The sequence below is a fragment of the Dendropsophus ebraccatus genome, chromosome 13 (genome assembly GCF_027789765.1).
Source record: "Dendropsophus ebraccatus isolate aDenEbr1 chromosome 13, aDenEbr1.pat, whole genome shotgun sequence".
Lineage (NCBI taxonomy): Eukaryota > Metazoa > Chordata > Amphibia > Anura > Hylidae > Dendropsophus > Dendropsophus ebraccatus.
In genome coordinates this window covers 57,517,172-57,661,350 of record NC_091466.1, presented here as the reverse complement: position 1 = coordinate 57,661,350, position 144,179 = coordinate 57,517,172, and the positions used below count along the sequence as shown (strand labels likewise).

The 144,179-nt window shown below is 44.0% G+C and overlaps 1 protein-coding gene across 1 annotated transcript; it reads right to left on the bottom strand.

Moving 5' to 3' along the window:
• Nucleotides 1–33,351: 33,351 nt before the first annotated feature.
• On the bottom strand, nucleotides 33,352–130,026 carry LOC138770850 (deubiquitinase DESI2-like). Its single transcript, XM_069950108.1, has 5 exons — nucleotides 129,346–130,026; nucleotides 66,583–66,655; nucleotides 39,336–39,429; nucleotides 37,750–37,891; nucleotides 33,352–34,040 (listed from the first exon to the last, which is right to left on the bottom strand). The coding sequence occupies exons 1-5, from the start codon at nucleotides 129,382–129,384 to the stop codon at nucleotides 33,780–33,782; spliced, it is 609 nt and encodes a 202-aa protein (XP_069806209.1). The 5' UTR covers nucleotides 129,385–130,026; the 3' UTR covers nucleotides 33,352–33,779.
• Nucleotides 130,027–144,179: the final 14,153 nt, after the last annotated feature.

Below are 144,179 nucleotides of genomic sequence, written 5' to 3'. Positions count from 1 at the left end.
TTCTCCAGGTTTAGCAAGTAGACATAAAAATACACAGATGCTAAAATCACTGGAAAAGTTTCCTACAACAATACACAAAGTTCTGGTGCGGTACTAAGGGCAAGCAAATAGCATCCATATCATACATCAGTTCAGCAATAATGTGTAAGTACAAGTGTTATATGTATATAGCCTTACATATAGCATCTATGCCAACAAATATCCTTTGGGGACCAGAGCTGATACCACCCCCAGCAACCAAATCATAGGTCAATGCCAAATGCTAAACATCAACACAGATGCCCTCCATGACCTCCACCTTACCCTCCTTGATATGTGGGCTATTTGCCTGCACAATTCTGCACCGGGGCTTCATGTGTGTATTGTTATAGGAAACTTTTGCCGTTGATTCGGATTTTGCCCCTGTATGTCTTTTTGGTATCATGTTCTTATGTTCCTCCACCACTTATTTTTAATTGTCTGCAATGTATATTTTTTTAAAAAAAATTAGGGATTTTTAAAAAATATTTAATAAAGTTATGACACTTTACACTGGAAGGTGTGTTTCTGATATATTTATATTTATTTATTTTTCTAGGTTTATGTTTGTCTTTATTCCCTTGGGTGATTATTTTCAGATGAACTACATGCGAGGGGTATGAAGATTTTGTGGGACAAAAAGCAAAAGGGTCTGCTGCCATACACTGCTATTCTTTTTTTACTGTCTGTGGATATAAACCTTTTTGTCCATATTCCCAGCATGAGAACATACTGTAAATCTAAACTTTTACCTGCTGGGATAATCCTCTCTGAGCTAAATTTATCATCAGCAATGTAATTTATATTCCATTATAATAAGTTGCCTAGAATTTAACTGTGAAAAATATTAGGTCTGTCTGGCTTTCCGTCTCTGGATGTAAATAATTCTTTTGTACAGGCCTTTGTGTCTTCATAGTTCATACCTTAACCCCTTCATGGTGGAAAAGTTTGTGTTTCTCCTCCTTGGTTTCTACAAGCTATAATTCTTTTATTTTTTCAGTAACTGAGCCATTTTTTGCGGGAAACATTTTTTTAGGGACACATTTATAGGGATTTTTATAGGGACACATTTATTGAGGTCTGCACATAGCGCACACTTGAAAAAAACACGCACGGACCCTCTATGCGCAAAAACTGCATTTCTTTTTTTTTTTAGCAACTCTACCCACAATCTGACCCCCCCCCCCCCCAAACCACTTATACCTTCGGTTAGCTTCTTTTAATCCAAGATCTGTCCTGCAGTTATTGTCCTAAAAAACAACTTTTAAACTTGCAGCCCCGTGCCCAACGGCAAGGACTTAGAGTATATTTGCCCTAACTTTTCACCACCCCTCCGTCCCTCCTCCCCACCCTCTTCTTCATTAGGAATGCCACTGGAACATTTCCTCCTTTCTGAACATTGCACAGGTGTCTTAACGATCCAGCCCATGTTCAGTATTTACACAGCTCACAGCTGAGGAATAGGAGACAATCTGCCTGGAGTATTCCTAATGATGAGGAGGGCGGGGAGGAGGGACAGAGAGGTTGTGCCAGCCTAATGCATACACATTCTAAGCCCCGGCCGTTGGGCAGGGGGCTGCAAGTTTAAAAGTAGTTTTTTAGGACAATAACTGCATCATCTGCCGAACGGACCCCAGGACAGATCTTGGACTAAAAGCAGCTATCCGAAGGTATAAGCGGTTTGGGGGGGTCAGATTGTGGGTACAGAGTTGCTTTAAGTTTGTGCCTTGTGCGCCATATAAACGGGGAGGGAGCAAGGCATTGCGTGCAGGGAGGTGTCCTTCCCGTGCACGAAATTTATTAACATTTTCACACAGAATAGACCAAAAAAACAAGCTAAGGGTGCCTTCATACACACCGGATCAGCAGCGAAATCCTCTGCAGATCCAGTGCCTGTTCATCCCAATGAGAATACATACTGGCAGCGAGATTGACATCCCCCTGCGAGTATGTAAGTTAACCCCCCGCCGGCCGTAGCACACATTACCTGATCCCGCTCAGCCAATCAGTGCGCTGCCTGTCTCTATACTTCTATACCAAACTTTCTCTATTCCTCTTTAAAGCAAATGTACCACCAGGTACATTGCTTTGTTTTTTTTTTTCATTAACAGACTGGAGCAGGTACGGGGATGCCAGTGGTGCAGTACTTTTTCCCGCTCACTGTGCTGGTCTATTCCTGAGCACCAGGGACAGACCTGCCGGCCCCCAGCGTGACAAAACCCCCTCCCCTCTGTGACGCAGCTCCAGTAATAGATCAGCGCCGTGTGTGGGAACCAGGGGGCAATTTAAAAAAAGCCCCACGCCACCGACATCCCCTTGACGGCCCCTGTCTTTTAATGTGAAAAAACCAAAGCATTGTACCTGGTAGTATATTCACTTTAACAATCCCGTGACAGAACTGTATATTATTGGGCGTTGAAAGGTTGATAATATATGCAAAATTTACACTTGCCATGAATCTCTTCCAGTACTCAATTAGTATATGTCCTGGAAAAAAGCTGTGAGGTAACCAGTGGATTCTGCATAGTCCTGCTGAATATAACAAGCCTATAAGCAAGCTCGGTTAATCAGAAGCTGTTGGCTGTTTGTGAAGAAGAACATTGTCTAAACTAATGAAGCATGCGTCTATTGCTTGTACCTAATTAAGCAAATGATGCATGCAACAGGGCCATGTGGCTCAACAAGACCTACAGCAGCTGCTTAGTAAAGATAGACCAGAGATAGAGAAAGGTTTGCATCCTTTTTATTTTTAAGCCTAAGGCTAAAGTACAGCTTTTTGTAGCACTGCTGAATAATGTTTAACTATTGAATGTCTGATTTGAAGTCAACCTGCAATTCACAATTCAAAACTGCTGACACTGCTAGATAGCTATTAGGTCAAGGAGACACATAGTACCTTTCATACATCCAGCTGTGCTTCCATAACTTGCTTTTTCTTTCCTGTGCAAAGTTTCACAGAAGTTTTCCCAAGCTCCTGAAATGCAGAGGGCTCTAATGACTCCTCGCTCCCCCTCCCATCCCTATCGGTGCTTGATTGACACTCAGCTTTCAGCACTGAGCCCTGGTTCAAAATCACCCATCAAGCAGGGATAGGGATGTGAAGGGGAGCAATGAGGCATTACAGCTCTTTACGAGTTAGGGAACACCTCTTTGACACTTTGCACCAGGGGCGGATTAACTTTACCATAGGCCCCAGGCTGTTGACAAAGCTTGGGCCCCTTCACCCCACTGTAACTATGGCAGCACTAGCGTGGTGTTCATAGTACAGGATAGATAATGTCATGATGCCCTGATTTGTGCGAAATTGCTGTAAAAAAGCAGCGATTATTTTGCAAATCATGGCAGAACTGTAGCAAGGAGATAATACACCCCTGAAAGTATAAGTCTTTTTGGGTGGCCATGGGCCCCCCAGGAGCTCAGGGCCCCGGGCTACCGCCCGAAAAGGACCTATTATAATCCACTACTGCTTTGCACCATAGAATAAAATAATTTTCCTCTGGTATAGAAGCACAGATGGATGTATGAACGGTATCATGTGCCTCCTTGACCTAACAGCTATCTAACAGTGTCAGCAGTTTGGAACGTGAATTGCAGATTACGTTTAGACCAACAATTAGTTGGCTTACTTGAAACCAAAATCATGTCTGGCTGATTCTGTAGAGACAAACTGTGGTTGAAAGAAGTATTTATGAGCATCTAGAGAAGAAATGGAAAGAAAACTAGTCAAGGAAGACATTACTTGTGAGTCAGGGGATGTAACTGCACTGTTACCACTTACAGGCTATGTTCCCAATATGGGAACATGCTGTTATTTAAAGGTGGCCGTCTGTTAGGTCTGCGGTGGCGTCCGTGCTCCGGGCCGCCACCACACTTGCTCTGCCTGAGGACGCCGGTGCCCACATGCCCGTGCCCGGTGCCGCCTTCTCTTCGGGTTCCTGGAGAGCCTCACCGTTCCACGGTCCTGCTTGCTGTCCTCCCGCCTGGCTCTCGTGTCTGTGCCTCCTAGGGTGCAAGCGCTGGCTGTCACAGATTTAAAGGGACAGTACATCCCTGATTAGTAAAAGTGCACTAACACCTCCCTATAAATTCCTGCCCTTCCCTAACTCTAGTGTTGGAGCCTCTGCATGCATCCCATAGTGTTTGGTCCCAGCTACCCGTGATTCCTGCCTGTGGTTCCTGCCTCGTGTCTGCTGCCTGTGGTTCCTGCTGTCTGGGGTTCCAGCTCATGACTGCTGTCCTGGTTCCAGCTGTGAGTCCTGCTGTGTTCCTATTCATATAAAACGATGTGTATAACGTATGAGAAATACCTTGTACTGTGGCACGTGAACTCCGGCTCCTTTGGCAACAAGAATAAATACTCACGAGGATGAAGACCGTGGCTGCAAAATTTGCTGTTTATTCGGCTTCTCGTACAAGACATAAGGACATGCTCACATGCTGTGTTCCTGCCAGCCTGCCTGTCTACTTGCACCTCACCTGCCACTGTTTGCAAGCCAAGCCAGGGGTAGCGACCTGGGGGTCGCTTGCCGCATTAAATTCAACCTTGCGGTGGGCGCGGGTGCAGCACTGGTTCAGCAGATGCACTACTCCTGCTACACAGTCTATTGGTAATGACGGCCACAAATAATAATTATGATCGGTATTTGTGGTTGGCATTATCAATAACTGAAACCTTTCCTCGCTAAATGACGACACGTTCCCAGGGCCGTATTAACAGCTGCTGCTGCACCCGGCACTAAACCTGAGGACGCCCCATCTTCGCTCACCAATTAGCATCAGGATTTTCTAGTTTCTGAACATTCTATTGATATCTGATCAGTCTTAGGCTGCGTTCACACTACGTATATTTCAGTCAGTATATTTCAGTCAGTATTGTGGTCCTCATATTGCAACCAAAACCAGGAGTGGATTAAAAACACAGAAAGGATCTGTTCACACAATGTTGAAATTGAGTGGATGGCCGTCATTTAATGGCAAATATTTGCTGTTATTTTAAAACAATGGCTGTTATATTGAAATAATTTACTGTTATATGGCGGCCATCCACTCAATTTCAACATTGTGTGGACAGATCCTTTCTGTGTTTTTATAATCCACTCCTGGTTTTGGTTGCAATACTGACTGAAATATACTGACTGAAATATACATAAACTGACTGAAATATACGTAATGTGAACGCAGCCTTAGGCCGCGTTCTCACATTTACTGTACATCAACACAAGCAGTTGAAGCCAGACCCTCATGCGGTAACCAATAAGCGTATGGCCAATAATCCTGGTAACAGCACATGACTACTGGGGACCACCATACCCCCACCCCCTCCTCCCCCTTGAAAATACACCAAATTTACTGGCAAGTCTGAAAGGGAGGGGGGAGACTAAAAAATAAAAACAAAAAAGAGCAGTTTTCTTCCCCTGTTCCCTGGTGCTGCTCCCCTGCAAGGTGCTGCCTTAGGCACCGGACCACAGATGCCTAGTGGTAAATATGGCCCTGAATGTTCCTGTAGTGGGAACAAAGCCAAACAGTGTACATATCCTGTGTAGTGCTGGTATCACAACTGTATGGTCAGGGCCGTATTTACCACTAGGCACCTGTGGAGCACCAGGGAGCAGGGGGAAAGAAAAAACATTTTTTTTTGTTTTTATTTTTTTAGTCTCTCACCTCCTGTTCAGACTTGCCAGTATATCTGGTGTCTTTTCCAGGGGGGTTCGGGGAATGGTGGTATTAGTCAGGCCTGATATGGCCAATTGGTGCGTGAAGATGGGGCGTCTTCAGGTTTAGTGCCTAGGGCAGCAGCAAGTGTTAATACGGCTCTGTGTATGGTTACTGCATGTAATCACTTATATGGTGTATACACCCTGTGTATTTCTAAATGATCAATGTATGGAATCACTTATACAGCCTAAATACCATGAACAGATTACTAAGAACTAAATAGAACTGTCTGTGGATTACTTTAGAAAACATTATAATCCTGTTGAATGTCAGTTGTGTGAAATTTTTAAAGAGGGGTCTCTGAAGAATTATTCCTATCCAAAATGGTCTCTGTCATTTCTACCAAACTTTCCTCCATGTGGTTTCTAACTTTTTTGTAAACCCCTTCATTTACCAAAGTTAGCTCCTTACTCCAGTGAAAAGCCTAGAATAATGCTGCTTACTGCCTGTTGTTGGGGGAATTCCATCTCCATAAGTAGCAAGACCAAGACTGAACACAGGAAGTGAGGGGGTGGGGCTTAGATATTGTGTATGCACTGGAGAGAGCCTGGACTATGAGCATGCATTTTGTGTCTGTCTGCCTCCTGCAGAGATTTCATATTGTGCTTGAAAGGTAAATCAAAGGGGTGGTAGTGGGGGTGTTGGTTTTTAGGCAGGGACCTACTGAATGAGATTGAACAAACAATTATACTGAAATAAGTCAAATAGTAAGTGGATCGTAAAGTAGTTGAGTGCCGGTGATCGGGCTCTGACGAGCCAGCTCTCGCAGGGCTCTGAACCCGATTAATGGCAATGAAATAATAATCACTGTATCAACAGCTTCAGTCATTGAGTAGCAGTATCCATAGTAAGTGAATCGTGGATACTAATCATTCAAAAAGCAACAGAGAAATCTAACATCTAAAAAGGGAACACTACAATACTGACACCTAGTGACAAGGTCGTGTTATTACACTGAGTGCCCATCGATACAGTATAGCTGATACATTCTAGATGTAAAATTCACTGAAATAGAGTATCTAATAATAAGGCCTAAAATGTAACTTTTACTTATCTCCAGTTAAAATATGTATACAAAATATATCAAAATAGTAATAAACCAAGCAACAACCAAATAGATGAACTGGGAAAAAGTGTTCTTAACACTCAACTGGTAATGATGAGTTGGTGTATACTGGAGTGATCGTGGACCATTCGAATCTAGAGATGGTTAAGTCTTGAGCTGGATGAACTTCCACATTAGGGGGCTGAAATCTTCTGATAAACAATGTGAACAGAAGATAGCACTTTCTATGGGAGCCGTTCTATGGGACAGTCAGTCCCTGAAACAATCCTAGGACACCCTACTCATTCTGTTCCTCCAGACAGAGCTCCTGCCATAATAAGGGCGACTCGTGCCAGTGAAACCCTAATAAACAAACATGGCTGTTTCCCTCCCAGGATGCCGGAAAAGCTGGAACCAATCCTGTGAAACTTTTCCCAGTTTTCCAGGATTGGATCCAGCTTTTCCCTGACAGCCGGGGTGGAGCTGCAGGGAGCGTAGCAGCACTGAAAGGCCAGTGGCTTGATGAACGGAGCGGAGTTCAATCGAAGCGCTTGGCTTTGTTTAGATGAGCAATTCGCTCATCTCTAAACAGCATGGTATCTTCATTTTTCAGGTCAATATGATTACAGTGATCTCCAATTTATATAATTTTTGTTTACCACACAAAATGCCAAATTAATAAAGTTAAAAAGCTAGGTTGTAGTTGTCTATCTACCTGTGGTGGCCAAAGAAGAGCATTAGTTCCCTGAGCTGAACATCCATGGCTGTAGTCTATGACTGGTTGTCAGCTTCTGGTTGGCTGCTCACCTGGGATGTGTCATATTAGGCCTGGCTGAAGGCCAATTCTAATTGGTTGCTTGCAGCCGGGTTATGACATCACAAAGGTCTGTGACATCATAGTTTTTCTTGACAAAAGGGCTCTTGCTCTCATCAGTGGCTGCTTTTTCATTTGTATTGAGGAGCGATCTACTGGGGAAAAATATTTCTCTTCAGCCAAAAACACACAGCCAGTGTATGTATGTATGTGTATGTATATGTATATATATACAGTGGTGCCTTGGATTACGAGCATAATTCGTTCCAGGACGGTGCTTGTAATCCAAATCCACTCTCAAACCAAAGCAAATTTTCCCATAAGAAATCATGTAAATGCAGGCAATTGGTTCCACACCCCAAAAATAATGATTTTATATTCTGAATAACAGGTAAAACAGATGAAACAAACAGTTATAAATAGCTGAATATGTGATATTACGAGTTACTATACAGTATAGTAATCAGCATGAGGAGTATAATGTATAGTAAGGGCATAAACCTGAAAAACAGCAGCAGTTTGTAGATAAAGGATGGAACTGCAGATCCCCATAATGCAGTAGTGTAGTACAACAGGGTAGAATAGAGAAGCAGGGCTGCTGTCAGAGGTCTGTGTGGTCACATGACAGCAATGGGGAAAGGGGTGGGTTCAGCATGGACCCATTAGGACTGACAGAGACTGCAGGGAGACTGAAGGAATGAGCAGGGCAAATGTGAGCACAATGTAGCAGCACTTTCTGTCCGAGAAGACGGGTTACAGCTATGGCGAGATTACCTCCACAGTCCTGTCCCCTGATGCAAGCCCCAGCCTGAAGTATATCTGCTATGATTTAGAAGGTGAGGGAGACTTCAGGGGTCAGAGTACAGTGCTGTATACCCTGCAATACAGAATATGCCCCTCACCAACTCTCCCTCCCACCCAGTACAGGGAGCTCTTAAACCAAAACAATGCTCTTAAACCAAGTCACAATTTTGAAAAACTGTGATCTCTTAAACCAAAACACTCTTAAACCCAGTTACTCTTAAACCAAGGTACCACTGTATATGAAAAATCTTGTCATATATAATATATACAAGTGTGTGTTGCAGTGGTGGCTGGTGGCTGGTGCTGAAAAGTTATTTTATAGTTGACTGTCTCCCTCTGGTGGTTGGCAGGGTGCACTGAACTAAAAATCCAAGATTGTAGTTGGCGACTGTACTTGAAGACTCAAAGTAAGCGTTTTATAGCGGGGCTCAAATGCAGACAAATGTTGGTTTCTTGCCTTAGCAGGTTACAGGGAACTGGAAGCTGTGCTGGGCCTAAGGCTTGGTATAAGGCCTAGTTTTAGTCTACTCAGCTGCAAAGCTGGTAGACACTGTTTTACTCCACTCTGGCTAGGGTCAAACTAATTTCTAGTACTCTGGGGAGGGGAGAGAGGATTTAGCTGGATTTAGCTTTGAAGTGATTGGCCCTCATCCAGAAACAGGGTAAACCTGGGTCGGAGACTCTTTTCTCAAAGTAAGCTTGACATTGAAATTGCCTGATTGTCATGTGACCAACATCTTTACTTCTTTGACATGTGACCACTAATTGGGGCAAATACACAACAGTATCAACCGTTGCACTTTCATACGGCGTATGCTGGCATAGCAGTGTGACAAGTAAAATGACAATACACACAAGTAACTGAAAACTAAAATGACAATACACACAAGTAAGTTGAAAAATGTAAAAATACTGAGCAAAAATACAGTGTGTAAACAGCAAGCGGTATCAACCTGGCTACCACATTAGGGGAGGGGGGGAGGCACTTGTTTGAGTCTAGTGTGTGCAGCCTTGTGGCCTGTCTAGCTGAGTTGTTGGCTAATAATATACTTCCATCATAGGGAAGAGCTAATGGTGCGTTTACACAGAAAGATTATCTGACAGATTATCTGCCAAAGATTTGAAGCCAAAGCCAGGAGTGGATTTGAAAAGAGGAGAAATTTATGACCTGATCTCTGTTTATAGTCTGTTCCTGGTTTTGGCTTCAAATCTTTGGCAGATAATCTGTCAGATAATCTTTCTGTGTGAACGCACCATTATGCTACGTTTACGCGACGCTATAATTCGGCCAATCGATCGTTTAACGATTTTGTAGCAACAATTTGGTTTTCATAACGATCAGCGTTTAGACGAATAAATCGTTAGAAAATTCGTAAGAAAATTTGTAAGAAAAATCGTTATTGCGATAATTTTTAAGATCGTTTAAGCCCATCTTTTACATAGGGTGAATCTTTGAAAGACTGTTTACACAAAGCGATCTGCGAATTTTTAGCGAACGACGAACGATGATTTAAGAACATGTTAAAAGATCAAAATGAACAAATTTTCACTCATCGCTTCATCGTTTGCTGTGTTTACACGGAACGATTATCGCTCAATGCGATCGTTTTTGCAAAAATTCAAACGATAATCGTTCCGTGTAAACGCAGCATTAGAGATATCATTTTCTTGTGCCCTATCTATATGTGCTAACACAACACAGTCTGTTGTTTTTTTATAAACATCTAAACATCCAATCCAATTCACCCGAAATTTGACTGATATGTCCTTCAGGTGTCCAGGAAGGTTTTCATAAACATCCTGACCTTGCTGGATGTATTCAGCGCTTTCTCACTGTAGTTCCTTATCAGCCATTATCAGAAATTCCTGCCCAATTTTAAAGGGGTTTTCCAGTTCTACAAAAACATGGTCCCTTTAAGCTCCATTTACTTCAATGGAACTGAGTTTGAAACCCCACCCAATCTGGAGACAAGAGAGGGGGAAAAGTGGCCATGTTTTTGTAGCGCTGGATAACCCCTTTAACCCCTTGCCTCTAAAGCCTGTTTTGGCCTTAATGACCAGGCTCATTTTTCAAAATCTGACCTTTCTCACTTTATGCGCTTATAGCTCAGTGATGCTTTAACGTATGCTAGCGATTCTGATACTGTTTTTTCGTCACATATGACACTTTATATTAGTAGCAAAATTTGGTCACTACTTTGTGTATTTTTTGTGAAAAACATCAAAATATGAAAAATTTGAAAATGTTATGAACTTCTGAAATTCTCTGCTTCTAAAAAAGGAAGTCATAGCACATAAATTAGTTACTAAATCACATTACCAGTATGTCCTCTTTATTCTGGCATAATTTGGGAAACATATTTTACTTTTTTAGGGTGTTACGGGGCTTAGAAATTTATTAGCAAATTATCACATTTTGTGAAAATTTCCAAAACTGATTTTTTTTTAGGGACCAGTTCTATTTTTAAATGGATTTAGAAGGCTTGTATACTGGAAACCCCCATAAGTGACCCCATTTTGGAAACTAGACACCTTAAAGAATAAATCTAGGGGTATAATGAGCATTTTAACCCTACAGGGGCTGGAGGAAAGTATTCACAATTAGGCCGTAAAAAAAAAATCGAAAATTTAAATTTTCAAATAATATATACGTTTAGATTAAAGTTTCTCATTTTCAAAAGGAACATGAGAAAAAAAGCATGCCAAAATTTGTAACGCAGGTTCTCCTAAATACAACGGTACCCCATATGTGGGCGTAAACCACTGTATGGGCTCAGAAGGGAAGGAGCGCCAATTAGCTTTTTTAATGCAGATTTTGCTGAAGAAGTTTCTGAGCGCCAGGTGCGTTTGCAGAGCCCCTGTAGTGTCAGCAGAATAGATTCCCCCCATAAGTCACCCCATTTTGGAAAGTACACCCCTCAAAGAATTCATCTTGGGGATGTGGTGACCATTTTGACCCCACAGGTATTAGAGGAAAGTATTCAAAATAAGACAGTAAAATTGAAAAACTAGAATTTTTCCAATAATATGTTCGTTTAGTTTGAAATTTCTCAATTTCACTAGAAACAGGGGAGAAGCTGCATGCCCAAATCTGTAACGCAGGTTCTCCTGAGTAGAACGGTACCCCATATGTGGGCATAAACCACTGTATGGGCACATAGAAGGGCTCAGAAGGGAAGGAGCGCCAATTAGCATTTTCAGTGCAGATTTTTCCGAAGAAGTTTCTGAGCGCCAGGTGCGTTTGCAGAGCCCCTGTAGTGCCAGCAGAATAGAACCCCAGCAAAAGTCACCCCATTTAGGAAAGTACACCCCTCAAAGAACTCATCTTGGGGTGCAGTGAGCGGTTTAACCCCACAGGTATTAGAGGAAAGTATTCAAAATAAGACAGTAAAAATGAAAAACTCGAATTTTTCCAATAATATGTTTGTTTAGTTTAAAATTTCTTAATTTCACGAGGAATGGGAGAAAAAACGTACCCCAAAATCTGTAACGCAGCTTCTTCTGAGTAAAACGGTACCCCATATGTGGGCATAAACCACTGTATGGGCACACAGCGGGGCTCAGAAGGAAGAGAGTGCCAATTTGCTGGAGCAAAACCGCAGCTAGTAATAGTTATTAGAATAGCGCAGTTACTGAAATACAATAAAAAATAATATTACAGGTAATGTGGGGTGGTCACGGGCAACCTGGGGTGGTCACGGGCAACCTGGGGTTGTCACGGGCAACCTGGGGTGGTCACGGGCAACCTGGGGTGGTTATGGGCAACCTGCGGTGGTTACAGACAATCTGGGGTGGTTACGGGCAACGTGGGGTGGCTACTGGCAACGTGGGGTGGTTACGGGCAACGTGTGGTGGTTACAGGCAACGTGGGGTGGTTACGGATAAACTGAAGTGCTTATAAATATTCTGGGGTGGGTACCTGTAATTTGGGGTCGTTACAGGCAATCTGGCGTGGTTACGGGCAATCTGGAGAGGGTCACTGGCAATTTGGGGTGGTTATAGGCAACGTGCGGTGGTCATAGGCAACTTGCGGTGGTCAGAGGCAACGTGCGGTGGTCAGAGGCAACGTGCGGTGGTAAGAGGCAACGTGCGGTGGTCAGAGGCAACGTGCGGTGGTCAGAGGCAACGTGCGGTGGTCAGAGGCAACGTGCGGTGGTCAGGGGCAACGTGCGGTGGTCAGAGGCAACGTGCGGTGGTCAGAGGCAATGTGCGGTGGTTACGTGCAATCTGGGGGGTTACGGGCAATCGGGGCTGATTACGCACCATCTGGAAGGGGTCACTGGCAATTCGGGGTGGTTACGGTCAACATGTGGTGGTTACAGGCAACGTGCGGTGGTTATGGGTAATGTGCGGTGGTTATGGGCAACGTGCGGTGGTTAGGGGCAACGTGCGGTGGTTAGGGGCGACATGCGGTGGTTAGGGGCGACGTGCGGTGGTTAGGGGCGACGTGCGGTGGTTATGGGCAACATGCAGTGGTTATGGGCAACGTGCAGTGATTACGTGCAATCTGGCTTGATTACGGGCAACCTGGGGCGGATATGGGCAACCTGCGGTGGTTACGGGTAATCTGGGGGGGTTAGGGGTAATTTGGGAGTAAACTGCAATTATTACTATAATAAAAAGTGTGTGTTTTATTTTCTTTGTATGTTTTTCACTTTTTGTACTTTACACATTCATTTTCACTGTATTACTATGATTACTGTGATATTTTCTATCACAGTAATCATAGTTCAGTGACAGAGACCAAATTGGTCTCTGTCACTTTAAATTTTCAGAGCTGGCTGCTTGTGGAGCGCATTGTTTGTTCGCAGGGATGGGGGCGGCCATCTTGGATCTGATGGCCGCCCAGGGAGGGGAGAGGGTTAGTGATCGGCCACTAGGGGGGCTGATCTGGGGTCTAATTTTTACATTTTCATCTTCGGCTCCCCTCCGGGCAGAGGCAGCGGGAGGATGCTATGTGACATAGCCTCCTCCCGCTGCCCGATCTCACATAGGGACAGCGGGGGGAGGCAGGGAAAGCATGACGTTTGGGGAACGTCATGTTGCGGGAACTACTTGTTTTACATGACGTTCCCCAAACGTCATTTTGCGGCAAGGGGTTAAAGCGACTCTGTACCCACAACCTGACCCCCCAAACCACTTGTACCTTCTGATAGCTGCTTTCAATCCAAGATCTGTCCTGGGGTCCGTTCGGCAGGTGATGCAGTTATTGTCCTAAAAAAATACTTTTAAACTGGCAGCCTTGTGTCAAACGGCCGTGGCCTAGAATATCTGTGCCCTAACTTTGCACCACCCCTCTTTATCATTAGGAATACTCTAGGCAGGTTTTCTACTATTCATCACCTGTGTCAGCCCGGCACATGGGCTGCATTGTTAAGGCACCTGTGCAATGTTCAGACAGGAGAAAATGTTCTAGGGGCATTCCTAATGATGAGGAGTGTGGGAAGGAGGGACAGAGGGGTGGTGCAAAGTTAGGGCACAGATATTCTAGGCCACGGCCGTTGGGCACAGGGCTGCCAGTTTAAAAGTATTTTTTTAGGACAATAACTGCATCACCTGCCGAACGGACCCCAGGACAGATCTTGGATTAAAAGCAGCTATCTGAAGGTACAAGTGGTTTGGGGGGGGGGGGGGACAGATTGTGGGTACAGAGTCGCTTTCATCTTGACTGTTATACTATATATTGGAAGAAGTAGAATATATTTTCTGTTGCACCAGTGAAGATTCTAGGTTTTTTGCTGCCTGAGACAAAACCTGAATTTGTCCAATGTCCCTACTCCTTGCTAGTAGTGACTCGCGTCATGGAAACGACAATAGAAGCAGTAAACTAGGGATACTTTATACTTCCAGATTTTATTATCAGTAGATTACCAGGGCCAAGCTTATTGCACCCACCCAAACTACAGAACAGCAAGCCAATGCTGCGGTATAAAGCGTCACCTTGCTGTCAACAGGGTTTCATAAGCAAAAGAAAAAAGTTTGGGCGCACAAATCCTTCTGTTTCTGCCTAGGAAACCCAGTAGCAGTAAGACAACACTGGAGAGGTATGCTATTTCTGTCTCTTTATTAGGAAGATGTTCAGGGGTGGATTATAATGTGGGCGGCTCGGGCAGCCATCCGGGTCCCACAGCCATCCAAACCACTCATATCTGTTCCTAGTCACTGGCTTCCTGCATCTTCGGGTGAGCTCCCAAGTGAGGTGAGCCATCCCAGGAATCCAGGATGCCTTTCCCATATTTACTACACAGAGGGCCATCTACTAATGGAGGACTACATGGGAAGCCATCTACTATAGGGGAGCTGCACTAAAGGGGGACTGCATGAGGGTCAACTAAAAAGGGGGTCTACACAGGAAACATCTACTATAGAGGCATGTACACCTGGGGGCCATCTACTATAAGGGGACTACACCATGGGCCATTTACTATAGGGGGACCTGTATGGGGCCCATCTACTATACAGGAAATACACAGGGGGCCATCTACTAAAAGGCGGGACTAAATAGAGGGCCATCTACTTTAGGGGAGTGGCACAGGTGCCCATCTACTTTAGGGGAGCTGCACAGGGGCCCTGAACTAAAGAGGGACTACATGGGAGCTAACTACTAAAAGGGGACTACACAGGGACATCTACTATAGGGGACTACACGGTGGGCCATCTACTATAGTAGGACTACATCTACTATAGTGGGACCTATACGGGGCCACTCTACTATACAGGGATTACACAGGCGGCCATCTGTTATAAGGGGAACCTACAGAGAGGACCGTCTACTAAAGGGGGATGCACAGAGTGTGCCATCTACTATAGGAGGACTACACAGAGGGGGGCCATCAATTATATAGTTATTTGAAGGAAAAAGGAGTCAAAGAGGTGGGGCCTAGGCCTCCAATGCCTCTTTGTGCTTCCTTCCCTGCCTCTCTGCATTTCAGTAACACTCCTGGGTTGGATTATGACGCAAAAACACGCATTGGTCAGAATAAGGCTCATTGGTGACTGCCATAAAAAGGCGTATGGGTGGTCACTAAGGGGTTAAACTTGTGTATGTGTGTCCTCACGTACTTATGTATGTACGCCAACCCCTGTCTTATTACCCCACTAACCACCATCACAAGGGTGCTGGGGAGGGACAATATAATGGCTCTTTCCTCCCTGGCATTGTCAGGCTGCCAATACATAGTTTGTATCTGGCTGGTTATAGAAAATGTATAGGGGGAGATTTATCAAACATGGTGTAAAGTGAAACTGGCTCAGTTGCCCCTAGCAACCAATCAGATTCCACCTTTCATTTTCCAAAGAGTCTGTAAGGGATGAAAGGTGGAATCTGATTGGTTGCTAGGGGCAACTGAGCCAGTTTCACTTTACCCCATGTTTGATAAATCTTCCCCTATGTTTTTACTTTTACTTAGGGGTGTACTTCCTTATGCCAGGCGTTTAGGGTCCGTTCACACTACAGAATCGGTGTTCCGTATTCCGAGAATTGTCAATTCTCTGAGCAGAGAGATGCGGAAGCGTGCGAGCCCTCCTATTCAGGAGCAGGCAGGATTCCGTAGTGTGAACGGGTTCTTAGAGTTATTATGAGGACACACCAAATTTACACTGTCATCATCACAAGGGAATAACAAAATGTTACCTACTAAAAAGGTGAATATACCGAGAGGACGTGTGTCAGGCAACACTGAAGATTAGCTAAGGATAATGTGAATGAAAACAGAATAGGTGTGACACTAGGTGGCAGCACAGGATTACACATAGGGTGCATTCACATTGTCTGCACGTCAGGAGGATTTCCTTATCTATATACTATTATATATACCTGATGCAAATTGCCCCCTTGTTATAAACCGCACATTACATGATTTTCATTTAATCAATGCTTCTGACTAGAATTGCACGGCCTTAGAGAAACCAGGAAAATGCTCATAGCCTCCACTAGGAGAATCAGGGCCTATGATTTTGTTTGACAAGTAGACAAGAAATATTTAAAGGGGTTATCCAGAGATAATAAAAAAAAACCATATAGCTACTTTCTGCCAAAAACTGCGCCTCTCTTGTCCTCAGGTAATTTGTGGTATTACAACTCCACTTTACTCACTTCATTGGAACTTGGCTGCAGTACCATCATTATGTATTTTTCTGATAAGAACAGCTGTTGTTGCCACATCATTGAAATCAATTGAGGCAACGGCCATTGTTCACACAGTATATTGAACAACGGACGTTGTTCAATACGGCTGCACAATTGACCTATCAATTATTTCCGGACATTGTTTCCAAACAGTGGCCGGAAATAATTGACAGTTCAAACACAGTGTATCTGTTTTGTGGCCGTAGTGTAACTGATGGTGCGTTTACACAGAATTTTTTTTTGACAGATTTGTGAAGCCAAAGCCAGGAACAGACTTTAAAGGGGTGCTCCAGCCTGGGGGCACTTTTTTGGGGGGACCGGGGAGGAGGTGGCTGAAATTAAAGACGTCCACTTACCTCCCCGGTTCCAGCGGCGGGTCCCGCATCACTGCGCTCCGGTGCCCGGTTCCCGGCCGCTTCCGGGTGTCTGACGCGGGCACGAGACGTGACGTCTCAGGTCCGCTCAGCCACTCAGTGAAGGAGGCGGGATCCGTTTGAAGTCCGCTCAGATCCCGCCTCCTTCACTGAGTGGCTGAGCGGCCCTGAGACGTAGCGTCTCGGGCGGCGTCAGGCACCCGGAAGCGGCCGTGATGCGGGGACCGGAGCGCCATGATGCGGGACCCGCCGCTGGAACCGGGGAGGTAAGTGGACGTCTTTTATTTTAGCCACCTCCTCCCCGGTCCGCCCAAAAAAGTGCCCCCAGGCTGGAGCACCCCTTTAAACAGGGAACAGGTCATCTTTTAACATGTTCATAAATCGTTGTTCGACGTTCGCAAAAAATTTGCCGATCGTTCCGTGTAAACAGTCGTTGCGCGATAGTCCGGCCGCTCGCAGCTCGGCTCCCCGCTCATCCGCAGCCCCCTGCGCCGGCTCGATCACCACCCCCGCCGCCGCTCTGATCGCCACCCCTGCCACCCCGATCGCTACCCCCGCCGCCGCTCCGATCGCCACCCCCGCCGCTCTGATCGCCCGTCCGCCGCTCCCATCGCCCCCCCCCCCCCCGTCTAAATGCTGATCGCTATAAAAAAAAATCGTTACTTTGAAATCGTTAATCGTACGATCGGGCCAATATTCGCTTCGTGTAAACTTAGCATTAGAAGCAATCATTAATTAATTCTCAGGCACACCCATATACCGTGGCCGGATCGTAATGATTTTAAAGTAATGTTCATCTGGCCGATAATGTAGTATTGGCTGGATGAACATGTAAAATAACAGTCATTGTTTGACACTGCCAACAACAACCATGTCAAACAATGGCCGTTGTTAATTCATAGTGTGAACATGGCCATAGGCATAGCCATAGACTGCATGTATGTTCTCAGGCCACATCCACCTCCAGGCAGCAGGATTCAAATGCTCATCGTTTCAGTTCATATGAAACCAAATTTTCAGCAAGTTTCCTTAATTACAGATTAGTTGCAGAAAATCTGCAGGCAGGCAGCATCCCTATAAGAGTGCGTTCACACCAACAGGATCCGCAGCAGATTTGATGGTGCAGATTTGATGCTGTGTTCAGTTATTTGAATGAAATCTGCTGCGGATTACGCTGTGGATCCGGTAAGTGTGAACGTACCCTTAGAAACAATTCATAGTAGATGTTAGCAGGGCACTGGAAGAGTGCTGTGGGAGGAGAGTAGGCAGGGTGGGAGGGCTGTGATGTAGTGCTGAGGATAAGCAATGCATTCTGGGGATTGTAGTATTATGCAATCGTTCCACCAGGAATTAGTGACTTCAGACATCAGCTGAAAGGAGACACACACCCAGAATACTGATGAGATTCTAGGTTTCAGAGCTCGGGCAGATAGGTAAGTAATGCTTTATGCTTCTGCTGAATGTTTATTTCTTTTTATTTGGTGTTGGAGTACCACTTATTACAATGCTAGGTCCTTACTGAGAATAGGATATACCCAAGTCATACTGTAGCACCTAAATACTATGGGAGATCAGGATCAGACCAATAGGACCAAAAACAGATGACGGCAATGGACGCCTGCTGTGGTATCAGCCATTGCCGTAACTAGTAAAAATATGGGAGGCAGTGCAGTGGTTGCCCATAGCAACCAATTAGTTTACCCCCATTTTGTTTAAAAAAAAAAAAAAAAACTTTTGGAAAATAAAAGCTGTAAAAACGATCAGCGTTTAGATGGAACCATATATCGTGCAGAAAACTCGTTTTGCGATCGCTTAAGCCTATCTCGCACATTGGTAAAATCGGTGAACAACTGTTTACACGGAACGATCTGCGAATTTTTTTGCGAACGACGATTTAAGAACACGTTCGATCGCTCGTTCGCTGCGTTTACACGTACGATTATCGTTCGAATTCGATCGTTATCATGCAAATTGGCACGATAATCGTTCCGTGTAAACGCAGCATTACTCTTCCCATGGTATGATAAATCTCCCTCTAGATCCTTATAGACTTAAAATGTACCTGTCATGAAGTCCCTGATCAAGTTTGGATATCTGTGGATACGACCATGTCGTGACTGTAATGCGCGTGATCCCCATAATGATCCAATTTGGATCACAGCGTGGTTGTATTTACATTGTATAATATCACAGTCATGTGGTCCGTCACTCACAAGGTAAATGTGCTGGGTTTCCGGGAAACAACACCTAACAAAAAAAAAAGAGCAGGTGCCACAGCCTGAGTGCAAACCTATGCATGTGAACAATGCACTAAACCAGACCAGAAAAAAAGGAACATGTATAGAACCAGGTGGCACATCATAAGAGATATCTTATGGGATACTGTAGGATAATGCTATATCTGTGAGACGTAGTCAAATACACAAAATAACCAGATCCCACTGCAAGAAAATACGGGGTGTATGGGGATAGAGCCCCCCACACATGTTTCGCCTGTTGTCCGGCTGTCAGGGGTCCCTGTTGCTTTATTTATAGCAGGGCAAGGAAGCTTTTTGCTTTTTCAGGGTAGCTTCACATGTACCGTATCGCTGCTTTTTTAACGCTGCATTTTTATTGCTGTGTTTTTGGTGCGATTTTTTTCATGCGAGTTTTGATTTTCACATGAAAATTATGTGAAAATCAAAACGCGCATGTAAAAAACGCAGCGATTGAAACGCTGCGATACGGTACGTGTGAAGCTACCCTAAGGCTATGTTCACACATGTTTTGTTGTCTGTTTTGCAGTAATTTTTTTGGTAAAGGCGTCATTTTGGTGCCAAGCTGTGGCTGTTTTTATGCAAATTACGAATCTAATTTGCATAAACGGATGCATTTGGTGCCAAACACCACAAAAAAGTGGCAGAGAATTTACAAAAAAAAAAAAACGTCCTAATTTAGGCTGGGTTCACACTACGTATATTTCAGTCAGTATTGTGGTCCTCATATTGCAACCAAAACCAGGAGTGGATTAAAAACACAGAAAGGCTCTGTCCACACAATGGTGAAATTGAGTGGATGGCCGCCATTTAATGGCAAATATTTGCTGTTATTTTAAAACAACGGCTGTTGTATTGAAATATTGGCCATTATTTACTGTTATATGGCGGGTAATCCACTCAATTTCAACATTGTGTGAACAGAGCCTTTCTGTGTTTTTAATCCACTCCTGGTTTTGGTTGCAATATGAGGACCACAATACTGACTGAAATAAACGTAGTGTGAAACCAGCCTTAAAATGTAGGCATGTATATGTTCAACTTGTTTTTTTGTCATGTTTGCCATTGTATTGATTGTTATGGAATAATGATATTTTTTTATGTGCAACCTGGTTATATGCACGTTAGTTTTCCTGGCCTAGTTTAGTCCCTGGGAAACAAGGCTAGTCACAATGGTTTCTTTGTCGTGAACACTTCCCAAGCAATAGACTGTAGAACGGAGGACATAGAGTTGTTATGTATTTGCTGTGTGAAAGGAATTATACCCCGAACTAAAATAAATAAAAAAAAACTAGGGTTTTCTCTTCTGTGAAATTATAAAAAATTTGAGTTATAGTTTTTTTTGGAGGGAGAGGGCAATTAATATGGCTGCTGTTAATCTCCTTGAATTTTACTAGACTTTGGGGGGAGATTTATCAATGTAAAGTGAAACTGGCTCAGTTGCCCCTAGCAACCAATCAGATTCCACCTTTCATTTTCCAAAGAGTCTGTGAGGAATTAAAGGTGGAATCTGATTGGTTGCTAGGGGCAACTGAGCCAGTCTCACTTTACACCATGTTTGATAAATCTCCCCCTCAGTCTTCTGATTTGTGCAGTGACCATACCGTAAGGCTCAGTGCACAATGTGATAATGTGATGTACAACCATAACCTGTTCAATAATTTTTATTGAAATTTTTAAAAGTAATATAAAGATATTACAAACTTAGAAACATGAGGTGAAATATTCACGTTATGAGGTATACGTTATTCTGCAAAGTGGCACATTTATGCAATGTGGTTATTGGCTGTGAGGGTTTTTTTTTTTACAAGTGAAACACTCAAATACTTCAACAATTTGACTCTTAAAGGGGTTGTCCAGGCTAAGACAAATATGGCCACTTTCTTCTAGAAACAGCACCTGTCCTCAGTTTTAGTGTGGTTTTTGCAGTTCACTTCCATTGAAGTGAATGGAGAAGAACTGTAATACCACACACAACCTGAAGACAAAGGTGGTGCTGTTTCTGCAAGAAGGAAGCTGTTATTTAGTTTTGTTTTAAAATCCAGGTGAACCCTGTTAAGGTACAATGCAGTCACAAAATTACTGCAAACAGCTGCTGTTTTGCTGTAAAAATGTATAGAGTACATCCATATGGGGCACAGTTAGGTTTCCCTCAGACTCAACATTTTTAGAGCATTGTTTTGGGCTGAAAAAACGCCAAAATATGCCCAATAAAAGTTATGTGATTCTTTATCATGTGATTCCAGTTTTTCTACGGACCAAATGGGGAAAGAACATGCGAAAAATAGCAGTATGCATATAGACATGAATTCTTTTTTTTTTTTTTTTTTTTTACCCCCTTTTAATAGTCTATGGGGGGAAAACGTGGAGAAGAACGAAATGCCGGGCTATGATTTCAAAAACACCAAACTGCCCTGAAAAAACACCACAGCATAAACCATCCTGTGGACATTTCCCCCCATTGACTCTCAGCTACCATTTGGATGCAGCATTTTTTACCAAAAGCCAATTTTTTTTTTTTTTATAAAAAAAAAACACATGCCACATTATAATAGCGTTAGTGGAGAAAAAATATCAGATTCTGAATCACCATCTTTTAAGCTGTTTACTGATCGAACATCGGGAAATGTTATGCTGCGTTTACATGGAACGATTATCGTTCGAATTTGCAGGATAACGATCGAATTCGAACGATAATCGTACGTGTAAACGCAGTGAACGATCAAACGACGAGCGAGAAATCGTTCATTTTGATCTTACGACATGTTCTTAAATCGTCCGTCGTTCGCCTAAAATTCGCAGATCGTTCCGTGTAAACAGTCGTTCACCAATTTAACCTATGTGCGCAAAAGGATTTTTCCGTACGATATATCGTTCCGTCTAAACGCTGATCGTTATAAAAAAAAAATCATTACTTCGAAATCGTTAATCGTACGATCGGGCGAATTATCGCTCCGTGTAAACGCAGCATTAGGTTCGATCAGACTCGAATCTTCCGCATTTGATTCCTGATTTCTTCCCGTTCCGTGGGGAAGGAGGAGGCAGCCCGAGTACCGCCTGGAATACAGGGATACAGCCTAGGTAATAGACTGACTGAGTTCGATCGAACCTAACATTTCCCGATGCTCGATCATCTCTATTTACTGCTTACTGTAGATTGAAGATTCAGAGGTTAAAGTGTCTCTTTTAATGTTACCTTTCTGAATTGTCTGAGCTTTTATTGAACACTTCACTGGTTTTGTCAGTAGAGGGAGCCAGTGTCTCATGACTATAGCCTTATTAGAAGCATTTGTTGCAGAAGTATACATTACAGAATTGTGAATTCCATTCTGCCACTGACCATATCTGTGCCACAATTCTGGCATATTTTGGATAAATTTCCCATATTGCACACTATATTCATGAGCCTTTATGATGTCAGGTTCTTGTAAAACATATGATTGTTTTTTTTATATATAACTTACCCGCATCCAAATAATTTAATTTCCATTGTTCGGCTTCATCACTGATCCATCATTGTTATACAACAGAATCAAATGATAAAAGACTCTAATGACTATAATGGGGGGGGGGTCATCATTTTACAAGACAAAATGGCGCTGCATGCGACACTCTGCAGTGGTGACTCCCAATGGACTCTCCTGTGCAAATGTTGTTGTGGCCCGGATTGCTGGAACTGGTGTTGGGCCTGCTGGTGGGTTCTGGTGTTTTGCGGGCTACTTTCCACGGTGGCCAGGAGTGGTATCACCCACCCCCGGACACACAGCAATCGGACCTTGGTTAGGACAGAGTCTGGAGAGGTGAAGTGTTGGTGCAGGTGCTGAGAGATGATTTCTTCTCTTCACTGCATAAGGCTGTATAACACAGCCCGAGCCTTGCTCAATCAGCGCTTGTTTGCTAAGCCTATTATACATGCTCTATGACTGCATGTGCATGTCTGTAATTGCTAGATTGTTATTGACCTCAGCAGCACATGATACATCTGATGTATAGGTTCTAATCACCCAAGGAAGGTGACACCGACTCCAGACATCTAGCTTTAAACAGGCTTTATTGCAATGTACATGCCTGATGGCAAGTATGCGATTTTTATTTATTTTTTTTTTTTTTAAAAAGCGTAGGTTCTCCAGATGTACTTTGCTATGCTATCTCAGAAAACATATCTTTCCACATTGAAATGTAATGTCCCACTACGGGTGGTTCTATTGTCTAGCACATCTTACACACACCCAGATAAAACTAGTTCACTCAGGTGCCACAGCTAGGTTATGTAGTTGCTGTACCCTGCTACAGCCAGTAGGTGTCTCACCCCCCCCCCCTGTGCACAGCTGCCGTTCAGGAGGTAATGTTAGCCTGTTTGTGCACATCTCTCTTACACACAGTTCCTGTCATATGGCCCTGTATAAGCTAGAATGCTTCCTGGTCAGTTCAGAGTGGGGAGTTGGGGAGCAAAGTACAAAGTAGCTCCAGCCAGGAGTTCTAGTACAGGGGTAGTCCCTGTCTAGTCTAGTTCCAGTGTAAGAGACCACAGTCATGCACTGCTGAATCCAGCTTTGGGGTAACTGGAGTTAGAGGAACGACCCTTGCCTACGCCATGGATTCTTCACTTTAGGACAGTCACCCCTAGAGAGAGAAGGCAGTGGGACTGATCTGCAGTAGGGCACAGGTGCAAGTTAGCCACTCTCTACTGACTACACTAGACTACGTGAAAAAATTTTCAATAGTTAACTTCAGACAGAGGCCTCTGACTTGTACTACCTACCAGTGCGGTCACCAATACTGTGTAGACAGAAGGCGGTCAGATAACAAAGATTTATCTAAGCACGAGTACAAGTAGATTCTTTTGAGATATACACTTCACACACATCCCGGCAGAGTACTGTACTAATTAGGCTGGGGCTCCTATCTGGCCCCTATCTACTGCTTCTTTATTTCTACTTTACCTTTACCTTAAGCTACTGTTGAGATATATCAGACCACATGTATTGGCATGTAGAGGGGCACCGCCATATTACCTTTGGTTGTACCGTTTATTGTTTAGCATATAGACTGGATTTTATACATTTCCACTCACTAATAGCAAGTGAGACCTTGCAAACTGTTAAGAATTTTTGCAAACAGTTTGTTTTAACATTACACAATGTCTTTATTACAGACAGAAACTTTTTTAGTAAAAAAACAAACAAACTAGATTACCTCTTTAATGATAGAATATCATGCTACTTTTTCACTTTTTCTAATTGATATCTTGGATTTTAGATTATACATGCCAGTAACAAGATGATATTAATAATTTCTGTTCCTGGATGAAAGGATTTTCCCTGTATTACAATATTCATTCCTTCTTCCACGGCAATGGGCAGTCATGTGTGACGACAAAGTAAATGAGGATTATCTGATTTCTTTGGTACGGAGGTAAAAAAAAAGACTTGCCTCCCATTGATGCCACTGCTTTCTTGTGTTTCTAAAATAATTTCTGTATTTTACTATATCAGCACAGATAGATGTGATGTTGAAATAAGGTGTCTCTAGCCATCTGCTTAGCCCATTAATGTGTTGGAAAATATTGTAGCTCACTTACTGTACATTAATGTGAATATACTGGATGTTATAAACAGTGGGTCAGGGGTGTTCTATACAGTGTGTCAGAGGTGCTGAAGCGTATACGGAGCATGTGCAGCGAGAAAACCCTTTGCCTGTTCCACACATGCTCAGGCCCCCTTCACACATCTGTAGCTGTTTTTATGGTCAGGAAACACTGTTCAGGAAGCCATTCAGGAGGGTTTAGGAAACCATCAGTGTTTCCTGATCGTTAAAACGGAGAAGAGGGGAAAAAATCCCATACTCGCCTGCTGCAGGCTGCAGCGGTTACCTCCTTCGGATTCTCTCTTTGTCTTCAGGTTTTAATTGACACCACTTGGATTCCGCAATGCTGCGGGAGGGCATACAATGGCTCCAGCCCTGTCAAACCCAGTGGCGCACTTAACTGTTTGCTCCTGATTAGACCAGCGTCTGCACCCGGCGGTAAAAGCCCGAGTGCTGTCACTGACCTGCGCTGCCAGGCAGAGCATCTGAAATTCCAGACAGTTTCTGGATGCTGTCCAGAATTATTGATGCCCCCATAGGGTTATGGGGTGTCTATGATGGAATGGAACCCTATGAGTCAGGAAAATGTCTCTATTTCCATATAAGAAATCCAGATAGATTTTCCTGAACTATAAAGGGGCCTCAGTCAGAAGTAACAGTCTCCTACAGAAGAGAGAGCAACAGCTACAGAGAGGGAGGGAGAACCACAGAGAAGAGGTGTGTATAGCATGTAGGGAAATGTAGATTTCAGTGTTATGTTGAAGCTACAGTCAGGTCCCACAATCAAAAGAATTAATGGCCACAAAAATGAGATGGAAACATATGGTATAATATAAAGGGCCTTTTAATGATCCCCAACCCACAAATGGATGAAAATTGTCCCCTATATGAATAGAGTGCAGTACACATTTATGACCGACGGGCTGACGACCCCGACTTACTGACCTATCATTGCTCTCGATTGGAGATAACTTTTCAAATTGGGCATACTACTTTCCCATACCAAGTCCCTAATTCTAGAGTACCACTCAGATTTAGTCACTGCATTCATAGTAGGATTAAAGCGAATGTACCATCAGGTACATTCGCTTTAACACCACCCACAGATAGATCAGCGCTGGTGCCGGGAAGCCGGTGCCGCGATCCATTTTTTGAACCACGACCCGGTTCCCGTGTATGGCGCCGTTCTATCCATGGGTACCGGGCTGGGGCTGATGCACTGGAGGCGGGCCGGCCCGCCCCCAGTGGGTGTAATCTCCCGCCCCTCTATGATGTGGCTCCATTAAAATCAATGGAGGCGCGTCATAAGAGGGGCGGGGGATTCCTCCCACTAGAGGCGGGCCGGCCTGCCTCCAGTGCTTCAGCCCCAGCCCGGTACCCATGGATAGAACGGCGCCGCGGTTCAAAAAATGGACCACAGTAACGCCTTGCCGTCACCGATATATCCGCGGGTCCGATGGTACATTCGCTTTAAGCAAAGAACACACAAATTATGTTGGTTATTGGTTGTTCTACCCTTTTACTCAGGGTACAATGAACTATTGAACTAGTTTATTACTATCAATAACCCTATAATTTGTGTACTTTACCCTGCGGGCATTTCCTGCAGGGTTGGCACCTCATCAGAACAAGCTCCTCAGCACCAGGGACAATGGCAGCATTGGTGAATTGGGGCAGATGAGTATGCTTTATTTTTTGTTGCACCTGGGGTCTTTAAAAAAAATATAAAAATCACAATACTTATGCAGTTGTGGGTAGTAGGAACTATGAAGAGTCTAATCGTGTGCTGGACAGTCTAGGGGGCATGGGGTGCTGTTTGATTTTTCTTTTCTCTTTTATATGACTAGAATATTTCTAGGAATATGAGGGGATTATCAGATCATGTTAAAAGAACTTCTATTTTTAAACTATGTGACTCATACGCAGCAGAAATGAGATGTCTTCAAGACATTCATCTGTTTGAGGAGACAACAAATTAAGTATTGAAAGTGTGGATAAGTAAGAGCTATCTTGCTTATTTCTCCAGATACGCTTGTGGAGTAATACTGATTTATAAGAAAACTGTATTTATAGAATTGCAATATCTTTTAGATTGTCAAGGAAGTTATGTATCACTGTATTGTCAAATCCAAGGGACTGAATTGGTAATTGATGTTGTGATGTACTTGCTGATTTCTAAATCTATTGGTTAAAGAGGTTTGCTTTAAAGGGGTACTCCAGCAAAAATCTTTTTCTTTCAAAACAATTGGTTTCAGAAAGTTTTATATAGATTTATAATTTACTACTATTTAAAAATATCATGTATTCCCATACGTATCAGCTGCTGGGTGTCCTGTAGGAAATGTTGTTTTCTTTTCAGTCTGACACAGTGCTCTCTGCTGCCACCTCTGTCCATGTCAGGAACTGTCCAGAGCAGCCACAAATCCCCCATTCCTGCTCTGGACAGTTCCTGACATGGACAGAGGTGGCAGCAGAGAGCACTGTGTCAGACTGGAAAGAAAACACCACCTTCTGGAGGATATACAGCAGCTGATAAGTATGGGAAGACTTGAAATTTTTAAATAGAAGTAAATTACAAATCGATATGACTTTTTGAAACCAGTTGATTAAGAGAAAAAGATTTTCTACGGAGTACCCCTTTAAAAAAAAATCTGAAGAACATAAAGTAAATTAACTTAAGGTTTTCTAGGGTTTAACATTATGAAAAGTCGAAATCTGTATATTTTATAAGAGCCCAACAATCAATACAACTTAATATATATGGATCCATTGTCACCAGGGATGTGTCTCCAGGACTCTCTTACCAGTTTCATAGCATCACAATGCAAACTTAACTCGATAAGTGCAATTAGGGGTCGGGATAAAAGGATTATAACGGAGCCGAATAACTTAATGGAAGAACTGATAATGTACTATACGACTCTACACTAGAATATCATTATTACTACTATAATTTTAAAGTACCATTAATCCTCAGGTGATTTACATATGAAAAAGCAAGTTATACAAGACAGACAAGTGACAGACTGTTACAGAGAGAGACATACTGGAATACTGTATGTGGAGAAAAAAAGTCCATAGAACAATAATTTAAATATCTTGGCATTATGATTACTTGAGGCCTTGGGGACTATGATAGAATATCTTACCTACTTTATTATCAGTATGGGTGACATTAGAAATATGTAAAATTTTTGCAGTGTCTTTACTAGTCCCTTATTAAGACGAATTGTTAATGTCTCAAGGACAATCCTGTGCAATAGAGCTCCCCTTAGGCCATAGAGGAGATAATTAGGTACTTCATATAGAAAGAAAGAACTTGTAGGCCAAGCTGCAAACTCTGTGGTACCACCTAATTTTAGGAGATTATTGTATCACAGTTACAAATGTATTATCGGATGAAATAGTGAACCCATAAAACTTTTGAAAGGTCAAACCTCTAAGTTATGATAGGTTAATATATATTATATATTCTTGATATATAACTGTTTCACTTAAAGGGAACCTGTCGCCAAGACAATGCTATCTAATCTATCACCATCATGTTATAGAGCAGGAAGAACTGAGCAGATTGATATATATCTTTGTGAGAAAAGATTCTGTATAACTTGTAATTTATGTGTAAGGGGTCCAGTGGGCGGTGTTACTCAATGGACTGGACTCTTTAGCATGGAGATTTCAATCAATAAATTACAAGTTAAAAAGAATCTTTTTTTCCATTAAGATATATATCAATCTGCTCAGTTCTTCTAGCTCTATAACATGATGCCGATAGCTTAGGTAGCATTTACATGATGACGGGTTCCCTTTAAGTCGGGGGCATTATAGTTACCCATACACCTTATACTACATTCTGCTGAGCCCTCCACATGGGCCTCCCGAATCTCTTCACCTATAGATAGGATAGGATCTAACAGTGTCAGCAGCTTGAAATGTTAACTACAGTTGACAGATTGCCTTTATGTAGCTAATCAGCAATTTATTTGTTATATTCCACAACTGTTGCCAGACAAATCAATTATAATTCTGATTCCGCATCTGTACAAGACGTAGGATGTTAGTCACATAAGACTTCTAGTAAAGACTCAGTCACTGTTCACATTCTACTCTTTTATTGTTACAGTTCTGTGAATTTTATACAAATAAATTTATTAAAGGCAACGAAACAAACAGAAATAATGTTTTTTTAAGTTTTTTTTTTGCTTTAAGTGCATAAGAATTGGTGTAAGATGTTCCCAGTACGTCTGTCCGTAAACCTCTCGCCATAGGTGATGCATATCAACCTCAGTCTCCCATATGATTATTTGATGAGACATTTCCATAATATAATGGTCTAGAAAATAAAGTTATCCAGTCAATAAGAGATTTTTACCCTAATGTGGACGTCCTGTTTCTGCCAGACAGAACTTACAACAGTAAATCTGAGGCCATTCGTTTAGATAATCTCTCCTGATCCCTGTTCCATGTTGTATTAGTCTGGGTTCACATTACCAATGGAGGTTCCTTGCATTTTCCAGAAAAAATAGTGCATCATGCTATTTGCTATTGTCTGGTCAGATACCATACTTGAAACCGAATAGACCCTTTAACGTCAACAAGGTCCATTGGATGCTATACCACATTTTTCTATTGTTCTTTTACAGTGTCAGAAGAGCAACAGAAGATGGTGTTGGTAGTGTGAACCCAACCTAAATCTTATTCTCCACTTACTTACTACTAGTAGTCATATTTACTACATCGATTTATCGCTTGCTCGTCTTTGGGTCTGTTCACACCTTCTGGTTTATATTTGCAATTGTTGAATACAAAGTCAACAATGGATTTGAAAAGAGAATTTCCTTCCTTTATAATTTTCCTCAGTTTATGATCTGTTCCTGGGTGTGCACGCACCCTTAATCTACATATATTCATACCACGCACGATCATGGCACTAAAGAAAAACGGCTGTTGTATTGAGTGTCAAACAATGGCCATTGTTGCATTGAAAATTGCATTGAAATCAATGCACAACGGCCGGAAATAATTGACATCTCAAATATTTCAAGGGCCGCTGATAAATACATTGTGTGAAGACAAAGTTCTTTGCATTGACTTCAATGCAGCACATTTCACTATATTAACCCCTCCTGTCTGTTGTCGTTCTGGAGAGCCCCATACACCTTATACTGACGGCCAACAACAAAAGTATAGGCATATGAGGATATTGACATTCTTGTTGCCTACACACTTCCAAGAGGATCTGTTGTACACAGAACACATACTTCCTGGTATCAGTGTGTACCTGCTGCAGCTTGTCCTCTCCCTACTCTGTATAAGGGCCAGTTCACACAAAGTAAATTTGGCAGAATTCCGAATTTGCTCTGTGTGAACTGGCCCTTAGAAAAAAAAAAAAAGTCAGTCTTATAATGGAGCTCTAGGGTGTCTGATTTTTTTTTTACTTACACAGAGCGGGGAGAGGACATGCTTAGCGTGGTCCTCTCCTCGCTCATTCTCCCGATCAGTACAGGTCTGAATACTCAGACCCGGACCAATCAAAACTTTTGACATGTCCCTATGACATGTCAAAAGTCTTTTGAAACGTCAGCGACACTTTAAAGAGGTACTCCGGGCTGGGGTCATTTTTATTGTACGGCCGGGGAGGGGGCAGATATAGTAGCCGCTGGTCACCCACCTCCCTGGATCCAGCGCCGGGTCCCAGATTGCGCCACCCCATTCTCCCGTCCGGCTGCCGCTTCCTGGTCTGAGCTGCGGCTTGAGGCATGATGTCTCAAGGCAGCTCAGCCATTCAGCGGTCGTAGCGGAGTCCCGCCTTGACCGCTAAATGGCTGAGCTGCTTTGAGACGTCACTTCTCAAGCTGCAGCTCAGACCAGGAAGCGGCAGCCGGACGGGAGAACGGGACAGCGCGATCCGGGACCTGACACTGGAACCGGGAAGGTAAGTGACCGGTGGCCTCTATATCCACTCCCTCCCTGGCCATACAATAAAAATGACCCCAGCCCAGTGTACCCCTTTAAGGGGGCCCTCTGCTTTAGATAATCTAGCTGTTGAAAGATACTGTACCATCACAAAGCATCCTTGTGCTGACACCAAACACAGTCAGGCCTTGTGCACAGAGTTTTTCTTGCATGGATTCTGATGCAGATTTCCTGCCAGAATAATCTCTAATAATTGAGGATACCCACATAAAAAACTATGGCTGATCTGCAGCAAATGCAGCTTGAAATTCTCAGCAGGAATCAAAGGATATTCCTTGGATTTTTGCTGCAATACTGTAGATTTTTTAGTTGCAAATATCTTGTGATCTTCCCGAGTGTTCAGTTTCCCTGCAACGCCACCACAGGGGAAATTAGGCATTGTACAGTGCCTGTTTGGAGCATACCTATCAATACAAAAAAAAGTTTGAAACGTCACAGGAACATGTCAAAAGTTTTGAGCATTCGGGGTGTGAGTGTTCGGATCGTGACCAATCAGGAAAACGAGCCAGAAGAAGTCTGAATGCAGGGCATTCCCTCCCGGCTCCGTGTTATGGGACCTGGACAGCCACATAATGTAAGGGCCATATTACAGGGCCCGATCACCACTGTAAACAATCACCCGATCCCCGCAGCTACTGCAGAGTCATTCTCTGAAATGACAGACCGCTCAGCCAATTACTGGCCTTGGCACTGTCCCTGTCGGCCATTGATTGTCCCTGTCGGCCATTGTCACTTCAGAGACCGGCTCTGCACTTCTCACGATAGCTGCAACACATTTATTAGCTATCACATGATCACATGTGGCGATGCATAATCAGCGGCCGATAATTTTAGGTCAGGACCAAAAGACACGATCATCTCAAGATCGTTGTCATCGGCTGATCGTTATCTTTATTACACAGAGTGATAATCTGCCAAATTGGCTTGATTCGGCAGATTATCGCTCCGTGTGATAGGGCCCTAAGTCTATGCCACTGTCCGGGATGGACACAGAGCAGGGAGAGAGAACGCACTGCATACAGACTTCTTCCGACTCACTCTCCTCATCAGTCACAGTCTGAACGCTTAGATTCCGATCAAAACTTTTGACATGTCTCTGTGACACGTGATACGTTTCTTATAATGACAGTCCTCCAGCTCGGGAAACACTCTTGTTAGCCACTGTTCACTTTGGCCCAAATATAATGCAAACAAGAGACCCCCTCTAATAAAGAATAGTGATGAGCGAATAGTGAGATATTCGAATATTCAATATTCGTACGAATATCCCGCGAATGTTCGAATATTCGATCGAATATTCGATCCCATTAAACTCTATAGGAACAAGTATTCGATTAGTGAAAAACATCTATTTGACCATTTGAAGGGTAAAACCGGAAACTGGGGGATTTGAACGCTTATCGAATATTTATCGAATATTCGCGGGATATTCGTACGCATATCGAATATTCGAATATCTCACTATTCGATCGAATATCTATTCGATCGAACAGTATTCGCTCATCCCTAATAAAGAAGTCCTATAGTCTCTTTAAAACCTGTACCCTCATCATTCATGGGAAGCCTCTTCTTCATGTATTTATGAACCTTTTTTTTAGGCCACTGTTTACCAGCAGTTTAATTGTTTTGTTAATTTCCACACCCAATATGGTGAAAGGGACCTGGACTGAGTAATCACCACCACTCAATTGATACCATAATTATCACTGTTCTTAACAGGGGATGAGGCTCTCCCTGTTCAGGACAGTTATGATCACGCTACTGGATTTTGGAACATTCCACAGGCGCTCATACTGCTGTGGCCACTGATTAGATGAGCAAGCCTGTGACTTTATGTCCCCGAACCCCCCTCCCTGAACATGGATCTAAAAAGTGCTCACCCCATTAGCAGTCTATTGTCACATCTCACATTTGCAGCCCAGAACAAAGTGCTCCAATTCTTGGAGCACTGGCTCCACAATGATGATGGTGGCACAGGTTTTGTTTGTTTTTTTGCAGACAACACAGATCCTATTTAATGTTAAATTTCATATATATATATATATATATATATATATATATATATCCTAAACTGTGCACTCCTTTAAAGCGACTCTGCCTCCCCAAAACCGCTTGTACCATCAGATAGCTGCTTTTAATCCGAGATCTGTCCTGGGGTCAGTTTGGCAGGTGATGCAATTATTGTCCTAAAAAACAACTTTTAAACTTGCAGCGCTGTGTCAAATTGGCGTGGCCTACAGTGTCTGTGCCCTAGGCCTGCACCGCCTCTCTGTCCCGCCTCCCCACCCTTTTCACCATTAGTAATGTTCTTGGGCAGAATTTTTCCTATTTATCACTTGTCTGAACAGTGCACACGTGTCTTTACGATTCAGCACATGTGCAGTGTTCAGACAAGTGATGATTAAAAGAAATCCTGCCAGAGCATTCCTAATGATGAAGAGGGCAGGGAGGAGGGACGGAGAGGTGGTGCAGGCCTAGGGCATAGAAACGTCATGCCAATTTGACACAGGGCTGCAAGTTTAAAAGTTGTTTTTAGGACAATAACTGCATCACCTGCCAAACGGACCCCAGGACAGATCTTGGATTAAAAGCAGCTATCCAAAGGTACAAGCGGTTTGGGGAGGGGGGGGGGGGGGGAAGAGATTGTGGGTACAGAGTCACTTTAAATATATGTTGGAAAGGCACAATTTGGACCCAGATTGTTCACCCATTGTATCATATTGATTTATTGTAGTCAGAATTCAGTGATCTAATGACAATGTCCTCAACATTTGCTACCCTCACCCTGTATAGGTGTCCTGTGCATTTTAATGAATACATGAGGAAAAAAAAGGAAAATTCAGCAAACACATGAATTCCTTGGGAATTAATCTTCTAAAGAGAATTGTTGCTTTTTTGCATAATCAGGATCCTTTCGAAATGCGAAGAATCACACTCCGGGAGAGAGAACTCATGGAGAACGTGAAAATCCCCAAATAAAAATCTTAGTTAACCAGATATTGAATGTTCTTCACTTGGAAATCAGTTAAAATTTTAAATTGATAGTCCTGAAGAAGACAGTCATTTAAACTCTAGTGTGTCTACAGGTTCGTGAAGTCCCTGCTGAGGCCGTTGTTGCCGTGCCCGCTGCCACATTTGATGTAGACGGAGAGTCCTCATCTGTTGTGTCTCCTTGGTCTTCTCGCTGGAGGCCAAGGCTGATGTGACTCTGTAGAGCTGCTGGTGTCAACCACTCTTTAGGTAGGCAACTCTGGAGAAATGGTATGCACGAGCTGAAGTAGGCTAAACGGTTAACCCAACGTGGGATTTCCTTTCCACACAGCATCTGCAATAACAATATAAACCAGCATAAAGAAGTGTGCTTTTAAATCACAAATACATTTTAAGTAACATGAAACCTATTTTAGAGGGATTATTCAGGCTTAGAAAAACATGGCCGCTTTCCTTCAGAAACAGCTGCTCTCCTGTCCTCAATTGGTGTGGGTTTTGCTGTTCAGTTCCTGATAAATGGAGGGTTGGGGGTGTTTTTGCAAAAAAAAAAAAAAAAAAAATTAGCTGTGCTTTTTCTAATCTTGAGTAACCCCTTTAAGGCCATGTCTTTTTTTTAGTAAAATAATGGCTAATATTTGGTACTCAAAATAACGACCATTATTTTTAGTCTTCAATGATTTTCATTGAAGTCTATGGGAACAACAGCCAATAGTTCACACAATGCATACAATAACAGCCGTTGTTCACAAGTCATGTTCAGGACATTCATTGCCTGCCATTATTTAGCAAACAACGGCCGTTATTTTAGGTTTTTCACACACAGATTCTTTTGCTGGCCGTCCTTTCACAGTCTTTTCAACCAACTTCAATGGATCTTTAAAAACAGCCACACCCAAAAGGGTGTTGAAAGTGGCCAGCATTCAATTTTAACTTAAATAATGTATCAATGACGGACATCAAAGTATGTTAAATAATGACCATTGAAATTTGTTGTGTGAACAAAGCCTAAGGCTATGTACACACAACCTAAGTAAAGTATTAAACATGGCCGTATATATGATTTGCAACATGGCGGTGATTAATACTTTACCTACATTGTGCTGCAGCTGAGCAAGCATGTGGAAACCCAACCTTAGAGCTATATAAAACAATCAGCCATGATATTAAAGCTACAGACGGGCAATGTTACTAACTAGAGACGAGTGAACCTCAAGAATGCTCGGGTTTATCCGAATCTGAGTGTGCGACACCGGTGGCTAAAGAAGTTGAATGCAGCCCTAGGGAGTCCTGGGAAAACATGGATACAGCCATAGGCCTCAGGCTGTGTCCATGCTTTCCAGGAGTCCCTAGGGCTAGATCAAACTTCTGCAGCCACCACTAATAAAATGCGACGGTTCAGACAAAGCATTCTTGAGGTTCGCTCCTCTCTATTAGTCTGTCAAGAGGTGAAATATACTTTGATAGCGATAGGTTGCAAGTAGGAAAAATTGGCGAGTGTAGGGGGTCTCAGTGACTTTGACAAAGGCTAAACTATGATGACTAGACCTGGGTCAAAGCATGGGAGGGCTTGTAGGTTATTCCTGGTATACAGTAGTTAGTAACTACAAACAGAAGTCCAAGAAAGAACAACCATTAAACTAGCATCAGGGTGATGAGCACCATGAGGCTTACTGGTGGATGTGCTTAGCAAAAGGTAGTCTGCCAGATCCAATATCACATTAGACATATTATAACTCTAAGACAGGTGTCAGGTAATTTCAAATTTCAGTTTTATCGTTAAATCATTCGGATTTGAACAATAATCGTTTAGTGTAATAGCAGACAACGATTAAACGACCAACGAGAAATCGTTGGTCCTTTAATAGAATTTGGACCTATTTTTTTATCGTTGATCGTTTACATATTATAAGACGTCGTTCAGTCGTTTGCAGTAGTGGCGAACACAGTGGTGAAGACGGGACGAATGCAATAACGGTCATAAGTAACGATCATCGTTTTGTGTAATTAGGTGAGCAATTTCCGGTCGTTCACCATAGAGGTCGTTTGAGTTCGCTTATCGTTAATCGACGAAAAATCGTTTTGTGTAATAGTGCCCTAACTCTCTTCTCTCGCTGGTAGCGGATACCATGTAAAAATCCTGCCACCGTGCTCCAAATCCCACACGCACCAGAGAAGGGATTGTTCTGGCAGCACCGTTGTATACAATACAATCTGCGGCGCTGCAAGAACAATTCCGTCACCGAAGTGAGATGGCAGGATTTTGACAGCTTATCCTGTCACCCACGAGAGATGATAGCTACACTTTAAGTATACCTCTTCATGGCAATGGTCATCCATAATGGCAGTTCTCTTTCTCAACAGTGGAAGAAATGGTTTAAGGAACATGATGAAAACTTATAGGTCTTGAAATGACCTCCAGATTGGTCCAATTAAGCATCTAGGGGCTATGGTGGAAAGCAAGTCTAATCCCTGGTGTCTTTTTCGTTCAGATCAACTGGTATCAGAAAGTTATATAGATTTGTAATTTACTTCAATTAAAAAATCTCAACTTTTCCCATGCTTATAAGCTGCTGTATGTCCTACAGGAAAAGTTGTTTTATTTTCAGTCTGACACAGTGCTCTCTGCTGACATCTCTGGCAGAGACAGGAACTTTGTCTCGGTTTTCTATGAATCCCAATAGAAAACCTTTCCTGCTCTAGACAGTTCCTGTCTTGGACAGAGATGGCAGCAGAGAGCAATGTGCCAGACTGAAAATAAAACAACTTTTAGTGTAGGACATACAGCAGCTAATAAGTATGGGAAGGCTTGAGATTTTTTAATAGAAGTAAATTACAAATCTATATAACTTTCTGACACCAGTTAATTTGAAAGAAAAAGATTTTAGCTGGACAACCCCTTTTAATGTCTTAATGCCTGATGCCACAGGATACCTTTAGAGGTCCTGTGGAGTCCATGCCTTGATAGTTCCAAATAGTTTTGGTGATAATAATAACAAATCCTTTATTTGTATAGCACCAACATATTCTGCAATGCTGTATAGAGACTACAATCACTCGGTTTGGTCTTTGTCTCCAATGGGGTTTTACTATGTAATTTCCAAATTGACCAATAAGTATGTATTAGAGTGTGGGAGGAAGACAAAGCCGATTAAACCCGTGCAAACACTGGGAGAACATACAGATTCCTTCATGTTGCCCTTGGTGGGGTTTACAAGAAAATCTCCAAGTCCTTGGTGGGACTTGAAACCAGGAGTCGATAGGCAATAGTGTAAAAGGGAACCCGTCACCATGAAAATGCTACCTAAGCTATCGGTAGCTCAGTGGTTTGCTATATATATTTATGGAAAAAGATTCAGTATAACTTGTAATTTATTGATTGAAATCTCTGATGTTTCCATGCTAAAGAGTCCAGTCCATTGAGTGACACCGCCCACTGGACTCCATTACACAGAATGATCAGGGATTTCAATCAACATATTACAAATTATACTGAATCTTTTCCCACAAAGATATATATCAATCTGCTCAGTTCTTCCTGCTCTATAACATAATGGCGATAGAATAGACAGCATTGTGTTTGTGATAGGTTCCCTTTAATTGTGCATAAGGGGGACTTGCATAATATTAGGTTTTAATGTTATGGCTGAATGGTGTATTGGCTGAGATTCTTGTCGTCCTAACACAATAATAGTTTGGAGCCCTATCAGATATAAAACAACCTCTGAGCATGGGGCATCATTTAGAAATCACAATGACAGAAATGAGTGGGCAGAAATCTTTGCACCTTATTTCACATCTCACATCAGCTATAAGCAAGTGAATATTTTTAATTTTGCCGTCTGATCTGTTCCTGCCTTTTCCTCGCTCCTCACACTGCTCCTCTTCAGCAGCAGCAGCAACAGCAATTCGATTAGACTCCCTCCCCCAGATTAAGTGAAATGAGAGAAGAAACAGGGAGCGTAAATGTCATGTTAAAAGCCGACAAGGAAGCTTAATGCAGATGAGTGCAGTATCGGACAGGTGGGGGTCACCGGATTACTGACCTCAGCCAGACCCGCAGAGAAATGATTGCAATTTTTGTGCATTAGGTGATAGGCGTTGCCCTTGTATTCCTTTCCCAACTCCTCCATAATGTTATCAATGTCTTCTTCTGTAAAATCTGTTGTGCCAAGTGCAATAGCTTCCCTGTAAGAGATGGAAATAGTAGAGGTACTGTACCGTAATAATTGCTTAATTGTTGGTCCTTAACATCCTACCTACCTTGTAGATATACCTAGCTAGGATTAAAGCAGCACTGTCAGCAGGTTCTGCCCAATGAACCTGCTGATATGCTCCAGAAGTTCTTTACCTGATGACTGCAGGGCTGTGAATCTTTTTCCTCTTCTCTGCCACATTCTGTATATAGCCCCTATGCTAATCAGGGGCTTAGGAGCATTTGGAGCCAGTGGCCCAGAGCACTAGCTCGGCCCACCCAGCCCACCCCCTCCTGTGGCGCTCACTATGCATATATGAATATGCATAGTGGACAACCCGGAGCAACCCCCTCGGCCCGCCCAGCACACCCCCTCCCATGCCCCCCACGATGTATATTCATATATGCATAGTTAGCAGCACGAGAGGGGGTGTGCTGGGCGGGTTGAGGGGGTTGCTCCGGGTTGTCCACTATGCATATTCATATATGCATAGTGAGCGCCACAGGAGGGGGTGGGCTGGGTGGGCCGAGCTGGTATTACCTGCTCTAAACCTGCACCTTGGCCTCCGAGAACACCACTTGCCCTATGCACAAGTACACGTCTAACGTCATCTGTTGCTAATGCTGACTATACATCGCATAAAGGCATAATTTAAAGGGAAACCATCAGCATGTTAGATGAATGTAACCTGCTAATATCTCCCTATTGCACACAGGGTGTGGAGGATAAGTCTCTGTGCAGTCGCTCTTTCTGTGCAGTTTGAAGTTTAATCCTCCATCTAGGAGTGATTAGAGCACTAGGGGCGGGGCTACCACCCCCAGAGCACTGATCCGCCCCCAGTAGGCCCGCCCCCTTCTACTCATTATCAGCTGAGCAGGCTGCCTGGGGGTGGGCTGGAACGGTGCTCTGGAGGAGCTATACCCCTGCCCCAGTGCTCCAAACGGCCCTACTAGACTGAGTATTAAAGTTTGAACTGAACGAAAAAATGCACTGAAGATGAAGGTAAGAGACTTCACTTCATTCTCAGAGCCCCTTATGCAATAAGGAGTTATCAGAAGGTTCGATTCATCTTTCACTTTAAAGGGGTTATCCAGCAAAACAAAAACATGGCCACTTTCCCCCTACTGTTGTTTCCAGATTGGGTGGGGTTTTGAAACTCAGTTCCATTGAAGTAAATGGAGCTTAATTGCAAACCGCACCTGAACTGGAGACAACAGTAGGGGGAAAAGTGGCCATGTTTTTGTAGCGCTGGATAACCCCTTTAATGCTGTGCAGGGCCATGGAAAATCCCATGTATAAATTGATTCATTTATTTTAAAAAGCTAAAAACCATGCATTTTGGAAGCTGAACACTCTCTTCATCAGGAAATGACTTTTATGATTGGGGTTGAGGGTGCCAAACCTATTAGCAACCCATTGGCTTAATGAGTTCTTACTTGAATTTGAATGTTTCTCCAAGTTCCACGGCGCTGCCAGGAGTGATCTCAAAAATTCCACTAAATGGGTAGGGATGTCCTCCATAGGCAAACTCTGTAATTGAAAAAAAAAGAATATATTAATACATAAGAAAAACTTTGATTAAAGTAAAAAGAATATTTTGACTTGTTAATACTTTACACTATCTTAAGGCCACGGATTACAACTTACCTCTAAGCAAACGATGGGAGGGGAAGAGCAGCATATCAGGAGAAGAAGACAAGTTTTCTAAATGAATGTATTTTCAAAAATATTTAACTAGACGAATCCTACGAGATTAATTATGTTAGTGGAGATGGGAATACCCCTTTAAGTACATTATGTAAAAGTCAATAGGTTATATCCAGACTAAAGTTCCCGTGTGGCTGCTGTCTCTGAATGTTGTATGACTACCACATATATAGGTAAGAGTGTAAAAAGTAATAATAATAAAGAAGATTAAGAAAAAGGGATACAGTATGTATTAGGATTTGGTGTTAATAATAATATATGCTTCGTGTCCCCTTTAAGAGTACAGTAATTATTGCAATGAAGAGGTAAAACCGATCTCTGGCTGATTGATTTTCTCTATGCTGCCTTATGCTTGCCACAACAATGAGCAGGACAGGGCATGCTGGGATAGATAGAATTCATCACCAGCCGTGAATTACAAAGTGTACAGTCTCATTAGTGCAGGGAATGGTGGAAGGAAATGGTTAGAAACACTGGACTGGAGATCTTTTTTTTTCCTTATTTTTTACCTATCTATATTAAATAGTTCATAAAAACCATCAAAGTAGATACCAAAAAAGTGAACTACTGTATAGCCATTCTAAAAGCCTATGGCAGACTGCAGCAAAAGTAATAATTATACCATAAATACATATCAAGAGATAACGCATGCAATTTTAAAGTTAACTACCTCTTTAATTCCTGCAGCCTGGACAAGATGGATGCCTGAGCTACATTAAAAAAAAAAAAAAAAAAAAGTAACAGCCATAGGAGAACTACGGCTGTATTCATATTTTTCAGATGGCCCTAGGGCTGCATCCAACTTCTCCAGCCATAGGGATTCAACTATAGAGCAATCGGGCTTGTGCAAACCTGTACTTACTGTATGTTCACTCATCTCTACATTTAATCTACACTCACCGGCCACTTTATTAGGTACACCTGTCCAACTGCACGTTACCACTTAATTTCTAATCAGCCAATCACATGGCGGCAACTCAGTGCATTTAGGCATGTAGACATGGTCAAGACAATCTCCTGCAGTTCAAACCGAGCATCAGTATGGGGAAGAAAGGCGATTTGAGTGCCTTTGAACGTGGCATGGTTGTTGGTGCCAGAAGGGCTGGTCTGAGTATTTCAGAAACTGCTGATCTACTGGGATTTTCACGCACAACCATCTCTAGGGTTTACAGAGAATGGTCTGAAAAAGAAAAAACATCCAGTGAGCGGCAGTTCTGTGGGCGGAAATGCCTTGTTGATGCCAGAGGTCAGAGGAGAATGGGCAGACTGGTTCGAGCTGATAGAAAGGCAACAGTGACTCAAATAGCCAACCGTTACAACCAAGGTAGGCAGAAGAGCATCTCTGAACGCACAGTACGTCCAACTTTGAGGCAGATGGGCTACAGCAGCAGGAGACCACACCGGGTGCCACTCCTTTCAGCTAAGAACAGGAAACTGAGGCTACAATTTGCACAAGCTCATCGAAATTGGACAACGTTGGAAAAACGTTGCCTGGTCTGATGAGTCTCGATTCCTGCTGCGACATTCGGATGGTAGGGTCAGAATTTGGCGTCAACAACATGAAAGCATGGATCCATCCTGCCTTGTATCAACGGTTCACGCTGGTGGTGGTGGTGTCATGGTGTGGGGAATATTTTCTTGGCACTCTTTGGGCCCCTTGGTACCAATTGAACATCGTTGCAACGCCACAGCCTACCTGAGTATTGTTGCTGACCATGTCCATCCCTTTATGACCACAATGTACCCAACATCTGATGGCTACTTTCAGCAGGATAATGCGCCATGTCATAAAGCTAGAATCATCTCAGACTGGTTTCTTGAACATGACAATGAGGTCACTGTACTCAAATGGCCTCCACAGTCACCAGATCTCAATCCAATAGAGCATCTTTGGGATGTGGTGGAACGGGAGATTCGCATCATGGATGTGCAGCCGACAAATCTGCGGCAACTGTGTGATGCCATCATGTCAATATGGACCAAAATCTCTGAGGAAGCTTCCAGCACCTTGTTGTATCTATGCCACCAAGAATTGAGGCAGTTCTGAAGGCAAAAAGAGGGCCAACCCGTTACTAGCATGGTTTACCTAATAAAGTGGCCGCTGAGTGTACATAGGTTCTGCTAGTGACCCTTATAGGGGGCAGAACAGCCATGAGTTATGCAATACACTAGGGTTAAAATACAAACCGATATTCTAATGTGAAGAGGGCCCTATGCAGTCAGGATGGGTTGTATACGGAGCCTTCTCTACATACTGATAATAACAAATTGACTTCCTTTGGAACAAACCATCGGAATGCTGTTCTCTTATCACAGGAAACCATTCCCCACAGATCTACCACAACATTGCCTTATAATGTCATAATAAAGTCATAGTAACTTGTAACTAGGAGTGTTTTCACTGCATTAAAGGGGAACTATCAGCAGGTTAGACTAATCTAACCTGCTGATAGCCCCCTACAGCGCTGGGGACGCTGAGAAGAAAGCTATGTGTGTTACCTTCCTCCTCGGCGCCGGTCCCACACGGTTAGTCGGAGTAAACTCCACTCTAGAGCATCGCCGTGTCATCCGGCCCACCCCTTCTAATGTCAATCAATGGCAGTGGGCCAGATGATGCGGCATTGCTCCTAAGGGTGCTCCGGGTGGAGTTTACCCCGACTAACAGCATGGGACTGACGCAGAGGAGGAAGGTAAGACTATGGAGCTATAGTGGACTATCAGCAGGTTAGATTCCTCATTGTGCGACATTTAATCACTGGTGGCTGAAGAAGGTGGATGCTGCCCTAGGAAGTCCTCGAAAACATGCATACAGCCATAGGCCACAGGCTGTATTCATGTGTGGTATCCCACCACAGGTGTTTCTGTTTTGAACACCCTTCGCAAAAGCCACTAGATGTCACTATGTATATTTCTGTATATATTGCACAGCTATAGTCATTGTCACTGTCGTGCATTTTTTTTTTTTTCCAGAAATCAATAGTCCAGGCGATTTTAAGAAACTTTGTAATTGGGTTTATTATCCGAAAAATGCATTTTTATCATGAAAAAGCAGTTTGAAGCTCTCCCCCCTGTCTTCATTGTTCTCCTATGGAGAGAGCTAAAGAAAAGACCAAAACAGGACAACAAAGAGTTAATCTACAAATCCCTCACGGGATATCTCCTGTGACAGTCACCAGTGACCTGTCTGAGCTCAGATTACAGCTGTCACCCAGCTCCGTGCCTGTAATCCTCTGTTATCTGCTTTCTGCTGCCGGCTAACTCCCTCCTTCCTCCTCCCCCCTCCCCTCTCCCTAGAGCAGACAGGGTACGACTCCTGCAACAAGTCACAATTTTCAGATTTTTCAGAGTGGATGAAAAAGAGGAAGGAGGGGGGGACCTGGGAAAAGGCTTTTTACATGCAGATAAAGGCAGATTTGGCTAATAAACCCAATTACAAAGTTTCTTAAAATCGCCTGGACTATTGATTTCTGCAAAAAAAAAAAAATACGACAGTGACTCTTTAACCCCTTAGTTACCGCCGATACGGTTTTCTACGGCGGTCACTAATGGTCCTTATTCTGCTGCCATCAGCTTTTTACGGCGATGGCAGAGAATAAGGCTGCGGGGCCGGGACGGCCCCCACCCCATCCCCCCGGCTACCGGAGGTAGCTGAGGGGTTGGGGCCGTGTGTGGGGTCCGTCCCGGCCCCCCCCCCCCTTACCGACGATCGCCGCTATTAACGTTATAGCGGCGACCGTCGGTAAAGGAGATTACCGGTGCCGCCGCTGCCTTTCATCTCCCCCCGCCGTGAATCTACGGCGGGGGGAGATGAAATAAGTGTCCCCCAGACCTCAGATCAGCCCCCCCTAGTGCCCCAATAACTAACCCCCCTCCCCCGGCGGCCATAATTTCCAAGATGGCCGCCGCCATCGCTGTGAACCGACTAATGTCGGTTCACAGCGATGTAAAAGTTAAAATGAATGAAAGCCCCATGCTCTCCGCCACCGGAGGTAGCGGAGAGCATGGGGCAGTCATCGGGGACCCCCCTGTTTGGTCCCGGTACAAGCGATCAGCGGTATATACTATATACCGCTGATCGCTTGTGCCATGTGCATCCAGGCACTTTTTATCCCCTGTCACCATGAATGATTGGTGACAGGGGATAAAAAGTGATGTCCCCCCAACCCCCCTGTCACCCCTGTCCCCCAGTCACCCCCCCCCTTCCCCATATACTCACCGGATCCACGGAGCTCCTTCCTCCTCGACGTCCTGGCTGGTTATGAAGTGCGCATGCGCTTCACAACCAGCCAACTCTGAAAATTTAAAGTGACAGAGACCAATTTGGTCTCTGTCACTGAACTATGATTACTGAGATAGAAAATATCACAGTAATCATAGTAATACAGTGAAAATGAATATGTAAAGTACAAAAAGTGACAAACATACAAAAAAATAAAACACACACTTTTTATTATAGTAATAATTGCAGTTTACTCCCAAATTACCCCTCCCCAGATTGCCCGTAACCACCGCACGTTGCCCGTAACCACCGCACGTTGCCCGTAACCACCGCACGTTGCCCGTAACCACCGCACGTTGCCAGTGACCCCCTCCCGATTGCCCGTAACCACCCCAAATTACATGTACCCACCCCAGATTACCTATAAGCACTTCAGTTTATCAGTAACAATCCCAGATTGTCTGTAACCCTTCCAGGTTGCACATAACCCCCCGGGTTCCCCGTAATCATGCCAGATTACATGTAACCCCCCCCAGATTGCACGTAACCACCGCGTGTTGCCTCTGACCACGCCACGATGCCTCTGACCACGCCACGATGCCTCTGACCACGCCACGTCGCCTCTGACCACCGCACGTCGCCTCTGACCACCACACGTCGCCTCTGACCACCACACGTCGCCTCTGACCACCGCACGTCGCCTCTGACCACCGCACGTCGCCTCTGACCACCGCACGTCGCCTCTGACCACCGCACGTCGCCTCTGACCACCGCACGTCGCCTCTGACCACCGCACGTCGCCTCTGACCACCGCACGTCGCCTCTGACCACCACACATCGCCTCTGACCACGCCACAGCGCCTCTGACCACCCCAAATTGCCAATGACCCCCTCCAGATTGTGGTGCCCATGCCAGATAACAGGTATCCACCCCAGATTGCCTATAAGAACTTCAGTTTATCCGTAACCACCCCACATTGCCCGTAACCACCCCACGTTGCCCGTAACCACCCCAGATTGTCAGTAAGCACTGCAGGTTGCCCGTAACCACCCCACGTTGCCCGTAACCACCCCAGATTGTCTGTAAGCACTGCAGGTTGCCCGTAACCAGGGCCGGATTAAGGTTGGTGGAGGCCCTGGGCAAAAATTTTGTTGGGGCCCCCCCCCCCCCCCCATTTTTTTCCCCCAAATATATCCCATACAGCGATCTATACAGGTGGCTACTTACTGTAGCAGACTTAGCACCTAACCCTCCTCACTCCTGGCTGTGTGGCTCAGCATCCTCCTCTGTTTTGCATGTGATGGTCACTACAGGCTGCAGTCCAGAGGAAGATGCCAGGCACTAGAGACAGGATGGGGAGGGGTGTGTTCCCACTCGGGGTGTATTCCCACTTTGTGTTTATGTTAATAATGCAATGCGAGAACATAGCACTTCAGTACTTTCTGTGCTCTCCTGCCCCCTGTGTTAGCCACCACAGCAGCATATGCAGATGTGAATCGCTGAAGGAACCTGGACTTGCAAGTCTAAGTCCCATCTGCAGCTCCCAACCATGTACACTACCTGAAGCAGTAAGGAGCAACCAGAAAGTACTTAAAGGCTGTGTAGAATATATAGCGTATATGGTACATGTGAATGTACCCAAAGGATTAAAATACACAGCTGTGTGCAGCCCATGACATACATAGGATATACACCATATGCTGCACACAGGCTATATACCATACACTGCTCTCAGGCTATATATCATATGCTGCACACAGGCTATATATCATCCACTGCTCTCAGGCTATACTGTATATCATATGCTGCACACAGACTATATACAGTATATACCATATGCTGCACACAGGCTATATAACATATGCTGCACACAGACTATATACAGTATATACCATATGCTGCACACAGACTATATACAGTATATACCATATGCTGCACACAGACTATATACAGTATATACCATATGCTGCACACAGGCTATATATCATACACTGCTGTCAGGCTATATATCATACGCTGCACACAGGCTATATACAGTATATACCATATGCTGCACACAGGCTATATACAGTATATACCATATGCTGCACACAGGCTATATACAGTATATACCATATGCTGCACACAGGCTATATACAGTATATACCATATGCTGCACACAGGCTATATACAGTATATACCATATGCTGCACACAGGCTATATACAGTATATACCATATGCTGCACACAGGCTATATACAGTATATACCATATGCTGCACACAGGCTATATACAGTATATACCATATGCTGCACACAGGCTATATACAGTATATACCATATGCTGCACACAGGCTATATACAGTATATACCATATGCTGCACACAGGCTATATACAGTATATACCATATGCTGCACACAGGCTATATACAGTATATACCATATGCTGCACACAGGCTATATACAGTATATACCATATGCTGCACACAGGCTATATACAGTATATACCATATGCTGCACACAGGCTATATACAGTATATACCATATGCTGCACACAGGCTATATACAGTATATACCATATGCTGCACACAGGCTATATACAGTATATACCATATGCTGCACACAGGCTATATACAGTATATACCATATGCTGCACACAGGCTATATACAGTATATACCATATGCTGCACACAGGCTATATACAGTATATACCATATGCTGCACACAGGCTATATACAGTATATACCATATGCTGCACACAGGCTATATACAGTATATACCATATGCTGCACACAGGCTATATACAGTATATACCATATGCGGCACACAGACTATATACAGTATATACCATATGCGGCACACAGGCTATATACAGTATATACCATATGCGGCACACAGGCTATATACAGTATATACCATATGCTGCACACAGACTATATACAGTATATACCATATGCTGCACACAGACTATATACAGTATATACCATATGCTGCACACAGGCTATATACAGTATATACCATATGCTGCACACAGGCTATATACAGTATATACCATATGCTGCACCCAGAGTATATACAGTATATACCATATGCTGCACACAGACTATATACAGTATATACTATATGCTGCACACAGACTATATACAGTATATACCACATGCTGCACACAGGCTATATATCATATGCTGCACACAGACTATATACAGTATATACCACATGCTGCACACAGACTGTATACAGTATATACCATATGCTGCACACAGACTACAGAATTATTATCTCATGCAGTTTTGCCACAATTTCAGCTGATACAGTAAAACTCTGCTATTAAAAAGCAGCGTGTGTATTATGGCAAAGAGCAATATTTCCCTTTTCACTTCAGGGCCCCCTACCAAATAGTTTTCTACAAAAAAACAAAGAAAAAACATGTAATTTAGTGACTCACAGGTGACGTCTTCTTTAATCTCAGGTGTCGCTTTCCTTTTCCTCCAGGATGATTTCTTGCAGCTACAATTCTTCTCTTTACAACCTGCAAGACAAACATCTCAGGCTCCGCACATTTCCTTCAATTTCCTTCCCTTTTTTCTTAATGAGTGTGTGGGTTGTCCCCTGTATGTAGCATCCCCTGCTGTGCTCCCATATAGTAATAATGTCCCCTGTGCCCACATATAGTAATAATATCTCCTGTTGTGCCTCCGTATAGTAATAAAGTCCTCATGTTGTGCCCACCTATAGTAATATTGCCCCCTGCTGTGCCATCATATAGTAATAATGTCCAGCCCTGCTGTGCCCCCTGCTGTAATGTGCCCCCATAGTATATACCCCCTGCTCTAATGTGCCTCCATAGTATATGGCCCATGCTCTGATATGTGTCCCCATACATAGTATATACCCCTGTTCTGATATGTGTCTCCATCAGAATGTGCTCTGATGTGCCCCCATAGTATATGCCCCCTTACATAGTATATGCCCCCTGCTCTGATATGTGTCCCCATACATAGTATATACCCCCTGCTCTAATGTGCCCCCATAGTATATACCACCTTCTCGAATGTGCCCCCATAGTATATGCCCCCTTCTCTGATATGTGACCCCATACATAGTACAGTATATACCCCCTGCTCTGATATGTGTCCCCATACATAGTATATACCCCATGCTGTAATGTCCTCCATAGTATAATACCCCTTCTGTAATGTCCTCTATAGTATATACCCCTGCTGTAATGTCCCCCATGGTATATATACCCCTGCTGTAATGTCCCCCATGGTATATATACCCCTGCTGTAATGTCCTCTATAGTATATACCCCTGCTGTAATGTCCTCCATAGTAAATATACCCCATTCACTCATACTCACCTGATCTGGGCGGGGGATGGGTCTTCTCTCTTCTCTCCTGGTTCCTTCAGCATGGCAGCCGCTGTGACAGATCGTCCAGCTAAAGAAATCAGGTTTCCTACCACTTGAGGTCCCGTCGGCGCGCTGTCCTCTCCTCAGTGAGGTCAGAGGGGAGGAGAGGGGTGGGGGGGGGTTCGCAGCAGGAGAGTGTTGTTCGGGATCCTCCAGGAAGCCTCTATCAGGGGGAAGTCTGAGGAGCCTGCCGGGCGGGAGATGTGTCAACACACAGTTAACCCTACACCCAGGCCTGTATTTAGAGTTCATGCTGCCCTAGGCACTTTGCATGCTGAGGCGCCCTCCCCCCCCCCCCCCATCCCCTCGGCACTGACAGGTTACCTGCATGGTGCATACTGGGAGCTGGGTGCTGGAGGCCGGCACTCCAGCACCCAGTACTACTGAGCGGCACCCCCCGGCTGGCAGTAGTACTAGGTACTGGGGTGCCGCTTTGCTTGATGCCCGCTCTTCTCATCAAACAGACGTGATGGAGGAAGGAAGGAGGCCGGGGACTTAATTTGGGGACCACTTCTGTCCAGTGTCGGACTGGGGCACCTGGGGCCCACCAGTGTAGAACCAGTGAAATGTGACATGCTGACCCGCTCCTTTCCTGGATTCATCTGTATCTGTGACAAATCCCTTGTGGCAGATCAGAATACATAGATCTGTGGGGGCTCAGTGCAGGGAAGTGACCCCAGAACATCACTAATAGGGGACAGAACAAAAACATCTCCCCCTATCCCCTATTAGTGATGTTCTGGGGTCACTTCCCTACACTGAGCCCCCACAGATCTATGTATTCTGATCTCCCAAAAAGCATCCAGTGTATAATGCACCCAGGACCCAACTACAACAGCTGCAGGCACTACAACGCCCAGCATTTACTGACAGTCTGCAGCCCTCAGCATACGCTGGGAGTTGTAGTGCCTGCAGCTCTTGTAGTTGGGTCCTAGTTTAAAAATTTGCGCTAGTGTACTGTAGTGACCCCGGGGCTGTGTCAGTACACTACCGCAAACGATACACTGACCCATTAAGACCCCAATGGTGCACAGGCTCTGCACACTATAGAAGTGATTATAGTGCAGTTACTAATGACTCACGGGTGACGTCTTCTCCTATTGCCGTCGCTCACACTTCGTTTTCTTCTCCATCTGGAGCAGCCATCATGAAGACTTCTCCGACCACAACTCATCTGCTGGCGGGCAGCTGGGGGTGACTGGGGAAGGAAGGCAGCTGGGGGTGACTGGGGAAGGGAGGCAGCTGGGGGTGACTGGGGAAGGGAGGCAGGGATAGCAGCTGGGGCAACAGGGGGAGGGGAAGAAGCTGGGGGGCAGGGAGAGCAGCTGGGGCGACCGGGGAGGGGGAGAATCTGGGGAACAGTGGGAGCAGCTGGGGCGACAGGGGGAGAAGATGGGAGGGCAGCTGGGGTGGCAGGGGGAGGCGGAGAAGCTGGGGTGACAGGGGGAGAAGATGGGAGGGCAGCTGGGGTTGCAGGGGGAGAAGATGGGGGGCGGCTGGGGTTGCAGGGGGACAAGATGGGGGGGGCGGCTGGGGTTGCAGGGGGAGAAGATGGGGGGGCGGCTGGGGTTGCAGGGGGAGAAGATGGGGGGGCGGCTGGGGTTGCAGGGGGAGAAGATGGGAGGGCGGCTGGGGTTGCAGGGGGAGAAGATGGGGGGCGGCTCGGGTTGCAGGGGGAGAAGATGGGGGGCGGCTGGGGTTGCAGGGGGAGAAGATGGGGGGCGGCTGGGGTTGCAGGGGGAGAAGATGGGAGGGCAGCTGGGGTGGCAGGGGGAGGGGGAGAAGCTGGGGTGACAGGGGGAGAAAATGGGAGGGTGGCAGGGGGAGAAGCTGGGGAGCAGGGAGAGCAGCTGGGGCGACTGGGGGAGGGGGAGAACCTGGGGAACAGGGGGGGCAACAGGGGGAGAAGATGGGCGGGCAGCTGGGGTGGCAGGGGGAGAAGATGGGAGGGCGGCTGGGGTTGCAGGGGGAGAAGATGGGGGGGCGGCTGGGGTTGCAGGGGGAGAAGATGGGAGGGCGGCTGGGGTTGCAGGGGGAGAAGACGGGGGGGCGGCTGGGGTTGCAGGGGGAGAAGATGGGAGAGCGGCTGGGGTTGCAGGGGGAGAAGATGGGGGGCGGCTGGGGTTGCAGGGGGAGAAGATGGGGGGCGGCTCGGGTTGCAGGGGGAGAAGATGGGAGGGCAGCTGGGGTGGCAGGGGGAGGGGGAGAAGCTGGGGTGACAGGGGGAGAAAATGGGAGGGCAGCTGGGGTGGCAGGGGGAGGGGGAGAAGCTGGGGTGACAGGGGGAGAAAATGGGAGGGCAGCTGGGGTGGCAGGGGGAGGGGGAGAAGCTGGAGTGACAGGGGGAGAAAATGGGAGGGCAGCTGGGGTGGCAGGGGGAGAAGCTGGGGGGCAGGGAGAGCAGCTGGGGCGACTGGGGGAGGGGGAGAACCTGGGGAACAGGGGGGGCAACAGGGGGAGAAGATGGGCGGGCAGCTGGGGTGGCAGGGGGAGAAGATGGGAGGGCGGCTGGGGTTGCAGGGGGAGAAGATGGGGGGGGCGGCTGGGGTTGCAGGGGGAGAAGATGGGAGGGCGGCTGGGGTTGCAGGGGGAGAAGATGGGGGGCGGCTGGGGTTGCAGGGAGAGAAGATGGGGGGCGGCTGGGGTTGCAGGGGGAGAAGATGGGGGGCGGCTCGGGTTGCAGGGGGAGAAGATGGGGGGCGGCTCGGGTTGCAGGGGGAGAAGATCGGGGGGCTGGGGGAGAAGATCGGGGTAAATTGGGGTGGCAGGGGGTGAGGATGGGTGGGGGCAGCTGAGGTGACAGGCAGGGAGGGAAGAGTGAGCGGTGGGGGGGCTCAGGGATCAGCTGGGTGGCAGGGGGACCAGCCGGGGGTCCGGGGGATTAGCCGGCTGGCAGGGAGACCAGCCGGGGGTCCGGGGGATTAGCCGGCTGGCAGGGAGACCAGCCGGGGGTCCGGGGGATTAGCCGGCTGGCAGGGAGACCAGCCGGAGGATCAGCAGGGCGGCAGGTACAGGCTAAAAGTCTCCCCCATGCAGCGCCGGCGTGAGCTTCCGGTACAGACAGGCCGGAAGCTCACAGTGCAGCCCCGCGATGCCCGAACTTCTTCCCCGCTCAGCAGCGTGCGTGTGACGTCATCACGCCGCTGCCAAACAGGAGAGAGGTTCGGCATCGCGGGGCTGCACTGTGAGCTTCCGGCCTGTCTGTACCGGAAGCTCACGCCGGCGCTGCATGGGGGAGACTTTTTCAGCCTGCCTCTGTACCTGCCTGATCCCCCGGCCGACCCATCACTCCCCTGAGCCCCCCCCACCCCCCCCCAAAACAGCCCGGGCGCGGATGTTAGCGCCGGGGCGGCGGAGGGGTCTAACAAAAAAAAATAAATTGCTCCAGAACTCCCCTTCCGGGTTCCGGCTGGTGGGGGCCCCCAAGTGGTGGAGGCCCAGGGGCACGTGCCCCTTGTGCCCCCTCTTTAATCCGGCCATGCCCGTAACCACCCCACGTTTCCTGTAACCATCCCAGATTGTCTGTAAGCACAGCAGATTGCCCGTAACCAGCCCACGTTGCCTGTAACCAGCCCACGTTGCCTGTAACCAGCCCACGTTGCCTGTAACCAGCCCACGTTGCCTGTAACCAGCCCACGTTGCCTGTAACCAGCCCACGTTGCCTGTAACCAGCCCACGTTGCCTGTAACCAGCCCACGTTGCCTGTAACCACCCCACGTTGCCGTAACCACAGCAGGTTGCCCGTGACCACCACACGTTGCCCGTGACCACCCCTCGTTGCCTGTAACCACCCCAGGTTGCCGTAACCACAGCAGGTTGCCCGTGACCACCCCATGTTGTCCGTAACCACCCCAGATCACCTGTAACCACCTCAGGTTGCCCATAACCACCCCTGGTTGCCCGTAACCACCCCACATTACCTGTAATCTCATTTTTTTTTATTCTATTTTAGTAACTGCGCTATTCTAATAACCATTACTAGCTGCAATTTTGCTCCTGTAAATTGGCGCTCCTTCCCTTCTGAGCCCTGCTGTGGCCTATACAGTGGTTTATGCCCACATATGGGGTACCGTTGTACTCAGGAGAACCTGCGTTACAGATTTTGGGGTACGTTTTCTCTCCTGTTCCTCGTCAAATTGAGAAATTTCAAACTAAACCAACATATTATTGGAAAAATTAGAGTTTTTCATTTTTACTGGCCAATTTTGAATACTTTCCTCTAATACCTGTGGGGTAAAAATGGTCACCACACCCCAAGATGAATTCTTTGAGGGGTGCACTTTCCAAAATGGGGTGACTTTTGGGGGGAATCTATTCTGCTGACACTACAGGGGCTCTGCAAACGCACCTGGCGCTCAGAAACTTCTTCAGAAAAATCTGCACTGAAAATGCTAATTGGCGCTCCTTCCCTTCTGAGCCCGGCTGTGTGCCCATGCAGTGGTTTATGCCCACATATGGGGTACCGTTCTACTCAGGAGAACCTGCTTTACATATATTGGGGTGACATTTCTCTCCTGTTCCTCGAGAAATTGAGAAATTTCAAACTAAAGGAACATATTATTGGAAAAAATCGAGTTTTTCATTTTTACTGTCTACTTTTGAATACTTTCCTCTAATACCTGTGGGGTCAAAATGGTCACCACACACCAAGATGAATACTTTGAGGGGTGTACTTTCCAAAATGGAGTGACTTATGGCGAGATTTTACTCCGCTGGCACTACAGGGGCACTGCAAACGCACCTGGCGCTCGGAAACTTCTGCAGCAAAATCTGCATTGAAAAAGCTAATTGGCACTCCTTCCCTTCTGAGCCCTCCTGTGTGCCCATGCAGTGGTTTATGCCCACATATGGGGTACCATTGTACTCAGGAGAACCTGCGTTACAAACTTTGGGGTACTTTTTTCCTCTTGTTCCTCGTGAAATTGAGAAATTTCAAACTAAACGAACATATTATTGGAAGAATTCGAGTTTTTCATTTTTACTGTCTTCTTTTGAATACTTTCCTGTAATACCTGTGGGGTCAAAATGGTCACCACACACCAAGATGAATTCTTTGAGGGGTGTACTTTCCAAAATGGGGTGACTTATGGGGGGTTTTCTCTCTGCTGACACTACAGGGGCACTGCAAACGCACCTGGCGCTCAGAAACTTCTTCAGCAAAATTTGCATTGGAAAAGCTAATTGGCGCTCCCTTCCCTCTGAGCCCTGCTGTGTGCCCATACAGTGGTTTACGCCCACATATGGGGTACCGTTGTACTCAAGAGAACCTGCATTACAAATTTTGGGGTGCTTTTTGTCTCATATTCCTTTTGAAAATGAGAAACTTTAATCTAAACGTATATATTATTGGAAAATTAAAATTTTCAATTTTTTTACTGCCTAATTGTGAATACTTTCCTCCAGCCCCTGTAGGGTTAAAATGCTCATTATACCCCTAGATTAATTCTTTAAGGTGTGTAGTTTCCAAAATGGGGTCACTTATGGGGGTTTTCAGGATACCAGACTTTTAAATCCATTTAAAAAAAGAACTGGTCCCTAAAAAAATCAGTTTCACGAAAATGTGATAATTTGCTGATACATTTCTAAGCCCCATAACACCCTAAAAAAGTAAAATATGTTTACCAAATTATGCCAGAATAAAGAAGACATATTGGTAATGTGACTTAGTAACTAATTTATGTGCTACGACTTTCTTTTTTTAGAAGCAGAGAATTTCAAAGTTCATAAAATGCTATTTTTTTCAATTTTTCATGATATTTTGATGTTTTTCACAAAAAACACACAAAATAGTGACCAAATTTTGTCACTAACATAAAGTGCCATATGTCACGAAAAAACAATCTCAGAATCGCTAGCATACGTTAAAGCATCACTGAGCTATAAGAGCATAAAGTGAGACAGGTCAGATTTTGAAAAATTAGCCTGGTCATTAAGGCCCAAACTAGCTGCAGCACGAAGGGGTTAAGGGTTACTGTATTATATTTTGTGATTCTTTACACCTATGAGAGATGTTGTTCTTTTTCTACCTATCTCTATTCTCTTTTATTCTCACACTCTCTTCTCCACCACTCACAGAGGTTGTTGCATACACTTTGTAGGAAGTAGTCACATGGGAGAGGAAGTGTAGGTCCACACTTTTCTCTCTGATTCTCAGTGGAGCAAGACACACAGATCAGGCATTCCTGCTGTACTTAGCCAGGAGCCTGGCTCTGCCAGGTTCCCTGTCCGGGACAGACCAGCTGGAGTGTACAGACACATATGGAGAACACAGAGACTCTTTCTCTTAAAGCAACCTTTATACTCATGATGCAGTGCTAAACACTAAAGGGAGGACAAGTCAGAGGACACCCCAACCCACGCCGTGAACATCTCTAAAAGTGCAGTACAGTATCCTAAAGCAGAGGAACTGATCCGGATAGAGCAAAGTAGCCAAGGGCCTACGTACTCTCTCGCGCAGTGAAAGCAAGTCTGTATCAGTCAAGAATTATTCACCTATATTACCAGAGACTTGACAGTAAAGAAAAGTTTTATTTATTCTACTGGGACTTAGTGATCATTGCACCAGCACCTACACACAAGCTACACCATCCTTGGGTAATTTCCCCTATCTGTTGGTGGTGGTACCAACAGTCCGCGTGGGTCATCTTTCCTCTCCGGACCACCGTGATAAGAGCCCAAGGGACCCATCACAACCCGGCAGGTCACCGACCATTGGGGAGCAGTATAGCCAGCCACACACTAAAAGCAGGTATACCATCACACATGTGTGCTGAGTTAGCACTGGTGTCACATCCTAACCGGCTGAGCTATATTCCACCGACCATCCACCATAGAAGTGGCGTCACACATAACCATCTAGCAAGTGACCTGTCGAGCAGCTACCACACGTTTTCCAGGCAGCCTTATCCAACTTCTTCAGCCACAGTATTCAAATGCCGAACTATCAGACTGGAGCATGCTCCAGTTGGATGGATCCATAGACCCCATATAACTAGTGAAGGTCAAGAGTGTTTAATTTTGTTTTCCGTTTGAGTTACATCATAGTTTTACGTGGGACACCGCGGCACATTCCTCATTATAATATGGCTCTGTCATCAGCCACAAAATACATTGCAGATTTTCCAATATCCACACCGCATGTCAATTCCAGGGTGGAAAACCTTCAAAGCGTGTGAGTGAGATTTGTTAAAATGAACATCAGCCAATAAAGAGGAATAGCTAAAGGGAAAAGAGGTGGTGAGCATCCTGGAAAGTAACTATAGAGTGCTTACGACAGCATGAAACAGGCATGAATAAGAGAGCGCACGCTGTCTGAGAAGGCGGTAAGGAGCACAGTGAGCACGAAAATCAATGTCATCAGTATCAATATAGATGCTAATAGCAGGAGGAAATCTTCCTGTTCCTGAAAATCTGCATTCAGAAGGCTTAAAGGTGGCAAAAGACACAACATTAATTCATTAACCACCTGACATTACCAAACAGAAGGACCAATTACATTACTATATTCCATCAAGATCAATGATGAAGTGTCTACTGAAGTGGTAGAAACGAAAGCATCTGACACTAGTGCAGCTGGAAGAGCTGCTGTACAAGAGGGAAACGTAACACTGGCTTCTTCATTGGTGGAAAAGTCAAAAGCTTTTTACCATTTCTGATGACTGTCTGCAAAATATCATTGGATGACGTGACCTAAGGAGCTGGCGGTTGTGGGCGCCCATCTGTATCATCATTCCGAGTCTCTGCTTTCCTTTGTTGGGATTTGCCTACTGCAGAAAGGTGATTTCTACTGAACAAGAATTATGTGGAGGCTGCAGTCATACCAGCCTCTAGCCAACAACAGGACCACTTTTCTTGGAGGCTGCCAGCCTTCTCTACTCTTAGTGTGTATGCACACGGAGTAATTTTGTCAGAAAACTCTGTGCAGAATCCGCCACTCTTCCCCGTACGCTCCTGTTTCCCTCTCCGCCGGCTCCATTATATGTTCTGGTGGATTCCGCTGTCCGCCCTTATTACCTCACAATAAAAAGAGTTAGGCTACATTCACACTTTCCGTGTTCCGCACAGAACACGGACGTGGAATGCCGGTAACGGACTTCCCCCTCCTTCCCCGCCCGGGCAGCATCTGTGATAAGATACTGGGAGCCGGGGAAATGTACAGACATGCGCCACGCTGTTAGGAAGCAGCTGCACGGCGCTGTCATTACAGTGCGGCACGTATCTGTACAGTTCCCCCGCTCTCAGCATCTTATTACAGATGCTGCCCCGGCGGGGGGAAGTCCATTACCGGCATTCCACGTCCGTGTTCTGTGTGTAACGCGGAACGTGTGAATGTAGCCTTATACCTTATTACCTTAAATACAAAGCCTTAGACTTTATTACCTTACATACCCATACAAAGCCTCATATCATATTACCTTACATACCAGTACAAAGCCTTATACCTTATTACCTTACATACCAATACAAAGCCTTATACCGTCCCTAGTACCTTATATACCAATACAAAGCCTCATACCTTATTACCTTACATACCCATACAAAGCATCATATCATATTACCTTACCTTACATACCAGTACAAAGCCTTATACCTTATTACCTTACATACCAATACAAAGCCTTATACCGTCCCTAGTACCTTATATACCAATACAAAGCCTCATACCTTATTACCTTACATACCCATACAAAGCATCATATCATATTACCTTACCTTACATACCAGTACAAAGCCTTATACCTTATTACCTTACAATATATTTTTGGGGATTTTTAATTTGGAAATGTATTTTAATTCTGTGTGGTTATGAGTGTTGAACTAACCTGTGTGCACAGTAGACTGGTGACTATAGGCTGCCCGGGGGTGAGGATGCCGGCTAGAGGGGAAATATATGTGTGACGGCACTACTAAACATTGTGTATATATGCATAAATAGATTTTTTTTGTCTATACACTGATCATGCTTGGCCAAGTGTATTCCAGTAAGATTTTAGCCTTGGCTGGACTCTTAATTTTACTGTTACATGGCTGTGTGTGAATGGGAAGTGGTCTGCCTTTGTAATCTTTTTGGCTGAGCTCTGGGTCCTACTTCTTTCACTCAGCTCTCCACCTTCTTAAAGTGTACCCATCATTTCAGGTGGCTTTTCAGGATATACATGTGTACATGAGGATTAGCACTATATCTGGCCATCAGGGCCGATTCTAGGTTTTCTGCTACCTGAAGTGAAACCTGAAATGCTGCCCCCCACCCCCCGCCCCAGGCGCCCACACCACCCCATTACCCCCTCAAGCCTGTTGAAAATCATAGCTGCACACACTGCATATATTAACTGCACACACAATCCTTCCCCCAGTTCTCAGCTGATGCTTTGTGCTAAAGACGCAGAAAACTATATAAGCAATGTTCACTCCTTCTCCCCTCCTTCCCCCTCCCTTCTGAGACAGCTTGTGTGAACAGTTTTTTTATGGTAGGAAATGTCACATTGATGTGTAAGTCTGTGGGTGGCGCATTATTGCTTTGTACAGCCTATGAGTAATATAGCATAATCCCTTAAACAGAAGGTCGAGCCTACACTAACCCCTTATACCCTACCCATCAGACATAAAACAATGTAGCCATTTGTTCCAGAAGTGTTCTTTTGTAATGTTTATGATAGCGGTAATGGTAATGTTCATTATGAGCATTAGTCACCTCCAGCAATATACAGTATGTGTGTCTGTAGAAAAGCTATACTTAAAGGAGAAGTCTGGCCAAAATTAATTTTTGATATGTTGTTACAAATTTCTAATGTACATTAATTATGGGAAATGCACATATAGGGCTATTTCCCTTAATTTAGTAGATCAGGAAGTGTTAGAATTCTCTCAGATCCAGTGACGTTACGACGAATGGTGTATGGAGTGTCCAGCAGGGGGCGCTCTCTATATAGAAGTCTATGGGACTTTATTGTTTCTATGGATTTCTATGTAATGTAGTGTAGTGTACAGTGCTTTATTGAATGAATACATCTATGGAATACTTTGGGGAGCAAGTGTCCCTGCTCCCCAAAGTATTGCATAAATGTATTCATTCAATACAATAGGATGTCACAGTAAGCCCGCCGATCCACCGCATTCCCGCCGCCTGCCGATCCGGACCATATACACTGAACTACAGCTCCCATCAGTACAGTACACAGGAGCGCTCCCCCCTCCTTCTCCTTCCGGTATACCTTCCCCCTATAGCACTGCTGACTCCCCGCCTGGCCGCCGCTCTCCACTCTCATATACCGGCTCCTGATGCATCCTCGTGTCCACACTGCTGCATCGGGAGCCGGTATGTGTGGGGGAGAGCGGCGGTCAGGCAGGGAGTCAGCAGTGCTATAGGGGGAAGGTATCCCGGAAGGAGGAGGAGGGGGGAGCGCTCCTGTGTACTGAGCGGCTCCCCCCTGCGCCCGGCGGCATAAGCAGTGGCATCGCAGGCAAGTGATATCCATTACCCAGCTACAGCTCCCATCACCTGTTCATACTATAAGCAGATGATGGGGCGGACTTACTGTGATATCCTAATGTATTGAATGAATACATTTATGCAATACTTTGGGAAGCAGGGACACTTGCTCCCCAAAGTATTCCATAGATGTATTCATTCAATAAAGCACTGTACACTACACTACATTACATTACATTAAATAGAAATCCATAGAAACAATAAAGTCCCATAGACTTCTACATAGAGAGCGCCCCCTGCTGGACACTCCTTAGGAATTACACCTTTCGTCGTGACGTCACTGACTGAGAGAATTCTAACACTTCCTGATCTACTAAATTAACCCTTTAAGGACCGGGGCAATTTTTATTTTTGCGATTTTTTTTTTTTTTTTTTTTTTTTTTTTTTTTTTTTTCCTCCTTGTGCATAAAAGGCCATAGCAGTTGCATTTTTTCACCTAGAAACCCACATGAGCCCTTATTTTTTGCGCCACTAATTGTACTTTGCAATGACAGGCTGAATTTTTGCATAAAGTACACTGCAAAAGCAGGAAAAAATTCAATGTGTGGTGAAATTGAAAAAAAAAAACACATTTTGTGTTTTTAGTGGATGTGTGTTTTTACACCGTTCGCCCTGGGGTAAAACTGACTTGTTATATATGTTCCACAAGTCGTTACGATTAAAACGATATGTAACATGTATAACTTTTCTTGTATCTGATGGCCTGTAAAAAATTAAAACCATTGTTTACAAATATACGTTCCTTAAAATCGCTCCATTCCCAGGCTTATAGCGCTTTTATCCTTTGGTCTATGGGGCGGTGTCAGGTGTCATTTTTTGCGCCATGACATGTTCTTTCTATTGGCATATATGACTTTTTGATTGCTTTTTATTAACATTTTTCTGGATTTGATGCGACCAAAAATGCGCAATTTTGCACTTTGGGATTTTTTAGCGCTTACGCAGTTTACCGTGCGAGATCAGGAATGTGATTAATTAATAGTTTGGGCGATTACGCACGCGGTGATTCCAAACATGTTTGTTTATTTATTTATTTATTTACTTTTATTAATAACCTGGGAAAAGGGGGGTGGATTCTGACTTTTATTAGGGGAGGGGGCTTTTTATTAATAGCAACACTTTTTTTTTTTACTTTTACACTTATACTAGAAGCCCCCCTAGGGGACTTCTAGTATAGGTGCTCTGATCTCTCATTGAGATCTCTGCAGCATAGATATGCTGCAGAGATCCATGAGATAGGCACTCGTTTACTTCTGGCTGCTGCAGCCGGAAGTAAACCAGTGCCGAGCCGGGGACGGCGCCATCTTGGAGCGGTCCCCGGCCGGCTTCAGTTACGGAGATCGCTCCTCCGGGATAACATCCCGGAGGAGCGATCTCCCCACTAGACACTAGGGATGACGCTGCGTCCGGTAATCGGATCGTCACAAATCAGATCAGGGCTGGGTGAAATTCCTGCAAAGCGTCCAGCAGGGGGCGCAGTATATGGAGAAATGACATTGTAATTTCGGCACAGAATGCAGTCATCTGTAGCAGCTTGTGCCCTCACTGGGTGGCAGGAGGAGACTCCCCAGCACCCATCCATTCCACACCAGCTCCACTAGTCCCCCAAGTGGCCAGAGGACTGGACGGGTGCGGGGGGCTAGGGAAGGGGGGCAGGTGGGATGGACGGGTGTGGGGGATCCTTGGGGGGCTAGTGGAGCCAGTGTGGGATGGATGGGTGCCGGGGAGCCTCTTCCTGCCACTCGGTGAGTGCACAAGCTGCTACGGATGACTCTAACCTGCGCCGAAATTTCAATGTAATTTCTCCATATACTGCGCCCCCTGCTGGACGCTTCATAGGAATTACACCAAGCCCTGCTCTGATTCGTGACGTCACGTTTTGGAGTCTCTCTGATCTACTAAATTGAGGAAAATAGCAGTATATGTGCATTTCCCGCAATAAGTGTATATTAGGAATTTGTCTAACTTTCCTTATGTAACAACATATTAAAAAATACTTTTGGACGAACTTCTCCTTTCATGAACAACTACTTTATAAAGTAAGGTTTATATACAAGTTACATTATACATGTTGTTATTAAAAAAAATAAAAAAAAATTGCATGGTTATCATGTTCTGTAATTTACTAGAATCTAGATCCAATTTTCCAGCAGACATTAAAGAGAATGTACCACTAGGTAGGTTGCTTTACATAAACAGACCACCGTCGGCACAGGAATGCCGGTGCCGCAGTCCTTTTTTTGAACCGCAGTCCGATTCCCGAGCACAGCGTCTGTATATTCCCTAGCACCGGCCAAGCTTGAAGCAGTGGGGGCAAGGGGAGGGCCGACAGGCCCGCCTCCAGTGCTCCATGCCGGGGATAGGAGATAGACCAACGCTGTGTACAGGAACCGGACAACGGTTCAAAAAAAGGACTGCGGCACCAGCATCCCTGTGCTGGCGCCAGTCTATTTATGTAAAAAAAACACAAAGCGATACCTAGTGGTAAATTCGCTGTAATGGTGAAGATTCCTTTGAGAAGCTTCTCTTTGCTTTCTATTGTGAAAGGAACCCCGTGTTATTGATATGTCCTGCTATATTCCCATAACAAGAACCTCAAGCAGTGCAGGGGATCAGTACTACAACAGCGGAGGGCATGTAACTCCTAATTTTCAAGCCTAAAAGCCTATTGTCCAAATACAATGTGCTGATGAATAAGGTTCACCAGTATTGGTAATTATGATCCAGTGTGTATTAGAAAATTGCACCCTGTCCCAATTTCTAGAAATCGAGCAGGGCCATGATACTGTTCGTATTGAGTGTATCAAAAAGGCACATCTTGTAGTCAATTATTTCTCAGCAAGAGGTACACTACCCAAAAGTAGCCTCTGAGAGCCTTTAAATAGGGCTGATGGGAGTGCTTTTACAGTTACAACATTTCTCTTTTTTTTTTTCCCAATGAATGTATATTGTTAATAGCATTGACCTTCACATCTACAACTCATATTCTTCATATGAAAAAATGAATGATTGCACGTGAATGATGAGTGTACTGATACAAAAAAACATGACAGGAGCTTTGGATTTCCTATGCAGCCTTGACTAAAATGCAGCTGAGCCCACATTGCTTTGCCCTAAGATTATATTGACTCCTTTCAGATGGGAGAACCATGTCATTTGGCCTTCACTGAAATAATAGTATACATTCCACATGGAATCCATGTCAAGTAACAGATCACTTCTTTTTTATCTGCATGTCTCTCAAGCAGGGATCATGGACAGGAGCCAGGAGCAGGCGTCAAGGGACCACAGTGCTTAAGGTAGCAATGGAAAGGCTCCAACAGGGGAGGGTCGGGATAGGTGCAACATTTATAGGAGAGTGTGCATGTGATTCAACCAATTAAGGGTGTCATGCCCCTTTAAATCTGTGAAGGCAGGAAGAGGCACCAGGCCCCGGCATGTGGGTTCCAGCATCCGAAAGAGCGGGGAGCAGGGAGAGCGGGTGCGGAGGTGACTTGGCACATAGGATGCCGCTGCTGCCATGACAGCTACTATATACAGTACATAGTTATATCTTTTTGCCAGTATGCTTCTATAATTCACACAAGTGGCACTTTTTGCTAGTGTGAACGCAGGTTTACTAACCAGCAGATGAGAGACCCGGTCAAAAACAGTCAAGATGTCACAGCCAGGGGAATTCTATATACCAGAATGGGGAACAGTTTTTCCGGAGTTGGGTGAGCCGTGCAGACTTACACTGAAGTCAAATACACATAATAACGTATTTACCTGAGCTTATATAATTTATAGGCCAGAAAAAAATCAATCTCTGCAGATAGTGTATAGCATTTACCCTGCACTAGATACATGCTGGTTATTGATCTCTTTTTTGACGTTGAGTAGATTCCATTTTGGAAAAATCTATTTCTGTTGCTTAAAGGGAAAAGAGTAAATAAAATATAATGTGAAAGCGTCAGCCTTGTCTTCATACGCTATTGTTCGGATTTCATGTCGTATTCATGTTGGGGAACCTGTCTGACCTTTACCAGTCTTGTGTACAATAAAAAGACTTTAGAGGCACAAACAAATAGCCTCGAATTCCGGGGCACGGCAGACAAATGGAGCACAGTTATGTCAGCCACATTGAATAAATGACTAGGGAGAGGTGTAATTATTTTACAATGTCACTGGCTTGACATTTCGAAAGCTGCGGAGAAGGTGAATATAGATTAGTGGGGGTGGATGGGCAGCTGGAGACACTGGAAAACATGAAGCTCTAGGATTCATTTATTTTTCACTTTGATATAACTACATCCAATGAGAAATGTCTTATTACTGTGTGTTTAACTAAATTTCACCTTACATTATCCATCCTTCTAGACCATAAAATGTGCGGGAAGGTTTTATATTGGCTGCCGCAACCATTACCACTTAACCCCCGAACACGCTGACAGCTCTATAATTATTGGGACAGTTCTAAACAGGAATATTTCGTTATAATGGGAAGAAAATGTTCCATGGCGGTAAAATAAATGAGTTCTATTTGCTGCAATGAAAGGTCTGTAATGTCAGAGATTACACATTACATTCATAGATAGCTTATTGTCTATAAATGTATGGTAATAATGTCTTATCCTGTTTGAATGAAAGGCTAGAAAAGATGGCCATGGGGGCATTTGGCGTCATTATAAATGTTTTCAATTCAATAATTAAAAGGATATTCCAACCATTAGTCCTTATCCCATGATAGGGGATAAGTGCATGATCATTGGGGACAAGAGATTTAGGGGCCTATTCCACGGAGCGATAATTGGCCGATTCGGCCGATTATCGCTAGGTGGAATAGAGAAAACGATCAGCCGATGATCGTGTCATTGGCTGATTGTTTATTTAGGCCCAAACCTAAAATCATCGGTCACCCACCACGCGCATCGCTGCGTGGAATAGCGATGCACGGCGGGCGAACGACTTTTCAAGCAGCATACATTACCTAGCAGGGCGTCTCCTCCACTCCGTCTTCATCCTGATCCTGTGCGCAGCAGCAGCTTCGGTGCCGCCTGACTGAGCTGTCAGACCGCTCAGCCAATCAGTGGCCAGGTCCGCCGCGGCCAGTGATTGGCTGAGCGGTCTTACAGCTCAGTCAGGCCGCTCCGGAGTTGATGCTGCGAGCGGGACCGAGATGAAGACTGAGCGGAGGAGAAGCCCTGCTAGGTAATGTATGCTGCAAGGACATCGGTAACTATGTCCCTGCAGCCCTCGCTAAACGATCATCGGCCCGTGGAATAGGCCCAGCAAACGAGCGCCGTTTACATTATTGATCGGTCCTCGGAATAGGGCCCTAACAAACCGGGATCCAAAACCCAAGTTCTACCTGAACTTTTGGGTTGAACTCAAATTTTAGGGGATTCAAGACTTTGCCAGTCGGCATTACAGAGCAGGAAACAAGGAAGAAAGGGAGATCACATTACCAGGACGCCTGGCAAATGCCCCATAGACAGTTAGGAAGCACATAGAGGTTGATGTCACAGGTTGTATATGAGCTGACAGCCATCTTGGTAGTGGTCATTTTTAGATGGAAGATTACAGTGTGAACAGTATGAGAGTGTGCAGTAAAACCGACTACTTTTAGGGTATGTTCACACTGAGCAAATACAGCGGAATTCCGCCGCGCTCAGTGTGCCGCTGTGAGTCAATGAGAGGGTACGTGCTCCTCCGCTGCCGCAGCTCTCTGGTCACTCCTTTGAGCGGAAAGCTGCGGCTGCGGAGGAGCGCACGCTCTCCCATAGACGGGCTATGGAACACTAAGACAGGCGGGATTCCGCCTGTTTTACTCAGTGTGAACATACCCTTACACAGTCTCATCTCCTCATTCAGCACCTCATCAGCATACAGTGAGGGACAGAACTGAACAGGCAGGGAAAGATAAGGAGGATTGTAAAACAATGTTAAACATAAGTTTTAGGCCATTAAAAAAAAAAAAACATGATAATTTAAAACCAATTCAGGTCAAACCGAATCTTTGACTGCCTGGGGCAACCACAATCTCAAGAACTGGGTCCCCAGTCTCCCATTAGAAAAGAGCTGTTCCAGGCTGACTCTGGCAGTGCCCATAAACAATGACTGGAAGAGCTGTGCACACATGCCTCCACCATTCTATTATGATAGGAGATGCTTGATCCCGTTCTTAAGATATTGAGTAGTAAGACCCACTGTAATCATGCACTTATTTCATTTACAGATGAGCTTTACTGCAGCTATACATCGGAAACAATACAGGACCTGTTGACTTCTATGGAAAAGTCTTCCAGGCATGTTTTGTGACCTGTGCAGATGTCATTGTACAGAAAGCTGTGATCATCACCTATTGTGAATGGTGAGTCCTCTCTTTCTATATGTGGGTGTCACCTTTCCCTGTAATCCTGTCTGTGATGATAGTAAGGAGGCTGTTTAAAAGATTTTCTTCTACAGACCAGGAAGTGGCAGCATATTGTTAGGCTTAGTGACCAAAATTTAATTTTTAGTTTATTACTATGGGGGCAACCATTTGCCTAAGCTTTTTGATAGCATTTAGAGATATGCATATGGCAAGCCTCATGCACATAAGCACAATGAACATCCCCAGACCCTATTCTTTGTATGGGGCACATTTGTATGTATGCTAAGTAAAGTGACCTGAGTAGAGGTACATGAGAGGAGAGACTGATCTGCTATTGTTTTTTATTTAATTTACCTTTCTCTGTAAGGCTAGGTTCATATGTCTTTTTTGGCGGTTCGACAGCCATCTTTTTAGACATCCGTTATTTTGCAGTCAAATATCATCTTCTGTTTTGCAGTCAAATATCATCTGTTATTTTGCGGTCAAATATCATCTGTTATTTTGCAATGACATCCATGATTTCAAAATAACGGACATTAATTGGCCTCAAAATAACAAACGTCCAAAAAGACGACTGTTGAACGGCCAAAAAAAGACACACTGTGAACCTAGCCGAATTCTGTACAGATCCCTTTCCAACAGCCTCCTCCATATCACCACAAAACAAGTTTTAGCATAGCCTAAAGGCTAGTTTCCAGAGTAAATACTGCAATATTTCAGGATTATGTTGTTATAAATAATAAAAAAGAAAAATGAAAAAAAAAACCTTAAAATTCTTTAAAAAAAAATGTTTAACATAAAAACGTGATTTAAACAATTGCTCATTCTCTGACAACACATTCCCCTTTTGTGATTGTGATACTACATCAACCTCCATCTGTGCACCATATTACGCTGTATGGATGTCATGGAGGAGGGGAGACATTGGGGGACAAAATTGTATTCATAGATTCTGGAGCACATTTCTGAAAATTCTTGAAAAGGAAAAATCCATCCAGAATTTTTTCCATTGCTATCTTTTAAATCAGGTTTCCTCCAGAAAAAAAACAATACGTTTTTAGAGTGGCCAGGCTGGGGTAGAAAAAAAAACCCTGAATTTAACTGGTGCCTACTGCTCTCCACTTCCTGGTCTTCACTTGACACATGGAAGCGACCACTCAGCCAATCGCTGGCTGCAATGAGGACAATCTCAGCAGCTGATTGGCTAAGAGTCCACTTCCTTTTAATAGGAGACTAGGAAGTGTTATGCTCCAGGAACATTGTTAAATTGGCAGCAGGTGAGTACAGTTTTTTCCCCCCACTATATATCTGCAGCCTGGCAACTGTAAAAAGTAATAATAGTTTTCTGGATAACCCATTTAAAGGAATAATCCTTAAAGGTTTATTCGAGAGAGAAGGGACTGAATAGTATTGATTTTCTCTTGTCTTAGATTCACTCTTCTTTGTTTTTCTAGCACAAATGTGAGATTAATATAAGAAAATATAATAAAAAGCAATGACAAATAATAAAGTCTGCAGCTTACCTCTCCCATAGATCTCTATCCCTGAATGAAATACTCCAATGCCCAATGTTGAGGTGTATTCGTTGATCCAGTACTGCAATAAAAATAGAATATACTTATTGATCAGCTGTTATAGCGCGGAGGGGAGATCTTTCAATTAAGCTTATTATGGAGGAGCCGTGCTTGAAAACATCATCTACGGCTCCATAAAGTGTGTTTAATTAGAAAACAGTGGGTTATTTTATTGTAATAATGGAGAATATTGTAAGAGGCTTAATGTCCAACGTCTAACAAAATTACTGTTGAACAATAAGTTTTACCTGCAATAGAGATGAGTGAACCTCGAGTACGCGTGTGTTTGTCCAAACCCAGATTCAGCATTTAAAGAAGAACTCATGGTGGCTGAAGAAGTTGCATGCAGCCCTAGGACGTCCTGGATAACAAGTGTACAGCCTATGGCTATGTTCACACAACGTATAATTTCATTAATGAAACATTAAACGGTTGTATTTGCAGTTTTGTGTACACTCTGGCCGGGATTCCCAGTGGCCGCAGAAAAAAAAAAACATGTCAGTATTGTGCGGCCGCTATTCATTGAACAACACTGACAATTCAGACAATGTGACGTCTGTCTCCGGCCGCACTTTACATTGTCAGCTATGGATAATTGGGATGCGGCAAACCGGAATGCGCCCGCATCCCAATTCTAAAGAAATTAAGTTCATCCCGCCAATACTGCAGTACCGGCCGGGATAAACTTCACTGACACCGGCTGTTCTGTGACACGGCTGTGTCACACAACGGCTGGTCCCTTACGTAGTGTGAACCGGGTCTATGGCTGTGTTGATGTTTTCCTGGCAATGGTAATTAAAACAGGACGCCAATGAACTCGAAGACTGGTGTATCAGTAAAACAGCAAAATCTTTCTCGTAGCTAGCAAAGTGACGGAGACCTCAATTTCATAACAAATTCTAACTAAATTGGGATATCTTGGCCACATGGACCTCTTAAGCCAAATCAGAAGCCATCCTAGATGGGGACACCAAATGCAACAAACACTGAATGCCCCATCTGGTGCACAACAGCCCAAAAGAGGGCATGGCAATGGATCTATTAACTATCCAGCACAGATCAAAAAATGTTGCATGCAACTTTTTTTGATCTGTTGCGACCAGATGGTAATGCTGCCAGATCACCAGACATATGTGAATATGACATTACTTCCTTGTCACACCAGCCATGTTAAAAAGTGCAATATGCCTGGTGCCATTACATTTTTATCATTGAGTAACCATTGCTTATAAGGCGCCAAGTGGCCTGGCCCTGACACAGTTAATAATATGACGCCCTATGTTGCTTATCTCGCCATCTTGACAAAATGTTTTTGTTTTTTCCCATACTATTGCTAATTCATTAAATAACTTCCACCCAAAAATCTTTTTATTCCAGAAACAAATGAAATCTCAAAGAACTAAGATGTTCGATAACAAGATCCATCTTTCTCAATAATCTCGGAATAATGAAAATGTAATTTACAGGAGCGGGCTACCAAGGAGTTGTATAATTTACACTTACGGTTCTCCATGATAGTTTTCACACGGAAACCAATTACAGAAGGATTTACCGAGCTGGAGATGTTCTCTTTCTGTTGTACATACTTTTCATTTTGTATTCAAAGGTTTTGTTTTTTTTCATCGAAGATTATACCAGGATTGAATTCAGTATAAGTAGCATCCATACATATGTCCTATGAACCTAGGCAAGTATAAACTCTTAAAGAAATAGATAATAATCACAACTAGGGATTCTTAGATGGTTGCCGTCATTTCAAACAGATTTCTAACATGGGTGTAAAACATTTCACTTAAAAGTCCCTAAAGTCTTGGCCACGAGGTGTCTTACTTCTCTGCCATCGGCTTTCCACTGCCTGTTGTGAGGGGAAATTTGTCTCTAGTAACAGAGGGAGCAAGACAATGGTCTTGCCTTGTAATAGCTTAAATTATTGAGTGCCAATCTGCAAGTTTGGCAATATAATAGAGCCCTTACCCAAGTGAGATACATGAGAGGAGGACTATGATGGGCCATAATCCATCCTCATTAGAGATGAGTGAACCGAGCCACCTAAACCCAGATTTGTTCCGAACTTTGGAAAAAGTTTGGTTCGCAACCGAACTCTCTGCAAAATTCAGAGGGGTTCAGGAAAATGTTGCCATTCATGTAAAAAATAAATAAATAAACATATTCTCACCTGTCCTCGGTCCCTGCAGTGTCTCCTGGTGGCTCTCTGGTCCCGGCATCTTTTATGATAAAGGCCTGCTCAGCCAATCACAGGCTGACAAGGACGGGCAGCACCTGTGATCTCTAGAGTGACCTGCAACTCAGCCAATCACGGGCCCTGGTGCTGTCCCATCCGAGTCAGCCTGTGATTAGCTGAGCGGGCCTAAGACGGGATGGGACCAGAGAAGAAGGACCCTGAGGGAGCGCGGACATGTAAGTATAAGGAGCTGCCTTTAGAAACCACATTAAAACAGCTAGAACCCTACAGGCATTTAGCTGTTTTAATGCAGTTTGGTAAAGTTCAGTTCGGCATGAACACAAACTTTACATTAAAGTTCTGCGAACCTGCTGAACCGAACTTTTGAAAGGTTTGCTCATCTCTAGTCCTCATTGTGGCCACAACTTGACACTTGGATCCCCAAACTAGCAATATGCTAATTCAATAATGGAAAACCCCTTAATACAGTTAGTGACACATATTTACTGTACATAAACAACTTATTCATTTACCTGGCTTCTTGAAAGGATACACCTGAAGAAGTGGTGTATTTTTCCCAGTCTGACACTGTGCTTTCTGCTGCCACCTATATTCTTAACAGGAACTGGAAAGAATACACCCCTTCCTGCAGGACATGCAGCAGGAAGTGGTGTATTCCTTAATTTTTATTTTTTTTTTCTCTCTAGAGTACCCCTTTAAGCATTGACCTGGAATCCCAGTATTTCTTACAGATTTCTCATGTCTGACTCAAGAGACCCTTTGTGTGCTAGTTTACACAATCTGAAAAGTTAATAACCAGTATTATTTGCTTTCGGATTCCAGTTAGACTTGGATTATCTTTAGTAAGCCAAATACCACATGTTAATATAAAACCCAGCATAAAAAAAATCACGTAGTGTTTATCAGTATGTAGAATACTCAATAAGGCAGCACAATACGGCCAGATAACATATCACCAAAGAACGCCAAGCTTTATGGTCTGGTGCTCACCGATACGGGTACATTCACAGCACCTGCTTTGCATTTCTGAAACATTGATAAATGACTTTCCACCTGCTATCTCTGTGTGATGATATTTTTTTTTTTTTTTAGCCTGGGTGACTTTTTAATTTCACTGCTGGTATCTGAAGCGTAGCCGCTGTGCCAGGTCACATCGGAGCTTCAGCACACGGACATAAATTAGTAATAATAAAATGTGTACATCTCAATGATCTCCCCGTTGAAGTAAATAGATTTCTAACTACACAACTCTAAAAAAAAAAAGTAAATAGCTATACAGTATATAGTTTAATATATGTTAGGGTTTTACATAAACAAAGGATCTCTCTGTGTAAATAACTGGTAGGATGGTAGCAGCACCATGTCTCCCCTTTATACAGTCATGGCCAAAAGTTTTGAGAATGATACAAATATTCATTTTTACAAAGTCTACTGCTTCAGTTTTTAAAATGGCAATTTGCATATACTCCAGAATGTTATAAAGAGTGATCAGCTTAACAGCAATTACTTGCAAAGTCAATATTTGCCTAGAAAATGAACTTTATCCCCAAAACACATTTCAGCATCATTGCAGCCCTGCCATATAAGGACCAGCTAACATCGTTTCAGTGATTGCTCCATTAACACAGGTGTGGGTGTTGATGAGGACAGGGCTGGAGATCAATCTGTCATGATTAGGTAAGAATGACACCACTGGACACTTTAAAAGGAGGCTGGTGCTTGGCATCATTGTTGCTCTTCTGTTAACCATGATTATCTCTAAAGAAACACGTGCAGTCATCATTGCACTGTACAAAAATGGCCTAACAGGGAAGAGTATCGCAGCTAGAAAGATTGCACCTCAGTCAACAATCTATCGCATCATCAAGAACTTCAAGGAGAGAGGTTCCATTGTTGCCAAAAAGGCTCCAGGGCGCCCAAGACAGACCAGCAAGCACCAGGACCGTCTCTTAAAAGTGTTTCAGCTGCTGGATCGGGCTACCAGCAGTGCAGAGTTTGCTCAGGAATGGCAGTAGGCAGGTGTGAGTGCATCTGCACGCACTGTGAGGCGGAGACTCTTGGAGCAAGGCCTGGTCTCAAGGAGGGCAGCAAAGAAGCCACTTCTCTCCAGAAAAAACTTCAGGGACAGACTGATATTCTGCAAAAGGTACAGGGAGTGGACTGCTGAGGACTGGGGTAAAGTCATTTTCTCTGATGAATCCCCTTTTCGATTGTTTGGGACATCTGGAAAACAGCTTATTCAGAGAAGACGAGGGGAGAGCGCTACCACCAGTCTTGTCTCATGCCAACTGTAAAGCATCCTGAAACCATTCATGCGTGGGGTTGCTTCTCAGCCAAGGGAATCGGCTCTCTCACAGTCTTGCCTAAAAACACAGCCATGAATAAAGAATAGTACCAGAATGTCCTCCAAGAGCAACTTCTCCCAACCGTCCAAGAGCAGTTTGGTGATCAACAATGCCTTTTCCAGCATGATGGAGCACCTTGCCATAAAGCAAAGGTGACAACTAAATGGCTCAGGGAACAAAACATAGATATTTTGGGTCCATGGCCTGGAAACTCCCCAGATCTTAATCCCATTGAGAACTTGTGGTCAATCATCAAGAGACGGGTGGACAAACAAAAACCAACAAATTCTGACAAAATGCAAGCATTGATTGTGCAAGAACGGACTGCTATTAGTCAGGATTTGGTCCAGAAGTTGATTGAGAGCAGCCAGGGAGAATTGCAGAGTTCCTGAAGAAGAAGGGTCAACACTGCAAATAATGACTTGCTGTATTAACTCATTCTTACTGTCAATATAAGCTTTTGTTACTTATAAAATGATTGCAAATATATTTCTGTATCTGATAAAAACATCTGACAAACACACATAAAAACCAGAGGGCAGCAGATCATGTGAAAATATAATATTTGTGTCATTCTCAATTTTTGGCCATGACTGTACACCCTTTTGGGGGACCACTGAGACCCCTTGAAACATTAAAGGTTCACTCTGGGGGGAATCTATTTTTTTTTCTCTCTCTTGTGCATCATGAGGTTAAAAAGCCGACCTGCTCCCCCTCTTACCGAAGGCTTAAAGGGGTTTTCCAATCTGCCGATATTTCAGATCAGCACTGCTGGGATGCAGCATCTCCCAGTGAGGTTACACATGTCTCCAGGCACAATCCAAGCCCTAAACGTGTGTAACTTCACTGAGAAGGGGTAAAACCAAATTTATCACTCCCCGAGGTCCCAAACACCTGTCTAGCAGCTCAGCCCAGGCACCGTCCTCATAGCTGAGAGTAGTGGTCGGGAACTTAGGCCATGAGCTGACAACAGTACAGGGACCCCAAGTGGCTGAAGAAGTTGAATGCAGCCCTAAGGCTGCCTGGAAAACATGGATATAGCCATAGGGTGTATCCATGTTTTTCCGGACTCCCTATGGTTATCCAAGGAGCAGAAAAGGTCTTACCAGTTCTGCTCCCCAGAGCTCTACTTCCTCCCTCTGGCTGTTTCAGAAGTATACCCTCTGGGACAAGAGGGGGGAGCAGAACATTGCTTGCATTCAGGCTTCAGGCAAAACCATGCTTGCACACAATTCCAGGTGTGGAAGTGGTAGGACCTTTTCTGCTCACTGGATAGAGCAAGGTAATGCTGCGTTTACACGGAACGATAATTCGCCCGATCGCACAATAACGATGTCGAAGTAACTATGTGTTTTTCATAACTGTCAGCGTTTAGACGGTACGATATATCGTACGGAAAATTCGTTTTGAGATCACTTAAGCCTATCTCACACATAGGTTAAATAGGTGAACGACTGTTTACACGGAACGATCTGCGAATTTTTTTGCGAACGATCAACGATTTCAAAACATGTTGAAAGACCAAAATGAACAATTTCTCGTTCGTCGCTTGATCGTTCGCTGCGTTTACACAGACGATTATCGTTCGAATTCAATCATTATCGTGCAAATTCGCACAATAATTGTTCCGTGTAAACGCAGCATAACTGTTTTGCCTCAAGATGCTAAACAAAAAAACTACCGGCAGCTGGAGAAGTTGGATGTTGTCCTAGGGCTCCCAGGAAAGCGTGAATACAGCCTATGGCAGTTGCATCCAACTTCTCCAGCCACTGGGAGTCAAATGCTGATTGTTCGGAGAATGTTGCTTAACCCAAACAGTTCGGCAAGTCCGCTCAACACTGATCAGGAATCACAGACATCTCAGAATATAATAGAGAACGCTGTACTTACAATAAACCATGTTGAACCAGAGTGGAACACAGGCAATATCTTAAAAGAGCATCATAATAAACAAGCACTACTTACCTCTCCTCAATGGCTCTGCAGCGCAGCGTTACAGGCTCCGGGACCCCCCAAGTTGTGATTACGTCACCGATATAATACCCCACCTGGCTGATGGATCACCTGCTCAGTCTGACTGGCTGAGCGGGCAATCCATTATCTGGATCATGATGTTGATGATGATGTTGATCATGATGATGTTGCAGAAGAAGATACAGGAGTCCTGGAACGGTAAGCCAGCGCTGCGGAGGCACAGGGAGAGGTAAGTAGAGCTTGTTGTGTTCCTTACTGTCCATGTCTACAAGAATATGATCATATTCTCCGGACTTCTCCTTTAAATCCTAACGTGATGTTGCTTGTAATGCTTTGCTAAAATCGCCCCCATTCTTGATAACCTCTATTATACGAGATGAATCTAACCTGCTGACAGCCCCCTATATCGCCGGGGACGCTGAGGAGGAAGGTATGTGTCCTATTTTCCTCTGTGGTGCTGGTCCTGCTGTGTTAGCCAGGGTAAACTCCGCTACGTGAAGATTACTGTGACTTAAAGCGCTGGACCATTGTTGAGGAGGAAGGTAACACACATACCTTCCTCCTCAGTATCCCCGGCGCTATAGGGGGCTGTCAGCAGGTTAGATTTGTCTAACCCAATGATAGTTCCCCTTTAAGGAGGTTTAGCAATTATTAAAACACTGGAAGCAGTGGCATAGTAATAAAGTATACATCACATACAGACAATATAAAAAAAAAAAAAAAAAGTTCATAGGAAGATGCTTTCCGGACAGATTGTAAACTCTGTTACAAGAACATAATTAAACCTGAAGAGCTTCAATCATCTTTTCCCAATCAGCCTTTCGGCAATAATCCTGCCGTAACATGCGTATCTAAAAAAAGCTATTTAATAATTACACTATCAGTGTAAATTAAAGTGTTATTAGCACATCTACTAGACTGGAAATCTTTTTTTTTTTTTTTTTAAATAAAAACGAGTAATTACGTTTTTTATGTCTGAAATATCCACTTAATACACTGGTGTGCTCATAGGTTCCCAGAGGATGAGGGTTCACGGGTCCTTAAGGTGCAGAGGTTCAAGTGAATTGAATGGTATTTGCCGTTTTCTCTGCTATTCATTGTAATTTGTAAGATAAACTATAATGGGAGTCTGTCAGCAGTTATGATCCATTGAAACTGCTGACAATGCTATACAGAGGTCAGGGAGGGGAATGTAATGATACCGGTGTCTCGGTGATGTACGTTGTAAGACTAAGAAAAACACTGGGCCAGATGTATCATTGTGTCTGGTCCAGACTTCTGTCTCTGTACTAGTGTGAAAAGTGTTGCCTTTTCCTGGCATTTATTTGTATGTTGTACCTGATGGGCGACAGATTACGACAAGCTCTCAATGTTATAACTCAATGCCATAAGCATATAGCATAGAACGCGGTAATGGTGAAAGGGCCAGTAAGCCGTCAATGTTGCAATGATAATTTAGTAGGCGATATGATAAAATAGCGAATGTAGTACTGTATACTATTATAAGACAGTCTGATACAGTGCTCACTTTTGCCACCTCTGTCCATGACAGAAACTGACAGCAAATCCCCATAGAAAACCTCTTCTGCTTTAGAGCACACTGTAATTGTTTCAGCTGACAGGCCACTTAGCCAATCACTGGCCGCGGCGGTCCCGGCCTGTGATTGGCCTGAGCGGCCTGTCAGCCGAGACAGGCCGCTGTGAAGCCGCAGCACGCGGGACCCAGTGAGAAGCTCAGAGGAAGAGAAGCCCTGCAACCTGGATAGGTATGTATTCCTCTTTGCATATCGTCAGCTTCAGCCGCGCAGCGCTATTACACGTAGCTGTGCGCGGTCGGCGCCCGGCGATTATAGGTCAGAACCTATATCAACGATCAGTCGATGACAAAGATCATTGGCTGATTTTTGTCTTTATTACACGGAACGATGATCGGCCAGATAGGCCCGATTTGGACGATTATCGTTCCGTGTAATAGTACCCTTAGATACAGCATCGTGCAGACACCCAAACAGGCTACTGAAAGATTTTAGCTCTGAAGCCTGTAGCATTGTGTAACACAGCACTAGGCTAAGTTCACACACCGAACTTCCCTTTTCAATTAAAGTTTAGGGCTGGTTTCACACACAGTATTTTTGCTCAGTATTTTGATCCTCATCTTGCAACCAAAACCAGGAGTGGATTGGAAACACAGGCTATGTTCACACACTGTTGAAATTCAGTGGATGGCCTTCATTTTATGATAAATAATTGCCGTTATGTCATAACAACGGCCAATGTTTTAAAATAACGCCTAAATTTCCTAGCCTTTCTGTGTTTTCAATCCACTCCTGGTTTTGGTTGCAGTATGAGCAAAAATACTGTGTGTGAGCCCAGACCTAAACTTTAATTTAAAAGGGAGGTTCCGTGAAAATAAAAAAAGCAAGGAACTTAACAAAGTATACTTACCAGTCCTCACACCCTCTCGGGTCTTGCTGATGGCCACCAGCTGTCATTTTCTGGCTGAAATACAGATACGCCACGTACCCGGCTCTTCCAGCTTCAACATCATGGCCCGACTCAGTGATCGCCCACTCAGCCAATTAGTGAGTGAGGCAGTGTCCCGCCCCATTCACTGATTGGCTGAGTGTTCAGTTGCTCAGCTGGGTTCGTAACACTGCAGCTGGAACAGCTGCAGAAGGCCGGCTGCTGTCAGCTAGACCTGGGAGCGGTGTTACGAAGATAGGTAAGTATACTTTGTTTATTATGACCCCACACCCCTTATCTTCCTGCTTTTTGTTCTATTTCATGGGACTTCTCCTTTAATATATGTAAGGCTATGTTTAGACAACACAAGAGTCCGTGGAGCCTCAGTTACGAGTCTCAAAACACGGGATAGCCAGATATCTCTAGCCTGTTGCCAACGGGGTGCCTCCATGATGGGGAGAGCACCACACCACCCTGATAAATAACCCCTTAAGTCCCACTCGGTTGCGAGTATTGGAACATAGACAGGGAAACAACAGGGTGGCCCCTTTTGTCAATGTCTAACTCAAGGTGTGAGTATTGCGATCATGACAAGGGCTTGCAAAGGCAGGCTTCCACCCACAGACAGCCGTTTCGGGGTTTTTGCCCCTCGTCAGTGTGGGGTAGGATTCTGGCTAGTTGGGGCAATGAAAAATCAACCAACAAAACACAGTAATCACTGAACTCAAGGAGAACAGCGAAATAAATTCCAATGAAGTACTCAATCAAGAGTCTCCACTGATGCCCCCAAAAATTTAAATATGCAAAACCAGAGTCCGTGGAGCCTCAGTTACGAGTCTCAAAACACGGGATAGCCAGATATCTCTAGCCTGTTGCCAACGGGGTGCCTCCATGATGGGGAGAGCACCACACCACCCTGATAAATAACCCCTTAAGTCCCACTCGGTTGCGAGTATTGGAACATAGACAGGGAAACAACGGGAAACGTCTGTCTGTGGGTGGAAGCCTGCCTTTGCAAGCCCTTGTCATGATCGCAATACTCACACCTTGAGTTAGACATTGACAAAAGGGGCCACCCTGTTGTTTCCCTGTCTATGTTCCAATACTCGCAACCGAGTGGGACTTAAGGGGTTATTTATCAGGGTGGTGTGGTGCTCTCCCCATCATGGAGGCACCCCGTTGGCAACAGGCTAGAGATATCTGGCTATCCCGTGTTTTGAGACTCGTAACTGAGGCTCCACGGACTCTTGTTTTGCATATTTAAATTTTTGGGGGCATCAGTGGAGACTCTTGATTGAGTACTTCATTGGAATTTTTTTCGCTGTTCTCCTTGAGTTCAGTGATTACTGTGTTTTGTATGTTTAGACAACGCTTTGCTAAAAACATTGTATTACTGATCTATAATTATGGGGTATTTCTAGGCTTAGAAAAAAGAAAACCTGTCCGGTTTCTTTCAGAAGAGTCAAATTGTAATATCACACACAACCTGAGGACAGGGGTGGCGCTGTTTTAGAAAGAAAGTAGCTGGATAAGAGATTTAGATCATTGAAACAACAATAAAAGCGATGCAAGTGACTGGACCCCCAAAGACTGTGTGAACAGAGCCTACTTAAACTTTACTTTATAAACCTACGTCCTAGATGACCTATAGTAGCAGAATGCCAACATTCTTAATGTTTGTACTTTTTACGTAATTATGATATTCCTTAGGGGAGGGAAGCTCGTGCATTCGTACTACTATATTTTCTATCCCATGGCATCTGTATTAATAGCATAAAATTTATAGATTTCTAGTTATTTTTGTCGGCTCATAATTCATTTTTTGGCGACGTCAGCAGATTTGTATTTAATGTAGAATGGAGGCCTGCAGCAATTTACGGTGTTTCTGAGATATGATATATGAGCTCACTTTTATTGTAAGATACTTATCAATATCTCCATGGATAATCTTACTTGTCCATCCATCACTAGGACGTCTTCTGATATACCGTAATAAACTTTATTTATATAGTGGCCTCATATTACACAGCACAAATGAAACCAGATAAGATCTTTGAAAGCCTGCATGGTTTTGTTAGGGAGCCCTCACTATGGATCACAGTTATTTCTCTATGGCAGAACCAGAGTTGGACTGTTTGCCAGCAGTGCACACACAGGGCTTTCTTTCCCTTACCTCTCTGGCCAGTCACAACACAGCACATAGTTCTCTCTGCAGTGACATGATATAGTATTGGAGAAAGTGCACTGGATAGGCTAGCACTATGTTGGGGAATGATTTACACAATGGCGCTATTTGAGCAGACAGGAACAAGATAATAGCACAAAAGCAAGGAAAGGTTTACACTAACAGATGAATGGAGTTAAATGGAGGGTCAATATATACTGCAGCACTGTGGGCACACAACAGTAGGTACACTGGTATTTACATAAGCTCTAAGCTTTATGGGTGGTAAGTGATGAGAGGGAAGCTTTGATTTACCTTTTAGCAACAGTGTGGATCAACTTACACTGGCTTAGCTTACAAGTATACTGCTCAGGCTCACTCTGGCTCTTTCTCTCCCACTACTACACATAGCACTTGCTAATCCCCACCCCCATTTCCTGTGGTAGCCCTGTTCTAGCTGTATCACAAGTAGGAATAAAGACAGCACTCAACAAATGTGTAAACAGACAATCCGGCGGTAGCGGGGGAGAGGGATGGGTCTAGCTTTTACTAGGGACTAATTTCCCCTAATAACAGGCGGTGAACAGAAGATGGAGACACCTAGTGGCCAAGAGTTTAGAGTTTTTCTGGGATTTGAAGTAATTTTGATAATTTAAATGATTTGCAAATATGTTCAGAATCTCCTAGGAGAGAAGTTGTTTGAAACAACAACAACAACAACGATATACCTTTAACCAGTATTTGTACTATGCTACTACTTCTTCTAAGGTCCGCTTCACATTTGGTAAATTTATATGGATCCATTGGGTTTTCTTGGGCATAAATGCCCTTCATTTTTCCTGAAGGGTATCCATGCAGGAAAATAGCTCCAGAAAATGTAGAACATGGGGGCATCCAGAATTTTAAACAGCTCTGGATACACAGCCCGGACCATGGCCAATGCTCTCCTGAAAGGTTTCCTAAGAATTGTAACTGACTTGTGATGGGGGCCTTGGGGGGGGGGGGGGGGGGGGTTAAAAAAGGCTGGGGCATGGGGCCTCTTCAGCCATGGATCGGCGCTCTGGAACTGGTGCCGGGCTCCAGGATCTCCGGCACTGCACACGTCACCCCCGGCTGATAGACTGACCACTTCAGTCACTGATTGGCTGAGTGGGCTGTCCATCAGCCGAGACAGGCATTTTCCTTGGAGTCGTGAATTCATCATAACTTGAGGGGAAATGCCTTTTGGCAGCGGTCCCGAGGACGGTCCCGCTAGTCACCATAGCAGAGGTAAGTTAGGACTCCCTATTGACAAGTCAAGACCCTATGCCCCCTATGGTTGCCCAGGGCCCTATGGCTAGTTCACTGTCTACACTTTGACTACTTTTGGCAGATACTAACCCCTGCTTACCAGTAACATCTCACAAGACCTGCCATCGTGGAGATGTTCCGACCCAGTCATCTAGACACCACAACTTGCCCATTGTCAGATTCTTATACCTGATTTTCTGCTCAACTTAAAGAGAACCTAAGTCTAGCTATGAAGATACAGACTGCCTTTGCAGTCTGTATCTTATACTTTACCCAATCCTGTTTTTGGCTGCAGCAAGGCCGGGCGCCGCCATCTTGATGACGTCACTTTGCGTTCCACAGCTAGAAGGCAAGTGACGTAATCAAGATGGCAAAAAGAACAAAAGTCCAACAGCACCTTGGAGATTCGCCGGTTATGGCCGCAATAGAAAATGCAGGATGCACCCAGGTATGCTCACAATCCTAGGTATGAGCTACGAATTTCAAAAGAAAGGATTTCCCACAGCATCCACGGTGAAATAAATGTGTTTAATCACACATCAGGGTACAAAGAAATGCAATGTTTCAGCCTCCTGGCCTTTCTCAAGCATGGAACGCAAGCGATATAATCAAGATGGCGGCGGCGCCCTTGCTGCAGCAAACAAAAGGATCAGGTAAAGTATAAGGCAAAGGCAGTCTGTATCTTCATAAATAGACAAAATGAAGATACAGACTGCCTTTGCAGCCTGCATCTTATACTTTACCCAATCCTCTTGGGTCGCCGCCATCTTGATTACGTTACTTGCGTTCCACCACTGGAACGCAAATGAGGTACTCAAGATGGCGGCGCCCGTCCTTGCTATTCTATTTACAAATATTAATAATAAATATTAGTAAATGTCAATTTACATCTAATTAGCGGATTTTTTTTTTTTTCGCCCATGATTTGTTCTCTTTAAAGAAGAGCCTGTTCTTTAGCTGTCTAATATATCCCACCACTTGACAGGTGCCATTGTCACAAGATAATGTTATTCACTTCACTTGTCAGTGGTTTTCATGTCATAGCTGATTGGTGAACACTGAAGAACACGGTAAATGAGACAACTCCAGTGTGCTTCATAGTGGTAGATTATAACAGGAACCCTTAAAGGGGAACTCCAGGTAGATGTTAAAAAAATGAAACTTCTGCAGAAGCATAAAGCATTACTTACCTACCTATTCCATTTTTGAAATTACCAAAAACTTATTTGTTTTATGGGGGGGATGGTCCTGTATTGTGTTGCTGCACTTCCTGGTTTATCAGTTGTACACAGTACTACAGGTTCCAGAATGCAATGCTTTCCCTCAGCTGTTCGTCACAGTCCTCCATCCTGCCTTTTCCCCGCCCAAATCTGTTGCAGAACATCTAGGCTGTGTTCACACATTGCAGTTTCATTGTGTTACTGAATTATTTGCAGTAATTTATGATTGCATTGTGGTCCCACCCACACAGCACGCTGTATTCTCTACCTGTAACACCACACAGCACACTGTATTCTCTACCTGTAACACCACGCAGCATGCTGTATTCTCTACCTGGAACACCACACAGCACGCTGTATTCTCTACCTGGAACACCACACAGCACGCTGTATTCTCTACCTGGAACACCATACAGCACGCTGTATTCTCTACCTGGAACACCACACAGCTCGCTGTATTCTCTACCTGTAACACCACACAGCTCGCTGTATTCTCTACTTGTAACACCACACAGCACATTGTATTCTCTACCTGTAACACCACACAGCACGCTGTATTCTCTACCTGTAACACCACACAGCACACTGTATTCTCTACCTGTAACACCACACAGCTCGCTGTATTCTCTACCTATAACACCACACAGCGGTGTATTCTCTACCTGTAACACCACACAGCATACTGTATTCTCTGCCTGTAACACCACACAGCACACTGTATTCTCTACCTGTTACACCACACAGCACGCTGTATTCTCTACCTGTAACACCACACAGCACATTGTATTCTCTACCTGTAACACCACACAGCACGCTGTATTCTCTACCTGTAACACCACACAGCACGCTGTATTCTCTACCTCTAACACCACACAGCACGCTGTATTCTCTACCTGTAACACCACACAGCACGTTGTATTCTCTACCTGTAACACCACACAGCACGCTGTATTCTCTACCTGTAACACCACACAGCACTGTATTCTCTACCTGTTACACCACACAGCACTGTATTCTCTACCTGGAACACCACACAGCACGCTGTATTCTCTACCTGTAACACCACACAGCACATTGTATTCTCTACCTGTAACGCTGATTTTGGAATACAGTAAAGAACTTTTAGATTTTTTCCTTTCTTTTAATTTCCAAGCACATATTATGATCAAGCATCTGTTATCTTGGAAGTTGAGCCTCACAATAAGGCTCTGATCCTCTCTACCTGTAACACCACACAGCACACTGTATTCTCTGATCCTCTCTGCCGTTTAGCATCATTTACTTGTGTTACTGCATCATTTTTGTGAATACGCTGCAGTACTGCAATGACAGTCCAACATGTGTGAACATAGCCCTTATTTCACTGCACACTTCTGCACAATTATAGAAATCAGTGCAACACCTGCTTCTGGCTGGTCAGAGATGGTGAATCACTCAGGGGATTGGAGGATCCAGCCAAGCCTCCTGTGACATCACACCCTGCCCCCTGTCTGCATCATCAGCCTGATCTCAGCAAACACACACAATGTGAGACAGAGGCATGGAAGATTTGTCTCATAAGGCGGGAGAGCAGAAGGAGCAGGAGACAATGTGGATTGGCACAGAGGCCATTTTTCTTCCCTTCCTGAATTTCTATCAGCTACCAGTGTGGCAGAACCGCACAGATATGGTAATACATTGTATATACACATATTTAACTTTTAATGTACTTTTAATAGTAAACAAGTTTTTCTTATCCAGAGGCCCCCTTTAAAGCAAACGGCAGCAATAAATTTTAGATTTTGTCCAGAACTTTAGAGAAGGATTACCTTGTTGTATGGAATTGTCATTGACTGGACAGCAGGACAAGACATGACAGTGAGCCCTGATGCTAAACCCAGCCCACTGTCCCTACCTACTTGCCACAATCCGCCCTAAGATGGCGGCGACCAACTAGGCGGCGGTCCCTGCACTGGCTAGGTGGGACACAATGACAAGACAGACAGACAAAACACAATAAAGAATAGTCCACAGTCCGGGTCACAACAAACGGGCAGCAAAAGTACAAAATCACAAACCAGGGTCAGGGCAGGCGGCAAGCAAGGGAGGTCAAGGAATAAGGCAAATTAAGGCATAACACAGATTAACCATAACATGGTCAGACAGATTAACCATAACATGGTCAGAGAGAATTCAGCAGGTGAAGTCGGGTGTGTCTCCAAACCAAGGTTAGCATATAAACCAGTGTTCACACATTGCAAACAAAATCACAGAAACAGAATACAAGAAAATCAGCGCCTTCTTGGCCCCACAGCACGAGCCGAGGGGCGCATAATGCTCCGCAAAGATACCATCCTAACAGGAATATCTTATAGTAAGCTAGAAGCTGAATACTAGGTATATAAACAATTCCCATCATGCGTGGACAGCCAAAGCTTAAGGTTTGGCTGTCCAGGCATGATGGGATTTGTAGTTTTGCAACAGCCGGAGGGCCCATACAGAGAAACATGAAAACCACTGTTGGATCTATGGAACTGGAAAGATAACTTTTGATATATTGAATTTGCTACAGGTTTTGGAAATTTTGACATCACAGAATAGGGCCACCTACGAACATACTTCATTACCCAACAGTGAGTAATCTACTCTTTGTTTCTCTTCTATATACATTGGGAGAGATTTATCAAACATGGTATAAAATTAAACTGGCTCAGTTGCCCCTAGCAACCAATCAGATTCCACCTTTCATTTTCCAAAGAGTCTGGGAGGAATGAAAGGTGGAATCTGATTGGTTGCTAGGGGCAACTGAGCCAGTTTCCCTTTATACCAAGTTTCATAAATCTCCCCCATTGAGTTTATGAACCCATTTCTTTGAGTGTATATGTCGCTTAGTAGGGCATGATGTAACTCTCTTGAATATGCATCCAAAGAGCTTTGATTCTGGATACTTAAAGTGGTATTCTGTTTTTAAATCAAGTTAAAGTCACACAGATTTGTGATTACCTATACAATTCTCAAGCCTTCCAGTACTTACCAGTTCCTGTATGTCCTGTAGGAAGTGGTGTATTCTTTCCACTTGACAAAGTGCTCTCTGCTGCCACCTCTGTCCATGTCAGGAACTGTGCAAAGCAAGAGAGGTTTTCTATGAGGATTTGCTACTGCTTTGGACAGTTCCTGATATGGACAGAGATGACAGCAGACAGTACTGTGGCAGATTGGAAAGAATACACCACTTCCTGCAGGACATACAGCAGCTGATAAGTACTGAAAGATTGGAGATTTTTAAATAGAAGTAAATTATAAATCTATTTAACTTTTTTTTAGAGAAAAAAAATCCCTTTAACTGGCATAAATAATGTACTGAAACTATATTTCCCATGTTATTACGAACCATACCAGCCTTGTAACGAAATGTCATCCAGGCACAGCATTTATAGAAAAGTCTAAGTCTCAGATGTATAAATACTGTTACTCAACTCCTTACAAGGTAACTTCTAGTTTCTATATTTTCTTGTTGTAACAACATACTATGACAGCTGTTTATTCCAGGGAGAACAGATGAATATTGTGTGCGCTCTGCATAAAGTGACGGGAAGCTGCAATGTCTGGCCTCTACACTACATTACACTTACACTGCGCAGAATGACTCTCTCTCTCTCTCTTGCTGAAGTTAAAAGAAGGGGCAGAAATAAATAATGCAATGCTATAGCACATGTTTATCGGCCAAAGCATTGTAAGTATTAATGCCGCCTGGCTAGACTTGGGTGAGGAGTCTTCTCTGGTACCTGTGACTGTGAAGAGGGAATCCAAGGTCATAGGCTCGAGAGTAGTCACAGATAGATACTATTGGTGTGAGGTGGGGTCAAAAACAGAGGCAATGGGTGTCACCAGTAGAGCAGTGAGGTTGCAACAGGCTTAGGCTGGGTCCACACTACGTTTTTGCTACCTGTTTTTGAAAAAAAAAAACGGAGTGAAAAAACGGATGCATTTGTGTGCATCCGTTTTGATCCGTTTTTCCATTGATTTCCATCATATATATATATATATATATATATATATAAAAAAAGAAAACTGATCAAAACGCATCCGTTTTTTTTAACGTACACAACAGTAAGGTCAGTTTTTGAGTACGTCAAAAAAACTGATGCGTTTAATGGAAGTCAATGGAAAAATGGATCAAATCGGATGCACACATACGCATCCGTTTTTTTCCCCATCTGTTTTTCATCCGTTTTTTGAAAAAAATGGATCAATAAAGCGGATTGCAAAAACATAGTGTGAACCCAGCCTTAGAGAGAATTCTTGAATACAATCAGGAGCTGTAACAGGCAGCGAGTGTGGTCCCAATGTGCTTCTCAACCTGTTTGGTTTTGGGCCCCAACAGGGAGCGGAGTCTGAGAGCCCTCTAGGTCTTTATCCTCTTCTTCCCGCTCCAGGATGCAGAAGCTGGATTTCTGCAGCTAGAGGGCACCACAAGTGTGGTCCCAGTGTGAGCAGCAGCTGGTTTCCAAGGACCAGAGCTGGTGCAAGGCATCAGGGAACAGGCAGATTAAACATAGTCAGCAGGCTGGGTTGACAGCAGGAGAGCCAGCGCACTACCAGGTCTGAGACAGAAATTGTAGATAGACAGGCAAAGAATCAGGGCCGGCGATTTCAGAGGCAGGTTGGACAATCCGAGTTGGCTACAGTAGAGGCAAATGTTACATGCATAGGTCAGGCAAAAGGCGTATACCGAAGAAAAGGCATGGGTCAAGATAGCAGAAAGACACCTTCACTTGGAATGCACAAATGCAACAAAGCTCAGGCAGAGAAGAGCAGGCGGACATAGTTTAAATAGGTGCGGGTGGCTTTAGATTGGCAGAAGGGACCAGTAGATAGAAACAAGCTGTCTCTATAAATCCAGAGCATGTGGCCACATGCACATCCTAGAAGCCAGAGGTATCACTGCAGGGACCAGAAGGAGGAGATGAAGTCATGATTAAAAGTAGCCCAACTGGTACAAGGTGTAGTATCTAAAGGACAATGTAGGAACCTAGTAAAGGTTAGCCCAGAGTTATTCCAAGTGTAATACTACAAGTACCAGGTGGGGTATCTAAAGTGAGGACAAATAGTTGTACAAGGAAGGTATCCAAAGAAATATAGTCAAAAATAGCCAAAAGTAAGGACAAAGAGTAGTACTACACGCTACAATGGTGGTATCCAGGCATAGGTATAGTCAGGAAACAAGGCCAGTAACATATCATGAGGAAGTGCGGAAGAAGCATCCAGTTGCTGTTGACACTTCGTAAAAACGCACTACCGGAACCATGTAAATTGAATAACAAAAAGTACAACATTGTACACCACATTAATCTGTATGCAGGTGTGCGGTCATTTAACAAATAGAGGATATGGGAAAACATTTCTGTTATCAGGTTTATTATACTGTTTTATGTGTCAGGTTAAGGCCGCAGCCGCATGTTCCGTAATTATGGACAAAGTGGTATGGACCAGGATTCGGAACTTCCACCATTATCGTTCATTATGATTCTGGGAGCTCTGAAACAGTTTAAATCTTCATGCTACTGTACTGTATAGCGTGTCAGTACAGTAGCGCAAAGATTTAAACAGTTTTGGGGCTCCTGGCATCATAATGAATGATTATGCGAGGAGCTTTGAACTCCGTTTCATAGCACATTGTGTACTTTTCTTAAATACGGACAGAGTGTGTGAATGCCCCCTAAGGTGGTAAGGTACCTTGGTGGGTGGGTTACAAGTATCCTCAGTTCTATTGTTTCATACATGGGCTTTCGGCCTACCAGTCTGCTCCCATCATTCCCTGATATGGAATTGTGTTTGGACACTTTGGAGAGGATTAGGTTCCTGAGAGAGCATACTATTATTCCAAGGCTTTGAAGGCATGCTACATAGGCAGTTCAGGGACTATATATGTTTGTCCCAATTTTCCTGCTTTTGTTTCAGTAAAGTAGTTCTATATTGTATATGAACACTTCCCCCAGCCACCGATATCAAGGATTGACTGTAATGATTTTTTAAGTCTCATAAGAGAGAAGAAAATGAAATGAATATTTCCTAATACTTATAAGTCTGGATTTGATTTGGGGCTTGGCAAGGTTTTACAAAGATATAAGTTAATATGAATCTTCAGGATTGAGAAAATTAAATTACAATCCTTACTGAAGTACAACTTTATAAAAGAAGATTCTCATTGCAGAGAGTTAAGACCAATTATAGTATTTAATCATTTATACCTCGGTTATTCAGTAAGTTAAAGGGGTACTCCAGTGAAAATCTTTTTCTTTCAAATCAACTGGTGTCAGAAAGTTATATAGATATGTCATTTACTTCTATTTAAAAAATCTCCAGTCTTCATCAGCTGCTGGATGTCCTGCAGGAAGTGGTGTATTTTTTTTCAGTCTGACACAGTGCTCTCTGCTGCCACCTCTGTGCATGTCAGGAACTGTCCAGAGCTGGGGAGGTTTTTTTTCTACAGGGATTGTTCTAATCCTCTGGACAGTTCCTGTCTTGGACAGAGATGGCAGCAGAGAGCACTGTGTGAGACTTAGGGTCCATTTACACAGAAAGATTATCTGACAGATATGAGGATGTCCAGAATGACAAAAAAATAGGTCTGATAGATTTTAGAAAAACAGTAACGCTCTTGTCTATAGGCTGTGACTAGTATTGCACATTAAACCCATTCACTAGCTATAATACTGTCCTTTTTATATCATAGACAAAACCCTGTACCGTATGTCACAGAATTCTTTGTTTTATAAGCTATATAGCGGCATAACTCTTCTCACATAATAGTAATGTGCCGTCACATCACTTCTGGGTAGCCGCGGACACGCTCATACACAATTAGCTTCACCCTGATTTAATGCTTTTTCACTTGTTTGCTTAAAAAACTGAGCAAAATTTCAAATAGATGAGTGACTATAGCTCTGGTCCCATCTCTGTGCTACCCTGGGGGGAACATGCTGTTCATTTTCCAGAACACGCCATCCAGGGTTTCATTTTTTATTTTAGTGCCACAAACAATTTTCTCAGAGTTGTACTGTCTATGCCCTATTATCCACTGACTTGTCTCCATTTACACCAATGGGACTGTAATGCAAATGCAGATATATTGTAGTGGTAAGAGATCTTGATGATAGGATCTGTAAATGTAGCTAGAAAACACACACACTCCTGCGACAGTATGGCTGGTGCCAGTGATTCCTGCCCTCCACATCGCTAATACATCTCCAGGAATTTCATGTGCTCCCATGGGCAAGGACAGTGGTGGTTGATGATGGTGGATTCCCCCAGAGCACATCCTTAGTGTTAGGGTACTATTACACGGAACGATAATCGACCGAATCAGCCCTATCCGGCCGATTATCGTTCCGTGTAATAAAGACAACGATCAGCCGATGATCGTTGATATAGGTTCTGACCTATAACACAGGTCAACAGCATTTTTGGGGCCAAAGATATTTCAACGAATTTAGGGTAACTTTGGGGTGCTGATTCTGAATATGTCATCAGTTTTGCCAGATTGGCTCAAGTTTTTGAGAATTTTCGTGAAATGTGTTAAAAAAAAAAAAGACGTAATTTGCTACACGCGCATTAACTTTATTGCTATTGTCATGAATACAATAAATTTTACAAAGTAAATGTTGATTTTAGTTTATTTTAACTAGTTTTAGAAAGTAATCTTCAAAAATGAACAAGACATGAAAAATAACTTGAGCCAATCTGGCAAAACTGATAGCATATTCAGAATCAGCACCCCAAAAATACCCCAAAATCATTAAAATATTTTGGACACCAGTAAATTTTTTTTTTTTTGTTGACCTGTGTAATCGTTGGGCGAAGACCGCGCACCTCTACGTGTAATAGCGGTGCGGTGCAGACGCTGACAATATTCAAAGAGGAATACATACCTATCCAGGTGTCAGGGCTCCTCTTCCTCTGTGCTTCTCCCCGGGTCCCGCGCGCTGCAGCTTCAGAGCAGCTTGTCTCAGCTGGCAGTCCGCTCAGCCAATCAAAGGCCGGGACCGCCACGGCTGATGATTGGCTGAGTGGCCTTTCAGCTGAGACAGGCCGCTCTGAAGCTGAAGCGCACGGGACCCGGGGAGAAGCACAGAGGAAGGGGAGCCCTAACACCTGGACAGGTAATGTTTACAGTTTAAACAAGGGCTGCAAGGACATCGGTAACGATGTCCCTGCAGCCCTTGTTAAACGATTATCGGGCCGTGTGATAGGCCCAGTAAACGATTGTCGATCTAGCCCCCATCGGCCTGTGTAATACCACCCTTAGTCTACAGCTTGATGAAAGTTTTCAAGGTGTAATATATCTTTACTTAGAATAACTGCATCCAACATGGTGGCACAGTATCTTTAGTAACATAAGCAAAAGGGTTACTCATCGGATGTTAATGTGGAGATGTCTGGCTACATGTGGGGCTCTTATCCTTTAGGGCCCTATTACACAGAGCAATAATCGGCCGAATCGGGGCGATTTGGCCAAATATCAATCCACGTAATAGAGACAACGATCAGCCGATGACAACAACCTAAAATCGTCAGGGGAGTTGACGATTCCCCAAACACCTGACACCTTACCTCTCCCTGATCTCGGTCTTCTTTCCTGTGCTCCGCAGCTTCCCGGTCCTGGTGACTGCAGTGTCTGAGCGGCTTGTCAGCTGGGGGTCTGTACAGGTTGGACTCTCTCTAAAAGCACATATGGACTACCAAAAATAGTTGTCCTCCTTCTTCCAAAAACCTCTCAGTCTGGGTTTCTCAGATTAGTTCCGTTGAAGTAATTAGAGTTGTATTGTAATACCACACACAACCTGAGGACAGGGGTGGTGCTGTTTGTGCAACAAAGTAGCTGTGCTTTTTCTAATCCTGGATAACCCATCTGACCCAATGTGACATACGATAAGGATGTATGGAGCGGGTTTGGGAGCTGAGCTGATTTATACTTAATGGCTCGCAACTGCATTCAGCACAGAGCAATATTTATCAGTGATTAAGCACTTTATTGTTGGATCACAGGACCCAACTGGTCCCTTGAGATGTGAGAGGTGATTTATTGTTACAGCAACCCCAGGCCTTATCTAGGTATCCACGGCTGCCATCAGCGATCTGCTACTACAGTCTGTCATAGGTGGCCTGTACTAGCAGGTTGGCATTCAATTTTTTTCTCTTAAATGAACTGTTCAAATATAATGTTATTGAAGCTGAATGGTGAACGACGCACTTAAAAAAAAAAAAAAAAAAAAACTAAATTTTTGGGGGTTCTGGTCACATCCCATCCCACAAATTCCCACATCCCACAAAGTCAGATCAATACAAAATGGCATTAATGAAACTACAAATCACAATGCAAAGCTTTCACAAAGTCTATAGGGCTTATAGGGTGATTTAAACCTATTTTTAAATATACAATTTTAACTCTACTGACCTGAAGATTATAGATAAACATGTCAGTTTTGTGAAAATTAAAAAACTAGAACATAGCAAAGGGATCGGGATTGTTCCCAACGCTAACATTGGTGGCTGCAGATGGGCTGTTTCACCCCTTACTGATGCCAGTCAATGAAAGTAGATATGTAGGTAAAAAATATATACATTTTTTTAATAAAGCTATATTACAAAGTTTATTAAAGCAATGTACAGCGGTACCTTGGATTACGGGCATAATTCGTGAGAATCACATAGCTATGCAGGAGGACAGAGACAGAAACTTTTCTATACAGTGGTGTATAGAACATTATAGCAGGAATGGAGAGGATGGGAAACACAAAGGCTGGGAGTATGACAGACATATGAGCAGGACATGTGTGGGCACATACATGCAGCACTCTTTGTCCGGGGAGAGAGGGGTTACAGCTATGAAGAAATTACCTCCACAGTCCTGTCCTCTGATGCACGCCCCAGCCTGAAGTGTATCTGCTATGATTTGGAAGGTAAAGGAGACTTCCTGGGTCAGAGTACAGTGCTGTAGACCCCGCTATGCAGACTATGCCCCTCCTCCACTACCCCTCCCACCCAGTACAGGGAGCTCTTAAACCAAAGCAAAGCTCTTAATCCAAGTTACAATTTTGAAAAACTGTGAGCTCTTCTTGCAAAACGTTCTTAATCCAAGTTACTCTTAAACCAAGGTACCACTGTATTATAGTAAAAAATAAAATCATTATTCAGAGTGCCTCTTTAAGGGGTTAAACATATTGAATAAAATCAGAATAATATAATACCCATTGACTTGTCCAGAGAACAGCAAAATAAACGGGAAACACACAATATAGAGCACACGCCATCTTAACTTTGCCCATTTATACAGTACTTCATCTGAACCTTTAAAATACCAGAAGATTCTCCTTCAGATGAGCTTAATGCATTTTTCAAACCAACTATTTTTACCCATTGTTAAAGGACATGGACGGCGTCCCCAGGGGCATTGATCCGGGGCCACATTTCTCAGTGTCCTCTGCTATAAGATCATCATATGCATCACTAGCTATAGTGACTTTGACAACAATGCAGCCTAAACACAGACTCCGAGCTTATGGGATAACAAGCCAGCAATGCCTGATCATGAATGAGTGGCAATGTGATAGCTATATGCTGGGATCAGTGCTATAATAATATACATAATCCTTAGGCTTTCCATCTTGAGACTAATGTGCTCAGTGATTCTTGTTTACAGGCAATTATCATGGAGCAGCAATCCGTGGTTATAACTGCTGGCAAATATACAGTAAGTCCTTCAGATGTTCTTGCGATGAGAAGAGCAATTCACTTTATTGCTTTGGACAAAAAAAGTCTGTCCCCCCAAAAAAACAGACGAAAGATCACAGGTCCCACAGTGGGTACTACCAGGGATCAGCAGGGTAAGTTGGCGGTAAATGTATAAATTCCCTAGAGCAGGGGTCTCAAACTTGCGGCCCTCCAGCTGTTGCAAAACTACAATTCCCATCATGCCTGGACAGCCAAAGCTTCGCTTTGGATGTCCTGGCATGGTGGGAATTGTAGTTTTGCAACAGCTGGAGGGCCGCGAGTTTGAGACCCCTGCCCTTGAGCGACACCACATGGTTGCCTCATGGCCTTCAGGGCCCAGTTAACAAATAGAACATGTAAACTGAGCATAATGAATGGGTTTACAGTGCTGCCTATAATTGCGGGTCAGAAAAAAGAAGGTAAGGAGGCACTCACCGTTAAGTCTTCTTTATTTATGCATCTTCATTAAAAATCATTCAGAGTGTGCAGCAGTTGGTGGAGGACGCTGTTCAGTAGCTGACAGTGCAACAGCCATTTTCTGCCCCCATGCGCGCCTCTTCAGACACAATGAGAGTCTGAGGAAGCGCGCATGCGCGCGGAAAACGGCTGTTACACTGTCAGCTACTGAACACTGTCCTCCACCGACTGCTACACACTCTGAATGATTTTTAATGACTATGTATAAATAAAGAGGACTTTTGACAGTGAGTGCTTCCTTACCTTCTTTTTTCTGGAATTATATATTATTGCTTATACTGCATTTCTTTATGAGAGCACCCCGTAAGGCACTCAGCTGCAACATTAGCCCAAGACAACCACCTGTGCAATAGATTAGTGCCAGTCCACTGTCTCTTCTATGCAGAACTATAATTGCGGGTCACCACTACAGGAAGTTTGAATGTAGTTTAAGGGTCCTATTAGACAAAGCGATTTTCACCGATTAACGATAAACGATCGCAAACTAGGTTGTTTATGGGTAACCTGAAACCGTTCACCATATTCCACAGAACCATAGTCGTTAGTTGTGAATGCAGAACTACAACGGAATTACAGTGAGTGATTAGCAATGATTTCAGGTTCAGATCTAAATCAACGAATCAGTTTGCCAAACTTTTTGCTTTATTCATGTCTATGTTAACACAACATATAAACATCCATTTTTTAACATACACCAAAACATAGTTGACCACATTTTTGTGTACTTTTTTAAAAAAAAAAAGGATGCGTTTTGATGCTTTTTTTTTTTTTTTTAAATAATGGAAGTCAATGGAAAAACAGATCAAAACGGATGCACAAAAATGCATTAGTTTTTTTAATCTGTTTTTTTTTTTTTTTGCCAAAACGGAATAAAAAATGGGTTGCAAAAAATGTAGTGTGAACCCAGCCTTATTTGTTGCAGTTTAGGGAACACATGACTTGTATCTAGCAACCATTGTACATAAGGTGTGGCTTATTTCCTTTGTTCTGTCTGCAGCGATCCCAGACGCGGCATCAGTGAACATGCATGTCCATTTGTGTTGTTTCAGCTCATCTGTATTCTGCTCACCAATGGCATACAGAACTCATTTTTGTTAATCCATCATGTACACAGGGCAGGACAAATCCAATGTTGACATAGGATGCAGGGGATACAAGTGACATGTCAGTCTGCTGGCTTCATTATGTATTGTCAGCTGAGGATTATTCTCCATGTTAATTCACTTAGGTAAGACTGAAGCTGGTCAGACACGGCTCGGCGCACTGTTCTGACAGTTCTAAGGTTCACTGTCACTTCCAGCAGATGAGGAAATGTGATTAGTAAGTGACCAGAATAATTTAGTGTCATCATCTACGCACAGTCATTAACTCATTGGGCTCTATTCACACTTATATTACTGTGTGCAGGCCTAGACTCGCTTATAGCCAATGAGCAAGTCCACCAGCCACTATTTCCATAAGTAATTACAAATCGACGGCACGGTTTGGGTTAACATGTCAGACATATCTATCTTCTCAACTCAGTTTCAGATACAGTGGAGAGCACCTAACTAGTATATGGACCCCTTATCCTCTATTAGCTAATATAGGCTGAACTGGCCAATAATTGCTATGCGTAATAGGCCCAGTGATCAGCAGATAAATGAATAAGCAAACCCTTTAACTAGTCTTAACTTGTGAAAAGAATCCTTAAAGGGAATCTGTCACTAAGTTTATGCTGCCTTAAATTAAGGCAGCAGAAACTAGTGACAGAAATGCTGAACAGATCAGTGTATTACTTATATCATTCTGTTCAGCCGTTCTCCTAATATGCAGGAGAATGGTCTTTAGACCACGCCACTAACTCCGCCACTTGGCTACTGGTTGACAGTTGTCTGCCTATAGACAGCATAGATGTACAAGTACCATACCATCTTTCAGAGGTAGCTGGTGTTCATGAATATCTGGGACTACTGAGCACATGCTAGTTATTGTCCATGTTATTCAGGAGGATTTCTCTGAATCAGCAGCACAGAATAATGTGATACATGACTCTGTTCAGCTTCTCTGTCACTAGTTTATGCTACCCTCAGATAAGGCAGAATAAACCTACCGCAGAGTCTCTTTAAGCTGCCCATACACTTTCCATTACTGATGGCTTTCAGTTATGTCTCCTGCTGGTGCCCATACCTCAGCCATGCCAAATGTTCCTGTGTTCTCTATGGGGAGGTGTAAGCCACAGTGAGAGTGCTCTCGCTTTGGTTTATCCCTCCCGAAACAAAGGGGTCGGGCAATGATTTTTTTGCCATCACTCCCGACCTGTATCCCCAACAACATAATGGAGGAGATTTATCAAAGGGTGTAAAATTTAGACTGGTGAAAACTGCCCACAGCAACCAATCACAGCACAGCTCTGGTCAAAGGAAAGAGGAGCTGTGATTGGTTGTTTGTGGTTGTTTGGGAGAGCCCCATTGACCTTAGATTGACGGATGAACCCCCACGAGTGTTGGGTATAGCCAACTACATGGGACCTTAAGTCATCGACAGAACATCTCACTGTGTAATAGTTGATGTGTGGCTGATGAGTGATTAGAGTAAAGGGTCACACGAACAATCCAGCAATCGTTTGTGCAGCCCTGCCCACCTGATAATGAGCTGTGCAATAAACTTTATAAATGAGCTTCAGTCTAGGAAGTTAGTGGCCGTGTTGAGTCATACAAAGCTTGTGCGAAAGAGGCCTTAGAGGGAATGCGTCATGAGAAAATGACTTATTGTTTAAATAATGTTTTTATGTTTTTAAGGATTTCTGGTGACATTTTTTCTAGTTTTCCATTTTTCTATCAATATCATAAAATAATCCTGAGATCTTGCCATTTTCATTCTTACCATTGGGGCTAAAACTAAGCTGAGACTTCCTGCTCTGTCTGTAGTGATTAGAGGAATCTGCTGTAAAGTGATCTATACAGCATTGCAGCATCATGTGACACCAGTTGGTAGATCGCTTCAGTACAAGACAATAACAGCTCCCTGTGAAATGACCTTTCCAAAGTCAGAGAGTAAACTCAATGATGATTTGCATTCATTGCATGAGGACAAAGTCTGTCTATTGTCGTCTGTGTCCACGAGTCTTGCTGTAAAGCAAGTCACTTAATGCTGTTTAAAACAGCCCAGGCAAGATGGCAGCCCCCATAACAATGTACAAAGAGTGAAATAAAAAGAATTTAAGTCAGAAAATAGAAACAGATTAAAATAAAAAACACGTTTTAGTATCTGACTCTAATCAGTAAAAGAATATTAAGTGACATATTCCCTTTAAGATGCCCATACACCTTTTGCTAAAGTCATCCAAATTGACCGCCGCAGGCAGGTTTGGCTGACTCTCTATGGCATTTGGCAGCCTCCCAATATCATCTATTAGTATAAAGAAGGGTGGGTTATGCTGGATTTTTGCCTTATGTTCTGGGAGGGATAAGTGGATGCCAAAAGCCATACTGAACGTTAATAAGTATAGAGAAGTCAGGGAAAAGAGTCATCGGCCAAATGAATGACCATTATCGTTCGGCTGACAGTTATTGAAAGTTTATGGCCAGTGTTGGCTATATACTCTGTACTAGTGGTCATCACTAGTGATGAGCGAACATGTTCGTAAATGTTCATACGAACATGGCACTAATTTTCCGATCACAAACAATTTGTTCGATCGGAATGGTTATAACCATCATTTTAGAACATTTTCCAACATGCGAATGTTTCTTGCGATGTACAACTGTAAGTTTCCTCCCAGCAATTTAAAAGCGCCAATGAACATGTGGGGAAGGAAGAGCACATCAGGTAATGTAGTAGCCATGTTCACTACTGGCATTACTGTAATTGGCTGAACGATAAACGTCATTACGTAAGTTAAAAACAAGACGCTGAGGCGAATTTTCTCAGTCTTTTCTGATTCTTCTGCTGTTCAGTAGAGAGAGTAAAACGAGCAGGGACAGCATCTGAATTTAGTTAGGCAGCAATATTCACAGTGGTAGGAGGGAGAGCTGACCGAGTAGGGCTTAGAAAGTTGTAAAATTGTCAGTGTAGGAAGGGAGAGCTGACCGAGTAGGGCTTAGAAAGTTGTGAAATTGTCAGTGTAGGAAGGGAGAGCTGACCGAGTAGGGCTTAGAAAGTTGTGAAATTGTCAGTGTAGGAAGGGAGAGCTGACCGAGTAGGGCTTAGAACGTTGTGAAATTGTCAGTGTAGGAAGGGAGAGCTGACAGAGTAGTGCTTAGAAAGTTGTGAAATTGTCAGTGTAGGAAGGGTGACCGAATCCAGCGTTTTAGCACTATAAGGATTCATTTCTTAACCCTGTAGTGACAAGGTGTCCTCTGTGAAAAAAAAAACTTAAGACCTTAACAGTCCTTTTTATGACTTATTTATATATAAATAAATTTTTACTAATCTTTCTACACAATAGTAGATAAGTTATTGCGTATATGCGCACGGCTAAAGATACACTAATGCTACGTAATTGCTTCGCTATTTCACATTTTACGCTTCGCACCCGATAATCTGTACGCATGTGCGTAATATTCGTGAATGTTCGGCGAACACTAACCGATCACAATAATTATTTTTTCTGTTAGTGTTCGAAATCCAAACCGAACATCGGGATGTTGGCTCACCGCTAGTCATCACCCATCAGCTTGGAAGCATCCCCCAGCCTTGTAGCTTATTATATGAGCCCAGAGTATTAACCATATACACTGGCTACAATAAGACTGTCAATATTATCAGACTGTGTAGAATTGTTGTTGAATACAGAAAACAAGAGATGAAGGATTTACTGGTGAATATTTGATTTTTTTTTCTTTAAACGTAGAAAATCGAACAATGTAATCTTAGTGAATTATAGATTGCCCTCCCCAGTCTATGGCAGTACAATGTGGATTTATTGAAGACAATAGCAGTTATAGCCTTGATCTACAGGTTTAGAATGATGAAGGGAATATTTTCTTAAGAACTGCTGCATTAAATGATCAATGTAGCACTATGTTGGAACAAAGCCATACAATGCTTAGTCCATAGGGCGTCTTATTTTTTTCAGCTTTTCCTACAAATCAGCTAGACTATTTGTTCAGATTTCTAATTATTGGGGTCGAGCTGACATTTGAGTCTTTGTGATTTCCTCGGTGCCTCCGCCATGGGTCTCCTTTGGGTTGATGCCTTAATTGTGTTTTCTAATTTTCGACTTAAACCTGTTAAATGACATCCATTAGTAGATCTCCCGTCAGTCTCCGTATTCACGCTACTTACACAACAGGCGGCCACTTTGGAACTGGTACAGGCAGTGAAAATGGGAAGGGACTTAATAATAGATTGCCAGCCTTCATTTGCAGAACATTCTGTTAAAATTCAGGATAGTGGTTAGTACCCTTTTCGTCAAAAAAAAAAAAATATATGTATAATTTCAGTAAAACCTAAAAATTCCATTCTATGGGAAGTATGGCTGAGGTGATTAATTCCCACTGCCATTTGAGTATATTTCTATATTGCTATAGTGATCAATTTTGAAGCAACACAGAAGATACGATCTGCCGACGAGCCGGCATTATCCCTCGCCTTGGCTGATCGCTTGACAGTTTCTAGCAACACTGCTTGCCAATAATCAACCTGTGTAAAAAGGGCTTAGGCTGTAAATCCAGCACTGGACTATCTGCACTCTATCTGCTTTGGTTCTTTCCAACTATGTCCCTTTCTCCATAGACTTTTACTGGCAGCATTTACTCTGATCCCTCAGAGAGTTGACAATTCTGCCACCTCCCACATGAAAGAGCTGTTATTCAGAGTAAATGATGGAAGCAGATAAAGCATCTAAGGCCCCTATTACACGGAGTGACCGAGAGGAGCAAACAAGCGCTCGCTTTTTCCTCGTTCCTTGCTCGCTGCAGGCGCCGGCAGCGAGTGGGTAAGTACAGGAGGGGCCGCAGGAAGCTGCGGGGGGTGGGGGGGGGGGGGGGCCAGCCCGGGTGGGGCAGCCCGGGTGATAGCTAAACCATCCGGGCAGCCCATAGCAGATAGCAGCAGTCTGCTGCCGCTGCTCCTATTCCATGGAGCGACGTCAGCAGATCGCTGCTATATTAGTAGTTTTTCTTTTAACATGTTTGTTGCCTCCTATTACACAAGACAATTAACGTCTGTAACTGCCAATATCATCTGAATACGGACGATAATCATTTTATGTAATATGGCCTTAATAAGAGGAGAAAGAGGCGTCTTCTCACTGATAAGATATATGATGAGTTTCTTATAATTAGACTGTACTGTCTGTACAGCAGTGACTACGTAAAATTGCCCTTTATGTTGTTTGGGAAAACACTTTGAAGACCTATCCTCATGAATGTGTGATGGTCTAAGTCAGGGATCAGGAACCTTCGTCCCACTAGCTGTTGCAAAACTACAATTCCCATCATGACTGGACAGCCAAAGTTTTAGCATGATGGGAATTGTAGTTTTGCAATAGCTGGAGGGACAAAAGTTTGCAATCCCTGGTCTAAACTGTAATTAAGAAAAAAATCTGCCATTGGCCCCAGAAAATTATACTGAAAAACTAAGTATGTTAGGAAGTTGAAGAACTTTTTATTATACAGTGATTAAACATCCTTCATGTACAACTGGAAAACCCCTTTAAGCTATTAAGTTGCTGATACACCTTATACTAAATATGAAAAAAAACCACTGCAGAGACACCATCACATGTCTCAACGTCTCCGGGAAGGAACAACCAAGCCAAGGATTGTCTCCAATCAAGGAAACCACCCAAGCAAGGGAACCATCCACAGACAGCTGTTTCAGGGTGTTTGCCCCTCATCAGTGTGGAGTAGGATTCTGGCTAGTGGGAGCAATGCCTAGTAAGTGCATGCAATAGGACACTGGTTGACCTCAGGGAGATCAACCAAAACACTGCAGAGACACCATCACGTGTCTCAAAGTCAGTGTATACACTGACGTTATAACACGTGATGGTGTCTTTGTGGTGTTTTGGTTGATCTCCCTGAGGTTAACCAGCGTCCTTTTGCACACCTTATAATAAAGTCACCAGCGGCTTTTGCCGCAGATGTAAGGTGTATGGGGGGCGCCTAATTCTCCACGGAAATAATCTAAAAAGGTCAAGTGTGCTGAATTTACAACACCTGATCCTATTGCTCTGGGAGGGACAAGCCGACACCAGCTCAGCTTGGCTGCAGCTTTTCCCTTTTCTCACCATAGGGCCGTGCCGAATGTTCGTGTGTATAAAGAAGCCGGTAGAGATAACTGTAGGCCGAACAAATCTGACATGGCTGAAAACAGGTAATTCGATCAATTCATATGGATCCTATGAAGTCCATTTTTGGCTAGTTCTTTTGGATGGTAACTTTGTTATTCTACAAAAGAAAGTATTAACTATTTTTCTTAAAGGAATGTCTCATAGGCAGAGGCACAAGAATAAAACTAGCGCTTTAATGAATGATTCCCTCCATACGAAAGTAAAGATCTCTGCATCCTGGACCCTTTGGGGTTAGAATATTGAATGCATGGGCTCCTACTGTGTGATGGAAGTGGTTTGCTATGTGCTTGAGTCACTCCAATGTCTCTCCCCTGCTGCTTCCCCTCATCTTATCACCACATGAAGTTGCACACACAGGCTGTGGCTGTAGCATGATACCTCCCCCTCCCCTCTCACAGCATGAGTCTCCGAAAGACACTGATGGAGGACTGCAGCCGTACCCCACTCTTCCGCTCTCCTCCCTGTCTGGGTCCTACTGTTTTACTGTAAACACACTTCCTATCAAGACATTTTGAGCATGTTCACACATCCAGTATCCACACTAATACAGAATCCATGGTGATTTCCTTATAATAATCGGCATGTTTCTGCATTAAAATCCACCTTCCATTGACTTAAATGGGAATGACTGAACATCTCTGAAAAATCTCCAGTTGTTTTCCTGCACCTCAACTTCCATAGTTCTACTTGTCGGACACGTCAAGTAATATTTTTGCAAATACATTCATTTAGCAAATTTTTCTTTTCCTTTTTCTTTGGATATTCCTACGCTTTTTCTCCCATTGCAGACAGCTCGTTGTGTAGGTTACCGACCACCACTCTGCTCTAAAAGCAGGGGTCTGGTTGCGTACATATATAGACCAACAAAACACAACAATCACTGAACTGAGTTCAGTGATTGTTGTGTTTTGTTGGTCTATTTATCATTGCCCCAGTAGCCAAAATCCTGCTCAACACTGACGAGGGGCAAATACCCCGAAACTGCAGTCTGTGGATGGATGCCTAGCCTTGGTAACCCTTGTCTTATGTCGTTATACTCGCCACAGAGTTAGACTTTGACTTACAGGGGCCACCTTGGTGTTTCCCTATTTAGGTCCCAAAGCTCGCAACAGAGTGAGGACCTGAGGGACTATGTATCAGGGTGGTTTGGTGCTCTCCCCACTAGGAGGCACCCCTTGGCAATGGGCTTCCTTCTCTGAAGAGAGGGATATCTGGCTATTCCCATGTTTTGAGGCTCGTAACTGAGGCTCCACGGACCCCTTTTTTGCGTACATATATAGCTGTAATCCAGATATATAGGGCGGCATTTATCATCATTCTCCCCAGCCAGCCGCATTACCCGCTTGCCTGGCGGGGGGGGGGGGGGGGGGGGGCACAAGGCGGGGAGTAGGTATGGCTTGCTCCTGATTAAGGTTTACACCTGGAAACAAGCATAAACCAGGCAACTATGTACACCTTTTGTGAAATGCCTGCGCTGTGTCCCGGAGAGCTGGCTATACTAGGCATGCACCTCTTAGTAAATCTGTCCAGGGAAAAGGGGACAGGGCGTTTCATTTAAGACTGAAAAGTCTTGATGAATGCACCCCATAGTGTATCTAATATATAAAAAAATGTAACCCATAGCTATAAATATACCAGACAGCTGCTTTTAGAACACAGTTCCCATTGGCCAGAGGAAGAGCCCGTGCGCGAAACAGCTGTTGCCTTGTGGGACGCCCCTGCTACCGTTGTTTGTTATTGGTGTAGTCTGCTTCACAAATAAATGACCATTCAACTGATTGGTGAGTGCTGTTCATCTGTCTATTATCCACTAATGTGATGGTTAGTCACCTAGCCGAGTTTCCAACGATGGGAGAGAAAGAGCAGTATATCAGGAGAAGGAGGTAAGTTTGCTAACTAAATGTATCTAGAAAAATATATAACTTGACGAGTTCTATGAGTATAACTATATTAGTTGAGATGGGAATACCCCTTTAATTTCCCATGCGAAAAAAAAAATAAAAAAAAATTACAGAACCCGCAGGCAAGAAAAGGAGAAGTGCTGGTTGTTGGGAGGAGGTAAGGCTAATGCAGTTGTCACCATATATGATATATTACAGCAATTCATCTGTTCACATGCAAGATTTATGCAAAAAAAAAAAAAGAACATAATTGTTTCATTACAGATTTGTTACTTTGCATAGGCGTCAATTTGCCATAAATACCAGTTATTGATATTGTCATCCAAAGCAATTAACTAAATGGGAAACACAAGTAGCTGTATATATCGGGCCTAGCAGAAGCCGGGCTGGGGAATGTAATGTAATGAAGAATCTTCCTCTGCACAATGTTAATATTCTCTGAGTGGGATTCAATCTAGAGCTGTCTGCTTCAATAAGCACAACACAAAACCAGGCAGATATGACGGCACTCTCATCCGTCATACAATGGGATATGTGACAGGTTTAAAGTGACAGATGTACTTTGGGAGAAAACTTTATTCATCAACCTATTGCAGATACATGTGACAAGTCGGTCTGCTGGTGACTGATTACTGCTATATATCTTTTGGGTTTTAGTGTCTGTGATGATATCATTATGTCTCTGAATCTACAGAATGTTCACTACTCGTAATAGGGCTTAAAGGGGTAGTTCACAAAAAAGAAGAAATTCTTTCACTTCAACTGGTGTCAGAAAGTGACAGAGATTTGTAATTTACTTCTATCAAAAAAGTTTTCCAGTACTTATCAACTGATGTATGTCCTACAGGAAGTGGTGTGTGCTGCCTCTCTGTCCATATCAGGAAATTTCCAAATTTCCATAGAAAACCTGCTCTGCTCTCCAGACAGGAGAAAATACACCACTTTGTGCTCTGCGGTGAGTCTGTCCATAAGATGGCCGACATAGAGAAGCATGTGACCATGCCCCCCCCCCCCCCCGTGTCCTCTATAGGGATATATAGGCTCAGGGGTGGACACAGGAGGCGGGGCATGATCACATGCTTCTCCATGTCGGCCATCTTATGGACAGACTCACCACAGAGCAGGACAGCACAGCCTGCAGGGGGGGAGTCTACTATTAGCTCTGAGGTACGCAGAGAGCTGCTGTCAGTAAGTACTTAAGCTTCACACAAAACAATTTTACTATAAAGTGGCCAACCCCTTTAATTATATAGTTGCTGCAAACAATGGCTGTTACCGTAAAAATTCTGTGAACAAACGGCCGTTATTAACATTGACTTCAATGCATATCATTAAGACTGAAAATAACTGCCACTATTTTACATTGTGTGAACACAGCCTTAGGCTATGTTCACACAGCGTAAAAGTTGCCGATTGCAACAACGGCCGTACTTTGTACGCCTGGGACCGCCGCATGCTCTTCTATAGGATCCCGCCTGGAGCGTATACACTTAGTATACGCTCCGGCTGGGATCCCATACGGCGCTGCAAACAACTGACATGTCAGTTTTATTGCGGCCACAATTCAGTGAATATAGGCCGCAGAAAGCTCTGTCAGTTCACACAATGAAGCGAGCGGCTCCGGCCGCTTGCTTCATTGTGTGCTGTGAGGAGTTCTGATGTGGGTGCGCGCAGTACCGGCCGGGATGATCTTTTCGGAGACCGGCCGCTCCATGACCCAGCCGGGTCACGGAACAGCCACCCTATACGCCATGTGAACATGGCCTTGGGATAGAATATGTGTCCTGATTATCACCCGGGATGGACATGACATGCAAGACGTTTGCTCAGCCTATGATCATGTTCAGTGTAGGGATGTTCCAACCTCAAGAACAATCGGGTTCGTCTGAACCTGAACGCTCTGCATTTGATTGCCGGTGCCAGAAGAAATTGGATGCAGCCTAAGGCTGGGTTCACACTATGTATATTTGAGGCTGTATTTGTGAGGCTGTATAGCAACCAAAACCAGGAGTGGATTGAAAACACAGAAAGGATCTGTTCACATAATGTTGTAATTGAGTGGATGGCCGTCATTTAATGGCATTTTTTGCTGTTATTTTAAAACAACGGCTGTTATATTGAAATGATGGCAGTTATTTACCGTTATATGACGGCCATCCACTCAATTTCAACATTATGTGAACAGATCCTTTCTGTGTTTTCAATCCACTCCTGGTTTTGGTTGCTATGAGGACCTGACTTGAGGACCAAATACTGCCTGAAATATACAGTGTGTGAACCCAGCCTTAGGGCGTCTTGGAAAACATGGATACAACCTAAGGCTCTGTTTGTGTTTTTCCAGGCTTCTTCTTCTTCTTCAGCCACCAGTAATAAAGTACCAAACATGCTCAAGGTTGGTTCCTCTCTAGTTTAGTGGTGTCACCTGAATTTTCTGGGTCCTAAAGCAAAATCTGTGCAGGGCCCTTCTGCCTACTGTGTGTTTTTTCAGCTAGTAATCACTACCCTTATTGTTGGAGGTGCACCCCCCATTTACAGACTGCTGGGCCTTTTACATAAAGCGGAAAAAAAAACATGTAAGTAGGACTTAAAAGTTTTATCACCATCTATAATCCGAACCACTTGCTCTTGTCTCCCAGATTTTTCCAAACCACCAGCTCTTTGGAATGCAATTCGGAGATTTAAGTGGGCTTTTTTGTATGTATCCTCTATATTCTAAACTGCTGCAGACTATGTTGCGCTGTATAAATAAAGATTATTACCGTATGATCACGACGACTTAGACAACAGCCTTTGCTATAAACTAAGTGTGTACAAAGCCCTATTGTGTAATCCTTAGTAACAAATCAGGTCCTACACCGACTAATGCCGATAATACAGTGAACAGGAATACCTGGTTACTGTGGTTTCTTATGCGCCAAATAATGATCTCCTTTATATTCTTTTATACCAATGCCATTTGCTAGTTTCTGAAACCTTAGAGGGAGAACACCCATCATAGGAACTATCCCTGTGGTGGTGTCAAATTAGCGATGTAAAGCTAGAACTCCAATCTCACATTAACGCTGGAAACAAGCTTGATGAATTCCCTGGAAGCAGAGTAGAGATAAGAACTTTCATTCAGTCTGATCCTTTATTATTTAGCGCTGCATGCAGACTCCTGATGATGCATTGGAAGGAGGACAGAAGAGATCAGTAAATACAAAATTCAATTAGGAAATGTCATTATTTTGAAGTATGAATCCAATTCTCCGATGACCTACACTGAAGAGTCGGATGTTGGGTAGTGCTGTAGTTAGGGGAAACCTTGGAGAGGGAGAGGAAATCTCTGCCAGCTCCAATGCCACCCACACCCTCTTCTGAACCAGCTTAACAAATATATAGAGGCTCAATATTTGTCTGCCAAAATCTGGGGACTATTGGCATCTTCCATATGCCATTACTTTACACAGGGATGAGTCAAGCCACTGCTGCCTGAGGCAAACTATAGAAAGGCAACCCCTGTTGGTAACCCCCCCCCCATGTAAGCAGTCCGCCTGTTGGTAGCCCCCCCATGTAGGCATCCCCTGAAGATGGCCCCTCATTTAGACATCTCTCTGCAGGTAGCTCCCCCCCATGTAGGCACTCCCCCTGTAGGTAATCTTTCAAGTAGGCAGATTCCTCCCCCACCTAGCCTGTAGGTAATTCTCCAGTAAGAACCCCCCCCCCCCCCCCATTCCATCGTGTAATAAATAAATATAATGAAAAAAGAAGCACATTTACCTGTCTTGCAGTGCAGCAGTCCTCTTCTGGCGCCTCCTCTTCCTACTCTGTGAGCACATGAGTGACATCACTCATGCACTGGAATGCTGGGGGAGGGAGCAGCCTCTTGTGGCCTGAGGCAGGATGCGGCCTGTGGCTACAAGAGTCACTGACAGGCTGGTGAGCCAATAAGTTCTCATCCTGTCCATTAAATCCCTAAATTTAACTGTATGCGCTCTTGATCAGGGGCACATATAGCTAAAGAGCAAGGCTCAGGTGCCGACACTGGATGTGCCATCCCCCTTCAGTCTACTATTTCTAGTGGCCTCATTGATGAAGCCAGGGCCGGCCTTTGGGGTGTGCGAGCTGTGCGGTTGCACAGGGCGCATCACTCCTGGCCAGCTAGGGGGCGCTCTGGCAGACAGTCAGCTGCACACCTAACTGGTCTGGCAGACAGACGTTCTGTCTATCTGCCAGAGCGCCCCCCTAGCTGGCCGCCTACCCTCCTTGCATAGGGGTTGGTTTGGGGCGCTCCAGAAGATAGACGGGCTAGGGACCTGGCAAATTAATCTTCCGGGTAGGTCCCGGTAAGCTCCGCCCCCTGCCGACAAGCCCCGCCCCCGGCGCCCACCGCGGGATGATGACTCTTTACTTGCCCCAATACAGCCTGCTGTGTGCCAAGATCCCATCAGTGTGGTGGCCTGTGACCTCTGCCCAGCCATGTGCCTCCTCCTCAGCAATTTGTGCAGCCTCCAGGATCCTGCCCCCCTGCTGTAAGTCTGGTGATTCTTCTCCCTCCAATCTACCTCTTTATCCTCCTTCCCATCTACCTTTTTCCCTCCTATCTATCCATCTATCTATCTATCTTTTTCTCTCTCTCTGTGCAGAGTCTGTATACACTGTGGCAATCTTCATGTACACAGTTCTGACCCTGGTGCTTAGTATACATGTAGTGCCACAGTATATACAGACACTGGCATCTCTCCTCACCTTGCCTTCTAGGAGTTTTTTTTTTTTATAAATAAAAATGTAAAAAGAGAATTGTCCATAATGTTGTTTAAAAAACAGTGCATAACTACTACCCCATCATACCCCAACAGCTGAAACAGTACATAACTACTACCCCCATCATATCCCAACAGCTGAAACAGTACATAACTACTACCCCCAGCGTACCCCAACTGCTAAACAGTGCATAACCACTGCCCCCAGCATACCCCAACAGCTAAACAGTGCATAACTACTACCCCCATCATACCGTGACAGCTGAAACAGTACATAACTACTGCCCCCATCATACCCCAAAAGCTGAAACAGTACATAACTACTACCCCCAGCATACCCCAACTGCTAAACAGTGCATAACTACTGCCCCCAGCATACCCAACAGCTAAACAGTACATAACTACTACCCCTAGCATACCCCAACAGCTAAACAGTGCATAACTACTACCCCCAGCTTATCCCAACAGCTAAACAGTGCATAACCACTGCCCCCAGCATACCCCAACAGCTAAACAGTGCATAACTACTGCCCCCAGCATACCCCAACAGCTAAACAGTGCATAACTACTACCCCCAGCATACCCCAACTGCTAAACAGTGCATAACTACTGCCCCCATCATACCGTGACAGCTGAAACAGTACATAACTACTGCCCCCATCATACCCCAAAAGCTGAAACAGTACATAACTACTACCCCCAGCATACCCCAACTGCTAAACAGTGCATAACTACTGCCCCCAGCATATCCCAACAGCTGAAACAGTACATAACTACTACCCCTAGCATACCCCAACAGCTAAACAGTGCATAACTACTACCCCCAGCTTATCCCAACAGCTAAACAGTGCATAACTACTGCCCCCAGCATATCCCAACAGCTAAACAGTGCATAACTACTGCCCCCAGCATACCCCAACAGCTAAACAGTGCATAACTACTGCCCCCAGCATATCCCAACAGCTAAACAGTGCATAACTACTGCCCCCAGCATACCCCAACAGCTAAACAGTGCATAACTACTGCCCCCAGCATATCCCAACAGCTAAACAGTGCATAACTACTGCCCCCAGCATACCCCAACAGCTAAACAGTGCATAACTACTGCCCCCAGCATACCCCAACAGCTAAACAGTGCATAACTACTGCCCCCAGCATACCCCAACAGCTAAACAGTGCATAACTACTGCCCCCAGCATACCCCAACAGCTAAACAGTGCATAACTACTGCCCCCAGCATACCCCAACAGCTAAACAGTGCATAACTACTGCCCAACAGCTAAACAGTGCATACCTCCTATCTATCTATCTATCTCCCTATCTATATCCTATCAGCTGAAACAGTGCATAACTACTGCCCCCATCATACCCAACAGCTAAACAGTGCATAACTACTGCCCCCAGCATACCCCAACAGCTAAACAGTGCATAACTACTGCCCCCATCATACCCCAACAGCTAAACAGTGCATAACTACTGCCCCCAGCATACCCCAACAGCTAAACAGTGCATAACTACTGCCCCCAGCATATCCCAACAGGCCAAGTCCAAATTTGCTGTTTTTTAGTGAAGTCACATCTCAGAGAAAATTCAAAAAGTGATGAAAAGGTCACATATATAACAGTTGGGGGGGGGGTAGATGATAGATAGATAGATAATAGATAGATAGGGGGAGATTTATCAAACATGGTGTAAAGTGAACCTGGCTCAGTTGCCCCTAGCAACCAATCAGATTCCACCTCTCATTCCTCACAGACTCTTTGGAAAATGAAAGGTGGAATCTAATTGGTTGCTAGGAGCGACTGAGCCAGTTTCACTTTACACCATGTTTGATAAATCATAGATCGTACTACTATCGGGGGTCGGGTGGTTTGGGGGGCTGGGGTTTAGGGGTGGCACTCGTAGTAGGATTTAGTATATCGTATCTAAATACTACAGCCTCCCGTCATGTTTGTGGTTTTATTGTGGGGGTTGTCTGGAGGGGTGGGAGGCTGTAAGATTTAGTGTATGTCACCATAAGGGGGTATCAACAGGGGCGGGGGGGCACCAGAAGAAAGTTTCGCACGGGGCGCCATCTTCCCTAAGGCCGGCCCTGGATGAAGCACCCCTGACTTTACACCACAGTGCTTCTTACTGGTGGGTGGCTACTCTTCTCTCTATAGCAGCAATGACATGCAGCGTAGTCACCCATGGACTTGTTGCAAGGCAATGTTATACACCTTATTGGCACTACATATGTAGGAGGATAATTAGAGTCTCAATGATAACAGTTGAGGATTAATTGATGTGGTTTCAGTTTTTACTGCATTTCCCCTTTAAATATACTTGTACACTGTAAATATCATCAAGGGGTTAAAGGAGTTGTCTCATAAAGGCAGCCATTCGTAAATAGAAATCAGCATGGCAATTGTACCTTGGTGGTTGGCATGTGCTGCTATGTGGCTTGTACGGTCACTCACAGCTGCTGGGCAGCCATCACTGCTCGGCCTCCACGCCAGATGGTCTGTACTTCCTCCTTTGGCCTCTCTCCTGTTTCCTCCTCGATGGCTGCAGGTTCTGGTCTGCCTCATAATGGGCCATGCTTGTGTATTGGCTGTAGCTTAAAGGGCCAGTGCACACTTCTTTTATGTGTCCCCCACCTATCCCTGCCTGCCATTACTTCTTTATGGCTGTTTCTACTGTACACCTGTGGTTCTGCCACAGTAAAGCTATGTTTTTCCCGATGTGATTTCTTGTACATGACCTATGCCTGGTTTCTTGACTTTGCCTCTACCTGACCCTTGTGTTCCACGCTGACCCCCCTGTGCATGACCTATGTTGGCCAGCTTCTTATCCTGAACATCTTCAGCTCTGCTATATCTACACTTTGTGGCTGCTTAGCCCATACTGGGCTAAATCCCCGTTTGCACCATTTACTGGATATGTTTTCAGATACTGACTGTTTAACCTATGCTGGATTGTGTTTTGTCCCCTCCTATTGTCATTACATATACTGGGATACTCTTAGGTAGTGACCATGTATCCTCCAGCAGAAGTCTAGCTTCTGCACCCTAGAGTTGATAAAGTGTAAAAACCAGAGGATGACCTATGACCTCTATATGTTATAATAGGTCATCTCATCATGAGACCAGAGAAACAGAAGATTGTCAGCAGAAAAAGACCACCTGGTCCATCTAGTCTGCCCTTTTAGTATTTCCTTTTTTATTATGTTAGGATAGATATACAGTGGTACCTCGGTTCTCGAACTTAATTGGTTCCGGAAGGCAGTTTGAGAACCAAGCAGTTTGAAAACCGAGCAGTGTCTTCACATAGGAAATAATGTAAATGTGATTAATTGGTTCCAGCAGCCACCAATAATTAAGCCTCCACACTGCTTAACCTGCCAGGTACAACCCACCATCCACGCTCGCAAAAACGTTCGAAAACCGAGAAAAGTTCGAATTCCAAACACTACTTTTAAGTAAATTTTCGTTCGAATACCAAGCAGTTCGAGTTCCAAAGCGTTCGAAAACCGAGGTATTACTGTATGTTTATCCAAAGCAGGTTTACATTCAGTTATTGTAGCTTTACCAACCACATCTGCTGGAAGTTTGTTCCAAGTATCTACTACTCTTTCAGTAAAGTAACCTTTTTTCATGTTGTTTCTGACCTTTCCCCCAACTAATCTCAGATTTTGACCCTTGTTCTTGTATTCAATTTTTAGACCTTATTTAAAGTGGAACCTAATCTAACCTGCTGATAGCCCCCTATAGCGCCTGGGATACTGAGCAGGAGAGAAAGTGTCTTACCTTCCTCCTTGGCGCTGGTCCTGCACTGTTAGTAGGCGTAATCTTTACCTGGGAGCATTGTGAGGAGCACTGCTCCGCCCCCACATGGTCATCCATCCCGCCCACTCCATGTTTACACACAGAATTTGTGCGCGGAATGCTCAGTTGCGGATCCGCTTTTGGACATGTCAATTCTTTGGGCTGACTCCGCTACAGAATTCCCATGGAAATCATTGGGGCTTTGAATTTCCAAATTACGCTTGCATTACACTAAAATTCTGCTCAAATTTTGCTCGAATTTCACGCCTATTCCACCAGAGCTGAAGAAGAGGAAATTGTAAGCCAAAAACTTTCGTCTTCAATTCCTCGCCTATTTCAACATACCCTAAGGCTGTCAGAATTCACTGCCCCTAAATCCTTCTCTTCTGAAGTCTTTGCTAACCCACAACCGCCAATATGATACTCTGACATAAAATTCCTCCTCCCCAACTGCATTATTTTATATCTGGAACCATTGAACTGCAGTTTCCATTGTCCCTTTAAGCCTGATAACCTATTGATAAACAGAAAAATTTTGGGGACTAATTACATCACCTTTCTTGATTTGAGATGTCCCCGAGCTTCTTGTTATAATGATAATCTTCTAGATGGTAATCACTGCTAAAATTAATGAATACACTGTCAGATAGAGTTTCCACCCACACAGCACGCAGTCTAAATGAAGAATTGACTCAGTGCTTGCAGCGGTACAGAAAATTGACAATGATCCTGAGCAGAGCCAATCTCCTAGGACCGGATTATTATAGAAAGCAGTTGTTGTTGATGTAGAGGTTTTGGACTGCTGTAATATGTTGTCGCCCCTTCCCATTGAACGCAGCAGGCCTGGAGGTGGGATGCTTTACAGCAGTACAGTCACACAAATAATGTCAGGTGCCTAAGAATAGACTTTGTTTAATTAATGACGTAAAATAAGCAAAGCCCCTGGCAACCGCTTCTCACAAATCAAAGGAATTATTTATATCTCCGCAGAAAAAGTGCCCTCTGCATACATTTCTAGACAAACTGGTAACACGTACGTCGAGAAATATGAGAACAAAACGGTATGAAGTATATAAAAATAGCAATGTAAATGGGGGAGTCATTTAGAACATTACTCAAATGTTCTCGGCCTTTAATTAAACTTTTCCTACAGCTGCACCTATGTTTTTCTCAAGATAAAAATTTAAAGTGTACCCGTCATTTATTTTTAAAACCTGTCAGGTTTTGTAAGATTAAAGGGGTACTCCAGAGGGAAAAAAAATTTAAAATCAACTGGTGTCAGAAAGTTATACAGATCTGAAAATTACTTCTATTAAAAAAAAAACCAAGTCTTCCAGTACTTATCAGCTGCTGTATGTGATGCAAGATGGAAGTGGTGTATTCTTTCCAAGCTGACATGGTGCTCTCTGCTGCCACCTTTGTAAATGTCAGGAACTGTTCAGAGCAGTAGCAAATCCCAAAAGAAACATAGAAGATTGTCGGCAGAAAAACACCACCTGGTCCATCTAGTCTGCCCTTATATTTTTTTCCCTTCTTACTATCTTAGGATAGATATATGTATATACCAGGCAGGTTTACATTCAGTCATTGTAGATTTACCTACCATCTCTTCTGGAAGTTTGTTCCAAGCATCTACTACTCTTTCAGTAAAGTAATATTTTCTCATGTTGCTTCTGATCTTTCCCCCATCTAACCTCTCACTGTGTCCTCTTGTTCTTGAGTTCAGTTTTTTATTAAAAACACTTCCCTCCTGAACCTTATTTAGTCCTTTACGTCCCCCCTTTCTCTTCTTTCCCCAATACTATACAGATTCAAATGCTTAAATCTATTCCGATGTGTTTTATGCCTCACACCCTCTGTAGCCGTCTTTGGACCCGTTCTATTTTATCAATATGTTTTTGTAGGTGACGTCTCCAGAACTGGACACAGTATTCCAGATGTGATGTCACTAGAGATCTAGATCTATACAGCGGGATCACAATCTCCCTCTTCCTACTGGTTATACCTGTAGCTATACAGTCCAGCGTATGATTTGCTTCCTGGTTGCAGTGGTGACTCATTTTAAGCCTGTCATTTATCGCTACCCCTAAATCCTTCTCTTCTGAAGTCTTTGCCAACACAGAACTGCAGATATGATACTGAAATAGAGGATTCATTCTCCCCCAGTGCATTATTTCAATTTTGAACAGTTTCTGACACAAGACAGCCATTCATCCAGCTCGTTCTTCAGATCGCTAGCAGTCTGAACACTCCATCTGATCAAAAATGTTGATGTCTCTTTTTTTTTTGTTTGTTTGTTTTTTATAACAGTGCTTATGTATAAATTAGATTCTGCTTCCTGATGCAGGTAATTGTTTGGCCACATCAACAGACCCAGTTTTACCTCGGAAGTCTCAATTGGTCACCTAGACACCTTCTATTTAAATTGACCAAAAGATGATTTGAACCTTAATGATTAATCTTTATCTTTGGATGAAATTTACAAGGAATTGATTGTTTTTGTTGACTGATGACAGGAAAAAAAGAAAAAAAAAAAAGAAAAAAAAATTGTCAGTTTTCCTCCATTCTCATGATCATAGGGTACCAGCAGTCAGGCCCCCACCGATCAGGTTGTTATCCTCTATCTTGTGAATTTATCGTAATACCATTTTGATTTGACATTTTGCTGCATGATGGTTTACAGCTGTCTGCTTTCAAGCCAAATAGGAAATATATGAGGTATTTAAGATGAAAAGCATTTATGTTTCGCTGACGATATCTTATGTCCTTTAGTGTTTATGGTAGCATGGATTCTGTGGTCCCTACGGGCTCTGTGAGGCACCGCTTTTCCTCCAAAAAAAAATACCTCCGTATTATGACCTATTCTTTCTGAATATAAGGTATAACATAGTTAGTATACTATTGTATAGTATGATTTAGAGAATTCTATGTATCACACAGCCCTGTAATAAAACAAGTGTCTTTGCCATGGAAATCAGCACAATATCTGCTGCAAAAATCGTACCTGAGAGATCAGGTTACAGCTGCTCAAAAAAGAGATAAATACAGAGACTGTTGAAATCTGTAGTTAACTTATTGTCAGTAATGTGCTCCTCAGGTCGGGGCATGCAGCGCAGAAGGCAATGAACCTGGTGTGAACAGGGCTCTATTTTTGTCTGTTCAGCCCCACCCACTTTGCCTCTCAGCCTCTGGCAATGATAGGGTTACTCTGCTCTCTCCTAGCCTGATTCCTGCAGCTGGGCAGTGTGGTGTTTCCTTCCTTTGCCAGTAAAGGTCTTTGTGGATCTGAGCGCCGCTCCAATGTTGTTTGGCTACGCCGCCGGAATAATGTTCATGTGATTTCTTTCCGGTTTTTGTCAGTAGACTTTAATGCAATTTTTTTATTTCAAACAAATTGTTTGATACACTGTTTGATCTTGTTATTTTGAGTGCCAGATAACGGCCATTGTTTATACGTAGTGGGAAAATAGTTTTAATACGCAAAGATCTGTTGGTATGAAAATAGAAAAAAAGCTGAATTTTTTTTAAAAAAATATGCATATACTAAAACTCTCTTGCCTTTTACTTGTATACGCTACATTTCTTCAGATAGGTGATTCCTGCAGAGAATGAAAATTGCTGCGTTCATTACATAGTAGGAGAGGAATTATGTGGTCTGTGAAGTACATACCATACTAGGAACTGCAGGAGAGACACTGTGCTGTGTGGATTAAAATTTTCAGCAATTATTTACTATATGTAGGTATTTTTTTTTTTGCAGAGGGGGTGGGGCAGAGAAATATGGAAAACGGCAATGGTTCTGATTTGATTGCAATAATGAGGATCATTGTATGTACATTTTCCATAATAAAGATCTATTGACCTCTATAATAAGTATTATCCTATATGGAAGAAATTCAGGATTTTAGCATTAGCCAGTTTTTAAAAATAGAAGTCCCAGTATGTTTTATATAATGGCGGACCCTAGTTATGGAAGCCCCTTCATAGCTTACAGCTGGCTTTCAACAATAACTCACCAGGGCCATGCGAGGTCTAGAGAAATCTACATTTATTGCATGAGCTCAAGTTATTGTAATGTCTTGACAATTGGCAATGGATCCATGTGAGAATGGAAAATTTCCAATAGACCAATTGTATTTGTTTTATTGCAGCTCAGTAAAAAGGAAAACTGCCACATTCATCACGCTTTTCTATATGCAAGCTGCATGTTATAAAGAGGAGACGCTGAGTTTTATATATATATATATATATATATATATATATATATATATATATGACTCTGCATCTATAAATCCCATGGTAGTCATATACTACACTCACATTTCATAGGTAGCCTGTGCTCAGAGTTTGTTATAGGGTCCGTGGAGTAGACTATATTTGTATATAAGGTCTAGTAGACTATGTTTGGTCCATTAAAGGGGTTATCAGGTTAGGTAGGTTAGGTAAAATATATGTTGAACCATCCCCCCCTCCTGGAGACTAACAATTCATTCCATACATGTCAATATCTTTTCAGTCTCCTTCCCCCAGTTCTGAGCTGCATCTTTCTGCTGAAGACACAAAATTCCAAGTGTGAGCCTTTCTCTCCGTCATCCTCTTCTTTCCAAGACAACTGATGTGAAAAAAAAGTCACTGGCAGGCTTTACCTGCAACATTGTAGATTCTTTGTAATGCCAGGAGGGTTAATCTGAGGTCAATTTGCTAATAAACTCTCTGTGATAAATCCTCCCTGCATTGTAAAGTTGGTGGAAAAGTTGCAAGTAGGGACTCAGAAAGGAGGGGGAGGAGGGGGTTGAGAGCGAACAGCTCAGATACAGTGTTCTATGTCTTCAGCAGAAAGCAGCATGCTCAAAACTGAGGGAATGAGACAGATAAGGTAATGACATGTACGGAATGAATTGTTAGTCTCTAAGAGGGGGGATTATTTAACATATAATTTACCTAACTGGATAACCCCTTTAAGCTTAATGGACTTGGCATAGCTACATGCGGTATGCATTGGCATACTGTTCTGCTTTTATGTCAACATATACTCCAGTAAGTTGTCCAAAGTGTGTCATAAGTCACCAGTAATAATTTGCAAAAATGATCTGGCCAAGGGCCAGGCCCTGGGAAGGGAACTCTCAGGAACTCTGCTCTGCTTTTTTTTTTTTTTTTAACCAGACCTGAACTAAGACCTGAACCAACACACATGGTCCTCTTCACATTAGTAAGGGTCAGGACTTTTGTATTTATTTATGAAGATATTTATCACAATAAACTTTCATAACTACCCTTTAAGTCAGTGTCACTTTCATATTTCAAGCTGGATTCTCTCCCTTTAAAATCTGCTATTAATCCCATGATGCATCAGCACAACATCACATAAACAGCTAAAATCAGCTCCTTGAAACACGATTAACCTCCTCCCGCCGCTCCACAGTTAATTAACATCGCTGCAGCCTATGCCTGATGCTGCAGCGATGTTAATTACCGATCCAGAATGACACAGGGGCAGGAGCTGCATCAGTGTCATCCGTGGTGGGTCCTGGCTATCAGTGATAGCCGGGGACCCGCCGCAACTCTCAGCACCGGAGCATGATCCCATAAGCTGAAATCCTAAAATGACCTAGGCATTGAGGCATCAATGACCCCAGGTCGAGAAACAGTTAAGAATACCAGCCAAAGGAGAGACAACATCTTCAGACAGCAGAAGGTATAATAGGAAAGTAATCCTTTTGCTACCCACCACCCTCTCAGGGTCTGTTCTAGGCATAAAACAGTATATTGGGTTTGACCAGAGAGTGTTCTGTGAAAGCGCTACTATATTTTGTTGTTGTTTTTTTACCTACATAATACACACTTCTCATCACTATTCTTGCATTGTCATCTGTTTCATCCATGCTCTGCTGCATCAGTACATTGGCATGAATGGGCAGAATGTAGTTATATTGGGAAATTTCTTAAACATATACATTGTGGTGCAGTCTATCATGCAGTTGAGTCCTGTCCAAGCACTGTATACATCCAGAAAACAGACAATGTAGTCACAATAAGACAACGTTCTGTCCATTCAAGTCAATGGGCCTGTCGTTAAACACATCAGGTTATACATCGGAATTTCTTTATGGCAAATTCTGACAATGTGGGTCAGAAGAAGATTGTGAGGCTGTTTACTATACATTGCATCAATCAGTGGAAAGGAATTTATAAGGCCTTTAAAGTATAATTTTTTTGTTTTTTTTGTCAAACTTTTGTTATTTCATGGTTAGACGGAGACTTCACACTGAGGTAACTGTTAGAGATGTCAGAGTTGTCCATATGCTATGTGTATTCCAAAAGCTTCTTGGATCACACTTTACGCTGAGAGGTGTAACAACCATTTCACAGCTAACTTACTCCTATAAATATATGCATGCCTCCATTTCTCCTAGCCTTGGGAGGTTGAAAACAAATGCTACTGTGGACGGCTCAACGGGAAGGTTTTGTAAAGGAAAGAAACCTCCTCAATTATGTTTTTCACACTCTTCCTCTTTGAAATGTGCCCAACATATCTCTGTGAATGTACAAGATGAAATATACCATGAAAATCCCATCAACCACCCAGTAAGGCTTTAAAGGGGTACTCCAGCCAAACTCTTTTTCTTTCAAATCAATTACAATGTAATTATTTAAAAATCTCCAGTGTTTCAGTACTTATCAGCTGCTGTGTGTTCTGCAGGAAGTGGTGTATTCTTTCCAGTCTGACAGTGCTCTCTGCTGACACCTCTGTCCATGCCAGGAACTGTCCAGAGCAGGAAAAGTTATCTTTGAGCATTTGCTTCTGCTCTGGAGAGTTACCATTAGGCAGTATGCATACATTCAGCATTTTTTTCATGTCCGTAGATTCCACCCACTATCCACCCGTATACTAAAAATTACGTATTGGGCATCTGTAGTGCATCCATATGTCCGTAAATGTGTTTTTTAGAAACACAGCCTTTCAACATGTGAGTGACTCATCCTGAAAGGGAATGTACCATCAGGCGTGGGCTGAAGCACTGGAGGCGGGCGGACCCACCCACAGTGGGAGGAACCCCCCGCCCCTCTATGACGCGGCTCCATTAGAATCAATGGTGCTGTATCATAGAGGGTCAGGGGTTTCCTCTCACAGGGGGTGGGTCGGCCCGCCTCCAGTGCTTCAGCCCAGGCCTGATGGGACATTCCCTTTTATTGTTTATGGAAATACGGATGCCAGAAGGTTACAATACATAGAAAATAGCGGATCCCATTGATTTCTATGAGAGAATCGGCAAAAAATTCTGGGTCCGCCCTAGGACATGTCCCTTTTTTTCCCCCAGGATTTGTTTGCATCCTTGTAATCTACTGATAGCCTAATAGACATCAATGTGCACCAACTCAAATACACAAACACGGATCCATAGATTACGAGACATGTAAATAAGGCCAAATGAGGGAGATTTATCAAACATGGTGTAAAGTGAAACTGGCTCAGTTGCCCCTAGCAACCAATCAGATTCCACCTTTCATTTTCCAAAGAGTCTGTGAGGAATGAGAGGTGGAATCTGATTGGTTGCTAGGGGCAACTGAGCCAGTTTCACTTTACACCACGTTTGATAAATCTCCCCTAAGGGCCAGTTCACACAAAGCAAGATCGTCGGAATTCTGCGCCATGCTCAGTGTGCTGCTGTACGTGAATGGAGAGGGCGTGCGCTCATCTGCTGCCGCCGCTCTCCGCTTGAGGGACTAACATGTTACTTCTTTGAGTGGAGAGGAGAGGAAGGGGACGAGCGCACGCCCTCTCTATTCACTTACAGCAGCACACTGAGCACGGCGGGATTCCGCCGCGGAATTCCGACGATCTTGCTCAGTGTGAACTGGCCCTTAGAGTCTTTTAATTCTGATGCAAGAATATAGTAGCAGCTTTTTTTTAACTATGCCGGGCCTAAAAATAATTAAGACCTACTGCACACTGCCATCTGCTTCTTTGGGTTCCAGCTCACAGTCCTCTCAATCACTAGGTGGGGCGGGACAGCGCAGTGATTGGCTGAGCGGGCTGTCACAAGTCAGGATCAGAGAAATGGAGAAGTAGACGGGAGCAGTAAAGCATGGTGTCTGGTATCTCTATTATTTTTTAGACCGTATTAAACGAGATGATTATCGTTTGAAAAATCATTAGATCGTTCGGATTCAAACGATAATCGTTTCGTGTAATAGCATGCAACAATTAAACGACCAACGAGCAACCGTTTGTCGTTTGATTCAAGTCGGACCTATTTTTATTGTTTGTTCATTCACAAATCATTCGCACATCGTTCAGTATAATAAGAAGTCATAGCTGAAACATACACAATAGCGACCACAAAACAACCGCAAGAACAATCATAAGTAACGATCATTCTTCAGTGTAATTGGGCAAATGATTTCGGGTCGTTTGAGATCGTTTATCGTTAGTCGTCAAAAAATCGCTTGGTGTAATAGCACCCTTACTTCAATGGTAAAGAGTATCGCAGGGGATTTGCTGTGATATGCGCAGCTGCGAATTTGTTACGTGTGAATGTAAAAAATCTTTATCAGGTTGCATTGTACAGTTTCCATAACTGACTATTGGAAGCTGATGTAATGCAGTTATGAACCACAATGCAACTGTAATTCAACCTGATTGTTCTCACCCTCGGCTAACTGTAGGGAGCAGATGTTCCTGCAATCCCCTGATGCATTACATCTCTGCCACTTTCCTGAATGTGCATTATAAACATAGGTCAAAACATATAGAGGGGATTTAGGAAGACTGGTGTACTTGTACACCTGTCTTAAATTAGGCCCTGCCCCTTTGTCCCTTTATGCCCTGCGTCTGGCATAACAAATCATGATAAATGAAGCACGCCTCCTCCCCACTTTGCTGTGCACTCCTGAGCCTACGGCATAGGCAGGCATACGCCAGGGAGAAGGGGCGAATCTGCGCCTTCTCCCTGGTGTACGCCCCTGCCATGACCCGGGTAAGGCAGATTGCGGGGATACAAACAAACCCCATACCCAGCGTTACCCATCACCTTACCTATTCCCTTTTGCCCCCCAATAACGGACACCACGCTGAGTAACATTGGAAAATACTGGCCACAGCAGCCTCTTTATTAAATAGAAAACATAAATAACTCTGTAAACATTTTATATATAACTTTATGCATTTTGTAAACATAAGCAACAATATGGGGAGGTAACGGATAGCCCAGCCAGGCAGTACAAGTGTAATCTCTAATCCCCAGTCGCACCGCGCCGGCTCGGGGATGGCAAATATGCCATGTACTGCTGTCCACCTGCACCAAATCCCAAACCGAACTCCAGATAACCAAAAAACAGGGGTTCCCCATCACTTTAAATGGGCCCCTGAACCAACTCACTCAGGGCCATCCGTGACCCCCCCACGGGCTGCCGCGACGATGAGCAGGAACAAGCCCCACAACGCCAGCCAGGCAAAAGCAATAGGGCGGGCGGGCTGTCTCAGGTCCGGACGCAGCAGAGTGAGGTAACCCCTCCCCCTAGCCTATTTCTACCCCCAGCTATAACACTCCCCCCACGCTCCTAACCCTGCCCCTCATTGGCTCTTTCATAGAGCCCCGCACTTCTGAATGGCTGCTGGTCCCTTACCATAGCAACCATGCTGGCAGCCAGATCCCTAGCTTAACCCCTTCCTGCCCACCCTGTCATGTACGGGCTGCACTATACTGCGCCCGTTTCGCCCTCCCTTAATATTCATAAATCTCCCTCATGGTGTCAATATGGTGCCCTAGCTGCAGACCCAACAACTCAACCACAACCATAAAAAAACAACCAAAAAAGTAGGGAGGGGGGAGGTTGGGTCTGAAAGAAAAAAAAAAAAAACCTGCTGGGTAAAAGCAAAATTTTAACATACTGTATGCACATATCCTTGTAGTTTTTACATAAAAACTGGAAAACTGTTCAGTGTTGGCAGGATTTTTCCCAGTGTACATATATTAATAGCTGTGACAATAAACATATTTATCAGAGCGACTTGCACTGTACATTTACTGTTGTCTCACGCTGTCCCGCTGTGTGCTGATATATGGTGTACGGGCCATATGTTGGAATCATTCAAGCAGTGTTTCTAGGGCAGAATAGTAATATAGTAATTGTATGCTTTATGGAACATAGTACAATTATGCTCCCAGATTCTGGAGAAATTTTTATGTAAAATTGGAGGCATAGGGAGATAGGATGAAGGAGATGAAGTAGGCCACCGCCTAGGGTGTAATTGGGCTAAAGGTGCAATAATTTATGACATTGTAAAGTAGCATAGCTAATCAAACATAGTGTCAGATGGCAATGTGTGGGTATGTATATAATGAATGGCCACTTTATTGGAGGCACATGCCCATTCATGATTGGAGATTCCATGTTTAAATATGTAACCCCCCCCAAAGTGCAGCATAAACTCAAGTGATAGTTTTTGTGTGGATATGTTTTAGTCTGAATTCACATTATGGAAAATCCAGTGATCAGAGCAACTTGGAACAAGGCTCGGTCATCGTCGCTAGGGCCAAGATTTCACAAAGTGCCGACCGCGTTGGGGTTTTCTTTTGCAACTGTGTCAAGAATTAACTGAGAATGGTGGGAAAATCATCCAGCGAAAGGGGATCCTGTGGACATAAGTCATCGATGGAAAAGATCAGATGAAGATGGCAGGGATTATTCTAAGAAATAGTCAAGGAAACTGCAGCCTATGGCTGTATTAATGTTTTCCAGGACTCCCTACGGCTTCATGCAACTTCTACAGCCACTGGAACTCAATTGCTGAACAATCGTGAGCATGCTCGAGTTGTGCTCATCTCTAGTCTGAGGATTTATCAAGACCCGCATTCTCGTATGCCGATCTTAAATTGGCCCTGTCCCCCATTTTCCCAGACAAATTCACTAGGAGGCACATGCCTCTTAGTAAATGCAGCCGGCCGGGCGCCCAACCCTGTGCCCAGTGTACCAAATCTACACCTGTTGCTAGCAGGCATAAATCATGACAAATGAGGTGTGTGCCCTCCGAGCCGCCCATCGGGTGAGTGGGAGAAATGGTAGGTGTACGCCAGGGAGAAGAGTGAATCAGTGCCTTCTCCCTGACGTACACCCCTGCTGGACCTTTCAAAAATGTCCCCCAAAATGTTGTTCCTTAGTACAGAGGGGCTATCACAGCAGACGCCTAGCTCCAGGGTCATTGCTGTCTAAGAGAAATAGGCTATACTCCAGTTGGCAAAAGAGGGCGAAATTGTATGGTCGAGCCGTGGGAAAACATTGCCTGGTCAGAGGCAATCTAAGCATTGTGGCCAACCATGGTCATCCCTTCATGGCAGCTGTTTGCCCTTTTGGTGAAGGGATTCTTTCAGGAGGGCAAAGTACTGTGCCATCATACAGTCATGGATTTGTTCTAGGAATAAGTAAGTTCTCATGGCCTTTACGGTCCCAAGATCTAAATCCTATAGAGCATCTCTGAGGTGGGGTAGAATGGCTGTTTAGAACCTGCCAATGTCTCCATGTAATGTATAGCAACTGCAGGAAGCTATTGGGTTCAATATAATATTTATAGAATGCCTCCAAGACTTACAGCAATTCTGAAAGCTAAAGAAGGTCCATGGATGGGGATAACAGGTTAATTGATTGGTGTCTCAACGCTGGGACCCATATTGATCTTTATAAAGGAAGAAAATGATCTTCATTCAATGTTCAGAAGCCGCCTAAAGAATGAATGGAGTGCTTAAAGAGGATGTACCACCAGGTACATCCTTTTTAACCTGAACTCACGGATCGAACGGCGCCGGCACGGGGAAGCCGATGCCGCGGTCCGTTTCTCGGAACCGACCGGTGCTCAAGCACTGGAGGTAAGCCGGCCCGCCCCCAGTGGTAGGGAACTCCCTCCCCTGTATGACGCAGCTCTCTTAGAATGAATGGAGCCGCGTCATACAGGGGAGGGAATTCCCTCCCACTGGGGGCAGCTCGGACGGCCTCCAGAGCTTGAGCACCGGCCGGTTCCGGTGCATAGAACGGCGCCGGGCACGGGAACCGGGCCTCGGTCCGGAAAACGGACTGCGGCACCGGCTTCCCGTACCGTCGCCGTTCGATCTGTGGGTTCAGGTTAAAGAGGATGTACCTGGTGGTACATCCTCTTTAAAAAGTTATAACAAGCTGATCAGTGCAGGTCTGACCACCGGGACCTCCATTATACCCTGTGCTTCATTCCTTCAGGAGGAAATTTTCCTCTATTCTCTTGATTTAGGTGCTACTCCGGTGACTTTTTACTTAATTCAAATCAATCAGTTTCAGAAAGTTATATAGATTTGTAATAAACTTCTATTTAAAAATCTCAAGTCTTCTGATACTCAGTAACTGCTGTATGTCCTGCAGGAAGTGGTGTATCATTTCCACTTTAACACATTGCTCTCTGCTGCCACCCCTGTGTGAGACAGGAACTGTCCAGAGCAGGAGAGGTTTTCTATGGAGATTTGCTACTGCTCTGGACAGTTCCTGTCACGGACAGAGGTGGCAGCAGAGAGCAGTGTGTCAGACTGGAAAGAATGCACCACTTACAGCAGCTAATAACTACTGGGAGATTTTTGAGAAAACTTGAGATTTTTAAATAGTAGTAAATTACAAATCTATATAACTTTTTGAAACCATTTAATTTGAAGGAAAAAAAATAGTTAGAACTACAACTCTCATCATGCCTGGACAGCCAAAGCTAAAGCTTTGGCTGTCCAGGCATGATGGGAGTTGTAGTTTTACAACAGCTGGAGAGACAAGGTTCCCTACCCCTGGATTAGACATTATAGTTTGGTGAACACTAGAGATGAGCGAGTAGTGAAATATTCAACTTTCGAGAATTCAAATCGAATAGGCACCGATATTTGACTATTCGAACGAGTATTCGATCCCATTATAGTCTATGGGAAAACAATTCTCAGCACTTGGAAATCAAAATTCGACCACTTGGAGGCCCCAAAGTCCCCCATGAAACCTCCCTAAACGATGCAAACACCTCCGGAATGACACTGGGACATCAGGGGGAGCGTGCCTGGGTGCACTTAACACCCCAAAATCACAGTATAATGCCACTCTCTGCAGTTGGGAAGGAAAAATGTTTGCGAACGCTTTACGAACATTTATGGCAATGTTCACACATTTCGTTCATATTTCTTGCGCAGCGTTACGTACATTATTCCAATGAGCGTCATGTTATTTGCACGTATCTCGCATAATGCTGTACGAAGGTTACTGAAACAGTGTGTATGACGTGCCTTTTTCTGGGCTACTGGAACAATATGTATTACGTGCCTTTTACTGGGCTACTGAAACAGTATATATCAGGTGCCCTTAGTGGGCTACTGGAACAGTATGTATAACGCGCCCTTAGTGGTGTTAAACAGGGACACTATAGGTCACTTGTACACACAGGCTACTGGAATGAATCCACCTTCTGATGCTGCTGTTATATCATCTATTTCTTAGCACTTAGTGCTTTTGGTCAGAGATGACTTTTTCGCTGGATCTTAGCCCTGAAAAGGACTTTTGGGTTCTGTAGTAATCCTGCCTAACCAAAACGCTACTAAAACCTCTCTCTCCCTGCTCCAAGATCTTTCCCTGGCTAGGTTGAAAGCTCATCTGCGGTCGAGAGGCGGGAGCCAAGTATTTAAGATTCGAGGTCATGTGGTTCAGCCATCCAATGAGGCTAGACGCTGTTTTCGCGCTGCGTGCGTACTCCCAGGGTCCCTCACTGCCTCCCTGCATGGTGATTGGATTTTAAAAAAGCGCCAACTGCGATGGGAGGGCTTTCGAATGTTTCCCGCGTATTCGCCACACTACTTGATTGAATTCGAATCTTTCGAATACCGCAATATTCGATCGAATACCATCTCGATCGAATCTTATTCGCTCATCTCTAGAGAGCACCAATAGCGCTTGACCCTCCTCTTTCTATGGGTGCCAAGTCTATGGCTCCTTACATCTTTATGGCTGTATAGGGTTTTATACAGTTGTGAGAACTAAGGGTCATTTAGTCCTATTCTAATCCCACAAAACCATTTCCAATAGACAATAGAGATGTAACAATCCTTAGAAAGAACAGCTGCATTATATGCATCACTTTATATAATACATAAGTGGAATGGAGCTGGAAGACTGGATGTGTATTACACGCTCCCACGTGAGGACGCCAGGCTGCATTGTGCCGAGCCTGAAATGATATTCCACAATGTAACTCACTTATAAAGGTGTCCGGGTCAATACAATTTTCTTGTCTCCTTATAAAAGAACGTCCGATTTATGATGACTCAGCGAGAGAACAACATGCCGAAGGCTTCATTCACAATGGTGTCAACACTTTTGTTTTTGCATGATGCGTGACAGATCTGTTTTACAATCAGTCTTGATAGATTCTGTTGACTAACAATGGATCCTTCTGTTTTTTTCCCTTTGAATATTAGGACAGGTATAATAGCGCCGGAGACAACACTGTTCCTTCAGAGACAACAGGTATCTGACGTAATGAAACAACAATGCCAGTGTGAATAGAATGCAATGCTGCTTTCCGGTTTCCCCCAGATCTAGTGGATGCCAGGGTGTGGATTGTTATTTGCCACCATAAGGCCCTATAAGGGTCCATTTACACAGAAAGATCATCTGACAGATTATCTGCCAAAGATTTGAAGCCAAAGCCAGAAACAGACTATAAACAGAGATCAGGTCATAAAGGAAAGCCTGAGATTTCTCCTCTTTTCAAATCCACTCCTGGCTTTGGCTTCAAATCTTTTGCAGAGAATCTGTTAGATAATCTTTCTGTGTAAAAGGACCCTAACACAGAACAATTATCGGCTGATATTGGTCGATAATCGTTCCGTGTAATAGAAGGCAACGATCAGCCGACATGAACGATGTTGGCTGATCATTGCTGTCATTTCTCTTTTAACATGTTACCATGCTGTCGCTCCATGGAATAGGAGCGGCGGCAGCGGACCGCCTCTATCCTCTATGGGAGGCCCGGATGATCTAGGCCTTCCCCCGTACTCACTATTACACGTGCCGGCAGCAAGAGGGGAACAAGGAGTAAGCGAGCGCTGACAGCGCTGGTTTGCTCCTCACAGTAGTCCCGTGTAATAGGGGCTTTAGGCTATGTCCTCACAACATACTTTTTATTAAAAGAACGGACACTGTTTTCAGTTTACTCAACGGCCGTTCTTTTCATAATGCTATGATTTGCATCGAAGTCAATGCATTGTTTCACACAATGTATTGAACAACGCCCGTTGTTTGCCACCGCTGACGAATTAATGATCATGTCATTTATCTCCTGCCATTGTCCATAGACTTCAAGGCAATTAAATTTCATGTGAAACAACGGCCATTTGTTTTGAGTGCCTGTTGTTTTTGAGGCTGTGTTACCACAACGTCTTTTTTTCATCTTGGCGCCAAAATATGCCAGTTTTATAAAAATTATGGCTATAATTTGCATAAAACTGGTGCATTTTGGTGAAAACAAAATGCTGCAAAATGCCCCAAAAGAAAACATTGTGGGAACATAGCCTAAGGTCACAACCACACAACGTCTTTCTTGGCCATTTGGCATCTGTTTTTCTGGACGGCCGTCATTTTGCACCCAAATAACAGCTATTATTTCATAACAGCCACTATTGCACAAACAAAGGCCCTTGTTTTGAAATAATGGTCATTATTTGGGACAAAATGACGGCTGTCCAGAAAAACAGATCGGAAAAACAGTCAAATGGCCAAATAAAGACATTGCGTGGTTGAGCCTCAGGCTATGTTCACTTATTTTTGGATGGACGTTGTTTTGAGGCACGAATACGGCCATATTTTGAAAATTATAGCTGTAATTATTCAAATATGACCAAATTTTGGCCTTAAAATGACAGCTGTCCAAAAATACAAAAAAGACCTTGTGTGAACATAGCCTAATGACAACCTGTGTGTTCAGGCTAATAGTAGATTTTCTTAGAAGACAGACATGTTATGTTTTTCTTGTTTTTATATACAGTACTCCCTGTGTGGTATCCCACCATGGGTGTTCTTTTCTCTTGTACACCAGTCGCAAAAGCTCCTTACTCAAGGTTAAGTGGTGATGTAGCACACTTTAAAGTTTTGCCACTAGATGTCAGTACTTTATATGTTTGCTCTTATGTACTGCACAGCTAAAGTTAGCAATGGGTTACTGTTTTATGTGTACCATGTGCTTTTGCTGACCTATATGAGATGCTCTCTACTTCTTTCTCTTGCACACATTCCTTTCCACCACTCACAGGGTACCTTGCTTAGCCCCTGTAGAAAGTTACTCGGTGGGAGAAGGTTTAGTGTCACACACTGAGCAGATGTCCCTGCTGTAGCCAAGCCAGGACCTGGCTCTGCCAGGACCCTCGCCCGGGACAAGTCAGTTCAGTTCAGTCTGGTTGAGTCTAAGACACGAGTGTGGTCAGATGCAACTAAAGACACTTTGTTCTTTCAGTACTTATACTATATCTACTATGCAGTGCTAAACACTACAAAGGGAGAAGAGTCTGGGAACATCCTAGCCCACGCCGTGAACCAGTGTAAAAAAATGCAGCACAGTATCCTGATACACAAGAGGAACTAGCCTGTATAGGACAAAGCTACCAGAAGGTCTATGTATCCTATCTCGCAGTGCAGGTAACTGGGACGCCCTGGGAACTTAGCTTCACCCAGGTAACCAAGGCTTGCATCACCCTAAGAGGACGAGTCACTCGACACTGTAGGGCAGAAGATGGTCAGACTTTAGTCTACACACGGGTACAAGCAACTTCTCACTTGCAAGTATTCTCTTCAGTTCCGGCAGAGTAGGTTGCTACATTGGGTTGGGACTCCTTTGACAAACTCCTCTTCGCTACTCTATTCTACTTTCAACTCTTCAAGCACCGCTACAACTACCTCTACTCCACTTCTTCAAGCATCTTCTCAGCACAAACGAGTTCAAGCACTAAAGTCTGTGTAAAGATTTATCTATTTGCTGCAAAAGTGTTTTGTACTATCGAGACTGTACAGTAAAGCTGTTTTATTTTTATATCACTGGGACTCGGCCATCCTTTCCTCTGCACTGGCACCTATACACACTAGCCGCGCACCTTGGGTTATTTTTCCCCTTTTCTGTAGGTGGCGGTACCGATAGTCCGGGTGGGTCAATTGCCACTCAGGACTACCGTGCCAAGAGCCCAAGGGACTCATCACAACCCGGTAGGTCACCGAACATTTCTGGGGAGTACAGCCAGCCACAACATAAAGCAGATACCAACATTACACCTGTGTGCTTATACCAACTCTGGCTGAACTGTACAACATCACTGACAATAACCATCAATCAGCGGTGGCGCACCACACTTATACCAAGGTTATCACTGATCACATATACACAGGATAGGTTGTAGGTATCTGATCAATGGGATCTGACCATGAGACCCTCAATGCTCATGATAACGGGAATTCCTTGAAGTAAGAGTATTCATATTCAACATATATACATCTACAATAAGAAATGAAAACTGAACTTCAGTAACAAGGTAGTAGCAATCCGCCGTGCTGTTTAGCCACAGGCTACTGTAGACCTAGAAATATTCAAGAAGACTTTTAAAATGTTTGTCTCGAAAAGAGACATAAAATGCTTTTGGAAACCATATTTGATCAAAAAAATGTAGAATTACATGGAACCCATTTAAAAGGAGTCTGTTGGCTCCGTAACATGCTATAAGTGCCAGACATTGTTGGATAACTCATAGGGTAAAAATACCAATAATATCTGTCTCCTATCTGATAACTTTCCAAACTTACAAAATCACGTTTCTCTCCTGATTTCAAGTCCAGGAGGTGGAGGCAAACATATTCTTTCAAATTAACTGGTTTCAGAAAGTTATGAAGATTTGTAATTTACTTCTATTTGAAAATCTCAAGCTGCTGCTGTATGTCCTGCAGGAAGTGGTGTATTCTTTCCAGTCTGATACAGTGCTCTCTGCTGCCACCTCTGTCTGTGCCAGGAGCTATCCAACGTGGAAGATGTTTTCTATGGTGATCCCTAGTGCTCTGAGAAGTTCCTGTCACATACAAAGATGGCAGAAGAGAGCTCGGACAGTGCTCGGGAATAGACTGCTGCCGTATTTGGGAACCGGGTGGCTGTTCAAAAAAATAGCCAGCGCTGGTCTGTTCATGTAAAGAAAAACACAAAGCGATGTACCTAGCGGTACATTCGCTTTAACTCCCAGATTCCCCATTTGACCTCACAGGAGCATGACAACCTTTCCTGGCCTATGAAGTGTCGCATAGAGGAGTTATCCAGGTTTAGAAAAAAATTGAGAGGAGGTGGCTGAGGGAAACGACGTCCTCTCACCTCCCCGGTTCCATAGGCAGGTCCCGCATCGTGGCACTCCGGTCCCCGGTTCCTGGCCGCTTCCTGGTGTCCGACGCGGCCAGGAACCGGGCCAGGCCCGCGTCAAACACCAGGAAGCGGCCGGGAACAAGGGACCGGAGCGCCGCGATGCAGGACCCGCCGCTGGAACCGGGGAGGTGAGTGGACGTCGTTTCCCTCAGCCACCTCCTCCCCGGTCCCAGGGAAAAAATGCCCCACCACTGGAGTACCTCTTTAAGTCGGCCATACACATAAGTATAAAATCACATAAGCCTGCTGAGTTTGGCAGGACCAACAAACCATGTATGGAGGCCTTCCAACTCTTCCCCAATGGTGGATGTTGGCAAGAAAAAGATTGGGCAGTTGGATTTCAACATGTCTGATCCTTTTCTTCTGAAGGGAGATAAGCTGCCTTAAGCGATAACTGGCAGAACACATGCACGACCAAGAAGAGTGTCCATGCGTATAGGGCTTGGGGAGAGATGGCAAGTCATAGAATATGAACACATGCATGAATGGCTAAACCAAGTGTGCATATGTATAGGGGATTAGAAGATATAGCGGTAAACCTTATATACCTAATCTAGACTATAACCATATACATGGCTAAACTAAGTGTGCATGTATATCGGGGATTAGAAGACATAGCGGTTAGCCTTGTAGGGGGTTATCCAGTGCTACAAAAACATGGCCACTTTTCCCCCTACTGTTGTCTCTAGTTCAGGTGTGGTTTGCAATTAAGCTCCATTTACTTCAATGGAACGGAGTTTGAAAACCCCACCCAAACTGGAAACCCCTTTAATCTAGACTATAACCATATACATGGCTAAACCAAGTGTGCATGTGTATAGGGGATTAGAAGAGATAGCGGTCAGCCGCCTTATATACTTAATCTAGACTACTGTATATCCATTTACATGGCTAAGTGTGCATATGTATAGGGGATTAGAAGACCTAGCGGTTAGCCTTATATACCTAATCTAGACTATAACTATATACATGGCTAAACTAAGTGTGCATGTGTATAGGGGATTAGAAAACATAGTGGTCAGCCGCCTTATATACCTAATCTAGACTATAGCCATATACATGCATGGCTAAGTGTGCATGTATATAGGGAATTAGAAGAGATAACGGTCAGCCGCCTTATATACCTAATCTAGACTATATCCATTTACATAGCTAAACTAGGTGTGCATGTATATAGAGGATGCTAGTCCACATCAATCATAGAACATGAGACAGGTTTGCTATAAAATAAACTTTATAGGATATTACGGCATTATTACCCACACACATATATATGAATGAGAGTACTGAAGAGCTGCCTTGACTGTTGTATTATGGATTTATAGCTGGGAGCCTGATCAATGCCATACTGTCTCACTTCCATAGACCACAGTCAATCATGGCAATTTATTTCCTTTCCCAGAACATCCGTAAAACGTCCGTGCCATGATTTACAAACTAGGGAAAATTCCCCCTGACCATCAAGTGGAAAACTACAAATAAGTCAAATCAATGGACTTGCATATAAATTGCAGACGAGCGATAAATCCCGGGCTTCTGAGACAGCAGGAAAACAAGCAAGCGAGGGGGTGCACTCCTCGAAGGCTGCAGCATTTCCTATGGCCACCGAGGCGACCTAGGTGAAATATTTAACACTTTATAGACTGGAGCAGCATGCAGAACTTACCATATCATATACATTTAGTATCACCGGTTCATTGGCCATCGTGAAGCTGGTCAGTCCCTTAAGGTTTTGCCAAGATTGTAAATTCCTTCTTGTCAATGCTGCAATGGATTCGAGAAGAGAAGGAACCTTTTCGTTCTAGTTTTTTTTTGGCCAAAGTTATGCAAATATCAGGTTTTGTTCTCATGCTGTAGCCCTTGGGTATAGGTGGAGGGGTCGGCCAAGTAGAGGTGAGAGCCCCAAGTTCTAGGTTCTGCAATCCATAGTTCAGTACAATGGAATACTATGGAATCTGCTGCAATGCATTTAGCATCTGTATGCCGATGACCTTTCCAGTGCTTAAGGTTAGCTCGGCATTAAAAACCATGCTGCTTCTCCCTGCATTATCCAATCTACTCGGCATCAGTTGTGGAAAATAGCGAGCTGTTTATCTCCTCCGTCTGGCTCCCACCAGAGCACAGATTGCCGGGAGATTGTGTCTTGCATAAGGCAAGGATAGCATTAAATCAGATAGGCTTCCCGGGGATTTGTATCCAATGTTTAGCACCGGTCGTGGGAATACTGACAAATCGGAGAGCCCATGGTGCTGATGCTGATCAGGGAAAGAGACAACTCATGACATAGGATGGAAAGAGCTGACGGGGGAAGGTGCGGAGAAATCCAGGCAGCTTCACATCAGGAGTGTGACCCTTCTGGTGCTGGTGTAGTGCAGACAGCGTAGTAGCCATAAAAAATATAGGAACAGGATGACTTCATCTAAATAGAAGGGGGAGTTCTGGCTGTCTGCCTAATAGATGTGAATGGAAGCTGCAGGGAGGCAAGTTACATCATACAGCATCCCCAGGCCTCTAGAGATGGAGGAGGAACCATGAATAGTGCATGCGAGCCATTCATGAGTTCCCTCTTTATTAACTTCCCGCACATGGAATTCCCTAATGAGATTCCCTCAGCGAGAAGGATTCTAGATCGTCTGGGATGGGAGAGGAACATTAACCGCTTCTACGCCAGAAAATTTTGCAGTATAATTATCTGGTGGTTTATTCTAATTGGTGAATGGAACGAGAAGATGGAGAGTAATATCAAGTGACATTTCCAATATGTCATCTTTGGGGAAAGGATAATGATCTAATTATATTGGTGTTTTATATATATATATATATATATATATATATATATATATATATATAAATATATATATATACATACTGTGTGTGTGTATATATATATATATATATATATATATATATATATATATATATATATATATATATATATACACACATGTAGTACTATATGTTAGAAGCCTACCTGGCTGTAATAATAAAATATAGTAGTACAAGATATTTTTACACAAAGTCTAATATGCAAAATCTATATACACAGTAGGACAGGTCCCTCTATCTCATCTTCTCCAGCCTTTCATGTTTAGATGGTTGCTGGCAGCAGGGTTAAAGGGGAACTCTGGATAAGGAAAACTTATTTTCTATTAAAAGTACATTAAAAGTTATATAGATGTGTCTATATAATGTATTATCATATCTGTGCGGTTCTGCCACACTGGTAGCTGATAGAAATCCAGGAAGTGAAGAAAAATGGCCCCTGTGCCAATCTACATTGTCTCCTGCTCCCACTGCTCTCCCCCCTTAGGAGTCAAATATTCCATGCCTCTGTCTCACATTGTGTGTGTTTGCTGAGCACAGGCTGATGATGCAGACAGGGGGCAGGGTGTGATGTCACAGGAGGCTTTGCTGGATCCCCCAATCCCCTGAGTGATTGACCATCTCTGACCAGCCAGAAGCAGCTGCTGCAACTTCACTGATTGTGCAAAACTCTGCAGTGAAATTCAGGCTATGTTCACACATGTGGGAGTTTCATTGCAGCACTACAGCGTATTCACAAAAATGAAGTGGTGTATTCTTTCCAGTCTGACACAATGCTCTCTGCTGACATCTTTGTCGGAGACAGGGACTGTGCTGAGTTTTCTATGGGGATTTGCTGCTGCTCTGGACAGTTCCTGTCTCGGATAGAGGTGGCAGCAGAGAGCACTGTGTCAGACTGAAAAGAAAACAACATTTACATAATATTGTAGTAAAAGGTTTATGTGATGTTGCTGCCACATTTGATGCCACTGTGACCTTTAATGCTTCTATCATGTAAAAGGACCTTAAAGTGACTGTACCACCAGGCCCAGGTTGAAGCACTGGAGACAGGCCGACCCACCCTTAGTTGGAGGAAACCCCCGTCCCTCTATGATAGGGTTCCATTAATTCTAATAGAGTCACGTCATGGAGGGGCGGGGGTTTCTTCCCACTGGGGGTGGGTCGGCCTGTCTCCAGTGCTTCTGCCTGGGCCTGGTGGTACAGTCACTTTAAAAGCTTTGGAGGCACAGACAGATATATGAAAGGTACCATGCATCTCCTTGACCTAACAGCTATCTAACAGTGTTAGCAGTTTGGAGTCTGAATTGCAGGTGACAGATTAACCTAAAAAATGATTATTTATTTACATTCTGTGGCACTCCTGGCATCATATTTATACATAACAACAGGAGGTCCTAATATACAGCCAACACCTGTAAAACATGGAGTGGGCTCTATATGCCCTGATTGCCCAGCCAAGAAGTGTATGGGCAGTCACTAAGAGGTTAAAAGGGGTTTGCCACTATATAGTAAAATAGTTCAGTTTATAGTTTTACTGAGTGTATTCACTGTATATACCAGATGTGTCAAACTCGGGCTCTCTAGCTGTTTTAAATCTACAATTTACAGCTTTGGCTGTCCAGGCATGATGGGACTTGTAGTTTTGCAACAGCTGAAGGGCCTGAGTTTGACACCCCTGGTATATACTGACAGCAGCTCCCTGTGTACCTCATAGAGCTAAAATCAGACTTCCCTCCTCTAGGCTGGGCTGTCCTGCTCTTTGGCAAGTCTGTCCATTATATGGCTGACATGGAGGAGCACCACTGAGCCTGTATATTCTAATGGAGGACACTGGGGGGCGGGGCATGGTCACATGTTCCTCCATGCTCCTCCATCTTATGGACAGACTCACCACAGAACAGGGCAGCTCAGCCTGGAGGACGGGAGTCTGATTTTAGCTCTATGAGGTACACAGGGAGCTGTTGTCAGTATATACAGTGAGTACACCTACTAATACTGTATACTGAACTATTTTACTATAATGTGAACAACCCCTTTTAAGAATTATTTTCTGTTTGACCACCAGGCCATATCAATGTCACAGAGGCTTCCATCCTAGAGAAAGCAGGTGTAGTCATCTAACAGATCTCGCTAGAGACTGCGCCTATTTTAAGCATATTCCACTTTAATTATAAGGCAGAATGTGTTAGCTTCTCTCTCAGCCTTACATCAAGCTGAGCTGGTTGTGGTTTTAAATTACCAGTGCTTTGCAATCTGTTACTTATATGACTGCCGTTTCTGCAGGGAAATGGGAATGCAATATCTCTCCTCTTTCTTATCGGGAGACAAAGTCCTTTCTCCCATGCCAAATGGAAAACAAATCATAACTGTGCCGAGGACCTGAGCCAGCAGAGGATTGTCTTTCTCCAGAGTCATTTTTCATTTTTATTTAACCCATGATACACATACAGCACCCACACATAGAAAACCCATACACACTGTACTGAGCTTGTTATTTCTTACATTATATCACTACTTGTGGCCAGAGATGTATCCTGCTATTGCAAATATGTTTATATTGGCAAAAAAGAAACTGTGGCATTCACATGGGATGACAAACGCATCAAGTATTACTTCCTGTGTTCAGAAATCTGTGATTGGACTAAGTTGGTTGCTTATGAGATTTAACACAGAGATAGACCAGGATGGAATACAGGCAGTGGCGTAGCTACCATAGAGGCAAGGTGGGCAGCTGCTATGGGGCTCGTGGGGGAGGCGGGCGCAGGGATGTACAGGGAAAATAAGAGCTGTCCTGTGTCTTTCTGCCTAACCCCTTATGTACTGCAGTGTATAGGTGACCCATTGTTCACTTACACGCTGCAACACAAAAAAAAGGTTTAATAGTCGGAGGACAAAGAAATCTCTGCTTCACTACTATGATAACCCCTGACCTCTGTTCTCCGGCTGCTGCAATCAAGTAGGAAAATGTTCAGAGCTCTATCCAAAGGTCATGGGTTATTAGTGCAGGAGCAGTGAAAAAGAGAGTTCCTTGTCTTCCTTTTTGACTTTTTTGTGTTGCAGCACATAAGCATACATTGGGTAACTCACACACTGCAGTACATGAAGATTTAAGCAGCAGGTAGTCTGCTCCTGCTCCTACAGTATGTATTTAACCATAAGGGCTCCCAATGGGCCCTTATAGTTTAAATACAGTGGACTGACAGAACAAGCAGCCATTGGCTACCTTCTCTGCCAGTAACTTCTTCTGTAGCTTCAGGCAGGATTTTGCCTCTGGTCACAAGAGATTAGATTTTTTTTGGCCACATTACCAAGCCTATGTAGTGCTCTGTGTTGTGCAAAAGGGAGGGGGGCCCCCTTACAATTTTTTGATATGGGGCCCCATAAATTCTAGTTACACCCCTGAATACAGGAAGTTGGGAATGGATTAAATTGTGGTATGTGGACTGTGTGCATGCAAGCTGTGCCTCTCTACCTCCTCCAGAGGGTCCTCACTGAGCCTGAGAAGTAAATCAGGGCTTTCTTATCTCTACACTACAAAATTCTGGGCAGCTGTTTACTGTGTGAATAATTGTGTTCTCGCTATGTACACAGTGCTGTTTCCTGAATGTCATCTCCTACCCCCATCCCTTTAGCTTGTTATCATCAGCAACAGCATTCTGGGATTGCATATTTCATTTTCTGCCTTTGCATCATCAGCAACAGCAGCAGTAGCGGCAGTTCACTGCTTAGAGCAAGGCTGCTTTTGTGATCTAATCCCTACTTTGCTTTGATCCTGCTGCTTTTTTCTTTTTTACTCAATTAGGATCCTGCAAAACCGGCAGACATGAGTGAAGCTTTGGTTTACCTTTTAGGCATAGCATAGAGCCTCTAAAGGAGTCAGACTTAACAAGGTCCATGCTTTTACATAGCACTATTCTTTTTTTTTTCCTTTGCGGAAGAAGTCATTTTTGCTAAACAAAGTGATTTACTTATATGTTAGTTTATATGTCTATATGTTATGTGTTAGGCTATTAAATAGTTATTAAATAGGCTATTAAATAGTTTGAAATGACACTGACTAACTAGATTTGCATTTCCAGGGAAACACATAGTGCTTGAAAAGCGTACCCCTTTAACAGTGACTTCCCTTTAAGAGAAACTGTTACCCTTGATACCCTCCCGCGCTGCTGTGTCATGCAATTATCAGCTCTGCTACATCATCAACTCAGCTCTACTGTGTCATGTGGGTGTCAGCTGTGCTACATCAATGACTAAGCTCTGCTGTGTCATGCGGGTATCAGCTCTGTATCATCCCCGACTCAGCTCTGCTGTGTCATTCGGTTATCAGATCTGCTACATACATTTAAGAGCAACTTTAGTGCTGTGCCTTTAAGAGTGACTTATGTACTGTCCCTTTAAGAGTGACTTTGGAGGAGCATGAGGCGGGGCTGAGGCGCGCCACTTCCGCCCCCCATCTCGTGGATCTCTGTGATGGCGGCGTGAGATTTGGCTGAGCCTCTAGGACGGATGGACGAGCGGCTTACCCGGATGAAGTAGCCGGTTTCCTGCCTTGCGGTACGGTGCGGTGATGTGGTCCAGAGGGTCCGGTCTGAGAGAGGAGCGTTCCGAAGCGTGAGAGGCTGTCGGAAGCGAGGACGGGAGAGGGTCACGTGGCTGTCGGAAGCGAGGACGTGAGAGGGTCACGTGGCACAAGGAGTACGCTCAGTGACGGATCTCGGCTTTCCTGGAGGGACATTGCTGCCTCGGCAGTGTGTGTGTCGGAAGGTGCCCGAAGTCAAGACTGTGGTAGGAGTTACGGTGTGGTCTTTGGTCGTGGTGAGAAGGAGTGGGAAGTAGATATCGGCACGGTGTGAGAGTGCCGGTCTACTTGTGGACCGCAAGACAAGGTTGTCTGGCTGCAGCGGGAGAGTGAGCTGATAGCATATCTGGGTATATGTTTGACTCGGGAAAAGGATTTACTCCTGGAGGATTTATTGATTTTGGATTTCAGTGGCTTCCTACAAGTACTTTCTGGGCTACAGTTTAGCGGCTAACTTACACTAACTAACTAACTTTGCGGGTCTCTTGGCTAATTCGCGGACCATATGGGAAGCCTGGACAGATGCTAATATATGCTGCTGCTCACAATACTAACGTGCTAACTGGCATTACAAGATTACTAGCAGGTTACTAACTGTTTGCTGCATCAGAAATTAAACACCAATCTGTATAGTTCGGCATTAATCAATATTAACTGTTCAGGATTGGAGGTTTTGTTTATACATTATGATTTTCCAGTTGAAGGAGCTTCAAACCATTATTTAAGTTCGTTATTGCTGTTTTTTCATTTTGTTTGAAGCTTGTTTGGTGGTGGTCTGGGGTGGACCTTTGAGGGCTGTACTGTTTTGCACCGGTAATATCTTTAATTTAAGGGGTAGTTCCTTGTGGGGTGGTTTTGGCAGGGTTCTTTTTTTTTTTCTCTTTTGTTTTTATTTAGTTATTCTAGTTTTCCCCCTAGTGAACGGTGCATCAGTCTAGTCCTCCGGGGAGTAAACTCCAGGCCGGGCAAGAGCTTAGTACCAAATTCTTTTATTGAGAAACTTAGGAGTAAAGATATGAACAAAAAGAAAAAATTAATTTCTATATTGTATAGTTAGTTGATAAACGAGAGGGAATATGAATTTAAAAGCCAACAGAAATGGCAAGAAGATTTGGGCAGCTCTTGCCAGTTAAATTGGAAAATTATATACAGAAAAATAAAAATGGTTGCAATTTCAGGAAGTCATCAGATGGTGCAGTATAATATTACGCATCGGTTGTACTATACCCCGGTATTCCTGGCAAAAATTAAGAGATGGAGTGAGGATAGGTGCCCAAGGTGTGGGGAGTATGGGGCTGATATCATTCATATACTTTGGTCATGTGGGAGTTTATATAATTTTTGGTGTGAGGTGTTAAAAAAAATGGAACAGAATCTAGGTTTGGTAATCCCACGCACCCCTCAATTGATAGTGTTGGGGGACACGGCAGAATTAAAGTTAACAACCAAGAAAACTAAATCTCTTCTTAAGGGTCTATTTTGTGCTAAATTGCTAATTGTACGTAACTGGTTATCTTCTAAAGTCCCTAGTATGGCTCAATGGCAAAGATGTATTTTGATTTATCAATGATGTTTTTTTTTTTTTTTTTTTTCTTCTCCAGTGGATGAGTGGTTGTGGGAGGGGGGAGGGTTTTTTTTTTTTTTTTTTTTTTGGATAGCATAATTTATGTTAATTTTGTAGATTAGTTTTGTATATAGAGGGGATAAAGGGAAATAGATAGAAAATACAATTCTGGATGTCTCGGGAGTTAGGGTGTGGGGGTTAAGTTTGTTATAAATTACTAGTTTTGTGATCTGTGGGTCGGTCTGGGGGACCCCTATTCAGGGGATTTTTGTTGGCTGTTGGGTTTAATTATGGTTTACTGTGATTTAGTGGGCGGGGGGGGGGAAGTGTTGAGCTCATCGAGAGGTTTCGAGAGGATGCGATCGGACTGGTTCGGCTATGATGGGCCCTGCCGAGGAATTGAGGGAGATCTTTTCTCTTTTATTTATATATATTTTAATTTTCATTTGTTTTTGTTTTTTTTTGTTTTTTTTTTTTTTAAGATGATTGGAGGGATGTCTTATCAGGTCTGAAGTCTTCTGAGTGGGGACAGAAGCCAATGGACACTTCCAACTAATTTATTTACATAAATATGCGAACTCTCTGTTTAAAAGGGGTCCAGGGGAGTAGTAATGGCACAAAGGGTAAGTAGACAGATCCTGAGGGCTACGCGAAACCCTGGCCTTTTGGACGTGTCCAACAGATGAGACGCGTGGTGGTAATTGTTGGATATTAGAGGTTCATTGTTGGTGAGCTTGGAAAACCTCGCAGAATTTAAGTAATATAAAAAAAAAAAAGAAGGATTATGGAAATATGCGTTTTGTATTTGTTCTTTTGTTTGTTTGTTTTGATGTTCTGGTTGGGGTTGTTGTGTGTTTTTTTTTTTTTGGGAGTTTGGATTCTCTCTTGCCGGTAGTTTGTGTCTTCGGGCCGGATTGGTCGGTTCGCCATTTGGGAACTTTTGGGGGCTTGCGGTTCGTCCCCGGCGCACAATTCTAGTTTAAGGTTTAAGGCCTGGTTGTTTTGTTGATATGGACGGGGTCTCCCCACATTGGCCCACAGTATACTTAAATGTATTATATGAAAGGGTTTGGTTAGATATATTAGGAGGTGTTAAGTATTTACAGATATCACCCCTGCCTTGAGATGATAATTTTCCCTTTTCTGTAGTATGTTTTTATATTTGGTATTGTAATTATTCAACTTTTTCTAAATTAAAAAAAAAAAAAAAGTGACTTTGGTATCGCCCTTTATAGAGCGACTTTGGTACCTTCTCTTTAAGAGTAATTGTGGTACCGACCTTTTAAGACCAACTTTGGTACTGTCCCTTTATAAGCGAATGTGGCTCCGGCCCTTTAACAGCGAGTTTGATACCAGCAATTTCAGAGCAACTTTAGTACCACCCCTTTAAAAGTGACTTTGGGTGCCTTCACACACACCGGATCTGCAGCAGATTTCATGCTGCGGATTCACAGCGAAATCCATTGCGGATCCATTACCAGTTCATCCCTATGAGAATACATACTCGCAGCGGGATGTCCATAAGTTAACCCCGGCGGACGAAGCATACATCACCTCCTCCCCACTCCGGCTTGCTTTGGGGGTTTTCGGCAGGACATCTCGCTCAGCCAATCAGTGGCTGCGGCAGGGCAGCGCACTAATTGGCTGAGCGGGACGAGCAGATGCCGGGAACCCCCGAAGCAAGCCGGAGCGGGGAGGAGGTGATGTATGCTTCGTCCGCCGGGGGGTTAACTTACATATTCTCATAGGGATGAACTGACACTGGATCTGCAGCAGATTTCACTACGAATTAGCAGTGTGAAATCCGCTGCTGATCCGGTGTGTGTGAAGGCACCCTAAGAGCTAATTTGACTCACCTCTGCTACATCACTGACTCACCTCTGCTCTGCTGTGTCATGTGGGTATCAGCTTTGCTACATCACCTACTCAGCTCTGCTGTGTCATGCGGTTATCAGCTCTCTATTATCAGCTCTGCTTCATCACCGTCTCAGCTCTGCTGTGTCATGTAGCTCTGCTATATCACTGACTGACCTCTGCTACTTCACTTACCTCTGCTACAACACTTACTCACCTCTGCTACAACACTGACTGACCTCTGTTACTCACTGACTCACCACCTTATAATGGTAAAGAACATTGCTCGGTTACCATGACAATCTTACTCATGTCAGTGAGATAAAATCTTCTACATCTTCTATTGGCCAATAGTGGACATGTGACTGCATTACTGTTTTCAGGCATTGACTAATAATTTCCATTGGCTGCTATATTTCAGCTATTTGCATATGTGCTGTGATTGGCTGTTAATGCTTTACTGTGTAGTCATTATTTCCAATGGGCCATTTTTTCCTATAAGAAATTAGGGGTCTTTAAACGTAAATTTCTTTAAACCGACATATCCGAAACCAAAAATACTTAGCACACCTGTCACCGACGAGGGCTTTGAAATGCAGTTGGAACAGAGTCTGTGTGCAAAGCTGTTCGGGCTGTATTAATCGCAGAAGAATATCTGGAAAAAGAAGCGGAAGAAGAAGAATATGGATTACAATATAGTGCTTTTTCAAGCACTATAATAAAGTATGGTCAGTGGAGAAGGCAAAGGTGGGAAACTTTGGACACTGCACCAAATGACAATGTCAGACAGGTATCATTTTCACATGAGAATCCACTAGTGTGTCTGTAGACTAGAGATGAGCGAATCTGCCAAGGTTTGGGTTCGTATAAACCTGAACTCTCGGAGTCTGATTCCCCCTGTCTGCCCACTCCGTGAAGAGGGTGGATACAGGCGGAGGACCGCCTGGAAAACTGGGATACAGCCTATCAGCATCCTTTGTCTTTTAAATCTTACACAATCTTAAAGTGGTACTCCAGCGGGGGGGGGGGGGGCTTTTTTGCTGGGGAGGAGGTGGAGGAGGCGGAGGAGGCGGAATCCATTTCAAGTCCGCTCAGAGTCCGCTTCAAGTCTCCCTCACTGAGTGGCTGAGCGGACCAGAGACGTCACGTCTCGGGCCCGCGTCAGACACCCGGAAGCGGCCGGGAACCGGTCACCTGAGCGCCGCAATGCGGGACCCGCCGCTGGAACCAGCAAAAAAGTGCCCCCCCCCGCTGGAGTACCCCTTTAAATAGTTTATGCAAGATTAGAAAAAGCACAATTCTCATTGCAATTGAACTCTATTCACTTCAATTAAACGGAGCTGCACAACCCCACCCAAACTTATGACAGGAAGCAGAGGGCAGCCAAGTTTTTCTAGGGCCATATTAGATGGGCCAATGCCTCCTGGTGAGCGTTCATATGCTAGATCGGCGCTTGCTTACCAAGCCTATTACATGGCTCGATAATTGTTTAGCAAGGGCTGCACAGACATCATTATTGATGTCTGCTCAGCCCTTGCCATTAAACTGTATACATAAGAACAAAAGTCCAGTAGAGATGACCACCGCACTCACCGATTCAGCGAAAATGATGCTTTATTTCAGGGACAGAGTGTACAACACATAGCAGGTGCGTTCCACAGAAAGGAGCAACGAACGTTTCGCGCCTGCGCGCTTCAACTGGCTCATATAATGTGAGCCAGTTGAAGCGCGCAGGCGCGAAACGTTCGTTGCTCCTTTCTGTGGAACGCACCTGCTATGTGTTGTACACTCTGTCCCTGAAATAAAGCATCATTTTCGCTGAATCGGTGAGTGCGGTGGTCATCTCTACTGGACTTTTGTTCTTATGTTTGCCTTGTGCTGTCCCCACGAGCACCACCACAGCGTTCTTGTTGAGAGCGGTCTGCTGTCTGCGAGGCTAGGAGCCGTAGTTGCCTGCTCTTCCTTCTGCTCAAGGAAAACTGTATACATACATCTCCATGATCCCCAATGTTCTAACCTCTACTTGCTTCCCGGTGTCGCTGCTGTAGCTTTAGAGTGGGTCTCTGAACTGACAGGCCTCTCAGCCAATCACTGGCCAGGACCACCTTGACCAATAACTGGCTGAGCGGCCTGTCAGTGCAGAGCCACAGCGTCTGCTCTGGGAACGGAGCAGAGGGCAGAAGACTGGGCATCGTGGAGAGGTATGTATAAAGTATGTATCATTCTCTTTTACAGTCACACATGGCTATTATACATTGGTCGGTGGCCGATAATTTTAGGTGAGGACTAGAGATGAGCGAACCGGGTTTCGGGTTCAAGTCGATCCGAACCCGAACTTTCGGTATTTGATTAGCGGTGGCTGCTGAACTTGGATAAAGCTCTAAGGTTGTCTGGAAAACATGGATACAGCCAATGACTATAGCCATGATTTCCAAATAGCCTTAGGGCTTTATTCAACTTCAGCAGCCACCGCTAATCAAATGCCGAAAGTTCGGGTTCAGATCGACTCGAGCATGCTCCAGGTTCGCTCATCTCTAGTCAGGACCAAGATCATTGTCATCGGCCCGATTCAGCCCTAAGTCTGGACAACACCTTCAAGGTCCCGTAACTTGTTAGCCAGAACTTTAAAAAATCCCATGCACTGGCCCTTTAAATCACTGCAGCATGCAACTATATTGAAGCCTTCTTATCATATACATATTCTCTGCAGTCAAAGCCTTCCCTTAATATGTGACTTAGCAGCTTCCTACTACAATAGCAGCTATACGATATCTCAAAGCACTGCATGGATCCAATTATGTCTCCAACATCCCAGCAAGTAAATCCAATAAAACATTTCCCAAAAGAAAGTCTGCATAATACTCATACATAACAATGAGCTCAGAACATAGACATGGTGCAGACACATGGATAATGGTTATGTACCTGCCATTTCCCAAAACAGATTCTAATTAAGAAATGGTGAAATATTGCACGTGCCTCCAGTGTCGGCACAAGTCTGCTCTTACAGCTTCCCATTTAAAAGATGAATTAGAGAATTACACCGATATATTGGCGTCTGGGGATGTGAGTCATTTTAAAAGAGGTTGAGGCCTCAGGATATCATTGCATAGGGGGGTAATGAAAATGATATGCTTAGGGCTGACAGAAGATAACAATCATACTTGTCAAACCTTAGATTGCGACAGGGGACGCTTACCCTCATTTGTATTCTTTTCGGCCATGGGGCATATATATATTTTTTTATATTCCATTCTATATAACTCAACCACTGTCTATTGCTTGTGATGATAGTGCATGAATGTCATCAAAGCAAGCTAAGGTCACACAAACTGCGCTACAAATGGACGACGGCCACCTGTAAAGCCAAATGTATTCCTAATTTTGGAACATTCATCTGGAATATTTCAATGGTCATGGCTTCCATTTGCTAAAATAGTCAGATGATGATCAAATGTAGGATTGAGCAGGATTAGTTCTGCAGAAGAATGGTGGTGGTGGTGCAGGTTGTAAGCAATGTTGTGCACTACATCTTGTACCTACTTAGTGGCTGGACCTTGTATATAGGGCCTTGATGTGACATGATGGACTTTGTCACAACTATGACCTCTGTGACACCTGCAATTATACCTCTTTATATCTACATCCATTTTTATAACCCCTCGGTCCAGAATATGGACTATAGAGCAGGAAGACCAGAAACATGGACTGTGGAAAAGGAACACAGAGAACATAGACTGTGAGGCAAGAGCATCAAGAACATGGATTGTGGAGCAGGAAGACCAGGAACATCAACTGTGGAGCAGGAGCACCAAGAACATGGACTGTTGGACAAGAGAATCAAGAACATGGACTATGAAGTAGGAGCACCAAGAACATGGACTATGAAGTAGGAGCACCAAGAACATGGACTGTTGGACAAGAGAATCAAGAATATGGACTATGAAGTAGGAGCACCAAGAACATGGATTATGAAGTAGGAGCACTAAGAACATGGACTGTGGAGCTTGAACATCAAGAACATGGACTGTGGAGAAGCAGCACCAAGAACATGAACTGTGGAGCAGGAGCACCAGGAACATGGACTGTGGAGCAGGAGCACCAAGAACATGGACTGTGGAGCAGAAGCACCAAGAACATGGACTGTGGAGCAGAAGCACCAAGAACATGGACTGTGGAGAAGCAGCACCAAGAACATGAACTGTGAAGCAGGAGCACCAAGAACATGGACTGTTGGACAAGAGAATCAAGAATATGGACTATGAAGCAGGAGCACCAAGAACATGGATTATGAAGTAGGAGCACTAAGAACATGGACTGTGGAGCTTGAACATCAAGAACATGGACTGTGGAGAAGCAGCACCAAGAACATGAACTGTGAAGCAGGAGCACCAGGAACATGGACTGTGGAGCAGGAGCACCAAGAACATGGACTGTGGAGCAGAAGCACCAAGAACATGGACTGTGGAGAAGCAGCACCAAGAACATGAACTGTGGAGCAGGAGCACCAAGAACATGGACTGTGGAGCAGGAGCACCAAGAACATGGACTGTGGAGCAGGAGCACCAAGAACATGGACTGTGGAGCAGGAGCACCAAGAACATGGACTGTGGAGCAGAAGCACCAAGAACATGGACTGTGGAGCAGGAGCACCAAGAACATGGACTGTGGAGAAGGAGCACCAAGAACATGGACTGTGGAGCAGGAGCACCAAGAACATGGACTGTTGAGAAGGAGCACCAAGAACATGGACTGTGGAGCAGAAGCACCAGGAACATGGACTGTGGAGCAGGAGCACCAAGAACATGGACTGTGGAGCAGGAGCACCAAGAACATGGACTGTGGAGCAGGAGCACCAAGAACATGGACTGTGGAGCAGGAGCACCAAGAACATGGACTGTGGAGCAGAAGCACCAAGAACATGGACTGTGGAGCAGGAGCACCAAGAACATGGACTGTTGAGAAGGAGCACCAAGAACATGGACTGTGGAGCAGGAGCACCAAGAACATGGACTGTGGAGCAGGAGCACCAAGAACATGGACTGTGGAGCAGGAGCACCAAGAACATGGACTGTGGAGCAGGAGCACCAAGAACATGGACTGTTGAGAAGGAGTATCAATAACAAGAATTGTGTAGCAGGAAAACCAGGAACATGGACTGTGGAGCAGAGAGACCAGAAGCATAAACTGTGTTGCAGGAACACCAGGAATTAACCTTGCAATAGGACTGAAAGGAAGGTCAAACAGCTTGGAGATGCGGACACAGTACTTGTAGGTGTAGATATGGAACAAGAGAGGCCAGGAATGAAGACACAGAACTTGAAGGTGTAGAGAAGAAATATTAGTATACAAACTCCAGAGGTGGAATCCAGGAAGCTGGAATTCATGAACATGCTGGGTCAGAGCTAAAAAGCAACTTGGAAGAGCCTAGTGAAGCCTGGAGAACACTACCAGGTCAGATTTAAGGGTATTAGAAAAGCACAGCAACTTCCTTGCAAAAACAGCACCACCCCTGTCCTTAGGTTGTGTTTGGTATTACAGTTCAGCTCTATTTACTTCAATCGAACAGAGCTGCAAAACCCACAACCAAAGTGGTGAAAGGAGAGGTGTGGTTTCTCGAAAAATCGTACCGTATTAGTCTAAGCCCAAATATCCCCTTCAACCTTTGCCTTGCTGGAGC

Bases quoted from the DNA above. Each gene is read 5' to 3' on its own strand.
- LOC138770850 (XM_069950108.1), bottom strand. From the start codon at position 129,384: ATGGCCAATGAACCGGTGATACTAAATGTATATGATATG. The intron at 39,430-66,582 runs GTAAGCTGCAGA...TTTCAATTACAG, and splicing joins GATAGAGATCTATGGGAGAG to AGTTTGCCTATGGAGGACAT. The intron at 34,041-37,749 runs GTCAGTAATCCG...TTGTTATTGCAG, and splicing joins TCTCTGCGGGTCTGGCTGAG to ATGCTGTGTGGAAAGGAAAT.